Raw genomic sequence first — 123,059 nt, 5'->3', positions numbered from 1 at the left:
CACCCAGAGACTGTTTTAAGTGTACTTGCTATAGCATTTGAAAAGTACCGTAATTCTTTGCCAGGAACCAATCAACCAACCAAAACAGAAACCCCTCACAGTTAATTGCTGTGTTGCTCATCATTTTTGTTCCTTTATCGAATCATAGAAAAGTGAAGTTGGAAGGGGCCTACAAGGCCATCAAGTCTAACCCTCTGCTCAATGCAGGAATACAATCAAAGCTTATCTGCCAGGTGATTAAGTTTTTCTTGAATGCCTCCAATGTTGGAGCACTCACCAATTCCCGAGGTAACTGGTTTCACTGTCTTATATTTAAGACCTTGGGATTAAGTGACATAAAACATGTACATTCCAGTCAAAATCCCTCTAAAATGCCCTCTCAAGGGTAACGTTTAAAAGCATCTTGAAAACTCTAATTCTAGAACCCATAACTATATTTCTTTTATATTATTTTTGAACAATAACTTCCTTGTGTCTTCAATACAAAAAAACTCTTGTTGTTGTTTAGTCGTTTAGTCGTGTCCGACTCCTCGTGACTCCATGGACCAGAGCATGCCAGGCCCTCCTGTCTTCAATACAAAAAAACCCTACTTTATAACAATACTACTTAGTTCATAAAATCATACGTAGTCATGGAGTTGGAAAGGTCCTATAAGACCATCAAGCCCAACCCTCTACTCAATTGCAGGAATCTAAATCTTTACATACAAGCTCTGGTTGGGAGGAACACATGAACACATGCATGCAGACATAAACACTTGTGTTTGGGGGCTGGGATTCCTATAGCTTTCCACCGGACATGTACAGCTTTCACTTTCAAGATTGGCTCTAAGCCATATCATGTGTAGAGTAAATATCTGAAGTTTGTCACAATTAAATTCTCACTGAAGAGAGGAAGTGTGGATTCAAGCCATAATGTTGTGTTTTACTTTAATATCATGAAGTGGAGGCATGAAAAAATATTTTTCTTCCAGCTAGCTGGTTTGCTTGTAGTTTCTTCAGATATAATGGTGTAAACAATGGTTTGCTGATCTCAAACCTGAGAGGTCTGATCAAGTTGTCTGGTTTATTTTATATCTCTGTGAAGATCTTGCAGGACCAGGCAGATACCATCAGAAACTTCAGGACTGGTGGGACAGATGGAAGCAAGCCCTATGGTATCTATTGCTTGAACAAAGTGGTACAAAATAACCCAGCTAAATATCAAGTCAGCAACAGTGATGGTTGTTTGGTTCTGCACGCTTTGTAAACTGTTTATATCATTCAAGACATCCCAGTACTGTACTATTGGTACAAATCTGTAGCTTCACTGTGAATGTGTTTGTATCAAGCACATTCCAGAAATGAGAGATCGTATGCTCCTGTTCAAAGAGGTCACCGAGCAGTGGCGGTGGGTGTCCATTTTGTTGGTGGGGTAGTAGGCACCATGGAGATGGTTTCAGCCAGGGGTGACAGTCAACACTAGGAGCAGGAGTGAGTATCCATACATATACACATAGATGTTATCCATATCTGCCTGGCACTCCCAGGTATTAACATGCAGAACAAGTATTCCTACAGTGGGAAGGGGACACAGGCAAGGGGGCTGTTCTTCTGTCTTTGGTAAGACAGCAGGCAAGAGTGGGTTAGCTGGCCGTGGCCTGGGCCTGAGGTGGCGCAGTGCCTCACTTGCCCTAAGGATGGGTCTCTACTACTTTCAGGGGATGTTTTTGAAAATTCTGGCTATGTTTTTTCTTTCTTTCAAACACTCCTAAGAAGCACATTTGCTGTCCGGTATGATTCTATTCATTTCCTTAATCTTAATAAGCAGCTTCAAGGCCCTGCTTGCCCTTTTTATGGCTGTCTTTCAGCTAGACTTAGACTACACAAGCTGTCCAAGTGGAGGGTGATTCACTGGCAATCGTTCAAACCCACCACACGGAGAACTATCCTTTTTAATTAACGTAGGGCTCCTGGGCAGCCTGCGCTGTGTTTGGTTTGGTTCATGATGATCCAGCCAGACAACTGACACATCTTGCTACCCTTCTAGTAGGTAGTGGGCAGACACATCCCCTGGCTCGGCCTTCCATGGCATCCAGTCTGCGGGGTGATGGACTAGATGAACTAAAATAACGAGAAGATTAATACATTTCTTATAACACTGTAATAGGGTTGTTGTTGTTTTTAATGACTATCTAACCACAATCTTGCAGTGTGAAAAATTGTGGTTTCCACGTACTAAAACCAACAAACCATGTCGACTCATTAGTAGTTTTTGCACAGATTCCACTAACAGAGTACTGCTCAAAAATTACGTCTTTCGAGAGAACTATCATTACATAAACACAAATGGATCCATTATCATGAAAGTCTGTTTGTTGCTCTTTGACCAGCACTGTAGATAGACAAGGCCCGATCTTGCCAAATTTAGTAATCTTAAAAACCACCCATTGCAATATTAAATAACACAATGTTTTCATAGTTGATACCACGGAGCTTGTGATGTTACAGATTACATTAGAAGAGGGAATTCTGAAAGTGTTGAAAATATCTGATGGTTACAGGAAAACGTTTCCACATATCCTGTAGCTTCCAGATCAGCTTTCTTTGCTTTGCATTTGGTCAGCACAGGTTTTATTTTCCAGTCCAATGTCTCAGGCAAGAATGTCTGCTTGAATCATGTCTCTAGAATACAAAGGGACTTCACCTTCTAATGACAGGCGATCTATAGTTTGGCTCTGAGCAGTGCTTGGCTTTAGGTTGTATTCAGTGCTTGATGATTGCCTGTCCAACAGTGGAACCCAGCAAAAAAGGGAATGATCTCCCCTTCCTACTCCAGTCCTTCTCCACTCCAAACAAAACAAAACAAAACAAAAAATGTTCTAAAGGGCTGGGAAATCCTCTGGAACCCATTGTTGGGCAGCTCCTGGAACTTTAGGGTACAGGAGGAAGGACCAAACTTTGGTGACGTGTGCCAGCACCATGTTGAATTTTTATGTTTGACTAAATACCCAGGCCTTTGCACTGGCCTGCAGTATGAGGAAACCCTCTTCTTCTTGAATAAAACATTGTTTTTTTTTCAAATGCCTGACAAATTTCTTATTCTAGATTATTGTCTTAACACAGGGCAGAATCTTATTGGGACTTTACTCCTCATTAAGTGAAATCACATATGTTATGTTAGCAAATGGCAGCTAATTAACAAGGTATCAATCATGTGTTGTTTGCACATCAGTCCCATGACCAGGTAGGTGGTCGAACGCATGACAAACCCCTTCTTCTTATCAGCAATTTGTTACCATGACTTGTGCAACTTCACTTACTCCAGAATTAAATCCAAGTAGGATCCTCACCAATGACCGTCAACGTACAACATAATATGACCTAAAAACTAATGCAGATGTGCAGAAAATGCAGCATTGGGGCCAGGTAGAGGCCCCAGAACCAGCAGGAGTCACGTCAGAGCTGCCCCTGCAGCTTGATTGGCCAGTTGGACTGCAGAGAGAAGAGTGTGCTCTCCTGGGCTTCTGAAGTAATGTTGGGGTAGGTGGGAGGACTGAAAATTTCTGTCAGGTCCCAACATTTGCATTCTCCAAATCGCTGCTATGATGGGAATGTGTGTGCATGCTTGTGTGCATGGATATGCTCCTGGCACATCAGCCAAACTGGACACAGCCCTCGGGGCTGAGCAGTTTGTGTACCCTGGGTGTAATAGAAGCATTGTTAAAGTTTTAAAATATTCATTTATGAGTTGCTGTGGGTGCAATCAAACACACTTCAATATGACTTACACAATCTACAGCAGTTCCTGGTGGAATGCAGTCAAAGAAAGAAAAGAAAAGAAAAGGAAAGGAAAGGAAAGGAAAGGAAAGGAAAGGAAAGAAAGAAAGAAAGAAAGAAAGAAAGAAAGAAAGAAAGAAAGAAAGAAAGAAAGACAGAAAGACAGAAAGACAGAAAGACAGAAAGACAGAAAGAAAGAAGCTGTGTTGATAAATCAGTCTTCAAAGGAATGAGATAGTCTACCAAGCCCATTCTGTGCCACCCTAATGAAAGATATCCAATAGTCCGGTTTCTGAATCCCATTTTACAAAGCTCTAACATGGCACCACTGACAATCTAGGCATACAGGCCAATGTCCTGTCACTAGTTCCAATTAGAGTAGACTTATTTACTGTACTCAGTTGGCTTTACATAATTACCCTTGTTACTTAGCAATTGATTTAGTGGGTCTGCTCTTAGCTTGGACTAGCAACAGGACTTTAGTTCCTATTCACATCCTCGATATTGAAGGCATTTTCAGATGAGGTTTTTTTTCCCCCCTGCTAGGAGATAGACTGGACCATGCAGCTATTCCATTATTTCTCCTTGTTTTCTGGATAAAGAAAAGAGGTATAAGAAACAGCGGGAAAAGGAAGATTATCAGAGGAGAATAGCACCATCTAAAACATCTGTAAAACACGTTGAATGAGGCAGAGTGATGCTGTATTAGAAACCATCTCTAAAATCTTCTGGAAATTCCCAGTGAATTTCAACAGCTGTCAGTTGCAAACCCAAATCACATCTCTGCATGATGTTGATGTTGTCAATGAGCTGCATCTAGACTTCCTCGTACTTAGAGTAGACCCACTGGAATGAGTGGGACGATTTGTTTACTGTTTGTGAGTCATGAATAACCGTGGAATTCTAACCATGTCTGCCCAGGAGTCAGTCCCGCTGAGCTGAACAGGGCTTATTCTGAGGTAAGTCAGTATAAAATTGCAGCCTTGACAGGACTTCAATCCACTCCTGTTCCAACTCCTTCTGTTGTCTCCTTGGGGCCAAGATCTGCCTTCTTTGCCATACATGACTCTGTAGCAGGGACAGGAATCTAGTGATGCTGCAGATGCTGGTAGCTTCCAACTCCCCACAAACATGGCCAATGCCCAGGGATTATGGCATTTGTTATCAGGAGCCAAAAGCTCCTGATAACATTTACAACATGCTAATATAAGCTGATAGTGTTACAAAAATAAATCAATAAATGTAGAAATAATATAAACACATAATTTTAAGAACACATGATTGTTTTGGAAGTCACCTTAGAAGAGTTGCCATTTCTGAAACGATCTTGCAGTACACCTACCTTGGGGAGTTTGATGTCATTAATATCCCAGCTGATGCTTTCCCTATGTTGTGAAGCCAAGCCTTCCTGTCCTGCACTCCCATCCTCTGCAGCTCTCCGCATTGTAGCCTTCACACTTCCCCTGGACTTTACAAGAGCTGTCTCCCTTGACAGCTTTTGAAGTTGTGTGGCAGGCACTGCTTGCAAGCCATCTGAAACCAGGAAGCAGCTTCCTGAAGCTAAATGATAGGCTGCTCATTAAAGATAAAAATCTGTATTCTTTTGCTAGAAAAACTTGTTCCATTAAAAGTTTTGCAAGCAGCAAAGATAATGGAAAGTATAGCTTCAAGACAAGTGTGTGGTCTTATATAGAGGACTTTACTACATATGAAGCAAAGGGCCCAAAATATAGGTTCTTTTCTTTGTTGTAGAATTTATGGAACCAAAATCACACCGGTTTATACTAGTTAAACTAGTTATCCATTTTGTGGACTGTAAGACACATTAGCAAGTTGTTCATCTGCTCATTTAGAGATGTGCATCAAGAGTTAAAACAATAGTAAATGCTATTATTTGCTCCTTTCCACCCGCCCCCGGGTAGAATGCTTAACATGCTGGTTTCATGGCTTCTAGCAATCATTGGAGTCCAAACTAATGATGTAAGTTAGTCCATTCAGTTATGTCAGAGCTAAAACAGACCAGACGCAGGAGACCTGTCATCAGATCTCTGGCCACTTCTGTTTTTAGTTTAAATAATCTTTAGAGCAGAATTGGACCAGTGCAGTCAAACTGCAAGAAGAGAATTGTTTTCTCTGTGCAGTTTCTGTGATCCAAATTCATACTGGTGTGTTTTCCTAAGAACTGCAAAAATAAGAGTTTGGGGAGTGTGATTTAGACTAAGCCAAAGAGCATGAGGCAGAAGGGTAACCCTGCTCCTGCAGCAGTGTTGTGCTGATCCAAATTTCGCAGCCGCTAGAGATACTATACTTGCCAACATCTGCATTACGGTGTTGGTCATTGGCTTGGATATGTAGTTGCAGATGCTCCCATGATGGACAAATTTATTTGTCTAGAAAGAGGGGTGGGTCAAAAGTAGTTAAAGATCTGCAGGTAGCTGCCCAGATGACCTTCGGCTGATCAGCAACAGTGAGAGTAATATGCCTTATTTCTTTCCCGAAAGCTTCAAATCCAGCAAGTCTAATCTGCACTGTGCAAAAGAGACCACAGCGTTGGGCACCATGCATGTTGAAATGGCAGCAATCAATGGGGGAGTATTTTTGCTCTGCCATAGACACTCACACTTTCAAAGAGGTTTTTCAAAGTCATTGCAGTGCAATGTTTAAACAAACAAACAAACAAATATGGCATTTGCCACCTGATAGACTTGCTAAAATGGTTTTTAATCAGTCAAGTAAATGCTGGAAATGTCATAAAAAACTGGAACTTACTCTCACCTTTGGTGGTCATCTGATAAAAAAAGTTTTGGATAAAAATACATATATGGCTTATTAAAATTACTGAAAAAACATGTAGATTTTAAGACAGAATTCCTTATATTAGGTATAATACCAGAAAATGTTGATAAACAAAATGTATATTTAATACTGCATACTGTATTTTAACATCCACGAGGTTTATATTTGCACAGTACTGAAAGAATGAAGAAACACCTCTGGATGAAGAAATAATTAAAAAGATACTGGACAGACTGACATTAAAAATTAAAGCGAAGGAAGATTCAGAATACTATCAAACTTGGAATCTGTTTATCAATGGCTAGAAGCACGTTGCATAGATTAAGGACTTAATATGTATTGTAGTTGTATTAACAAATAGCTATAAGCGGAACCCAAGGGACACAATGTTAAACAAGGACGGACAGACTTTATTATTATTATTATTATTATTATTATTATTATTATTATTATTATTATTATTATTATTATTATTATTATTATTATTATTATTATTATTGTTGTTGTTGTTGTTGTTGTTGTTGTTGTTGTTGTTGTTGTTGGTATTGTTGTTATTGTTGTTATTGTTGTTATTGTTATTGTTATTATTGTTATTATTATTGTTATTATTGTTATTATTATTATTATTATTATTATTATTATTATTATTATTATTATTATGAAGAAGAAGAAGAAGAAGAAGAAGAAGAAGAAGAAGAAGAAGAAGAAGAAGAAGAAGAAGAAGAAGAAGAAGAAATTAAAAACATTGCACTGCTAAACTAATGATGGACTGTTTGATGGAGAAATATTATTAAGTGCTGTATGAAATTCAAGGGAAAACAGTATTAGATGCTTGGAATATACACGATTCAATGATATTTTATAGCTTTATGCATAATGGGAGCATGAGAACATGAGAAGCTGAGAGCAATGCCCTCAAGGGGCCAGGCTCCATCATAAGCCTAGACTTCTAGCAAGGTCACTCATGGCAGGATTGTCACAACTGAGAGACCACACAAAGACACGCCTGCCCTCTTGAGCGAATCACGGTTCCATCATCAGAAGAGGATTGTCAGCTCCAGTCATGATGGGAGAGGGGGAGAGAAATTAGGGAAAGGCAGTGACTGGAGGGTGACAAAGGCAGAGGATCTTTCAGAGACAATAGTAATGACACAAACTAAATCTTCCTTAACTTTGCAGAGGAAAGCAATGTTAAGCCGCTTCTAAATATTTATTTCTGAATACTCTGCTGTAATCCAAAAGGCTCTTGGCTATTACTGTCATTACTTGCTGTGGAAAGTGCACAATGATCAGTGGTTTAACATTTTTTAAGTAAAGAGCTAGTCTGGAACACTGACTTGAATCTGGGAAGAGGAAATATTTCCATTATGCCAGCAGGTCGTGAGCACCTTCGCTGCTGCGACAGCCTGCTATGCATAGACAAGCCAAACCCAGGCTTTACGTTAAATGCATTCATTGCCCAATAGATGGCAGCAAATATATCCTTCTCCGTGGTTGCTGGCACACCTACTACTGAGTCACTTCTGTGACTCTCACGGGGTTGTCAAGATGTCTGAGATGCTTAGGAGAGCTTGACCATTGCCACCCTCCGATGAATTTCCAAGGCCACCGGCAAGCCAATTTGCTTGATTCCCAGCCTATTTTATGCTTCTGCTTGGAGTGGGAGATCACATGGAGGCTGTGGATTGTTTTGGTGCCAGTGTCCACACTGGCCCCTCAGTCTGATGTGGTTTGATTTGCACAACAGCCCGCAGCCCTATTGATCCTGCCCTCTGCTGATCCCTGGCTCTCCTTCTATGGTTCATTGAGAAGCCAGTGGGCTGTTTAAAATGTTGCACGGTGTTAGGGAAAAGGGAAAATGTCCAACGTTCTCCACAACATACAAACACATCCACACATATGGCAGAAACATAGTAGCCTGCTCTAATTCATTGGAGTTGTTTCTGTTTCATACAAATTTTATTTCTTTTTTTTTTGTCTCTGCAGAGGTTATCTATGATAAACCAGTGTATCAAAACAGCAATAAGGTGATCTATATCAGTCTTGCATTGTGACAACTAGCGAGAAAGATCATGGGTGTTGGTGTTCCTTCTGTCCAAAACATCATGCATAGCTTAGTATGTCACTAGAAAACCACCCACAGTTAAGCACCCACATCCTTCTGGAGAACTGAACAATGGATAAAACTTGTGTGTGTGTGTCTGTGTGTGTGGGGGTCCATTTGAATTGTTCTGAGAAGCAATTGAGAAAAGTAAAAGACTCCATGTCAAGGGCAAAAAGGGCTGATCTGATCGGAACCGGCCTTTGCATCATGCGATCCATCAAGAGAAGTGCGAACTCATCTGTTTTGCACCTGCAGCAAATCCTGCAGGATTTATCCCTGTAGTCGCAGCTGTAGTCACTCTGCCCGTTCCTTTTCCTTTGCAGTTCTTCATTGTGCATCCTCAATGAAATGGCACAAGGGAACTTTCTCAAGAAGTAAGTGTTTGTACTAGACCGTTCACTCCTTTTAACCAGCAACAAAGTGGTTTTGGAATATATTTGGTCAATTGGTACTTAGGTGTGAACTGCTGCACATCCTCCTCCTGACTGAAGCAATTCGTTCTTCTTTGCCCAGGGTTGCACTTTCACTCACTGTCTCTCTCATTCACTGTTTCAGGGTTAAATATAGGTTTCAGAGAAACCCTCATTCAAAGAGGGAATTTCTTAACAGCTGAAGACATTGGATTATCCCAAACCCCGAGCTTCTCTCATCATTAGAGCTATTATTTCCACTCTATTGGTGGACTCTCTGGAATGTATTGCTTGGATCTCAGTGAAAGGGGGAACATAGTGTGTGATTGATTGTGCGTATAACTAAATGTCATTAATATTGGCTCTTACAATCTTCCTTGTACTTACCTAAGGACGTAAAAAAATGCTGCTAGATCAGTCCAACTGTCTATTTAATCCAGCAACCTGGAGAGAGAGAGAGAGAGAGAGAGAGAAAGGAAGGAAGGAAGGAAGGAAGGAAGGAAGGAAGGAAGGAAGGAAGGAAGGAAGGAAGGAAGGAAGGAAGGAAGGAAGGAAGGAAGGAAGGAGGGAAGGAAGGAAAAAGGAAGGAAGGAAGGAAATATTTTAATTATACTATTTCCCCCTCAGATATCCTCCCTGTGGTTCATGTTGCATGAAATACACTAGCTTGCTTCACTTAGAAGCTGGTCCATTGCGGAAAATGTTTTACATCCAACAGAGAAAGAAAATGGTGTTCATATTTTATTTACAATCACAGATTCTCAACAATAAAATTAATAAATTCAGAAAAGTAAGGTGCTGGGAGCCCTTATATTAACTGATGATTACTTATTTTGCTAAGCCTTTCGATTAATAGTATCTCCAAATTGTCTTCAATGTGATTGCCTGTGAGGGACCTGTAGACACTGGAGAGGATGCTTGCTGGAGCTAAGATCCATTAATAGTTGTCAGTGAGCAACTTCGAAGGGCACCAGGGCCGGGTCCATCCTGAGTCAGAGAGGCACCTTTGAGCAGCAGATGACTAAGAACGGCAGAACTGGGCAGCAGTGCCACAGGGCCTTCTCTCTGCCTGCCCCAGCTAACAAAGTGGGAGCAGCAAAGGCACAACATGTATGTGAATGTCATGTATACAAAGACACGCACTCTTTAGAGGAGAAGTGATTCACAGGGGAAATGCACCCATTACCAGTCTCTCCCTCGCGTTCTCAGGAACAGTTCACACATTCACTCTTTGTTATTTGTGATGTCTTAGCTTGTTAAGCTGTTGGCAAAAGGTAGCTAACCTTTCATTCCTTGCTTAGAGTGGCAGGGGTGGCTCATGGGCTGAGTGAGGGATGTGCCTTATCCCTAAATTTCAGGGAGCATAGTGCCTCTCCTGCTCTGGTCACATGCGGCCCCCATGCATGGTGGCCGTCCAGGAATACCAGTTGCTGACCAACTGCCTAGGTTCCTTCTGCTCACACATCCCCAGAGACCAAAGGTTTGCTGTGGTTTTCCACCACTTGCACTTATTCAGCCAGGCTGATTTTACTGCTTTCGTTTGCCAGCCACAAATCACATGAAATATGACTTTTCAGCAGGCTTGCCAGTTTTTCCTGATTCCCTGGCAAAGCGTGTCAGTTATGAAGAAGCAGAATCCAGAGCATGAAACCCACAGAACTGGGAGTAACCGAGATGCACAACGATGAATGTCACTCAGAGAGACATAAAAGAGGGAGGCTTAAGCAATCTGCTCTCTTGCCATGGGCATTGTGACCTCCCAAGCAAGTGTCCTGACCAGGCACTCCTTCTAAATTCACTTACAATGCTACTCATACAAATGCAGGCATATTGTTTCCACATTAGGTGCTTGCATTCATGTGACATCATTGCCAGCTAATCATTCTCCTAGGTTTCCTCTCTCTCTCTCTCTCTCTCTCTCTCTCTCTCTCTGGACGTGCACAAATTCTATGGGAGCTTAATGAAGCTTAGAGAAACTTAGAGGGGGGAAAAACGAGAACAACCACACAATCTGTGAGTATACATTAGCCATTCCCAACTTGGTGTCTTCTAGGTAAGTTGCCAGGGCCGGCTCCACTGTTAGGGTAGGTGAGACATTCGCCTTAGGCAAAGGCATTCTGGAAGCAACAAATTCAGCTTCAGCTCCCTATCCCAGGAAAATCCATGCTGCTCTGGAGAACTGTGGCTTTTGTTAGCTCCTCTGAGCTGGCTGTAAGTGAGGGATAGCCTGGGAAACGGACTTGCCATGGCACTGCCAAGTGTCTTACTCATCCTCTCCCAAATGCCTTCATTCTCTGAGTACCCCTTAGAACTGGGCACTGAAGAAATAGCTGACTCTATGTAGAGCTGACCTCCACACTGGCATATGAGTGTGCCACAGAGGAAGTTGCTCGAAAATGTGTGAACTAGGCCATTAGGTCAGGCTACCTACCAAGAGCACGTAAGAACCTTGCTAAAGAAACTTAACTTGGTACCCATTTGCTTCAGCTCTAGGGATGTTTTACCTTCTTTGAACCAAAGTTGGGACTTGCTCACCTGGGAGACCACCTTATCCCTTAAAGCCTTATTTGGTCCTCGAACCCACTTACCTTCTGGAAATCTCTCCCTGGAGTCTTGCTTGGTACCCACCGGTTTACTTTCAGCCTCCAGCAAAGACCGTTTTTCTCTTTCTAGTCCAGTATTTCCCAGTCTGGGGGTTCTGACTCTCAAAGGGGGTTGCAAAGTGTTTTCTGGGGTGTCACAGGTCGCCTTATATGTGTTATGGCCTTTATTAAATACTGTAATTTATTCCTTGAACTTTAAGAGTGGGATATTAAAGTTAGTGTGTATGTGAAGCCGTTTGGGGGAGAAAGAAGCCTCTGCTCTCTAAGAAAGGATAACGTTTTATGAAAATGTGGCAGTGGTGTTTCAGGTTACAGTGGACCCTCTACTTACGGAATTAATCCGTATTGGAACGGTGGCTGCAAGTCGAAAAGTCTGTAGGTCGAATCTCCATTGACCTACAATGCATTGAAAACCGATTAATCCCATAACTGGCAGTTTTATTCTATTTTTGTTCCATTTTGTTTTTTTTTCTGGTCTGTAAGTTGAGGGTCCACTGTACCTGGCTGTTATAAAAGAGGGTTGAGACTCAAACAAGTTTGGCAACCACTGTTTTAGGCCATCTAAACAGCTGGGCATTTTAAAAATGCTCCTTTGAGTGCAATTTTATGACCATGTTTATTTCTATTTGTCATACAAACATGTTGGCGTGGAAGGCTATCACGTTTCTTGAAATGGCTCAAAATGACATTAAATCCTCTAAGGAAATCTGAATACTGTAACCTATATAACCCATGCAAATTGTACAAATATTAATGACCAGGACACAAAGAACTGGGAGAGTAATTCGGTGTGTCCAAGAGGACACTGACCTGCATTTCTGAAACTATAGCCCTCCATGCCAAAATGATAAATTCCTCTTGAAACTACAGCAGGTTTCAAAGGTAACTTGTGATGTGGCATGGTCACCTGTTCAGTGTGAAAGACAGAGACAGAGTTGAAAAAACAGCAGCAACAACCACAGCCCCTATGGAAGTAGCTGAGCAATCCTGACAGACACCAAAGCGCCACTCCATCTTGTTCAGCTCCCACCCTAATCTGGCATGGCACACACATTTTTTTTTCAGGCCCTATGTGTGTGGTCTTCATCAGAAACATATCAAGCTGCAGAGTTCAAGGCCCACTGCCAGGTTTTCATGATGCAAGTGTGGAATATTATCACTTCCCATTTCTTCCTTTAGAAATCTCCGATAAATGCCAGTGTGACTGAATGATGCCTCAGGGGTTGAAATAAAAGCCTTTCTTAAGAGACAGGACACATGGGACAATTTGCACTTCCTTTCGTTCTGTGTGTAATTCTAGCATAAACCCAACTAATATTGCTTGTGGGATTCTACAAGGGTTCTGTCAACTTAGAGTAATTCAACAGCGTTGCAATATTTTCTGTCATTCCCAAGACTAGTAAAGGTCAAAGAGAAATGTCTGCATCAGTGTCTGTGTTCTGTACATTTCACCAACATGTTTGCATGGATAATACCCATGCAAACATGTTGGCTTTCTAGCTTTATAAATATATGATTTAGGAATGAGATGCTTAGAATCTTAGGGATCAAGGCAGAGAGTCCTCTGATTATATGTCATGCCAACCTCTTCATTTTCCCAAAACACTTAGTGCTTTAGTTTTAGAAATGTATCCAGTGGATCATGGCTAACCTCCACTGCTGCAGCCCATGACCTAAACCACACTCACTGGCAGTAATTGAATCCATCTAACAGTATTATTGGAAGAGCCAATCAGGTCACTTAAATTACATGTTCTGCTGTCCTTCCCAGCAAAGGCTCACTACACAAAAGACTGATGCTACAACATAGCAGGCTTCCCACTTCACGTTTTTTTCTGCTATACATGTGGAAATGTATTTGCTCACAGTATGTTCAGATTCCTCCTGTTAGTGCAGGTGTGCACAGATCCTTTCACTCATTTTTCCTGAAGAATTGTGGCACTTTTGTTCATCCTGCATTGTGCTTCTGTTGGCACAGTTTCCCAAACTCTGTTGGCTCCATATGGCAGAGGAGACTGGTGCCCATTAAGGTTGGTGTGCAGAGGCTCAGCCATCGGCGTTTGCTGGAGCCAAGAGGTGAGAGTCTGTTGCTACCTGCTTCTTTCTTTTACCTCTCATCTTCTCTCACACTAATGAGAAGGAAGAGTGATCTGGCTGTGCATAGCCTGAGCATGTGGAAAGGCAGCAACTCAGTTAGCCCCAAGAGACCAACCTCCGCAGCTATATGAGGATGTGTGCCATCCAGCATCAATTACAAGTGCTTGGCTCCTCCACTGTCCACATCTGGCCACCGCTACCATCCTTGCAACACATCTGTCCTTCTCCCTGTGTAAATAAACCTTTTGCAGGCATAGGTAAACATATTTCATTTTTTTAAAATCTGAAGAAGATATACTAAATCCATACTTTGGTCTAGGAAAGGTCTGCTGCTCATTATTTGGAAACATTAGAGCCATTCATTGCATCTTTTGTCCAAGCTTCTGGTGGCTGTGTTAGGTTTCATGGCCGTGCATTTCTGAGGAAACAACCACAATCCTTTCTGGGTGGACATACTTCTGCAGGAACCAGACAGTGTTGGGTTGTACGAGCACAATGACTAATGGGAAAGAACCCTTTGGAAAATACTAGCTTTGCTACATTTGCCACAAATCCAGTGTCTTGCTGGGTGTGCACAAGACTTGGGAGAAACTGGTGGTCCACAGAAATACTTTTATTGTGTGGTGAGGAGATGTGGGCCAATTTCCAGCCAGGACACCATTTCTGAGGCTGCAGGCAGACTGCTATGCCAAAAGCAGAACAAGCAAGAGATAATAATGTGTGGAATTATCACCACTGAACAATACGTTTCCCTAGCTGAATAGTCACTCCCTGGTTCACTGTAACCCTATATTGTATGGTCAGAGGCTGGACTTGGAAGAGCTTCAGTTGCCAAGATAGTGCAAGAGGGGTGCCTCATAGAATCATAGACTGATCGAGTCCAACCCCCTGCTCAATGCAGGAATCCAAGTCAAAGCAGATCTGACACAAGGTTGGCCAGTTTTCTCTTGAATTCCCCCAATGTTGGAGTGCTCACCACCTCCTTTCAAGTATAACATTGCCTCATTATAGAACATCATTGTAACACGACCACCTTTGAGGAATCCCTCCTGAGTAAGGATTCATCTTGAACCCTCTCTGCGTGCAGACTATTGAGTGAATTATTAGGGTGCTTCTTAATTTCAGATAAATCTCCCTCCTCCCCAGTTTGCTTTCTTCACTATCTGGCTTTCACATCTGTACAGCGGAGGAGACTTTTTGAGGCTGTGATGTTGGTGTGTGTTGTGTTCCCCATTTGCAGCTCCAAGGGATGTGTTCTATAAGAAGGCCTAGAAATTTGAAATGAGGTGGCCGTACATTTGTGACATAGTAAGAAGTCTTGCTTGCAGTTTGACCACCTCATTGTTCCTGTGCAACATAGCTCACAGGGCAGCTATAAAGACAAAAAACAAAATTTAGGGAGATTGGTGGACTCGGAGTTATCTGTTTCTCACTCGTACTCCAGGTTTCCAGCAGTTACAAAATCGGTATGTCAAGGAAAGGTCAGTTTCTCTGGACAATTCACTTTTGAGGTGGAAAGAGGTTCTGTGAACAAAGGAACAACCAGTCATGTAAGTCCACACCTGAAGTCTGAAACACAGGCTTACCAACTCCAGTGACAATTAAAGCTGGGAGATCATATCCATCCTTATATTTAATAGTGGCATCAGCTGGGGACCCCTTTGAAAATTAAATATTGATGCACCAAACCAAGAGTGTAAAGGCAAATGGTTACTGAAAGTGTCTGACTGGGATTTGTCAAAAAGAAAAGAAAAGGAGGCCCAAGTAAGCTTGTCCACCTTTTGAATAGTTATTTTTGGAAGGATGATGAAAGGGCATCAAACTTTCCCAAAGTCAACTGGGACAAAAGGGCAAAATCATTACAAACCCAGATGAAACTGTGCAAACTACTGGCCAAGGTCAAATAAAATCTGCAATCTTAAATAAATGTTGTTTATTCAGGATGGTAGAAATAGGATTTCTGATGCAACAGAGCCAAACACCTGGAGATGATAATGCTGGCAGGTCTTTATGTTCATCAGAGCTATGGGAAGAGGGGGCTGAAGGTCAGATCATGGTTTTAGGTTCAGGATATTGCCATGTTCCAGAAGTATCCTTTTCGGATAAGTTAAGGTGTGGGTTCTGCTCTGCCCATTTATCCTGAACACTTTTCTGCTTTCTATGGCACACATGTGATCATTCATTTATCTTGTTGTGTATGTGTGTGTGTGTGTGTGTGATGTTGCAGACTACCCCTCTCAGAGTTTTGCATTTGGCTTGCCACTGGCCTGTCTCTACAGACACGTCCTGCTGCCACATAGGCAGTGCACAAAAGGCCACCTCACTCTTTACAGCCTTGTACATGGAGGTAGTGAGTGTGCCTCATGTTCTGCTACTCGCTCCAACTCTTAACTAGTTGCTTTATATGGGAGATGCAGAAGAAAGTGGGACACCTCAAGAAGCTATAATAAGACCCAACGAGGCAAGCACAAAGAGATACAGAATGGACTGGAAATACCATCTTTAGAGCTTCAGAGCACTATAAGGCATCTTGTCATTGTCATCTACTGTTCTATTCAGGCCTGTGCATATCACAGCTGAAAATCGGATACTGAAATATCTGCTTACTTAAGAACATAGTATAACAACAAACATATTAAGACCAGTTCCAGATGAGGCATTTACCCTATAAAGGCCCTGCCTCATTCAATGAATTTTACACAGGCTTCCTGCATTGTCCTCCTCCAGTGTAATTTTCTGCTGTTCTTCCATTCTTTTCCCACCTTTTTATTACTATGAAATATCTGTGAAGCAGAAAAATATGTTCCTTCTTTATGAAAGTCTTAAGACACTAGCAGCACATCTACAGACACCACAATGATGCTAAAAAGAAACCCAATAATTTTGGAACACATTAAAGCTAATTTTAAGGGTAGACAGGCAGGCAAGTCAATAGCTTAAAATTAGGCATCCTTCTTGAGAAACTATGGTAAAGGCCTCTGTATGGAGGACTTGGAACAGTGTCTAGTATGGCTGAGAAGGTCAATTCGAGAGTGACAATCCCTTCAACACCGAAGACAAATGCAACCTGTCCCCTGTCCAGCTCCCAAATTTTGCTGGTTTCGGGACGGCCTCTTTGCCTCGGCCTGCTGGACAAGTGTCTCTTCAAAATGGGAGAGGCCATGATGCACTGCCTGCCTCCAGGCTGAATGCCTTGGATTTCAAGGTTTCCCGTTGAGGTCCATTCCCAAGGCCTTCAGATCCCACTTGCAGATATCCTTGTATCGCAGCTGTGGTCTCTCTCTGGGGCGCTTTCCCTTCACTAATTCTCCATACAGGAGATATTCCGGAATCCAACCATCAGCCATTCTCACGACATGCCAAAGCCAACGTAGACGTCGCTGTTTCACTAATGTATACATGCTAAAAATTCCAGCTCATTCTAGGACTACTCTGTTTGGAACTTTGTCCTGCCAGGTGATACCAAAAATGCGTCGGAGACAACACATATGAAACATACTCAGCTTCCTCTCCTGCCATGCACAAAGGGTTCAGGACTCACTGCTTAAAATACCCTGGGTGTATCTGTAGGAAACTTGGCAAGAATAATTGATTACAATGTTCCCAGATTTCATGTGTGTAAGTGACAAATTTAAAAAGTGTGATTTCAATGGAAATCCCACTTTCTCCTGTTCACCCCAACAAGCTGCTAGAGTAATATTTCATTTATCTTGCAGACAATGTTCACAAAATGTATGTTCTGACGCTTTGTCTATGTTCAGTAATATATTTTGTGCAGAACTGCCAGACTTCAGGGTGCCAGGTGAAATTTTGGGAAATCACTACACTTCTCCAGGTCAAAGAAGGAATCTCAGGGCAAGTGGTGCTACATGAGAAGATTTTTAAAGCTTAGCTATGGATCTCTGCATATGCCCTGTGAGCACGGAACTATTTGCATGTGTGTGGCAGGAGGAACCGGGGACCAGCTCACCTGCCATCAATCCCAGGAGAAATTCTGGAGCAGATTATAAAGCAGTCACCTTGAAAACAATGCAGTTATATCGAAGTAAGACATTTTTAAAGAACTCAATAAAATAATTTCCGAATTCATATGGCTGGGTTAAAAACTGAGAGTAAAACTTAAAGTGCTTCAAGACAATAAACAAAGGGCAGATTTCGGCCTACCAGACTGGATGATGTATTATAAAGCAGCAGCATTATCCTGGATAAAAGAGTGAATAACTTTAGGAAATCAAAGATTACTGGAGTTGGAAAGATATGACCTGAGCCTGGGTTGCCATGCATTTGGTATCAAAAAACAAAACAGTTTAAGCAATTCAATCATCATTTAATACGGAAAACTTTAATATGGTTCTGGTTATCAATTCAAATACTGTACAAAATAATCGAAAGATACCAATTTGGGTGGCGCCCTTAGAAGCATTCTCAAATCCAACACTAATGGGGGAAAAAAGAAGTTTTAGATATGCGGATGTTTTAGACCACAGGCAACCAATGATTTTGCCACCTAAGAGTTCTTTTATGAGAATTTCTTGTACTGTGGATACTTAGGGAAGAAGGCCAGTATTTATATGCTCTGCAGGATGCATCCAGTTTCTCACCATGTGAGCAGGGAACCTATCCCTTCATAGCTGAGGATATACTCAATTAGCTTTAGAGTTCTGCCAGCTATGGAGAGTCAGACTGAAAAAATATATGACAGTTTCAAATAACACATTAACATTGCTATAAGGGTTCAAGGACATAGAAGACTCCTCACAAGATTAAAATACCTGTACCAATCAAGATAAGAAACAAAAAAAAGTGCAAGGATGAGGAATGACAATAAACATCTCTTTTGGAAATGAGCCTGGATTTGGCCAGCATTTTTTGTCATAATATATTCCAACAGACATCTCATTGCTTGATTTTGCCGTGGACTGTTCACATTTTAACTGCCTTCTCTTCAAGCCTGGTGCGAGCTTTATTTTTAGCCAGTTTTTAAAAAGTACTTAGTGAGAAGATTTCAGAAGACTGCATTTATTTCCAATTTATGCAAAAATCTGTTCTCTTAATTTTCCTTTCTATTTATCTTATCTTTCCTCCAAACTACAATTCTTGATTTCACACCAACTTTATTGTGTAAGTGGGGAGAGACATTATTTTTCTTATAAGTTGTTGGCAAAGTATTTACCTGCATCATGGCCCTCATAAAAGAAAACAGTTCAGATCTGCTAAGTTTTTGAAATGGAAGCCTGTCAGGTACCTGCAGAGAAGATAAATGTTAAGTTCCCTTGCTTTCTATTGGAGGTTTAAATGTATATTTAGAAATAAGTTCAACTGTACATTCGCAAAAGGGCCATAATCCATATATCACACTCAAGAAGAGTAGGTGTAGCACAAATAGTCAACGAAGCACTGGACTGAACTAGGTTGAAAGAGGGAAGAGATAGTTATGAAATGTTCTTAAGGGACCCTGTGTCGGTTGTTTGTGTCCGGCTACCCTCCCTCACGGAATTCATTGAGGGGGCCAAAACCTGATTTGCTGGAATTAATTCCATGAATGAAGGACATGCAAAATGTTAAAAGTTCAATCATGCTATTCATTGATAAGAGGTGATATTCATGTACTGTACAAATATTATAGTCACCTTAAAAAGTGTCCCTGTGGTACAGAATGCAGAAGTCCAGAGTTCAAATTTGCCATCAGTCATGACACTCACTGGATGATTTTGGAGAAGTCACTCTGTCTGACCTACCTCATAGGACTGAATACTGAACTTAAAATGGGGAGGAAGAGAGTAATTTATGACACTTTGAACTCATTGGAGGCAAGGCAGGATATGAATACAGTAAATAAATGGTAGGAGAATGATTGCAGAAAATCATGTAGGTGGGGAAAATCCTCCGCTTTCCCATTGGCATACTTCCTTCCTGTTGCTTGGGAATATTTCCCATGTAGATGAGGGGATTATGGCTGGAAGGAACTCGATACATCACACCTGCTGAAGCGAAGTGTAGGCCTGTTGGTTGGTTGGGTGGCATCTGGGAAACTAGAGGTATACTGCCTTCAGTGTAGTGGAAGGCAAGCAGAATATGATTCTTGTACACCTTAAAACAAAGTGGCCACTGCTCACTTCCCACCAGCAGCCAGCAGGAGGAGCCATTCACCTGGATGACTCTGGGACATCTGTTCCTCGAGGTCTCCTTGTGTTGGCCGGTGGGGAAGTGGACTTTTATCTCAGCATTACCTTCATCTTCCTTCTGTGACACGGGGCTCCTAGACAGCCTGCCATCCAGATGGTACCCTGGATGTTTTCCACTCACATCGCTGACCTTCCAATTTTCTATTCCAGCTGCCTCCGAGGCCACAAGAAACCAGACTTTTCTCCTGAGCATAATCATCCTCTCCAAGTCAGTTTGCAGCATGAGAAAAGGAGGGCAAAGAAATAAGGAGTCTGTTCCCCCACCCCCACCCCGTCTTCACATAATGAATGTTTGTGTCAGGCCCTACCATTAAGACTTATTTTCAAAATGTGAATCCCTTGGTCTATTGAGATACTGAATAATTCCTCCATCACCTGCTGGGATGTATGATGAGATGGCAAGGAACTGTTCTCTTACTGCCTTGTCAGGGGACATTTTATTCTGTGATCAGCAAGAGAACCCTTACAACGTAGGCATATCAGAATTATAACCTTGCGAGTAACGGATAGCAGCTCTATTTGCAGAAGGAGAAAACACACACACCCTAGAAATTTTTCAGACAGGATGAGGACACAACCACAGGAAGCAAAGCACCGGTCCACATAGCAGAATTTGGCACCATCTGGTTCCTACTTAAAAGGTTCTTATTTTTAGTGCAATCTATTTTATCTCTCACTAGAGCACTCTTTCCATTCAACCTGGAGATGTTCATTCTCCTGTGAGACGGGTTCCACACAGGTCTTTTAATCGTTGTTTTACTTCTGTGTAAGTTTACCTAGTTTACTTGCAATACTGAAGGAAAGAAAAAAAAAACACAGCATATATTCCATTCATATCACCAACAGCTATTAAGTGAGTAGAATTTCCATCTTGGCACAGAGAAGGACCTGACCCAGATAAAGTAAATAGAGCTAACAGTAATATGAGGTCAACTGAGGTGACCAGGCTGCAGATTTGGGTTGCTACACAAGGACAGTGAATTGCTAATTAACTAGTGACCATTGTACTTTAACTTCCATGAAAGCATTGGTGAGATTTGGCTGGCTTTGTATCTTGCGCACCTTGACTCGGTGGGTGGGTGGTGAACCCAATTTGCTTCTATACCACAGACAGGAAATTGGCCTTGGGCCAGTCCTCTAAACCACTGGTTCTTAACCTTGGGTTACTGAGGAGTTTTGGACTACAACTCCCAGAAGCCTTCAACTGTGCTGGCTGGGGTTTCTGGGAGTTGCAGTTCAAAAACATCCGAGTAACAAAGATTAAGAACTACTGCTCTAAACAAAGACAGGATTGCAAAGATACCCACTACATGTGAACTCCTTAAGGAGGTTCTCATTCAGTGTCTGAAGCATGTTGGGGGGGGGGAACACAATGACAGATGAGACTTTTTTTTTTAAAAAAAAATCAGACCAGAGGACATGAGGAGTGGACTTCCAGAGGCAGCTTTTCCTCCAGTGGATCTCACCACCAGAACTACCACCAGCACCATTTTATGATTGCTCTGTTAAAATGCATTAAATTACAATACAATGGTCAAGGATCAATGTTGTTGCTTAAAATACACTAAGGAAAGATTTTGCAAAATTTAGGCACATCTGTTCAATCCCCCCCTATATTTTTCATTTATTTCATTAATAGTCTAATTTCTTTGAATTTTTGAATGTTTGTGGAAATTGTTTCCAAAGGGCTCGCAACATCAAGAAAACAATGAAAAGTCAACAATCTTCACTGAGAATGGCTGGACCCTGGAGCCAATACTGATTCCATGTAATTAAGCACATTTGTACATATATATTAGGCATAATATACAGTGGTGCCTCGCTTAATGAGGATAATCTGCTCCAGCGAAATCGCTGTAGAGCGAAATCCTCATTAAGCGAAATAAAAAATCCCATTGAAACACATTGAAAACCTGTTCAATGTGTTCCAATGGGCTGAATAACTCACCATCCAGCAAAGATCCTCCATAGGGGCGGCCATTTTCAGTGCCTGTAAAGCGAGGAATCCGTCCAAAAACACAGCAAGGAGCCATTTTACACAGTGGGCAGCCATTTTAGAGCCGCCAATCAGCTGTTTTAAAAACGTCTAGCAAAAAATCGGTTTCCGAAGCAGGGACCCGATGGTCGGGAAGCAAATTTTGCCCATTAAAACATCGTTTTGCGATCGCAAAACAGTCATTGTACAGCGGTTTTGTCATGTAACAAGGTAATCATTAAGCGAGGCATCACTGTATACCATTTCTGCTTGTAGTGAGAAGGGTTAGAAGTTTTCTGAAGCCACTTTACTTTCTAATAGCAGTCTGCCTGCTGTGAGGAGTACTGTGCATTTAAAAGCTAAATAATGACCAAGAATGAGCCCACCTCACAGAAGCAGAAGACATCAAGAAGAGGTGGCAAGAATACACAGAGGAATTATATCAGAAAGACTTGGATATCCCGGACAACCCAGGCAATGTAGTTGCTGACCTTGAGCCAGACATCCTGGAGAGTGAAGTCAAGTGGGCCTTAGAAAGCCTGGCTAACAACAAGGCCAGTGGAGGTGATGGCATTCCAGCTGAACTATTTAAAATCTTAAAAGATGATGCTGTTAAGGTGCTACATTCAATATGCCAGCAAGTTTGGAAAACTCAACAGTGGCCAGAGGACTGGAAAAGATCAGTCTACATCCCAATACCAAAGAAGGGAAGTGCCAAAGAATGCTCCAACTACCGCACAATTGCACTCATTTCACACGCTAGCAAGGTTATGCTCAAAATACTACAAGGTAGGCTTCAGCAATATGTGGACCGAGAACTCCCAGATGTACAAGCGGGATTCCGAAGGGGCAGAGGAACTCAAGACCAAATTGCTAACATGCGCTGGATTATGGAGAAAGCCAGAGAGTTCCAGAAAAACATCTACTTCTGCTTCATTGATTATGCAAAAGCCTTTGACTGTGTGGACCACAGCAAACTATGGCAAGTCCTTAAAGAAATGGGAGTGCCTGAACACCTTATCCATCTCCTGAGAAACCTATATGTGGGACAGGAAGCAACAGTTAGAACTGGATATGGAACAACTGATTGGTTCAAAATTGGGAAAGGAGTACGACAAGGCTGTATATTGTCTCCCTGCTTATTTAACTTATATGCAGAGTACATCATGCGGAAGGCTGGACTGGAGGAATCCCAAACTGGAATTAAGATTGCTGGAAGAAATATCAACAACCTCCGATATGCAGATGATACCACTCTGATGGCAGAAAGCGAGGAGGAACTAAAGAACCTTGTAATGAGGGTGAAAGAGGAGAGTGCAAAAAACGGTCTTAAACTCAACATCAAAAAAACTAAGATCATGGCCACTGGTCCCATCTCATCCTGGCAAATAGAAAGGGAAGATATGGAGGCAGTGACAGATTTTACCTTCTTGGGCTCCATAATCACTGCAGATGGAGACAGCAGCCACGAAATTAAAAGACGCCTGCTTCTTGGGAGGAAAGCGATGACAAATCTTGACAGCATCTTAAAAAGCAGAGATATCACCTTGCCAACAAAAGTCTGAATAGTCAAAGCTATGGTTTTTCCTGTAGTGATGTATGGAAGTGAGAGCTGGACCATAAAGAAAGCAGACTGCCGAAGAATTGATGCCTTTGAATTGTGGTGCTGGAGGAGACTCTTGAGAGTCCCCTGGACTGCAAGGAGAACAAACCTATCAATTCTAAAGGAAATCAACCCTGAGTGCTCACTGGAAGGACAGATCCTGAAGCTGAGGCTCCAATACTTTGGCCATCTCATGAGAAGAGAGGACTCCCTGGAAAAGACCTTAATGTTGGGAAAGTGTGAAGGCAAGAGGAGAAGGGGGCGACAGAGGATGAGATGGTTGGACAGTGTCACCGAAGCAACCAACATGAATCTGACACAACTCCGGGAGGCAGTGGAAGATAGGAGGGCCTGGCGTGCTCTGGTTCATGGGGTCACGAAGAGTCGGACACGACTAAACGACTAAACGAACGATGAGCCCATGATAATTTCTCATTTACAGCCTGAAGAAGACAAAAGCTTTACCTGTTCCTTTCTGTCTCCTATGTGACAGAATGTCATAACCCACCAGTGGAATCTCATTGCCATGCAATGTAACACTTACTTTCACTGCCACAAGTACTCGAAACATAATTTAAAGACTTGCCCTACTTCCATGTGACAGCATTTTGCACCCTTACACCCATATTCCATCATGTTTGTGCATGGTTCATGGACAGGTCAGTATGATGAACCACTGGTATCATGAATAAGGTAGTTTTCAAAGCATCCTGGAGGCAGCTCATAATATTTTGTGCTGGCTGAAATCCTGTTGCTGAAGTTAAAGCAAAGCAAAAAGTGTGCTGCTTATATACCACCCCATAATGCTGAAGGCACTCTCTAGGATGTTTGCAATTTTATTTTGTAGGCTACACATTGCTCCCCTCCACTTCGGAGCGAGCTGTCTAGTCAATTTCCTGACTTTGGAAGAATGGGAGGCTGAGTCAACTTTTGAGCTGGCTATCTGAGCCTGTCGGGATTGAACCTAGGCTGTGAGCAGTCTTGGCTGCAGTACTGCAGTTTAAGCACTGCACCATGAGGCCCATTATATCGGCAGTCACAGCAAGTTTCTGGAAAATAAACAGTTCTGGTTTCTTAAGGCTAATGTCACATCACCAGGAGGATGCTCCAGCTCCAAGTTCAAAGAGCTGCTCAACAAGAGCAAGCCAATTTTCTACTCAAGTCATTTTACTAGATCATTTCTATCCATTTCTTTTTTTGGCCTGGGTCACTGTATTCTGACCCACTACATATTCATTCAATAATTTGAAGAGAGGGGAAGAATGCCCCGCCAGTTCAAGATCAGAGCTAAGGCTACCTCACGTCAACTCAAGCTCCACAAAGCCAGGAAATGGAAAGTTGAGGCTTACACTGAAAAAGCATGAGTCACGTCAGTGATCATCATATGCGGCATCACTAATTATGCTTGCTTAAACGTCCCCTCCATGCACCCACATTTTGCCTTGGTCTTTCAGGCTCAAATCCAGATGTGTAGGATAGAATGCCTTGGACTGGCAAATGTGCCCCACTCTCTCTTGATCACTTATCACCTTGTGGAGCATTTGGGCCTTTATAGATTGCTACAGGAATACTGTGCAGTTGTCCAAGAACAAACACCATTTCTGTTTGACACATCTCACACAAAAAGGTAAGTACTGAACTGACAGATAAAAGTACTCACTGTCAGCAGTTACTGTTAGCTACAAATCTGGGTTGAATTTACCAAGATGTCACTAGACTGAAACACAAGTACAGGTAATCAAGAATGATTTAATGATTAAACACAAAACATTAACAATGCAAATATTTCAGACAAGCTAAAGGGTTGTTTTTTTAAAATTTTAGCACACACATATTTAGACAGCATACTTTGAATGGTGAGGCTGCTGTGTGAAATATGTAAAGACTGCAAATCTGTACCTAGAAACCAAGACACGTAGCACACAAATGTGGAGAGCATTTTAAAAAAGAAACACATACATACACACACACACAAGTAAATTGGTGCTGCCTGTCATTTAAAAAAGAAGCAAAAAATAAAAAATAAAAAACCTGCAAGGTTGAAAGGAAAACATATGAGCTCCCTAACATCAGCTGTGCAAAACCATTGTAAAATTGATATTTATATAAATATCAAATCACAGTTAATATATAAACTTGGGCATTTGAACAATAGAATGGCTTGACACAAATTACAGTGAACAACATGTTAAAAGACTAAAACTCCACCATATTACAGAGTATACCTGTTAACAGACTCCTGCTTTTACAAAGGGCACTGCCAGTGTGGGGTGGGGTGGGGAGCATGATTTTACAGTAAACAGTAATTTCAACAAGTGTTTCTAAATAAATCTTTACCAAGGCAAAAAGTACAGGCGAGAGGAACATACGTTAAAGAAAACAGACATTCATCATGAACTTGTTTGCACCTTTCTCCATGGATCCCTATGGTTCAATTTGCACATTTTGCAAAAAAAAATAAAAAATCCACCTTTCATAGTAGGCACATTTTTAAAGTCAACAGTTAGACTAAAGTGTGTGTGAATTGAAGATGTTTTATATGCCCTAGGAGAGGTTCCTGATGTCTCAGTTTCCCCTTACAGCTGTAGCATCCCTTCTCCTTTCAGTACTACTTCATTCATTCTCAAGGACCCTTTTTTTTGGTGAAGAGGAAAGCAGAGAAGTCCCGCTCTGCCCATGGAATGCCACTTTTCATTCTTGAGATGCTTCCTGATGTTTGCTACAGAAACAGCAACAACAACTGAAATGCCAACCTGACTATGAAAATGTGAAATGTCAGAAATACCCTGAAATCGCTTTTTCAAACTGAGTTTGTTTCTAAGGAAGTTGGTACATCACCGCTCCGGTAATTCCCAGCAAACGGCTTTGCAGTTAGGACACAAGATACATTAAGCTGGGCTAGCGAGGGGTTCTCCTGGGAGACTCTGTCTCTTTAAAACGAGACAAAGTGAAAGGGGTGGGGGTGGGGCAGCTGTGGGACAGGAGAGAAAGCCAGTAGCGACTCCTACTCAGTTCTTTCCATAGGAGGAAGGGGCCCCAAAAGAAGACCCCCATTGTGGACTCATTTCACACATAGCAGGCAATTTTAAAAAATGGACGGAGCAGCACTTCCAGGCTGTAACCTGGAAATGACAATTGAAAAAAAGGGAGTAAGAAACTCTGGTCAACCCATATTTTCCTCTCTCCTGTCTCCCTTCCCTAGCTCGGTGCCTTCCGAATGCATCGGGCTGCACCCTGGACTGTCAGAGCCACCCAAGACTGGCTGAGAGTGATGGGAGTGACAGTCTAGTTGGAAGCTCCAGGTTGAGGACAGCTGCTGGAGGAGAGGAGAGGAAGTGCCTGTTTTCATGGCCCCGGTCTCTTTTTTTATGCCTCCCTCACCACCCAACCCTGCATCAAGAGCTTTAGTAAGAGAATCCTGAGGGCAGAACACCAGCCCTCTGGCCCCATGGAGCCTGCCCATCCCTCCTTGGCTTTGAGAGTCAGGATCCCGTTCTAGACATTATTTAAGTGCCAATTAACTTTCCATTAGTTATGCAAATTAAATGTTAATCGAGAGTTTACAAAATACTTCTGCAGACCAGTGATAAAAACTAGAAAGATACAAAGCAGGATGTGATCTCTCTCCTTCCTCCTCCTCTTCTCTCATCCTGACAGGAATGTGTGGCCTCTTTCAGTGTCTTTCATCACAAACCGGTCAGCAGCATGTCCACCATTCCTAGTTTTGTGGTAGTATGTAACAGACTCTCAACACTGCATCGCACACATACTGTGTTCAGTTGACTCATAGAAGGTGCAAACCCAGAGGCATCTTATAGCAACCATTTTACACTTGAGAACCCTCCAAAGATCTATGGATGATACTGGTGGTAAACAGCATACAGGAAATCTCTGCAAGTGAATCCCTTGCTTTTCCCAGGCTGCCACGTACAAAACATATCCTTATATACATAGGTGCTTTGCATAACCAAAACGATGCATATCTCTTGGCTATTTAGCTACCTGTATGAGAGTCTAAATTGTCTCATGAGGAGATGTTCTCTAGAATAAAACATTTCCATACATTTTCAAACCAGTATTAAGTTTTGGGCCCTGCTTTTATTTTAACTTTTAAGGCATGTGTGTTTTCAACTACTGAAAAATAAAATAAAAAAAATAAAAATTAACTGAACAACTTCATTGTACAAATTACAATCACATGCATTATCTACAGTTAAAAAATATGAGTTTGGGTTACAGTTTTTGAAGTTGTGAATCATAGTTCAGCACCTATCATATTGACTAGTAAGGCAACAGCAGTGTCTATATATATACATATATATATATACATAAATAAATGTATATATGATATATACTACAATAATACTCCCTTCCACAGTTTATACCTGGGCCTGCGACCACCCAGTAGTATCAACATCATCAACTTTAGGCTATGGATAGTTTCTAGGATGTTTTGCACTGGTTAAGTCCTACATAAATCAACACTATTCTAGGCAGGAATAGTTACAGTAGCTGTCAAGAATTATCAGTGCACAACACATATTGTGCTTACAATCAGATGATTTTCGTTGTTGTTGTTGTAGTTGCCCGGAATATCAAAATGGTTTCTCAGTTTGGTCTTCAATCCTTCCTTTGTTTTCTCTGCTTCACATTGTTCTCAAGGAAAGAAAAGCTATTTATGTACCCGTTCACAGCAGCCGTGGAACCATTCTGGTATTCTTTCCTTCTTGAGGTTGCCTTTTTGTTGTAAGTCTAAAAAAACACACACAAAACACCGTCGTACATTTTTGCCACAGCACAATTTTTTTTTTAAAAAATAAGTAAACAAAAAAGAAGGGGGCAAGTGAACGGATTCAATGATTTTTTTTGGACCAGCATCCACCTACACCTTCGTCTTGGCTTAAGGCCAAGCAGCCTGGGTTTAGTGCAGACACGACAGGCAGACAATCCCAAATTTAAAAAAGGGATCTTGGAAAAACTCAGGTTTGATATCCTGGTCTGTGAACAGTACAACTATTTGCATAAACCAAAGCTTCTCATATGGGAATGAAACAAGAAGGTTTGGGGCAATTGCAACTAGAAATGTTTCATTTCTCCCTGCCTAGTCTTTACCACCATTTAAGGAGCTGGCTAAATGTCATCCTGCAGCGTTTGAGAAAGCATCCTCTTCAACATTTTAAAAAATTGCCTCGGCCCCTACAACGTAAAGCATCTAGAGCTATTGTGTACACTTGTTCTTCCTCAGTTACCAAAGGAGAGAACTCAGCACGACTTCAGGTTGTCTTATGCATTATGCAACAGGCCTAAAGCAGTTTAAAAAGTATTTTCACCTTTATAATCACATACACTGCATCCAAACTTAACTGGACACCTTACCATAATTGGCCCCAGTTCTAATAGCTTGTCAATCATCCCAAAACTATTTCACCTGTTGACAGTGCATACAGGAAACACATACCTACACATGTAGTCTACACTGTTTACATAACTTCAGAAAATGAATACACTTTCTGTAACTAACATAAGTCAATGGAAGTTCGGCACAGCTGGGTTTCTCCATACTTAAGACTAAAGTATAAAGTAGCTCTGGCTACTAGGCTGAGCAGATTTCCTCGTCAGAAAGACCCGTACCACTTGTTCAATTACTGTATCACATGCCCTTCCTCCTTTAACAGCATGCAGTTTGGCAGCTTAGGGACAATGTTTTTTTTTAAAGAGAGAAACAAATGGAAGGCAGTCTTCTCTTGCCTTGTTAACACAGAGTTCCAACAGCGGTCATGGGAAGTGCATTTCTGTCACAAAAGTGAACCTCCTGGACAGGAGATGCTTCCCAGTGAGTGCAGGTACTCCTCCCAATTCAACTGCCTCCCTTCATTTGTCACATGTGGGAAGCTGGCTGAGGGGATTCCCCACTGTACATTAATTAAGTCTAGTCTTTAGTTTTATTCACTCTAGGTCAAGGTTGGGCAACTTAGGGTTCTCCAGATGTTCTGAGACTGACCCTACTCCCCTTGTGCTCTGGATTTTCTCTTCTGCTGCCGCAAAGTATGCATTACTGCTTGGACTGGATTTTTAGTATTACTTATGTTTTCCACTTCTGTGTTTTCCATTTCTCAGAGTGTCTTCTTAAAATTTTTGTATACTTATTTATCTTTGCCTTAAATATTGCCTGTCAATGTTGTAAGATGCCTCCTTATTCACTGTTTGTCATTTTTAAACATTGTCTTTTAATGACGCTAACCACTGTTGTATACTCATTGTTTTCAACTTTAAATATTATCTTTTATTGTTGTAAGCTGCCTTGGGTTTTTTTCAAGGAGAAAGGTGGGGTGAAAATTAAATTAAATAATGAATAAAAATCCTGTTTGTTAGTTAGCTCTCCAAGTATAACATGAATAGGGTAGCTCTTCAGTTCTCTCTTCCATCTTGAGTTACAGCACTTGGTGCAGAGCAGATAATGTATATAGGTTTTTCTTAACTTGTGGCATTTTGCCTCCAAAAGTTATGCTGTTTGGTTATATTAGTATAAAATCCCAAGAGAGGTTTGCCCACTGCATTTAAAGACACCTTTAGAATTACCACCACATTGATTATTGATAAAACTTATCCCCCTGAACTGCACAATACGGTTTCAAAGTAACTGAGAAACTGATGGGGAAATGGAGGCAGACAAGCATGTCTTGTGCTGGCACCTAATTATCTAAAGGTTTTAGATGTCCATTGAGCGATATGAACAATTCAGCAATTTAAAAAAGTTATCCCAAAAAATCAAAATTAACAGCCAGCTGTTTACCTAACAGGCTAAAACATCAATAGCTAACAGTTAACTTAATAGATACCTTGTTTCCTTGAAAATAAAACCTAACCTGAAAATAAGCCCTAGTATGATTTTTCAGGATTCTTGAAATATAAGCCCTACCCCAAAAATAAGCCCCAGTTAAGTGAAACCCCACCCTCCACCATTGTGCAGCAACCGGAAGAAGATGACATGACTGTAAAATAAAACATCCCCTGAAAATAAGCCCTAATGCATTTTTGGAGCAAAAATTAATATAAGACCCTATCTTATTTTCGGGGAAACACGGTAATAAAATTTCACAGTTAACATAATTTACCTGAATATAGAAATTTGTGAAAAGAATAATTAAGGAGATCATATAGCCTATTTGGAAATACAACCATCCCATTGGAAACCGACAGGGCCAAACAACCCCACAGCTTGTCTGGAAGATTGTCAGGACAAATTGAATCTGTAGAATTAAACAAGAGAGAGAGAAGGAAAAGAAGAAGTAAAAAAAAAAGACCAACAATACGGGAGCAGACTCAAGCACTTCCCTACAATGCTCAAATATCTATGCTGTGTAGTTGCTTTTCGTTCTGATGCCCACAGGGACTGATGTCTGTGCCCTCTTTATCTGTGTCCGAACTGCCCTACTGTTCCCCATGTGGAAGACTGGATGGCACTGCTTGCTTTCTACAAGCCTGGCCCCTTAGAAGATGAACCCTCAGGCCACTTGACTGAGCTGAAGCCATTTAACTCAACTAGTACAGAAGAAATATGGATAGATTACAACAATGGAAAAATGACTAGAGGCAATCGTCTCCTATATACAGTGGCAACCTAAAGACATGTCACATGGCTTGGCCCACAGGTGACAAGGATCCCTATGCTGCTACCCAAGAGGGTTGTAAGCAATGACTGTGCAGTACTGTAACTTGTCCTCTGTATTTAGCTTACATATCTCCCTCCTCTTGCACAGATTTTGACTTGCAGGAGGAAGCCTTCATTACCTAAAGAAGTGTCCCCATTAAATCTAGTAGGAGTCTGCCAGCTTCAGCCTTGGAAGAATGACTTATTTCCACACATCTTTAGAATCCCCACATACTACCAGTTTATTTTCTATACAAGATACTGTATATTCCAGATGCCTGACCAACTAAGTGAGATTAATCTGCATTTGGAACATACTCTCATTTAAAGACATTCTAAATGTCTTCTTCCACTAGACTGCCCTCAAGCATTCTTTGCAAGAAAGTGAATAATCAAGCATTAGATGGTCCAGCTAATGCATCATGATTAACTCAGGAATCTTTGGCCCTTTGGATGAATTGGACCACAACTCCCATAATCCCTTACCATTGGTGACAATGGCTGGTGCTTCAGAGAGATGATACCCAAATCATCTAAAGGGCTGAAGGTCCCCCAGCCTAAATCTCTAACTTCTGTTTTTTTTCCATGTGTACCAAATAAAAGTCTGGCAGTAATACATCAACCCAGCAGTCTCCTATGGAGTTGTGGTTACATGTCATCAAGTGATCTTAATAAGATTTCTGAGGTTTGTAGGATGCTCGGTGAGTGGTTTACCATTGCCAAGCCTCACTGACCTCTCTTGAGTTTTTAAAGCTGGGCAGGAACTTGACCCCAAGTCTCCTGAATTCTAGTCAGGTGTTCTATGCACTAAACCAGTGGTTCCCAAACTTGGATAATCCAGGTGTTCATGGACTGCAGTTCCCAGAAGCCTTCACCACTGACTATGCTGGCTGGGGTTTCTGGGAGTTGCAGTCCACGAACACCTGGGCAAACCAAGGTTGGGATCCACTGCACTAAATTGTACTGTCTCTCTTTGTATGTAGTAAAAGATTATTAAACATTAAGTGACGGGTTGACACAAGTATTCCTGCCACTGGCTGCATAGGCATCTGCATTCATTTCTGTGGCTGGAGCACAGAATGAACAGAAAGCCTGCCACAAGCAGGGGGACACACTGGAGATCCTGCAAATCCCCCCCCCCACACACACACACTTAAAAAGACTATGAAACACCACTCACCAGCTGTCCCTGAGTGATATACTTCTTCCACCAGAGATATGGACGCATGGATGGAACAGCAGATAGTCCATAGTAGGAATACATGAGGACATGAATAAAGCTGTTAAGGGTGGCACCAAAATAGGCTATGAGAGGTAAAAAGAGAGACCGTTTGAATATCCATTGTAACAATGTGCATTATGCCAGCAGCAACAGTAACATGTAAAAAGTTGTTCTAAATAAACTGTAAAATTAACCCTGCAGAACCTTTTTAAGTGGCATAAAAACAACTGTATTTTAGAAAGCTACAGCTTGGCTGTCTACAATCACATCTGCCAAGTAAATTGGGTGTAACTGTTTTAATTATCATGCCTTTTCCCTGAAGGCAGGCTCAGATTGCATTTTCCCTGTACAAATTGTAGTCAATCCCCAGCTCCTTCACAAGTTGTAATTCAGCTGCACATAATAATAGCTGTTCAGCCTCAGTAGGTGCTTAGGGAAAGCTATACTTAATACTATTATATTAAGGGAGGAGGGAGGACAAGGAAGACATGGCGGTCGAGAAGGTCTTGGACTCCAACCCCCATGATTCCTCACTTATGCTGGCCAGGGCTGATGGGAGTTGCAGTTCCACAACTGCCTACTCCCAACACAAAGCAAACACAGAGGCTCTATCCAATGACTGGCACTGATACAAGTATTAGTAAAAGTAAAGGTTCCCCTTGACATTTAGTCCAGTCACATAAGACTCTAGGGCGCCGTACTCTTCCTGGTTTCCAAGCCATAGAGCCAGCATTTGTCCGTAGACAGTTTCTGTGGTCATGTGGCCAGTGTGATTAGACGCGGAACACCGTTACCTTACCACTGTGGTGGTACCTATTTATCTATTCGCATTTTTACATATTTTCAAACTGCTAGGTTGACAGGAACAAGTATTAGTAGGCAAGTTCAAGTCCAGCTGGGGGTAGCTCATGGTCCAAATGGGGTGGGGGCTCATGCCAAGGTTTCCATGAGAGGCACACTCTTGTTGGGACTACAAGCCACCCATACATCCAAATATGCGTCTGCATGCAAAGTTTGCAATTCACTAAGAGCATCTAACTGCTGCTGCAGCCTGTCTCCCTCTTTTCTTACTCTGGAGCAAAAGCAACAATCCCTGAGCCTCGTGGAGCAGTGGTTAAACCGCTGTACTGCAGCCAAAACTGCCCACGACCTGGGGTTCAATCCCAGGGAGCCGGCTCAAGGTTGATTCAGCCTTTTATCCTTCCGAGGTTGGTAAAATGAGTAACCAGCTCACGCGGGGGGGGGGGGATGTGTACCCTGCATAATTAACTTGTAAACCTCCAGAGAGTGCTTGAAGCGCTATGGGGCAGTATATAAGCAGCACGCTTTTGCTTTGCTTTGCTTCATGCCACTTTCGCCTACGCCTCAGACCATAGGCAGGAGTGGGGGCAGAATTCATAGGCATGTACCCAACAAGCAGGTCACGAGTGTTATTTGATGCTCCTGGGAAGCCATTGCCACACCCAATTACATTTTGGCAGCCTCCAGTGAGTGCTCTTTGGGGCGTCCGATACCAAATGAAAATCATACCACAAGCTACCCACTAACATGACAAAAATCAAGTAGGGAAAGCATTAATCACATTGCAAAAAGGAAGAGAAAAAAGAAACAAAAATCAACAAAGCCATTTTTCATTGCAACTGCTACATAAGAGAAAACAAGGGGCATCCTCATGACCAGATACTTGAGGAACACAAGGACAATGTTTTGATCTCAAGTTACTGGAAAGTTTGCACATAAAGACGCAGGATTATTAAGAAAACACCAAATAGTTAGATTAAAGCCAAAAGGCCTTCCTTGGTGGGGGGGGGGGGACAAATATATAGCTCTATCAGATTAACAGTGTATTTCATCTTAATACTGCTAGGAATTTATTCAAAACTCATACAAAAGAATAGTTTTCCACTCAAAGTTAGTATTTTTTCCTGAGAAGTCAATATGTACATTTCCATGAATGCATCCTTCTTAGAAACAACACAGACCCCTTGGGAAATGCACATGATTCTCCCATCAGGAATGACAAGCATACTTACAGTGGCCACAAGGCACCCAATTCATAACAAACCACCAGATGTTCAGCATAGTTGCATGGTGGTAGACATGAAGAACAGTGATCTGATGGTTATTTTTTCGCAATATAAAGAAGATTGTATCCATAAATTCAATGAGCTTTGAGAAGTAGTACCACCAGAGGACACGTATGATCTAATGAGAGAGAAAAAAACACAAACACTTCACTTGTTCGCTGTACAAACACACACACAATGTTTATATTTGGCCCGTGTTCTTGGAATTGTTTGATACTTAGATATGAGAGCTGTTTCTTCCCATTTCATCCTATCTCCTTCAATTATCCTTCTCCCCACCATCATTTGTCCCTCTGAGTGTTCAATTTGTCTGGTGTGCGGCTGAATTACATATATTGAATTACATTACCAAGTTCTTATCATGTACATAGGGTTACTGTTGAAGGATGGGAGGATAATGTAGAAGAGATGGGAATGGGTTCGGGACAAGAGTTCATGCTAACTGACTACACCAGAATGAATAAAAACTTTATTCATTTTAGTGTAGTCCCAGCTTCAATCCCCACTATCTCCAGATAAAGCTGAGAAGAAGACTACTTGTTCTTCTTCATGGAGGAGCTTCTGGCAGCCAGGATACTGTGCTGATGGGACCCATGGTGGACCCATGACTTGACTCAGCATAAGGCAAACTCCCACGTTCCTTAACTCAAGGGTTTCCAAGCCAGTTTGCAACACAACACAAAGAGAGAGGAAGTGTGCTGTTCACGATGAGGTCAGATGCCTTATGGCACATGTGTCAAACTCAAGGCCCGCAGGCTGAATTAGGCCCGCCAGGCCATTTCATGTGGCCCACACAGTGTTGCCTGCTTCTGTGCTGCATACGATACGCAGGGGCTTACTCGGTCACCCATAATGCTTTGCAAGGATGCTGGGAATTAGCCCAGTCAGACTTCTCATCCCAGCATTCCAAGCAGCGAAGAGTCAGAAAGTGCAGCCGCTTGGGCGGTGTACAGCACCTTGGGAAATGTAGTCCTTGCTATTGCTCACTCCTGGCAAGGACTGTTTGATGGTGTCACCTGGCAGCAGCCTCTCCACCTCCTCCACCACATTGGCTAGGGAAGTGAGTGAGGAGCCAGATGGTAATGAGGGCTGAGGGTTGTGGCAAGCACGAGGGAAAAAGGTGGGAGACTTCGGTGAATAATTTAAAAAAACAAACACAGGTGGGGCTGTGGAGCAGGTGTCAACGGGTGTTACTAAAACTCACTTTTCAATAAATTGTACAGTAGTTGTACACTTGAATATCTGCTTGCCATCATTTCTAGACTTTGATGACAGACTTACTTTCAGAGCTAGTTATTACTTACATTATTACTAAAAATAGTAATAATTTAATAGGGATTATATTTAATATGATTAAGAGTAGATACATTTATATAGACTTACAGATACAACCAGCCCTTTGAGGGCAACCATAATCCTGATGTGGGCCAAGATGAAATTGAGTATGACACCTCTGCCTTATGGCATGGGTGGTAAAGGCTTTGGGCATGCTGGAAAAAGCTGTCTGGACAGCTGCTATAAAGCTGAAGCTGTAAATGTAGCAAAAGATAAAATCACTGGTACATCTATTAAAGAAAACCTCAGGTGCCATGAAAGACACAAGGGAGAGGTTTAGTCTCCATGCTGCGCTAGTGATCTCTGAAGAACAACTGGATCCAGCAAACAAAAGGCCCTAAAAGGAAACCACCGTCTTCAGCCTGGTGGGAATGAAGCACAGAAGACTGCTGATCCAGAGAGGGAGAAACATTTCCTCAGGAAGTCAACAGATAACAATACTGAAAACCCAGACATTTGGGCTAAGTCTACTCTAGCAGGAATGAAACTATTCAACTCAATTTTTGGAACTTGGAAACAATTAGAAAAATGAAGATACTCCCAGAGTGTAAGGGATAATCTGATCTGAAGAACAGATAGTTTTCAGAAGTGGTTCCGTAGATGCAAATTTTCCTGCCAACTCAAGATGGTCAAGTTCCATCACTTCAGAAAAGCCTTCCCAGAGATTATGGGGTTTGTGCATTCCCTGAGTTAATGCCATAGGATTTCTTTGGAGGCTCATGCCTCAACAATCAGATCTGATGTTGCAAATGGAACCCATGTTCACATTGCAGTGACCAATTGCAAATCAAAGCATGCTAAATGCAAGATACGTAGGTCACAAAAATCAGATGATATGACAAGCAGATGTCTACCAGTGAAAGAACCTATGCAAAAGGAGACACAGAGTCTGCTTTAATTCTAATTGTTTTTTCTCAATATTTTCCTAAGTTGCCTTAAAAAAATAACAACTACTGCTGGCTTTAGTATTTTGGGTGTGAGATGTCTGCATTATATTTATTGCTTTTTAAATTCTGCTGTTCACTGTGGTACTGTTCTTTATGTTCCATTGATCTTTGTACCTTATATAAATTTTAAACAAATAAGAATCTCTCCCAGCAGTTTTATGTAGATGTTAAATAGCACAGGAAACAAAACAGAATCCCGAGGGGCATTACAGGCCAATGACTAGAGTGTCAAATAAAAGTCCCCCAGCAACATCTCCTGAGTTCTTCCCTCCAGGAAGGACCTTCTTTTTCATATTTTCTAAAAGGTAACTCATACCATCTTCAAACAGAGAAAGATCAAGAATCAAGAGCAGAAGTGCTACTGCTTATTTTAATTCATACGCCATCTCCACAAGACTGTGCTTTTTTATCCTTTCCTACTTCAACAGAACGACAAAAAGTTCCTCAAGATTCACAGTGGTAATCAGAGGTTTCATATAGAGATGGGCACGAAACCTTGATTTGGAGGTTGTATCGGTTTGTATGTGCGGCACCACAGATGCCACGCATTCCCTTCTCCTACTTCCTGGTCAGCTGGAGCACATGTTCCCCTCCTCCTCCTCTTCAGCTGTTCAGCTAGTCTCTAGCAGGAGAACAGGCTTGCCTGTCCTGCCTCCTTGTCTGAGTGGGCAACCAGCCAAAGAGGTGGGGCAGGGAACCCTCTGCTCCTGCCACAGACTGGCTGAACAGCCAAAGAGGAGGAGGAGAGGAGCATGCTCTGGCTGGTGAGTGGGGGAATCCAGCTAGGAAAGTGTGTGTGTGTGGGGGGTAGGGAATGCATGGCACCAGCACGAACTTCCAAAACAAGGTTCATGCCCATCTCTCGTTTTGTAATAACCTCGTTTGGACTGCAGTTCCCAGACCTGCTCTGACAGCATGGTCACTATTTGTGCTGGCTGGGGGATTCTGGGAGTTGTAGTCTTAAAAATAACCTATCCAAGGGACTGTGAATAAAGGGAAGGAACTCACGATCTTGTTCCTTTGAGAAAGGAAGAATCCTGTAACCTAATCTCAAAAATATGGTTACATGAGTATAAAAAGGGCTGCTTCCCCCATGTATGCTTCTCTGATAGAAAGGCACAATTCAGACATCTGGGTATGATTGTCCCAATTTGTTGTTCTAGTTTGGCAACAGCTTTCAGAAGACAATTTTCTGATGACAATGGCACAGAGAAATGTGGTTTCAGACACTGGCTGTCTTTGCTGAAGGTAGGCGTCAGTCTATATCCCAATCCCAAAAAAGGGCAGTGCCAAAGAATGCTCCAACTACTGTACAATTGCACTCATTTCATACGCTAGCAAGGTTATGCACAAAATCCTACAAGGTAGGCTTTAGCAGTATGTGGACCGAGAACTCCCAGAAGTACAAGCTGGATATCCAAGGGGCAGAGGAGACCAAATTGCTAACACGCGCTGGATTATGGAGAAAGCCAGAGAGTTCCAGAAAAAACATCTACTTCTACTTCATTGACCACGCAAAAGCCTTTGATTGTGTCGACCAGAATAAACTATGGCAAATTCTTAAAGAAAAGGGAGTGCCTGACCACCTTATCTATCTCCTGAGAAACCTATACGTGGGACAGGAAGCAACAATTAGAACTGGATATAGAACAACTGATTGGTTCAAAATTGGGAAAGGAGTACAACAAGGCTGTATATTGTCCCCCTGCTTATTCAACTTATATGCAGAATATATCATGCAAAAGGCAGGACTGGATGAATCCCAAGCCGGAATTAAGATTGCTGGAAGAAATATCAACAACCTCCGATATGCAGATAATACCATTCTGATGGCAGAAAGGGAGGAGGAATTAAAGAACCTCTTAATGAGGGTGAAAGAGGAGAGCGCCAAAAATGGTCTGAATCTCAACATCAAAAAAACTAAGATTAGGGCCACTGGTCCCATCACCTCCTGGGAAATAGAAGGGGAAGATATGGAGGTTCCCTGGGAAAAACCCTGATGTTGGGAAAGTGTGAGGGCAAGAGGAGAAGGGGACAACAGAGGACGAGATGGTTGGACAGTGTCACCGGATCTACCAATGTGAATTTGACCCAACTCCGGGAGGCAGTGGAAGACAGGAGGGCCTGGCGTGCTCTGGTCCATGGGGTCACGAAGAGTCGGACACAACAACTAAACAACAACAAAATATAGTGCAATCCTGCAAACTAGGTAAGGTATAAAATCCTGGCATGGGGCAACAGGTTTCAAATTAAAGACTGGTTTCTTGCTGCTGTTTCAGAGCAATAGGTCCACAAACTGTGCTGGGTCCTGACCATTCAAAAATCTGCGGTAAATTAGCATGTTTCCCTCCAACAAAATGCAGAATGAACCCCAATATGAACCTTAGATGGTTTCTCCAGCTTCTAGGTAAAGAGGCATGCAACAGAAACATGTAAGAAGGGTTCACTGTGGGATCTGCATGTCATGGCAAACAAACCAAGGATAGGAGGGCTGGGAGTGGTCTAGCTACTTCCACCATAAGACAGTACAGTGGCTTGTGATTAACAAGCTGGATTCTGGCATGTCGTGATGTCCAAATGCAGCCCTCAGATCACAGTGGTGTCGCTCTTGATAGCATCCTACCGAAACTTGGGCAAATCACATTCCCTGTCTTTCTGACAGCACCACACCTAAAATGCTTTTCAGGTAAAACAATTAGTCCATAAGACACAGACATATGTATCACAGTGTCCTCTGATTTCTCTCTTGATTTATTTTCTTTTTTTTCTCTTTCAAAGTGCTGCTAGGCTACGCAAGTTACAGCATGCCTATTTTTCAGCTGCATTAATACAGGTGAGTGCACATCCTTCCAAAGCATGCATGTGGTGCTCATGCACATGAGACATGTACTGACCTTTACTCTCAGTGCAAGAGGCAAAAGCAAAGCAGGACAGTCAGCTTATAAACATTACCTTCATATCAGCTTCACCTCCACTGTGCGTGTCCTGACAGAAGAAACTGTATCCTCCTTCCCATACTCCCGTCACCAGCTAATGGAAAAAGAATACAATAATCCATTGTTGATAACATTATACATACACATTTAATACCTGAAGTGAGGATTTCAAAAACTGCAAGTGGAGAAAGTACCAAGACCATTATATCCATGGGATTTTAAGGTAGGAGTGGAAATCTTTGGGGGCAACCTTGAGGGTGGACAAAACAGAGCACATTGAGGCCCAGGTCAAACAAATAGACGACATCCATGAATGAGGAGGGTAACTGCACAATAAAAGCCTCATCTGGAAGAACTTATAGTATGCACTTATTTTGGTTTCTTTCACAGACATTTTTGTGCAAACAGGTTCCAAAAGCTGTTTTACCAGAGAAAAAGAGGGACACTTAAGCATCAAAACAAAATTATTTATTTTCCAATGGACAATTTCTTACCACCTAGGTTTAAATCAATTCCATCTACTTTACTTCTATGAAACAAAGTGAAATCTGTCTTTCAAAACGGGAATGTTCTGGGCCTTCTATTTTAAACCTCCTGGTTGACAGGCAGCACAAGAAACATTCTTAAGGAAAACATACAAGTTTAATTTTAGACTTGACCCGTCTGTAGACAGTTTCAGCAAAGTGCCCAATCACAAGAAGAAAGCGGAAATTCAATTCAACGAAAAAGCTCAAATTTGAAAACAGAAATAAGGTCTTTGGAAAAGTATTATTTATTTATTTATTTATTCGATTTTTACCCCGCCCCTCTAGACAACGTCTACTCGGGGCGGCTTACATCAGTTAAAACAAAAAACATATAAAATGCATTTATACTAATTAGTTCTAAACAACAGATTTCCAAGATGGTGGTATACAAAAGAAAGAAAGGAAAAAAAAAGATAGAGAAAAAGAAAAAGAAAATCACTTAATTGACTGGGGGGTAGGCCTGTTTAAACAGCCAAGTTTTTAATTGGCTTTTGAAAACCCCCAGCGAGGGTGCCAGATGGATTTCAGTGGGGAGTGTGTTCCACAGCCGAGGGGCGACCGCCGAGAAGGCCCGGTTTCTAGTTTTCTCCTTCCAGGCCTCTCTTGGCGTCAGGCCCCTCAACCATCCCCGCTGGCTATGTCGGGTGATTCGGGTGGATCTGGGCGGGAGGAGGCGATCTGCCAAATACTGAGGTCCCAAACCGTTTATTACAGTATATGCAGCTTTTATGGGCTGAGAAAATTTATTTTTAAATATCAAAAGGACTTAATAAACAGTTGTGATTCGTTTGTTGTATGGCACAGCTGCGGGATATACAGCTCTCCAGATGTTGTTGAACTAGAATTTCCAACAGCTAGGCTGCCTTGGCCTGCCTTCGGGAGTCGTACAGTCCAACGACATCAAGGGGCCCACACAATGCCAGTTAATATCAACCATCCCACTCCATCCACCAAATCAACAGGCCTATGCATGTGAGAGACCCTTTCCAAAAACACGCCAGTTGGGGTTTTTTTCCCCACCCGAAGCCAGCTACAAACCTTTTGCAGTCTGTGTTATGTACTATCACAATTAAATAGTACATATCACAGACTATTAGGGTTGGATCGGGGTCCAGATTTGAATCCCGCCTCAATCATGAAGCTCACTAGAAGATTTGAGGACAATCATTCCCAGCCTGGCTTAGGTTACAGTGCTATGAGATTGGGGAGCTAGGTATGCCCCCCCCAAGCTATTTGAAGATCAGACACAGGGGCAATGTAAAAAGCAGCAATCTTTTGCTATGAATCACTCTTACAGATCAGTATATTAGTAGCAGTAGTAGTTTCAGGGGGGGAGAGACACTTATTTTGCAAGTACTGATAGACAATTCCCAATCCCAACCCCCTTTGGCAGTGCTATCAAAAGACAGCATATCATTTGCTAAAAAAAACCCTCTTCTTGGGCCATACTGAGTTTCACCATAGGAATATTGCTAGCATTATTTATTTGTCTATTGTTCGCCAGTTTGTCTTCGCAACAAACTATCATTTCCTGTAATGGTGGATTCCATTCCCAACTTTCCAGCAGTGCAAGTACTCTTATGCTTGAGCTGAGAAAAAAACTTGGGCACACGTGGAGACAAAGGCTTGACCATTAATTATCCCCTACGGTATTAGCACCAGCTCTGTGGCAACAGCTTAGCTGGTTGTTTTGCTTTGAGATCCTTTCTGTGTAACAGAGAACTGTGCCCACTCCTTCTGTTGGCATAGTACCCTCCTAATCTCTGGACTGCACAGAGAAGTCAGGTGCCCACTCCATCCGTACTACCTTTTCCCAGAAAATGGATTGATGCACATGATTGTAATTACAGTGGGGTCTTCACTTAAGAACGGCTTGAGTTAAGAACATTTTGACTTAAGAACCGCTCTCATAGGAAAATATTGACTTGACTTAAGTACTTAGATTTGAGTTAAGAACTGAAAAAAACCCACGTGGGAGGCAGGGAAAGTGCAAAGTGTGAATTTTCAGTTAACTGTTGGCCAGTGAAAAGGGTGCCTGTCTGCTTCCTCACTCCTCCCAGCGTTTAGAGAGTGGATTGGGAGACAGTCTTCGGACTGCCTGGTACTGTACTGCCTGGACTGTATTTTCCCTGCCTTCCCTGAACCTTTCTTGACCTAAGAAAAAAAGAAATAAAATATCCCCCTCTAGTGGTCGAAGGCGGAATAGCAGCTTCCCATTAGTTTCTATGGATGGAAAAGAGCAGATACAGATCAAATGGTTTTCAATGCATTCCTATGGGAAATGCAGATTTGACTTGAGAACTTTTTGACTTGAGAACCGCTTTCCAATACGGATTAAGTTCTCAAGTCAAGACCCCACTGTACTATCCATCCTACTATGTTCGCTGTCAAACTGGACGACTGGATTCAGTTACCAGCAATTCAGTTCTGAGTTGTTAGATTATGCCCAGATCTCTTGCAGAAGTTGCTAACTCAGTTTGCATGGGGATTCTCCTCCCTTTCGAGAGGCAGAGAAGAATGGACACACCCCAGTTCATTCACCGGGCCTTGTTACAAGCAGACAGCGAACAGGGAACAAGTAGCTATTACTTAAGACTCAGATAAACATGTATTTTCCATATGTAGCATGTCTATTTAGTACTTTTTAAATTGAAAAATATTCATGGGGAATCACTGTTGGGTGCTTGTGAGGGGGCAGCAGAGTTTAACCCTTCCCTTGCATGGTTCCAATCCAGTTTGGCCCATCTGCACCAGCAATTTATATGAACTATAGGTGACTAATAGAATTATGGCCAGTGAGTAACTCAAAAGTTTAACTAATCAATCAATCTGTCAATTAATCAGCCTCTACATCAAGTGAGCCTTTCTCTTATGCAAATTTCAATAATAAAGTATGCCATCTGCCAAAAAATCCTCAATGTGGACCACAGCAAGAGAGGACAGGGGCTTGTATTATGAAGTTGCTTCTGACTTATGGCAATCCTACAACATTTACTGATGTCTCTAACACTCGCCACCTCTGTGATGTTTTCATGGAAGAGTGGAAGAGGACTCCAGTGGCAACCTGTGAAGCTCTAGTGAACTCTATGCCCAAGAGGGTAAAGGCAGTGCTGGAAAATAATGGTGGCCATACAAAATATTGAGACTTTGTGCCCAATTTGGACATTGCCACTTAGGGGTTGTACTCACTTTTGTTGCCAGCGGTTTAGGCATTAATGGCTGTGTGTTGCGTTATTTTGAGGGGACAGCACATTTACGCTGTTATACAAGCTGCTGGAGGAGGCTCTTGAGAGTCCCCTGAACTGCAAGAACAAACCTATCCATTCTAAAGGAAATCAACCCTGAGTGCTCACTGGAAGGACAGATCCTGAAGCTGAGGCTCCAATACACTGGCCATCTCATGAGAAGAGAAGACTCCCTGGAAAAGACCCTGATGTTGGGAAAATGCAAAGGCAAGAGGAGAAGGGGATGACAGAGGACAAGATGGTTGGACAGTGTCATCGAAGCTACCAACATGAATTTGACATAACTCTGGGAGGCAGTGGAGGATAGGAGGGCCTATCCATCCTGGTCCATGGGGTCATGAAAAGTCAGACACGACTAAACAACAACAACGACAAGCTGTATACTCGCTGCTTTACATTGTAGCCAAGTGTCATTTCTTCAATGTTGTCACTTAAATACTGTAATTATTTATGAAACACTAAAATATTTATGAAATGTGAGGGGGTGTACTCACTTCTGTGATATACTATACAATCAAGGCCGAAATAACATAAGAACCTACAACAGGAATCCAACTGAAGAAGCCACACCAATGCAAGTGCACTGGTGCAAATTTCAACAGCAATTTAAGAAGTCAACACAGGCACTTGTTGCATGTGAAATAATGCAACTGGTGCACAACACCAAGAGCCTAATCTGAATTAGTGGCAATCCACCACTTATGCCAACAAATTTATGCCAGTGGGTGTAAGCAATTGGATTCTGGTCACTATGAGAGATACAGAGGGCCAGACATGACAAAGATTTCAGGACCCGTTGCTTTGGAGCAATATTTTTAGACTGTTGTAACTTTAGCTTTGTGAAGGACCAGTTTGGATATTCATTATAGGTGATTTTTTTTTCTACAAGCTGGCTGAAAAGACTAAATGCTAGGGCTGGTTTTCTAAACCAATTACGTTCAAAACATAGTGAATTCTGTGAGCTGTACCTTCTATTCTGCCTACATTCATGCCGTCTCAGGTACAATTCGCCTTCACTACCCGAGGGCTTTCAATGTCTTTGACCAGCAACAAACGGTATGGCTCAGAGAGACTGGGAGAAAAGGCGAAGCAAGTACCCACAGGTTACAATTCCAAAGTCACTCATGATTGGGAATGATCCCTACTGAACATAGTAAGCCCTATTTCTGAATAAACTCTCACAGGACGGGCACTATCTGCTAGTTTTAATCCTAGCGGTTAACAACAATTCAGTGAGTGATATTGCTGTTTCCATTTCTGGAGCTCTGTACTAGCATCAGACTCACTGTTTTTCTTCTTTTGGGAAAAACATGTTAGTAGAAGACAGTAGAACATTAGTGTCTCCCCTAGAACAGGGGTCCCCAACCCCCGGTCTGGTGCCAGTCCGTAGCCTTCCACACACACCCCTGCACACCCTCCCCCCACGCACGCCCACCTGCACACAGTCTGCTCCCCCTGTGTGAGCAAAACCCCCAATGCATACACCCCACCTCCTGTGTGAGCATGCACTGCCCACACGCATATGCACAAGTGAGCCCCACACACCTGCAAGTGCACCCTGCCCCCCACGTACAGACCCCCCCCACCGGACCGCAGTTTGGAAAATGTTGGGGACCATTGCCCTAGAGCACTGATATTTTATTAATACCATCCCCCCCCCATTCCAAACACGAAAAAGTCTGTCTGAATAATGGCCTGGTTCTGAAGTGGCCCTCCAGATATCTGGGCCTACAGTTTGTTTAATCCCTTCTGATTAGCCATACTGGGTGGCGCTAAGGAAAGTGGTAGGGAGGCCAAAGCCTCTGAAGACCTAAACGACGCATTAACAAGGTCATCATGGGTTCTCATCTTGGGCTGGAGGAACAAGTTCTCTTCCGCCCCGTGCCCATCACCCCACAAGAGCTTCAAATGCTTGGCAGACAACATGGTTTTTAATGTCTTGAAACAATAATGGAAGAAAACAGGACTGTTAACCTCCATGAACGACATCCTGAATGCAGGAAGCCTTCACAACTTACAAGAGGTCTTTGGGGAAGGGAGCCTACACACCTAAACAACATAATAATAGATTATTCAACTGGCTCAGAGCAGCCTTACTGATCCAGCGAAGGACACTCTGCTTGGTGTCCTTGATCACTAGTTAAAACATAACAATAAATGTTTCGACATATCCCATTTCTTTCTTAAGAGCAGAAACTTTAAGAATTGATAATTTCCAAGCAGTCATTTCCGCTCTGATTCTCTTATTTTTTTTTTTATGGCTATTTCTTACGAGGTATGGACATAGCGCAATCTCTGTGTCCTGCAGCTGAACCTTTGAACTCACTCTTTTGAAATCTGCTGTGTTTGAAGTGACAGAAAAGCTATTTGTGATGTCTGATTTATACCATGGCAATTACTACCGGACATTGAACTATTATCAAACGATGAATAGGCATGTGGGGCCAAGAAACAGGTGAAGACGTTTGTGGCCTGCCCAAACTTCACTCTAGCTGTTGAAATACCCATCTTTTTTTTTCTACTGGAAAAGGGAACAATGATTTCCAGCCCTGTTGCAACTGATCCACTTTGCACTGGAGCCAGTTTCCTGCTATGCAGGCAACCTCTGTCTGATATATCACATGTAGTACTGTACGACCAATGAAGCTAATTAATGCATGGTTGCCTGGAAATCTGGATAAGAAAACAATGGCATGTAGACAAAATTCTTAAACGAAAGACACAGTTCCTTCCTTTCTTACCTCATAGAACATATAGAGGGACAACAGCGTAAGTCCAAGATTATAGATGACTAGAATGCCCCTGCAGGAGAATGGCTGTCTGTTCCGCATGTACTTTGGTCCTAACCACACAATTAGTAAGTATAAGACGGAGAAGACGAAGGTAGGCATGTAGTTGGTCAGGAGAAGCCATCCTTTTACTCTGGGATCTGAAACAGAATGCAATGTTTAAACGAATGTCTACAGTGTGATGGCACGACAGTCGTGCTATCTGAATCAAACAGCTGCAAAGACTGAAGACAAAGTGGCCAGAATCCTGTTGGACTTATGCAGCACAAGTAGGCAGTTGCACAAGCAGCCATCCTCTGCCACCAGATAGTTGTAATGCTCCTCTACTTTGGGGGAAGCAATCTCACATCTAATCGTGTACTTGGAAGTATGGTGGACAACAAACCAGTAGGGGAAAAATACTGCCCAGGTGACCCTATAATGTGTGCCCTTTTAAAACAGGATCAATGGCCAGTATCTGCCAAGCTTCACTATCTATATTTTCACCTACAAGAGTCTGGGACTTCAGCCCATGTTGAGATTTTCCTTGCCAACTCCCCATTTGTGTAAGACTTCAGTAACAGAAGCTGAAGGAATAACAGCAGCTGGTAAATCAAGTTTAGAAAAAAAAAGAATTGTTCACATTTACGCAATAACCCTACATGAGCTCTGAGGTCTTATTTCCTTGTACTGTTGCTAAGGGAAGTAGAACGTACTGTTTCCTTTACAAAATACTGTTCCCCAAAGAAGCATTTGATATTCTAGACTTCATCTTTATCTCTCAAAACTTGATGCCAAGTGCTTTTATTATACATAACTTTTCATCCTCATTTCAATCAACCTCTTTCTCCACAGTGTTACTTCCTCATGTTTCAAACTAGGGTGGATTTTGGAAGAGCAAGGAGCCTGACTCACCGTTTTAATTGTCATTCTTGCTATTTGTTTAGTTTTGACAGTCTAGTTTTATGGGAACATAATGAGAGTGCAATATTCTTATTATTTTTCCTCAGTGTAAATTCTGTTAACACAGCTGTTTGCAAAGTGTGTTGAGGGGTAGTCTTTTAAGGAGCCACACTTTTACAGGGGTGTCCAACCTTTCACCTTCCCTGGGCCACATTAGAAGATGAAAATTTGGTTTGGGCCGCACATACATTTAGTTTGGGCCACATGGGGGGGCAGCCCTAGCCGTCCTCCGCAGCCCCGCTCCAAGTGCGCTTACCGACAGCTGCGATCTCAGACAGCAGAGGCTGCCAGCTTCAACTCCGGCGGCTTTATGGGGCCGGGAGGGGGTCCACCTATTGACGGGGATGGCACAATGCAGTCACGCAGCCCCCCTGTCCCCTCCCCTCCCCCTCCTTTCTTCCTTCCCTCTCTCCCCCTCTACTGTTGTGACATGTCCCGGCCACATTCCGGCCGCAAGCGCCGGCAGTGTAACTTGAAACTTTGGAATTTCTTTAAAAATAAAAGAATTGCACTGGGCCGCATGCAGCCCTCGGGCCACAGGTTGGACAAGCCTGCTTTAAAACTTCTGGACATCCAGCTTTTAGAAACCTTGACTAACCAGGTAGTTGATTTTTTTTAATTCCACTGATTTGGTGGCAGGGTTAAGCACACAGCCATACAACACCACCTTAAATCACAAGAACTGGAGTCCAACAAATTCAGACTGGCAGCATTTTTCTCAGCTTGTAGGCAAAATTCTTTCCCATTGGGCTACCTCAGTTCCTCTTGGATGACTACGCCAGAGATCAAACCATTCAATGGTGGTGCTTCAGTACACATGCTTAATTCACCCCCACCCAACTGAACTTGGGTGTCCAAATTTGGCAATACTGTACGTATAATTACTGGACAGCTGGTGACAAAGGAGCAGTTTTAGTATTTCCTGTTCCCATTGTTGCTCTACACCAGATATGCTGGTTGTGAATTTCAGTCCGGCAGGATAGTCAGAATATACAAATTCCAACTTTATGTAAGCTATAAGCCATGAGCTGGCCTTAGACACAGAAAAAGATCAGTAAAAGTGCCTCAGAAGATCTAACAAAAGCTGTTTCCCTTGCCACACACATACATGGTTTCAGTCTGCTCACTTTTCTACTTTCCGTGGAGAAAAGTATCAGAAGTTCTTAAACCGGCATCAGTACTTCTCCAAATGTTGTTGACTAGAACTCACATGAGCCCCACCAGAACAGCCAACAAGCGAGGGATATGCTTGAATGATCACAAGTTTTCCAGCCCTGCTCTGAGAGAAGCATTTTTGTACATAATAGATTTATTGCTGAGCCACGCTGCTCATTCACTATGCTACTAGTCTTATGCCAGGGAGTTCTGCTCCCGTTCTGTTTTAGGGAGTTCTTATTTAAATATGTATACATCCCACCTCTCCAAACAATAAACCTGGCAAGGATGCTGAGGACATAAATTGGAATATTTTCCCCCATTAAGAATCACTGATAATAACAATAATTTTAAAAATCAAGGTCACCTCCACCTGATTGTATGCAAATCAAGTATCCAAATATGCCAGTCCCTATTTAAAGGATCAATACTATGTGATACATCACTCATGAGAAGTGTACAGGCTACATACCTCTGGGTCCAAACCATACGTCCAGATAGCTATTGATTGTTTTATCCAGGGATTCCATGGTATAGCCTAAAGAGAGAAAAACAGCCATTTTAACCTTTTCTTTAGACGTGCTTCAATCAGAATGTGATTTAAAATAACCTGCAAACAGAGTATTACTCTGCATTTTTTATACAGTTCATATGATAACCTCATGCAGAAAACCATAGGGAAGGGTGGAAGGTCTAGCATGACAGCTGGACGTATTCCGTTCCCCAAGACTTAATATAAATTCAGGCTCTAGGATACCTAAAACAAACTGAATTTATAAATGGTGTTCTCCCATTTAATCATGTGGGAAGCTTAAAGATTTAGTGAAAAATTCCACATACGCTGGACTGCACAGACCTTGGCTTATAAGCTGCAGCCCTCCAAAAGAGTTCAAATACTTAACATGTGATACGTTTTGCAAAAATCAGGCTTACATGTGCTGGTGGAGAACTATGGGAAGAGTGCAAATAATGGGAGAAATCCACCAAAGCACACATCAAGATGTTCCTCTCTTAACCCAAAGGAAACAGGAGTTTTCCACTGTTTTCACTGGCAGAGCTGAGCAGTCAAAGTAAAACATATGGAAAAAGAAGCATCAGAAAGAGAAGGGCATATGGGTTGAAAAGGCTTATGTGGACTCAGCACACCAATATTCAGAATTGCCTCATCTAACAACAGTAGAGCCATGCTGATATCCAGCCTCTTCTAGGAGAACGGAAAAGGACAAAATGGACACAGCCTGAACTATGTGTGAATACTGAAGAACAAGTTAAAGCTGAAACTGAAACAGTCATCATTTGTTTTACAATAAGGTGCAGAAATAGGCAAGCCAACAGCATAGCAATACACACAATATATTTCATGCTTTGCCTCAAGGATCAGTTCTTGGTTTCTCAAGTTACAAGGCAAGGCAACTGGGCTTAGGAAGGCTATTGCCCTTAAGAGCCATACTGGGCAGAACAGACCCCGGTGTGAAGTATTTTCAAACATTACTTGCATTAATTAAATATACTGTCTTTTCTCTGAAATTAATGGTCAAAGTGAGCCATGGAAAAGCTACGTAATTCAGCAGGAGGTGTTGTTTCCCTGCATACTTGATTTTCAAAGAGATATTGAAGTCACTAAGATTCCTGTTCCAATAGCTTATTTACCCTCAGGGCATATCTGAGAGACCGGACCTTTTGGCTACATCAGTTCTCTGCACCCTGCTAGGTTCAAAGGAAGATTACAATCAATTAACAAAATGGGCATTCTATTTAGGGACAAAGAGATGGGTATTGTGTTGTCCAAGCCCCCCCCCCCCCAAGCTCAGAGGATGAACTGGAAAGGGAAGTCAACAACTTACTTAGGCAGGCTGGAAACTTAGTTTTTAAGATAGGGTAAAGTTAATTTTTAAGGGTTACCTTTCTTATTTCAGAATCTGTAGACACATTTTTGTAACCCTGGACTTACTCTTCTTCATTTGCAACAAGTTGCTCTTTTCTTTTAGTTTCCTTTATATTTGCTCTTTTAATAAACTTTATAAAACTTGCATATCTGGTATGCAAGTGAACAGAGAGAAGGAGAGGCTCTTTTTCCAGTCCTATCCTCTTGGTCACGTTGCTGAATTGTACATAGTTTTGCCTTGTAATATAAAAACGGAGATGGTGGCAGTGAACCAGAACATGGAAAACTTCCTGGGACATTGCAACAATTTGGTTCTGGGGCAGAAAATATTTACCCTAGGATGGGCGGGGGGAGGGAATGGAGAATCATCACATCTGGTCTTAGATGGACCAATACTTTCCATCAGTAAAGGACAGCTTTATAGTTTTGCGTATCTTACCCTCAGACTATTTCCAAACAAGATACAGGAGAAGGAGCAATAATGCACAATCAACAGGGAGATAAATAAGGAAATATTTCTCCTCCTAATGTTCCAAAATGACGTTCTTCTGCACATTTTATCCCAGATGGATGGACTGCATTTATTTGCACCCTCGAGATGTTCACACTCCCACGAGTTCTAGCTGCTAGAGATGCTACAACTTGTGCCAAGTCTTTTCATCCTAAAAAGTGGCTAACTATAAACAGGATATAGGTTTGCACCATCAGAAATGACTTGGACACGTTCTATAGTATTTCTGTGGCAATGCAGCCATACAGAAGAATTCTATCATACACTAACTACCCAAGCCATCAGAGCAGAGGGCAACATTTTTGAGGGCCCAACCAGGGGAAACCCAACCAGGTGATCCTGGCATATACTATCTTCCTACACCTTACTCAGTTAAAAAGGAGGGAACTTTTCTCCCCAGTACGTAATTAAACTCTCAGGGAAGCAGCCCATCCACAGGTAAGTCCCCAATTTGCCACCCGAATCCCCGCATAAGTCCTTCTGTTGGGCAATAGTGGCTCAGTATAACAACTGATCTAGTTATTTTACACTGCCACGGATGCATCCTCAATTTCTGTATAAGCATTGCACTATTTGTTTTACATCCACTTTGTTCTCCAAACCTGTTTGTGATACTGCTTCTAGCAACTGCACTTTCGCTTTTGAGAGACAAAAGCAAAGTTATTATACTATTCCCCGTTGCGTAAGATAGGAGAAAAAATGTTCTCCCATAGAAGTCTCTCTGACAAGGTTAGGGGTTCATGTAACACAATATTTGCTGCAATTGGATCAGGCACGGTGAGCTGAAAAGAAAGTTACAAAAGGATCGGCTCTTATATCAATAGGAAGAAACCACAGATATGAGTAAATTATCCTGTTTATTGGGGCACCCCCCCACAACACATATTAATCCCCATCAGTTCAGCTTTTGTTTTCCAAACTGAGGGAGAAGAGGAATAAGCCTACGTCCTTCTCCTTACACCTCAGAATACAGGTAGGTCATGATTCAAAATAAATGGCACAGTTAATACAAAATCCTTGCAGGATGGAAGCAGAGAAGGAGAGAAAGGGGAATTATCACCATTCATGCCACAAGCTGTTACCTCACACACCCCTTTTAAAGATTTCTTATTCAGATCACATATTTGTGATTCAGCTCCATTTACACAGACAGAAGCCAGGTAAGAAAACAAGCACTCTCCATTTATAGCATTGCACCAGACAGAGAGGTTACTTAGCTGTAACTCTGGTTCTTCGAGTAGTCATCTGTGAATTCACCCTAATGGGTTTTACCTGTGCTTGTGCAGAGGTTTTGGAATATTCTAGAGCTTTAGCATGCACTTGCCAGGACCACCCCCTAGTACACATGGTCCACCCGTCCTGGCGATTACCTCAGTTCTGAAGAACGGCCCGCCACAGCATCAAAGGTGAGACAAATGTGACAGACAGAGGGGAGGACGGGCGGGAAGTGTGAATTCACAGATGACCACTCAAAGAACCAGAATTACAGGTAAGTAATCTCTCTTCTTCATGTTCTCTGAATGCACACTATAGGCTGATTAACAAGATTACCTATCCGGAGGAGTGACATCACAGAAGTACAGAAGAAAGAACTGCTCCACCAAATGCTGCATCAGTCTTAGCCCGAAGGTCAAGGCGATAGTGGAAGAGGTTGCCCATGATGCTGACTTACAAATGTCGGGAAGAGGCACTCCATGAAGCAGCAATGGCTCTGGTGAAGTGCGCCTTAATGCCTGCAGGCAGAGGCTTCTTTGCGAGTTGGTAAGCCAAAGTAATAGTCTTGGTAATCCATTGGGAGATGGTTTGAGGAGACACATGGACACCCCTGAGGGGAAGATGAAGTGTCACGAAGAGTCTCTTGGACTTACGGAAGAAGTTCGAGATACATAAAAGGCAAGGGCTCGCCCGACATCGAGTGTGTGGAAGGAGTGTTCAAGGTCAGTAAGTGGGGCCGAAAAGAAGGTAGGCAAAATAATAGGTTGTTTAAGGTGAAATTCCAAGACCACTTTCAGGAGAAAGGAAACGTCTGGGTAAAGGGTGACCTTGTCTGGGTGAAACTGCAGGAAAGAAGGACAGCAAGCTCAGAGGCTCTGCGGGTGGAGGTAATGGCTACAAGGAAAAGAGTCTTAAAGGACAGGAGGGATTCAGAGGTGGTAGCTATCAATTCAAACAGAGGAAGAGTAAGACACTGAAGGACTGTATGGAGCGACCACTGTGGAGGAGATAAGGAGACAGAGGGTCACATATTGGAGACACCCCGTAGAAACTGTTTCAATGTAGGATGATGGAAAAGGTGTGCTGCATCCGAGTCATGTGGTTGATGTGCAATTATAGCTGAGATATAAACCTCAGGGTGGAGAGGGAAAGGTGGTGCTGGAACAAGTAAGGAAGCGTAGAATGGTTTGAAGAGTAGTTGCTACAGACGGAAGATTGTGTTGAGTGGTAAACTTCTGGAAAGTGGTCCACTTGTAGGTATATATGAGTTATAGAAGGCTTCCGGGCATTAGCAAGGATGGCTCATACTAAGAGTGGATCCTCCATGCTGTGAGGTGGAGATTGTTATGGTCTGGGTGATAGGTTCTTCCCTGGTGTTGTGTGAGCAGGTGAGGGATGGGAGATGGAAGCTGGTCGAGATAGAGCGGAGGTTTGTTGAGGTAAAAGAGTGGCGTGGTATTGTCCGTGGTGCCCTGGACGGCCAAGCTGGACGGACTCAAAGGTGCGTACACCCTTGAAGATAGCGAGTAGTTCCAAATTGTTGATGTGTAGGAATTTCTCAGTTTGGGACCAGGGTGCGTGGATGTGAAGACCATCGCAGTGAGCCCCCCAGGTAGGGCTGGCGTCTGTGGTAACCTGAGTTGTTAATTGAAGAGGTGCGAATGGTCTGCCTATGAAGAGGTTTGCTAGTGTATTCCACCAGAGTAGTTGGGCTGAAAGCTCAGGTGTAACATGTAGGAGCTTTGAGGGATGGTCCATCATGGGATTGAAGAGGGATAGATACCTCACCTATAGGGAACACATTTTCAATCTGGTGTGTTGGATTACAGTCATCGTGGAGGCAATGAGGCTGAGCAAACGTTGGGCTTGATGTGCAGTGATGAGAGTGTGGGGTGAGAAACGTTGAATCAGAGTATGGAGTTTGTTTGCGCATTCTTGAGGTAAGAAAGCTCGACCTCTTTGGGAGTCTAGAACAGCTCCAATGTAAGTCACTTTGTTTGTCAGAGTCAGAACTGACTTTTCTTTGTTGACTTGTAGGCCGAGATCTCGAAGAAGGGCGAGGGTGATCCAGATATTGTTCAGGGTCTGTGAACATGAGGGGGATACCAACAGCCAGTCATCAATATAAGGGAAGATGGAAAATCCCTGAGTTTGGAGGTAAGCTGCCACCGGGGCCATGCATTTGGTGAAGACTTGAGGAGCTGTGGAGAGTCCAAAGGGGAGGGCCTTGAATTTGTAGGTGGTATGATCTATGGAAAACCTGAGGAATTGATGATGATCTTAGCAGGTGGAGATGTGAAAGTGTCGGTTAGGTCAATGACAACAAACCAATTGTCTTGTAGAAGTGACAGAATTCATTCTAATGTCACCATGCAGGAACATCTTTGAATGATGAAAAAGTTGAGATCACGAAGGTCAAGGATGGGCCGTAAGCCACAATCGTGTTTTGGAACAGTAAAATATTGGGAGAAGAACCTGGCGGGTTGGTTTTGATCAACTAGTGAGATAGCGTCCTTTGAAAGGAGGGACTGTACTTCTTGGTGCAGGACGTTTGATGGTGGTGTTAATACAAATTTGAAAAGGGGTGGTTGGATGAATTCTATCACATTTCTTGTGGTGATGATTGTGAGGACCCATGAATCTGTGGTGATGGATGCCCAAGATGAAAGATGGGCAGAGAGATGAGTGGTATTGAGCAGAGTTGGAGTGCGTATGTGAGCGACTGAGGAGTCAGGAGCTGTGCTTTGATTTCTTGTCAGAACGCCGAAAGGATTGTTTGGGGCACTGGCATTCTGAGGTGTAATGTGGCTGAAAAGAGGAAGTCTGCTGTGGTGGATAATGTTGTTGATAGGGAGAATGCCATTGGAAACGCTGTTTGTAGTAAGGTTGAGTGTTATACAAATGTGCAGTTTTCCTCAGTTTCTGTAAATTATTGAGAATTTCATTGGTCTTGTTGTCAAAAAGACTTGTACCATTGAATGGTAAGTCTTCAATTCTCATACGAGAGTCTTCTGAGATATGTGCCGAGCGGAGCCAGGCATGTCTGCGAAGGGTGACTGCAGTAGCCATATGTTTAGAGGCAGCCTCAATGACATGGCGTGCAGTGATGCGCTCTTGGCGGGCAAGAGTCATGGCCTCTTGATGGAATGCGAGGCCTCAGGCTTTATATTCAGCAGGGGCTGACTGGAGAGATGGAAGCGCCTTGTTACAGAGGAAGCGATGGTAGGCTCCCATTGCTGCCAAATAATTTGCAGCTCATAGAGTGAACGATGCAAGAGAATAGACCCTCCACCCGATATCTAATTTTCTACCCTCCTTGTTGTTAGGGGGTAACATTAGAACGGTTACATGTTCTGTTCTGAGTTGCATCAACAATAACCGAGTTCGGAGGTAAGTGCTTAGATAGGAAGCTGGGATTGTCTCCGTGAGTCTTGTATAGATTTTTGACTCTGCAAGACATCTGTGGTACAGAGGAAGGTTTAGACCATGATTGTTTAATCAATTTCAAGAGCGACGGAATAAAGCTCATCTGCAAAGGTGGTATCTGATCCTCATTAATGTCTTCATAAACTTTGTCTGACTCAGATTGAGCTGGTTGCTGGATGTCCAAGTCCATAGCCTTAGCGATGTGGAGGACAAGTTGCGAGTAAGAGGAGAAATCCTCTGAAGGAGAAGGTGGAGTGGCATCTACATCAGAATCAGGAATCAGTAGGTTAGGAGGAGAGTCAGGTGGTGGCACAGACTGTGAAGTACAGTATCAGAATCTGACAAGTGGTCCGTTGATGGAGAAGAAGGTTGCAGTCGGTACCAAGCAGATTTGCCTGAGGTATGTTGTATCGATAGATAATGATTTGTGGACTGTTGATGTTTTGATGCTTAGGTTTGAGCAACTGCGAGGAGTCTAGAGGAAGAGAAAGAGGAGGAGGTCCGGCATAGGTAGTAATTACCTGAACTGAAGATGCATGTACCTGAGACAATGCAGTAGCATCTGCAGGAAGCGGCAGAACCTTGGTAGATGTTTGAGAATGTTTTAGTCTCGAACACTGTCAGCTGCTGTACCATATAGGCTCTTTTCCGAGAGGATTTGGAGGGGATTTGGAGGGTTTTTGTACCAGTGGTAGAGGTACAGTATCATCATCAGAGGAATAATAGTCATGGAACCAGGGTCAGTATGGTAGAGGCGATACAGAACCTGATTCATCTAACAGGCAATAGTAAGCGTACCAGGAGCGATGTGGCTCGATGTAGTGATTGGTATCATACTGTCCATATCGATAGGCACAGTATCAATGATGCTTAGTCGGAGGCTTGTAATAAGTCAGTGGTTCATATACCATGACTCACTTAGTGTGTCAATACCAGGTTAACGAGTCGTGCAGTGCTAACAACCCCACAGAAACCGGAGGTTGTACAAAGTCGATATCGGATCGGGCAGCATCTGGTACATTGAGAGATTTCTTAGACCGCTTATGCGGAGGAGATGGATCAACCAAAGGACATGGTGATTCCGAATTGCACACAGAGGCAGAGGAACCCATGGATTTGGGGCTTAAATGTATTGATTGTGAGATGACTGTCACATCCACAGAAGTGTTAGCCCAAGATGGAGATTGGGCAAGGAGCAGAGAAGGAGGCTGACCAGATGGCAGTGGTATGAAGTCTTCATCCCAAACTTCCAGGCAGAGGGTCGGCTGATCTTGAAGAGGGACTGTCAGAGTTGATTTTCCTAGTGGCATCTTAATAGATTTCTTAGAGACCTGAGAATCTGAAGAGTGTTTTTTGGAATTCTTGGATTTGGTATGACTTGATAACAAGGCAAGTTTCGGTACCAGAGTGGGTTTCGTTGACGGTCCCGAGGGCTTAGATTTAGTGGCAGACTTAAGATTTCGATTTGGAAGAAACAGATCCTTAGGTCAGAGAGGTAATAGGCACCTCAAGAGGTGCATCGTCTGGCTGAACAGTTTGAGGGGCATCCATGGTGTTCTGTGCCAGTAATAGGGACCGTTCCCAGAGAAAGGATTTGAGCCTTTATTGGCAACATTTAAGAGTCTGTTTGGTAAAGTTATTGCAGATCAAGCCCAAAGATGGTAAATGTGATTCCCCGAGACAGAAAAGGCATACGTGGTGTCTGTCCGAGAGGGGAAATTTATTTGAGCATGAAGCGCAACGTTTAAACGGGGCTACGGGTGCCATAAAAGGTGGGAGGCAGGGGGAAAGGGAAGAGGGGAGCAGTTGAAGGAAGGAGAAACAGTCTGAAAAGTCTCTTACTGAAGCTCCTTGTATTTTAAACTCTTTACAGGTAATAATGAAGAAAGGCAAGCGGAGAGCTCAGTGTGAGATGAAAACTCAGTGGCGGCAAAAAGGAACTGAGGTAAGCGCCAGGCCAGGCAGACCACGTGTCCTAGGGGGTGGTCCTGGCAAGCATGTACCAAAGCTCTAGAATATTCCAAAACCTCTGCGCAAGAGCATTAGGGTGCATTCACAGAGACCACGAAGAAGAAACTGTTAGTTTACTAGCTCAGAAGTTGCCAGAGGCACAATTCTGCAATGGTACATGTGAGGTCTGAATGACACATTGTGGTGGCAAGTTCTCATCCTTAAAAGAAGGCCTGCCTCCATTTAGATGCAGTGTAGAAACTCGTGATCAGGTGTAAAGAGGACAGGCACACTATTAAGAGCGTGGATCTGCCAGGGGCATTTGTCATTTGGGCCCCATTGTATATACACACAAGCACACACACACACACACACAATCAAGAACTGATACAGAAACACAATAAACAGTCACACAGCACTTTTAAGATCTAGAATGTCTACACTACACCAAGAGTTTCAGCTGTTTGATACTATTTAGTACTGCTTTAACTGGCATGGCTCCACCCTAAAAAAATTTGGGATTTGTATTTGGTGAGGTACTTTGAATTCTCTGCTGTAGTGTTCTAGAACTGCAGTACAGCTTTCTAGCTGACTCCCAGGATTCTGTAGGATGATTCCATAGAAACTGAAGTAGCATCAAACTGTTATCACAGCGTAACATGGATATGATTGAAGCAATTTATTACAAGATGAGCTCATCCTCTTTAATGATCTTCTTTGATCTATGGCCTACTTCCCCAATCATAAGGGATGTAATCCGTGAAAGGTCATATAATAATAAATATGATTGTCTTCCAAGGTCCCACAAAATTCTTTGTTCTAGTGCAATGGACGAACATGGCCACATCTCAGGGAACTGTTCTGCCTTGGTCCCAGATGATGAGGAAGGGGGAGGAATGCGGTTTTCTCCTGAGTAGGCTGCATTTGCATTGGTGATGAACAAGAAAAGGTGAGGCATGCTGCCTCTTGCTTGATACTGCTCAGAAGGGCTCATTAAACAGCCTGTACTCTCCTGGAAGCTGTCTATGCCTCCACAGGAGGTCTGCCTCACATGGAGAATGACTGTTACAATCAGCTATGTTGGCATAGCTAGTACTGTACACACACCAACCAGCCAAGGCATTTCCCCAAACACTAGATGGTTACCCAGAACTCAAGAGCTCAGGTACACCCAATCTAAAACCTAACCCACTTCTATTAAGGCAACATCTTCCAAGTTTCCTTAGTCAAGAAACATTCCATGCCAGTATCATTAGACTATTTATATGGGAAATCAAGTGTTCAGAAATTAGTCACCTTGAAAAAAATCTTGAAACCGTCAAAAAAAACAAAAAACAGTTGGAGAAGCGCTGTCAATGTTACAGTACTGCTGTGTTCCAACTTTTGTTTATGAATCAGAACACAATCTCGTTCCACAGCCACGCTGCAGTTTAATTCTCTGCTTGATGCTTTTTTTAATGTTAGCTTCTTTCTTATTCAAGAACTACAGTTTGGTAGTGTTATTCGTGACTCTCTCCTGAACTGATCCCTTCCTTCCAATCCTGGATCTCCTACGGCCTCTCTGCTTGATAGTCTCATCATAAATTCGGATTCCCATGTTTCAATGTTAACACCTGGAAAACAACAAACAGAAGCTGGGGCTTCTTTGCTGTGGGCCCTTCTTTGCCGAACGTGCTGCCACAGGAATTATGCCAGGCACCCTCCCTTTAAAAAAACAAACACAAACTAGGTTTTCAAGGAAGCCTTTGGGGAGGCTTTCCTCAATTAATTAAATGTGTGGAGAAGAAAGAAAGGTTCTTTGCCATCTGACTAGAGATGGGCATCAACTGGTTCGTCCCAGTTTGTCCCAAGTCATAAAAGTGGAAGCACAGGTACTGCTACCCCTCTCCCTCATCTCCTCTGGCTCAATCAGCCCCTCACCAGGCCCAGCGTGGTAGCCCTGCACCTCCTCAACAGATCTTCCAGTCCAGGCAACAGCTCAGGCTTCTCCGCCCCACCCTTTTGGTTGACGTCCCTCTCAGACAAAAGGGCAGAGCAGAGAAGTTTGTGCTCTTGCTCGTGACTGGGAGATTAGCTAAGGAGGTGGCAAAAACAACCAAACTGGGCCTGGTGAATGGCTGATTGGTGGAGGTGGCGGGCAACGGCACAGGTGCTGCTGCTCCCCACCTCCGCCAATCAGCCATTCACCAGGGGAGCAGCAGCACCTGCGCCGCTGCCTTTATAAACTGGACAAACTGGGATGAACTGGTTTGTTCCCATCTCTACATCTGACAATTTCTTGTCACCTGTCTATTTTTTGGTTTCTTTCCAATCTTCGTATTTTAGAATGTTTTCATGATTTTTGCTTCACTTTCTGTACACTGCAGAGAGTAGCAATTTACTAGATGAGTGGTATAAAAATCACCACTGCAGGGGTATACTGGATACCTTGCAGCTGTGGCCAGGTATATATCGGAACCACAAAATGAAGTATCCGCACCAGAATCAGAGAACATGAGAGACACTGCAGACTAAAACAACCAGAAAAATCTATAGTAGCTGAACATGCCCTAAAACAAGCTGGACATGAAATTCTATTTCAAAATACTGAAATACTGGATAACACCAGCAATCATTACGTCAGACTGCACAGGGAAGCCATTGAAATCCACAAGCACCAGCAGAACTTCAACAAAAAAAGGAAAGTTTGAAACTCAACAAAACTTGGCTCCCAGCTATGAAAAAAACAGCGTGCAAAAGGTCAACAAACTCTATCCAGCCACAAAGGCTGGGGATCACTACACACAAAAGACCAGCTAATGACACCCATCAATCACAGTGACAGATAATCTCTCCTCCTTATCAAAACAATACACCTACAACAAGACACACTAATCAGCCATCTCCTGAAAAGGACAAAGGCCTATCTCACAGCCATAAATACTCAACTCCCAAGCAAACTACACCTGAGCACAGAGTGCTGTCCTCTGAAGATGCCAGCCACAGAGACTGGAAGAACAACCTTCAGAACACGGCCAAAGAGCCCCAAAAAATTAAAACAACCACTCACTCACTCACTCACTCACTCACTCACTCACTCACTCAAATAAATAACAATAAGACAGAATTGCTGAGAATTCTGCTGTGTAAGAGAATAGCAATAGAGGAGTAGCATTTTGTAATTTGTAAAATGAGACCACCTGTACTTACACCCAATGGTAAAAAGATTTGCTGCCTCTCACAAAGTAAGGTCCCATCTGAAGTTTTTTAAAAAATCCCTCGGAATGAAAAAGATACTCTGATCATACCCGATCAGCCTTCAGTTTCATTCCACGTCATGCAACCTGTTCATCCAGCCTTTACTTTCAGCTAGGAGGTTTCTTGGGGCGAGTGAGGGAGAGACGTGAAGAGGGAACTGAATTCTCAGATTGCCCTGAGCCATAGTTAGAAATGACAAAACCCGAGACAGCAATAAGCTAATGTGAATGGGCTTTGCCCCACAAGCTTGAACACATCCCCATTACAAACTGCAAGAGAACTTTCTGAAAACTGGGCCCCCATCAGAACATGGACAAATACAAAACAATGCAGGAAATAGTGCTGGTAGCAAGTACTGTACCCAGAATACTGAGCTTATCTTGAGATGAGGTGACAGGCTGACTTTTTTTGTCCTTTCTGCCCATTCTTTTGCTTGCTACTTCTCATGTTGCCACCACTCTCTTTTCCAACCCAGAAAGCTGAGGAAGTGCTCTGAAACCAGCTGCCAGAGGTGGAAGCAGGCTCTGCCTTTTTTTCAGTGCAGGCCCTGGGTTCTCTTTTGTTAGCCCTTCTCGGTGGAAGAAGTGGTGGCCAAAAAAAAAAGTGTGTGTGTGTGTGTGTGTGTGTCAGTGGGCCCGTGCTTTCAGGCAGGCAACCAGGAAGGCACGGTAGGGCAGGGAAAGCCAGACGATCAGGGCGCATGGGGAATGAACCGCGCAGTGCCGGCGAGAGCAATGACCAGGGGGAGTGCGGCTGCACCACCACCTTCCCTCTGTCCGCCATGACTGGCCTCGACGCGAACTGTTTCAATAAGGTGAGCAGCAAAACTACCTGTTCCCATGGCACACAATGCTGCTTAAGTAAAACTGGGTATGCTGAGCCCTCTTGGTGTATGACGGTGGCCCCTACCCTTCAATGTGCTGTGAACATCTTTGGGAGTTTGGTGACTTAGCAGTGCACAACTGCCCTGCTCCAACAAGGTCTGTGGCTGAAGAAAGAAATTTTCACCATTGCTTGGCAGGAGAGATAGGAGCCCTACTGATGAAAACAGGCTTGGGTTACCAGACGGTCTGGCTCAAATTAAGCCCCACACAAAGGCCTTCTGTACTTCAGACTTGTCCCTCCTGCCACAAAGATTCCAAAGGGTGCTATCCCCCAAAATGGCAGCCAGAGGAAACAGCACTTTGTGATCTCCGATATGTGGACAGCTGTTTGCTAGCTGAAGATGGCTAATTCTATTTCCTAGGGAGGCTGTTATCAACCTGGATCTCTATGTGTGTTTTCAAACACAACAGCCATCAGACCTACATAGCATGGCCAATGACCAAGGATGAGGGTGAGTTGTAGGGAAATAAATTTAAAATAGTTCAAAGTCAAATTGCAAGTGACCCAGAAGCAATAATCTCTCTCTCTCTCTCCAAGTCACTGAGGCAATTTTAAAATCAATAATAAAGTATATTCTCATTCTCTACAAAGGCATTTTTGAAGTGAAGGTTGAAAAGCTGTTTGTGTGGTGCTGGGTGTATCCAGCATTTTGTGAAGTCTAATATTCTTATCCAAAAGTTTTACATTACACTGCCATTTTTTCCCATTAGATGTAGCATTTTACCATGTCACCCACCCCACATGGTAAAAGTTGCCGGAAATGTTACACTGGGCAAGATCCTGTTGTGTAGCTTTGCACTAGTGTAATCCAGATCTGGTGCTAGGGACATTTAATTTAAACTAATGAGAAGTGTCCTATCCTGTGGCCCCCTTCAGGTTTTGGGGCTCCCTTTTAGCCAGAGTGAGCTTTAGCAAGCCTTGACCTTCAGAAGACTGAAGGCAGGGATGTCTAGATGAGATTTAGATAGCTGTCTAGTTTTGTTTCTTATACTCAGTATCATAAAATCCTACTGAATTCAATAAGGTTTACTATCAAAGTAGAAGGAGAGTGGATTAGATACAGAAATAAAGCTTTTGCCAGTAATTCAGCCAGCATTATCAAGTAAATGATTTCTGTAGAGTGAAAGAACCTAGTTCACTCCTTGCCTTAGAAAAATAAAACTTTAATGGCAGTTACCGTAATTCTAGCTGTGGTTAAGATTCAGGAGGTTGTGTGGAAGGTTGAATTTAGACTCTGAGCTGGGATAAGGGAGGTGATGTTCAACCATCCTCATGTTTTTCCTGCTCTGAACTATTTGTTGAAATCTATTATTACTCTTTCAACAAATTTGATAAAAGGAATCAGGAGCGATCAGAATTAGGGGAGTTTGCAACCTCAGAAAGGAATAAACGGAAATAATACATTCCATATCATCTATTTTGGCTCTTAGTTCCCTGCATAGTCTCACCTAAGAAACTCTTTAAAAAGGGTTAAAAGTGATAGGAATGGAAAACACAGTATTTCTGTTGAATTATTTCACTGAAAACCCTTGCTTCCAACACAAACACACACAACATTCAAACCAAGTCGTGGGGCCCTTCACATCTAAAAATAAAACATGAAACCTGCTTGACTTGCCTCACACTTCAGGCCCTCTCAGCAGAAAAGTGGAATTCTCAAGTCTGCCCCATGGGACAAAGTCACAGATTCAGCCTTGGCTTGTCAGGTGAGAGGAGAGGAGAGCAGGCAGGCAGGCCCACCTGTCAAGGCTTCTGATCCATCTCTACTTAACCTCTTAGGGCCATTCAGCAGAGCAATCAAAGGGCATGGAAGACACCCTCTTTCCCCTCTGGTGTTATGTTCCCAAAGAAGGAGATTTTCCATGCAACTGCCCAGGAGATGCTAAAGAAACTGATTGTGCATTGTTGAGAGAGCCTTTGAATTTAAAGATCTCTCTCACACATACACACACACCACCCCACAGCTGCAAGCAACGGAAAATTAAAATGCCCCTGTGGCTTTGAATATCCATGAAAGGTCCTGCAATTGATCAGTGGCAACATGCTGTGCAGTCCTTGACTATGAATTGTTTTAAAAACGAGTTTAGAAGAATGAAAAATGAACAAAACTCTAAATACAGTTGTGTTCAAAATTATTCAACCCCCAATGCTGTAAAGGGGTTTAGGGACTATAGTGTACATTTGGAATTGTATTCAGAATGAAATCCTACAAGGACGTTTTAAAGAACCAAATGCAACTAAAATAACATCAATTGTTTATGTAATACAGTAGTAAATGTTTCTTTTGTGGTTTCTTCATTGCCACAATTATTCAACCCCTTAAAGACTACCACTCTGAAGAAGAGAGGTTCATTCAGGTGTTTTCTATCAGGTATTGAAAACACCTGTGGATGTCACCGAGCACCAATCAAGCATAATAAGCACCAATTAGGCGGCTTTAAAAGGACTGTGATACTCAGCTCCTTCTAGACATTTACTGGTGTGGTTACAAACATGGTGAAGTCAAGAGAATGGTCCAGGAAGACAAGAGAAGAGGTGATTTGTCTTCACAGGAAGGGCAATGGCTATAAGAAGATTGCAAAGAAGTTAAACATACCAAGAGACACCATAGGAAGCATCATTCGCAAATTCAAGGCAAAGGGCACTGTTGAAATGCTACCTGGTCGTGGAAGAAAGAAGATGCTGACTTCGACTGCTGTGCGCTACCTAAAGCGTAGAGTGGTGAAAAGTCCCCGTGTGACTGCTGAGGAACTGAAAAAAGATTTGTCAGATGTGGGTATAAAAGTTTCAGCTCAGACAATAAGGCGCACACTGCGTAATGAAGGTCTCCGTGCCGGAACCCCCAGGCGCACCCCCTTGCTGTCTCCTAAGAATAAGAAGAGTCGACTGCAGTATGCCAAAAGTCATGTGGGCAAACCACAAAAGTTGTGGGATAGTGTTCTGTGGACTGATGAAACAAAATTAGAACTGTTTGGGCCCATGGATCAACGCTATGTTTGGAAGAGGAAGAACAAGGCATATGACGAAAAGAACACCTTGCCTACTGTGAAGCATGGCGGAGGGTCAATAATGCTTTGGGGCTGTTTTGCTTCTGCAGGTACAGGGAAGCTTCAGCGTGTACAAGGTACCATGAATTCTCTTCAGTACCAGGAGATATTGGATGAAAATGTGATGCAGTCCGTCACACACCTGACGCTTGGGAGACGTTGGACCTTTCAACAGGACAATGATCCCAAGCATACCTCCAAGTCCACTAGAGCATGGTTGCAGAGGAAAGGCTGGAACATTTTGGAGTGGCCATCGCAGTCACCAGACTTAAATCCGATTGAGAACCTCTGGTGGGACTTAAAGAAAGCAGTCGCAGTGCGCAAGCCTAAGAATTTGACTGAACTGGAGGCTTTTGCCCATGAAGAATGGGCGAAGATACCCGTAGATCGCTGCAAGACACTTGTGTCAAGCTATGCTTCACGTTTAAAAGCTGTTATAACTGTAAAAGGATGTTGTACTAAGTACTAAGATTGAATGTCACTTGGGGGTTGAATAAAAACTAATAATGATGTGAGCACAGAAAAGACATTTGTGGTTATTTCATTATAAACTTAAGGTTATATTTCTCTGACCTACAAGTGCCTCTTTCATGTAAATGTAAGCAAGATGACTGAATGATCAAAATCAATGTCAAAATGGCCAAAACATTCAATTTCAGTGGGGGTTGAATAATTCTGAACACAACTGTAACTGCTGGCTGGATAGCTCAATGGTTTGAGTAGCTGGCTGCTTCCTTTAACAGCTCCCCACTCCAAAAACATCAACACACAAGAGCAACCAGGTCACTATTTCTCATTTTAGCTCCAGTTATCATATGCTGCAGTCACCTGGTGGGGCAATGCTTTTTATGTGATACACCTCTAAAGACAGAAGGAGGGTGATGAAGAGCAAGTGCAAAGGATGAATGTTAGAACTAACAGTAACAGAAGCCAGAACACTAGACTCATGAGTCAGTAAGACTTACATTAGCATTGACTTAACATTCCTTAAATCGGTGGCTTCTCTTTTAGTTTCTTCCTAATAATATATTAATGACAGGAAGAGAAGCAAAATCAAGCTTTTCTTGAGATTTTATTTGATGGTGGGAAGGTCATAAGGAAGACTGCCTTCCAGGAAATCTGTTTGTAGTTGAAAAAAGGGAAGTTAAAACATTACAGACATTGTTCAGCATCCAGGATGTGGTAACTGGCCCTTTTACCACAGGGGCTGCTGTCACAAGACCACTTCTACAGTATGAAACCTGACACAGTTTACAAGTCAGATCTACAAGTCAGGAGGAAAATGAATAGAAGCAGAAAAAGCGAAATTTGTTACACAAGAGAGAAACAAAATACTAAGAGAATGGGGAGGAAGGCAGGGTCATATTATGTACAAGGCAAATGGCTGAGTCAACAACCAAAAGAAAACAGTAACACCTTCAGATGTAAGGACTAGATGCAAGGCAAACCCAGCAAGGCAGTGGGTCTACTAAGGTTCACTGCCCAGTGTATCATGTACAGTACTGCAATTCTGAAGTTGAGAGTCAATATTGTTAACTCTTGGTATGTGATCCTGCCATTGAAACTGTTAGGTAAATGGCATAGTCAATGATTTAATTTTATGATGTTGTATACAACTGTGCAATATAGTTATTGTGTTTGTTTTTGCAAACTGCTTTGAGAACAGTAAGCTTTCGTTTTTTAATTTATTGCTCTGGGAACAATAAACTGACTGACATGAGGACCTGAATCTAAATGGTAAGCCCAGCAAGAGGAAACCCACTGAATCAACAGAACCTGCCTAAATGGAATCATTCATCAATTGATTCAACCAGTCTACTCTACATTGGACCCCTGGATTCAGGCCTATACTGCTACAGCTCCCAAGCTGCTGTGCTAAAAGGGAAACTTGGGTCTCCTTCCAGGCAAAGGGTCACTTTCCACCTCAGCTCTGGAGAATAGAAGAAATGCAACCTCTGTCTTCAGCACCACAACTCCTGAAATAAAAAGGGTGCTTCCTCGGGCAAGAGGAACTGCCTCTCCCACCAACAGGCTGGAGGAGGACACAAATCAATGGGCAAGAGAAATCTGAAGATGAGTTCAGCAAAATTCTCACACAGTGGGTAGGAAGGAAGGAAGGAAGGAAGGAAGGAAGGAAGGAAGGAAGGAAGGAAGGAAGGAAGGAAGGAAGGAAGGAAGGAAGGAAGGAAGGAAGGAAGGAAGGAAGGAAGGAAGGAAGGAAGGAAGGAAGGAAGGAAGGAAGGAAGGAAGGAAGGAAGGAAGATGTTCTTATAACCTTTGCTCAAGGTGAGCGAGTGAGATGGTTTATCATCACCCTTCCAAAGCCGTTCTCTGAAGACAGGAGATGAAACATACATTCCCCAGGGCAGGCTGAAGGTCCACATTTCAGTGGATTTTGACAAAAGCACTGAGGTGCAAAGCAAGCTCACTAAACATGGCACATGGAGACCACGAGCTCAAAGGCCCTGTTTTTCAAGATGCCAAGGCTTCTAAGGCAGCAATTGTAAAGATGAAGGGGAGGTTACCTCGGCAGCACCAGTCACTTCATAAGTAGCACTTCATAACACCTATAAAGATAAAGCTTAGTTTGAAGGAAGCAAAGCAGGGAAGCACAAAGGTTGGGGGGGGGAGGAGGTATGTAACTTCCTTCCTGTTCTAAAAGCATTCACACTGACGGTCAGCCCATTTCAGAATGGCAAAGGCTCACCTTTAAAACTCTCCTTTACACCAGGGCCAGTGAACAAGTGCTCCTCCAGAGTCTGCTTGCCTGTAACTTCCATCAGCCCTGGCTAGCCTGTCCTGTGCTGAGGGATAATGGGGGTTGTAGTTCAATAACATCTGGAGGGCTAGCCTACACATTCTCCAGCCCTGCTTGATAGCTGGCGTACCTGCTCTCTCCCACCTAGAAAAATTCTGGCCACGTGGCAGGACCATTGTTAAGGATTCTTTTGAAAGCGGACCAGCTTCAGATGATAGGGGTGGCAGCTTTTAAGTGAAAAGGCTTCTTGGCTACCCGGTGGAGGTTCTTCCCGGAGAGGCTCGCCTGGTGCTAGCTTATATCTTTCCAACACCAACTAAGCCCATTTTATTTTCTCAGAACTTTTAAAATCTGTTCAAAGATGTTGCTTATGCTGTTGCCTTGATTATTCCATTTGGATGCTCAGCTTTTCTGTTTGGATTTTGTGATATTAATGTTGCTTCCTTTATAAACTACTGATTTTTTTAATGGAAGAGTGGCATATAAAGAGCACAAACAAGCAATGCACTGACTACAAGGAGTGAAACAAGTTAAATGCACGGTTAATCTTCTCTGCTGGCTCTATTAAATAGAACATACAGGTCACCATGTGCTCCAGTCTAGCAAACAGGATCAGACATAAATGAACAGTCTAAGATTAATCTGGGTGACCAGTTAACTGTAATCTGATTAAAAGAAGACCAAACAGTGGGGGTGGCTTGGAGACGGCAGCCAAAATCTTTTGCTGAAGCTCCTTAGCAAAAGCTGTTGTTTGCACAGATGATGAATCAGTCAAACCTGTGATTTTTTTTTTTGGGGGGGGGGAATCCAAGCAGACTTAAAACCAAGATGGAACTGTGATGTTTCACCTGCACCAGATTGCGTCTAGAACACTGCTCAAAAACATCATGATGATGATGATGATGATGATGATGATGATGATGATGATGATGATGATGATGATATGACAACTCCTGTGGCTAGTCAATGACCTCTGGGATTTGTAGCCCAGCAATGAAGTTTTTCCAGCAACAGAGCTGGAATTCACAAAAAACTAGCATGGTTAGGTTTTGATGGGCTTCCCACCCTGTTCCCACCCAGCAACAGATGAATTCTCTGAGTGCCAAAACATGACTCTTATTTCTTCTTTGGACTACTGGGAGCATGCATTTGTTATGACACTACTCCTGCAGTTGTTAGCTGACTAAATGTTTATCTTTCGTTATTCATATCAGAGTGCTGCAGTTTTAAATTATGGATGTATATGAAATACACATTAAGTAAAATTAAAAACAACCTAAAATGTTAATTAATTTTTTTTACCAGAAGCAGACTACTTCAATATGTTACTTATTTATTTATTTATTTATTTATTTATTTATTTATTTATTTGATTTATATCCCGCCTATCTGGCCCACCGGACCACGCTAGGCGGCTTCCAATATAAAATCAGATAATAAAAACATAGACAAATACATAATAATCAAACAGCAACAGCAGTGAAATAAAGAAGGAAAACTAAGAGAGAAATCAAGAATTGGCTGGAGGGAAGGCCTGAATAAACAGCCATGTTTTTAGCTGGGTTTTAAAGGTGCCCAGCGTGGGGGCTGCGCGAATCTCCAGAGGGAGATTGTTCCAGAGGCGAGGAGCCACCGCCGAGAAGGCCCGGTTTCGTGTCTTCTCCTTCCGGGCCTCTCTCGGCGTCAGGCTCCTCAGCCTCACCTCCTGACTCGCGCGGGTGATCCGGGTAGACCTTGGTGGGAGGAGGCATTCCGCCAAATATCGAGGTCCTAAACCGTTTAGGGCCTTATAAGTAAGCATTAAAACTTTGAAGTTGACACGGAAACAGATGGGCAGCCAATGCAATGCGGCCAGCGTTGGAGAGATGTGCTGATATTTTCTCACTCCTGTAAGGAGCCTGGCCGCCGCATTCTGCACCACCTGAAGTTTCCATGTCAGCCTCAAAGACAGCCCCACGTAGAGCGCGTTACAGTGATCTAATCTTGAGATTACGAGCGCATGCACCAAGGCCATTTAATAGATTTTTTTTGTACACATGGTGGGGCATAAATTTTATGCACTTAAGCGATGCATTGATTGAATTTCTCCACAGTCACAGTAGCCCCATTTTACTTGCTTCTTTGCTCTTCCTACTTTGCTTCAAAGTGACTTCCAGATGGTCCAACTAGAGTCTTGTCCCGGTGGGAGACATTCTTTGGCATTCATCCATTTGGAAAGGCGTGTTGTTTCTGTTCTCCATAGTTTTAGCCTAGCCTCTTCTGGTTTAATATTTATAGCCTGAGATGTATGCAAAAACATTTTTCTTGATTTTAGCCACCGTGCTAGGGGGTTGGTGTCTAAGAAGTGGATGGGCTTGCTCTTGTATTCTCTTATTTCATTCATTATTTGCTAGCACCTTGCAACATACATCTGGAGGGACAATGCCAGCCAGATAATAAGACATTTTCAATGGGGGTGGGTTTCAGATAGCCAATAATAATCCTGCATGATTCACTAAGAGCTACATCCACTTGTTTGGCATGTGCTGATTTGTACCAGACAGCATTAACATATTCTGCTGTGGAGAAATACAGGGACAAAGCTGTTGTTCCTATTGTTTGTGGGTGTGTACCCCAGTCAGACCCTGCCAGTTACGTAAGTATGTTATTTATGGCAGGAACTTTGAGTATGGCGTTTAGACTATATGTTCATGTGACAGAGTGAATAACAGGTACAGGAAGGGCCAGCCTTGTCTTAGTCATGCTCATAAGGGTGAGGCAGACAGGCTTTCAGCCTTTGCTTCCCTTTTCCTTTGATCCCAAGGGCCCCTACCACCTACCAGCCACTGTGTAATTGCCAATTGTGGGTCACTGAGTTTGGCCCCAAAGCAACACGAAAGGTGGGCACTGAACTGGGTAAGGGTGCAAATGGATGGCAAGCTTCTGAATAAAGACAGCTCGGAAAGCCCATTATTCCTGCCTTTTCCCTGTCACATGAGGAACAGTTTGGTAAGGCTGCTTTTTTGAATGGAAGCTCCCCAAATCCCCCCAGCTACCAGGACCGACTGAGAAGTTCTCGGAGCTGTAGTCCAAAAAATGTATGCCAGTCTCTTTGTTTAGATGGACAAAAGAACACTTAGTGAATACGTGCTCTGGGCGGAAAGACAGGCCGACCCAATCAAAACCAGCTTCTGTTCCTGAACAGCGATTTCCAAGCTGCCTTCAAGAAACCTTGGCTTGTTTGCCAGCTCCTTCCTGAGGGCTTTAGCCGTGACAGGTCAACATTCCTGAAGCCTGTGGCGGAATGCTCTGTCAAGTTGCCATGGCATGCCAAGGAACCCCAACATGCCAAAGAGCTTATCTTACATAAATGAAAGCCAGTAGGGTGGCAAACCAGTGTGACATCCAACTGGCCTTCATTTATATCACACCATCCCAGTGCAATATAAGGTAGGGCAGCTGTTCTCACTCACATCTCGGGTGAGACACAGAGTGCATGTAGTTGGGAAACAGGGCTTTCATAACAATTATTGAAGAATTCCCTCTTCCCTTGACCCTAGATATTCCTGTAAAAGTGCCATCTTCTGCTAAGCTAGCTGGTGTGGATCTACAACCTTCTAATAGTAATTTGGGACACTCAGCGTTTCAGCGTAATCCTGCATTCCCTCTGCCCACCAAGTTACCATAAATGGTAGCTATAACAACAGAATGTCTGTAAACCAAGAAATGTTCCTCTTGGGGAAAGTGGGCCTTTTGTTTCTGTCACAGTGGAACTTAAGTTCTCTGACAAGAGTGACTGGTGGGAGGGAGCACATGACAGGTTGAAAACCGCGACTGTTCTTGAATTCACTGGTAGATGAATCAACTCGGAACGGACTCAAGGGAAGAAACTGCTGCCTTAGATCCTCATCATCACCCTGTCTAGACCAGGGGGTGGCCTCTGATATCCACCAGTCCTAGTAAACCCAACCAATACTAAGGGATTAGGGAGCGGCAATCCAAAAACTTCTGGAGGGCCACAACTGCCCAACCTTAGGCTAGACCTTTCACACTCATATGCCACAACAAGACGACCATTTCAAGCTCATCTTATTTCAATAAATTAATGAAACGATAGAGAATGGATTTTTGTTTGCAGCAGAGTAGAAAGTACCTTAAATAAATGAATGCACTTGAAGGAGCTTCACGTTCAACATCCACTTCTAACAGGAATTTTATATAGTACAGTATTCCAATGATTACATTTACAATGGCAGCAAGAAAGATCATTAAAAGGATTAAGAGATTGAGACGACATTCCAGCATGGTATTTACCACGCTGAATCAACGGCAGGCTGCCTCTTGGGAGAGAACAGTCCACTCAAGGTTGAGCTTATAGCAATGTCATGACCAAGAGCATTTTAAAACAAATATTGGTCCTGCTTTGTCTTGACAACAGATACCAGATATTTTCATTCACTCCCTGACCAAACTGGATGGTTCATGTTCTGTTCATAACCTATTTCATAAGTCAAAGAGCTCATCCTTGAGGAAAGCACCAAGAGCAAAGAGAACTGCAAAAACAAAGCTACAGAGATTTATGCCAATCATCACCAGCTCTTAACGAAGCCATGAGACAACCGTCAAAGCAAGAGAGCGACGATAAATACAGAATATAAACAGAAGTCAGTTTAATGTATTTGCGAAGGCTTTCACGGCCGGGAGCTAATGGTTGTTGTGGGTTTTTCGGGCTCTCTGAAGGTCAGTTTGGCGAAAAAATTATAGAATAAAGGAATAAAGGGGACATACCTTTAAACAGCCAGGAGAAAATGGTGATGACATGGGCAGGGGGATCCCCTGCATCCCTCATAAGAAAAGCGATGCAACACCGACCCTCAGACCATAATGTAGGTTGGGTTTACTAGCAGTAAAAGAAATGCCTTGAGTAAGACTGAACTAACATTGTGTGGGTGCAGCTACTATCATCATACCAATATGAACAAAGTACATAGGGGGAATTTTACTAAGCGAAAGGGAAATATGGTATTAGGTATTTAAAATAGAGAAACTTTAGAGGAAATAAACAGTTGTCTGTAAAGCAGCAGCTTTCCATTGTCTCTGAATTAAGGTAGAATATCCTGAATCAGTCATGAAATTATGAAGATAAGATGGTTGGATGTGTATTAGAGAAGCTAATGAAGCTGGTTCTCTGGGGATTCTTTTCACCAAACATGGGTGCCAGCCTGCACCCTTCATGTTACCATTCATGTCAATGGGCCACTCATATGAATGATTTCTTTTCCTCCGATTGTCCTACAGTATACTAAGCCACAATGCCTCATGTGTTTGTGGCTGCACCAGTCTCAGATTAAATAAATCTTGAAGAAGAGTGGGTCCTCAGGTGTTGATTTATCAAGTACTACACTACTCAAATCTGGGTTTGTTTCATTTTTTTCCCCCAAACTTGCTCTAATAATTGTCTCACAAGATTGATAGAAAAGTTAATAAGGAAGTGAGTGAATGCATCACCCAAAGACTGGAATCCTGCAAATCTTCTCTCAACAAGCCACTCCTAACATACTATGGCTTAATCTCAACTATTCAAACTCTCTGCTCCATACCAGCTTCTGTCAATAGGTGCTCCACCTAGGAATTCATGGCCTCTGAGCACCAAATGTCGAGGATGAACCAACCACCAAGCCTCTTCTGTCAATTATATACGTAATTGTCTGATGGAATCTGTCAGTAGCACAATGTTTGACAAGATGAAGATCAACGCCTTCCCCAGGATCACAAAGAGTGGAACAGGCTGAACACCAGGCCTCCAAAATACCTTTTGAAGCACTCCATGAGCCAATATATAATTGCTCAATGGTTTGAACAGATTCTTCTCCTCCAGGTTTCCCATTTCTGAAGGTGCAGATTTCTTTCCCTCCCCCACTGTGGAAAAAGAAATTCAAATTGCCCTGAAACAATAGGGAATGGTGGGACTTGTGGTCCAAAGCATCTGGAATGCCAAAGGTTCGCCTATGCAAAGTTTCCACTGCCATACAGGCTGAGGGTATTTTCTCTTTCCTAATAGCTACCATGTTTCCCTGAAAATACGACAGGGTCTTATATGAATTTCTGCTCCAAAAATGCATTAGGGCTTATTTTCAGGGGATGTTTTATTTTAATTTCATGTACAACAATCTACATTTATTCAAACACAGTCATGTCACCTTCTTCTGGTTGCTGCACAATGGTGGAGGGTGGGGTTTCACTTAACTGGGGCTTTTTTTGGGGGTAGGGCTTATATTAGGAGCATCCTGAAAAATCATACTAGGGCTTATTTTCAGGTTAGGTCTTATTTTTGGGGAAACAGGGTATAGATCAGTGGTCCCCAACCTTGGACCACCAGATGTTCTTGGACTTCAACTCCCAGAAATACTGGCCAGCAGAGCTAGTGGTGAAGGCTTCTGGGAGTTTGTAGTCCAACATCTGGAGGTCTAAGTTTGGTGACTACTGTTATAGATAATTCCAAATATGTTCTCTACTTGTTCCTTTATTCCTCTGGTAGAGAAAATATGGAGGGGGAAACTCTATAAAAAAAGACAGAGAAAAAAATTACTTTCCTCAGAGGAACCATGTCAGATCTCAGAAGGGATCGGAAAGTGAGTCCCAAACAATAATATAGGCCCTGGGCAGGACCTAAGTCCAGCTGCCAGTCCCAGCTGAAGTATACCCACTGAAATTCAAATGGTCTTTCTTCACATTATTTCACGAAGACTCCCCCCTGCCAAAGATAACATGGATATTTGGCAGAACATGGGGCGGGGAAGTATTCTGTGAAACATCTGGAAGTTGAGTCATGGAAACTGGATTTCTTCCTTGCTAGGTTGAAATGTTTCACTGCTCATCCAAGTAGCCATGACTCAACTTCCAGGCAACCACACCTGGATGACTGAGAATCTTCACAGATATTCTGTGAAATATTTTCAGTTTTGGAACTGATGCACTATTATCTAAGGCAAGGTTCTTCTTACTTAAAATACATATGAATATGTTTATGTAGGGTAATCTGCAGCACTGGAGAATGATCATACCACTAAACGCTGTAGACCTATTCCACCAATAAACCCACAGTACATTTTTCCACCTATAGAGGGTGCCGCCATCCTCGAGAAAGGCATACAGGGGCCTTTACTTTTTGTGAATTGCTCCTTGTCTTTTTCTGGTGACCTTCAATGTAATTTGGAGAAGATGGTAGCATCACGCCTCTGCTATCCTTTTGACTTGGCCTCTCCCTTGTGGTCAACTTTTTCATGCCTTCTTCTCTCAAAACAAGTGTGAGTCAACACTCTGCAACAGAGTGGGAAACAAGCAGCTTAATGTGCTGCCTTGATGGAGGATAAACAGGTCACAAGAAGATGGGGCCAAAAATAATACTACTTATGGTTACTATCACAGCTTCAGAGAAAAGAAACCCTGAAAACTTGAATGAGAGAATAAAGTTATAACCAAGTCCAATGAAAAGAAGAACTTGTATTCTCGAAGGCTCTTTGGCCATGTTCTGAAGGTTGTTCTTCCTAACATTTCACCAGTCTCTGTGGTTGGCATCTTCAGAGGAGTGTGCTGTCCTCTGAAGATACTGGCCACAGAGACTGGCGAAACGTTAGGAAGAACAACCTTCAGAACACGGCCAAAGAGCCCGAAAAACCCAAAACAACCAAAAGAAGAACTATATTGAGCTTGATGCTCTGAGAAAACGATGTGTAGGTTTGCTCCATATATTTCACAAATATGCCAGATAACACATTTTGGATGACCAGTGTGGTGCAGTGGACAGAGTAGGATGCAAGAGATCAGGGTTTGGCCATGGAAACTCATGGTGTGTGTGGGGGTTACTGGTAAAGCCACTCTTTAAGTATCTGACTTACCTTGAAAGTCTTATTAGTTACTATAAGTTGGTTCCACCTTGACAGCACACAACACAAACACAGCACCTATTTAAATGCTGAATTACAAACAATGCACTTGTACTTTATAAATGGTGCATTATGTTGTCAAAGCAAGAAAATTAATTAAGGGTCAAAAAGAATGCATTTCAATGTATTTCAGTCCCACCTCTCTTCATTATTCATTCATTTTTCATTATTGGGACCCACCTGAATTTTTTTTTTCCTAGGGGAGCAGGTGGGAAAAAAATCCCATCACATCAGACTTTTCACAAATCCACTCTCCACAAAGAAGTGAGTGGGGTGCAAGTCAAAATAATGTTTGGGGAAAGCAAGGGGTGCTGTTCAAAACAATGGGCTTCTGGGTTATGGACATCAGCCTACCACCATCTCTTTGCACCCTCCACAAGGAACGAAACAAGTACCGATGCATAGCTGTGAGAGCAACACAAGTACTACAACTTACACTGATGTAATGGCACCAAGTCTCTTTATCAGGTCTTGCCAATTGTTTCTGAGCAAAAAAGCTTGTAATGAAAACCAACATGCACTGCTCAAGAAAGCTGGACAATATCTCCTTCTCACTGCAAAAACCTAATGCACAACATGAATTTCACACACAGCCACCACAGAGACACAGCAAACTTCTCCCCCCATGACTTGCAACCTCAAGTGGTACAGCTAAGCAACAGCCTGCCCAGACAAGGTGGTTAATTGTGCAGCTGAGCATTAGGAAAATCATATCCAAGGACTAGACAACACACTATATTATAGTCACATAATTCAATGTGGGACATAGAAGTAGCTTCTACCAAGAACAGAAAAGCATGACGAGGACACTCGAGCATCCCTTGGGCAATGGCATTCAGCCGGCCAATCCTTCACTTCCTTAAGTGTTACTCTGCAAACCTGCTGAAAAAGAACGAGACCTTAAACTGTGTGCTCTAGTGTGTACTGTAGTGTGTAGCTCAGTGCAAAGGTACCAGAAATGGTCTAAGAGGGAGAAACAGACAAGGGAGTGCGAATGTCGGTCAAGCCTGAACATCTAATGTACTCCAGAACAAATTTACTCCCCCCATAGAATTGCAACAACAACAACAAAGCAGATAAGGAAACTCCAGTTAACTTGCAATAAACAGGTTTTATCTGAGCTCAGCAGTCTCCAATGCACTGCTGTTCTATGACACATACAGACAGACAGAAGTTGTCTGGCATCTTAATGACTGCTGTGGTTTAGATGAGTTTTGAAAAATCCCAAGCCTGTGGGTTTTGAAAAATCCCAAGCCCACAGCTCTTGCAACACAGAGCGTGGGTGCAGCTTTCTAAAAGAGCAAAATAAGAAAATCAAACAAGAAGGCTCTCCCTTTGAAAGAGGCACAAAGGAGAACTCCAGATTATTTTTTAAAAAGAGACGAAGAGCAGCAAGGGGACAGTGGAAGCAAGACACCCTTACAGGATGGGCTTTCCTGGTTAAATGGTGATTTCCTATGCAAAAGACCAAAAAAAAAAATGTTCATTATATTATTGGGGAGATTTATCCCTGATCAACTTTCCTGTAATCAAAGCTTTAAAGTTTGCTAGAAACAGGAAGTTGTTCTGTGTGATTTCTTCACAGCTGAAAGCTAGCTCCCATGGGTAGCACAGGCTGGCACCAAGATGCAAATGCTCGCCAGCAGACTGCAGATGCAAGGAGGAGAGTAGACCACTTGCATACTTACTTGTAAGGCAGTACCGGAAAACCCCCCACTAAGATCCTAGTTGGAGCAAAAAGTTTCGCAACGATGGCAGGAACCTATTTTCCTGAGCACTGACAGAGACCTTTCCTAAGAAAAGAGATTCACATCTCCTCAACAGTCACAGCTGTTAAAACAAGCCATGCTCATCTACAAATAAGGATACCTAGTTCAGAGTATCAGTTTATTTGGCATATGATGCTTGGGTATGTTATGAATGGAGTCTCCTTTCCCTGTTAAGATAGCTTGGTTCCAGCAAATTTCTGCAGAACTGTGTATGTGCTCGAGTTACTTAATATTAACCTGTCATTCTTGGCTTAAACTCTCTGAAAATGCAAAAACTAGGAACACAGCCAGAAAGTTCCCCCCCACTCACCCTAAACAAGGAATCTGGCCACAGATTTCAGGATGTTTATGGTCTTTTCTGCACCACTCCCACCCAACTCTGCAATGCCCAGTCTCATGAAAACTTGCACAGACCTGGTCTAATATCACCCACCCTTATCTTTGGGTGGTTTCCCCCCTTTTTGTGCTCTCCATTGGAAACTGATCATTTCTTGTTCACCCATCCACAATTAAAAATTACCCCTTGGTCCCACATGTATGTCTGTTTGAAAGTATGCGGTGTGTTTGAACACACTTCCTCAGTTATTTTTGCCATCTAACATTAACCCCTAGTTTTTCTGATATGGGGTGGTTGCCACATTACTTGTGCTTCTGCCCCCGGTCAAAAAAAATAGGAACCCTGGGCTTTGAGAAAAGGCAACAGAGACTACACTGGGCAACTGACTGTCCTTCACCTACAGATATGAGGAGAAGCTATCCATTTCACATCTTTTCATCTGAAATTTGATGCCAACATACTTCAAACTGATTGTTCAAGTCTACAGTCTCCATTTTGATTTAGCTGAGACTCTCAACCCTATCCATTCTTTAAGGAGAGGTATGGAGTCCAGCCGCAAGCTACAGCTGGGGTTCTGGCTGACATGGAAAGGCTATCCAACTAAGGCAGACTCCCTTTCTTCAGAGACCTGCATTTCGAAGTTCACTGTGATGGTGGAGAGCAGTGGGTCTGTCTTCAGTACAGGTGAGCTGCAAATTTTTCCTTAATAGGACTTTGGTGGCTTCAACATCTAGCCAGGATAATATGCAGACTTCTATATTTCTTTCCCCAAACCTCCAGGACTGCAGTCCACTGCTTGATGATGATTCCTGATGATTCAAGAAGTCATCTCTTAAGGCATATCTCAGTGACCCAACAAGGGTGAATACCCAGTCCTGCTTTTACTTCCTAGTGGAGGGAGCCATATGACAAGCTTAAGGGGTGAATCCATTAGCACGTACGCATAAGTGCAATGAGCTGAGAGGCTCCCCACTGGAAAAGCTCATGCAAAAATAGACTCAGGTCTTAAACCAAATCAAGGAGTTTTGTGGGGAGCCACCCACCTGTTCATCTTTCAGCAACAACAACCTCAGTTTGCATCCCCTACTGTTAGAAAGGGTGGGAACAGCTTGCCACGAATATTTAACTGGGTGTTCAATTAAAAGGACAAGAAATTGTTGGCCAAATTCCTTGCCGTGATACAAAGAGATTTTCTGCCTTAGGCACCAAAGTGCTTGAAAAGCCTCTACAGCAGAGGTATTAAACTTCAGCCTCAAAATAAAGATTAGATGAAGCATTGTGGTAGCTAAAACATTCAGGGCCAGTTATGTGTTTCTATTGTTTTCCTCCCCTCCTCACACTTCCTTGCTCTAACTCTCCACCTCCGCCTGTCTTTCCTAAGGTATCCCTCTCTCCCTTCTCAAAGAAAACACAGTGTTGCTACTAATGCGGATCTTAAAGTACACTCACATCTTCTCAGTACTTGTCCATTTATATATTTATTACTTGATAACAGTAACAAGCAATATACTATCAGCTTTTTCCCCAAGCAAAACAGCAGAAAGGATCATGTTTCAACTCCACACTCCCTACTGCCTTGTAGCAATTCTAAATATTTATTTACTTGAAGAGTTTTTACTTTGGCTTTCTCCTTAAAAAGGACCCAAGTCAGTTTGCATAATTAAAACATAGTACAGTATTTAAAGCGAACAACAGTGAGTATACACATGCTAAAAAAAAAAAAAAATCAAACTACTTCCCAGATGGTATCAGGAACATTTTGACACATGAGGCATAAAATGGTTTAGATTTGTAAGACAAACACAGCATTTATATAGGCTAGAAGGCACACTTGTATATAGCAGATTCACCTCTGCTCATTTTTTAAAACTTCTGCTTGAAGCACAATCCAGGCATTGTGCTAACTGCATGGCTTAAAACTCCCTCTTTCAGACATCTCAGTTTCTCCATGTACCTTAGTAAAAACACATCGAACAGACATTTATTATGTAGATTATCATTATGTCCATAGTAGTTTTACTATCTTGTGGGCAGGTGTGATTATATCTAAAGGCTTTGCTGAAGACAATAGAAGCTGGAGGCACGATGTAAGTAAGTATATTAGTAGGTTTTCAACACAGTACAGTATGGTTCCAAGACATGCATGTTGTAGTTTCACAGTGGTGTCCAGAAAGTGTGTCTGTTGTGCAGATTGTTCCAAGGTGATGTTGATGTTAAGACTAAAGTTACTAAAGCCCTGGTGGAATTTCTCCAAGGCTTCTTTCCCATGGGTCCAGATAATTAAAATATCATCATTTTGATTATGGTGGCTTTTATGTTCATCTTGCCACATGGGGCAATACCCAAGTCTCACGTATGAAAAATGACATAGGACACAATAGAAACACCTAACAATCACAGATGCTCAAATGAGAGGTCTGTCACTTACAAAAATACTGCAACGGTTTGCTTTTATGTAATGCACAAAAGCCTATAAGAACAGGATCTAGACATGCACCTACTCCAGAGAAAATGAGTTATGAATGCATTCAGCATGTTGTTATATCCCAGAGCTAGGGAGCGTTTTCATTGCTGTTGTTGTTATTATTGTTATTATTTGCGATTACAACTCCAGGAAGCCTCAAAAACCTCCTTGGAAGTTTGAGGGAGTTGCCATTCCAGAAAACCTTTACTGTTATAGTTAGTCTTCTCAGAAGTTATTTCCCAGGTCTGCTTCTTAGGAAGCAAACAGAGAGCCAGTGGGAATCAAGACCAGCGCTGGCTAATAGGAAGGGCTTTCCTTACTCTTTCTTCTCCGATCTTTATTCCCCATCATTAGCAGCTGAATCATGTATGGAGGAAGAGTTAAGAATGTGACATAAGCAGCCTTTTAAAAAGTAAAAAAGCTACCCTAGACCTGATCCATCTTCTACTTGGAAGAATACCTGATCAGCTTCTGTAAAGGAGTTGAGAAGCCAAAGTCACTAGGAGAGTGGTTTCAACAAAGCTCTCTAGATAACCTGCCCAGTTCTTACACCTTCTGGGCAAAGCAAATGAAGATAACATCAGGTGTCAAAAGACTTCTTGGTACAGTATTTAATGGCATGACCAAGTCGGAAGTGGCAGCATCTATCCACAAGCAGCAGCGGGCTTACTGTATGCAGGCACAGGAAGTCAGAATAAGGCAAAAGGTTAAGAACCAGCTCCCTTTGCCCTTATCAGACAAACCCTCATCTCCAACTGAGCAGCCCGCACAGTCCATCTACAGAAACTATTCACCCTGCAAGACCCACCTCTAAAGGCAGGTGAGCTGAACTGTATAGAGTAAGCCCTCTTTATCTAACACAGAGCCTGGCATACATGGGGCAGAGTGAGAAGATACATACAGCATCCTCATTCAAGAAAGTGTGAACTGGCCAACCTGAAGTGCGATCCTACCTGTGCAAACAAGACAAGAGATGCCTCCTGCACCACATCATGGTTGTTCAAGAAACATAATGAGTAGCAACTCACCGCAGGATTTAACCAAAGTCCCAGTCCACTTTCCCAAACTAAGCAATGAAAGGCTAACCAGCACAAAACTGCTAACCACACCTCCTGAAATCCCTCTCCCTGCAAGCAACACGGGCCATGAACGAATAGAGTATGGAACATTATTTTTAAACAAAAATGAATATAACACCACTAATAAAATTACCCACAACTGGCAGAATGGTGCTCTGGGTCTCATCGGAGCATCTCCCACTGCTCTGTTACAGATGCCTTCAGCATGTAATTATATCAAGTCAGCTAAAAAAAATAATGCTCCGAGCTCTGAACATTGGGGATGACATTGGAGCTCACAGTTATATCAGTTCAAATACTGAAATATTCAAAGGCTTTAAAATGCCATTTTGAAGAGGTGTTAAATAACCCCCCACAGGATAGGCCATCCAATTTACATTTGTTCAGAAGTGCCCAGTGAGTACAATGGGACTTTCTGCCTGTTAAAGGTATAATAAGGCCTGTAGCCTAAGAAACAAATCTGGCATAAATTGCCAGTGGATGAACATGGCAAATTAAGGGTCTGTTACCAGCAGTGCATTTCTCCCCATCCACTTTTACACAGAGACTTTAGGAAAACAGAACTAATTTTAACCTGTTTAGTATGCACCTGCAAGGCAAATTAAGCTGGTAAAGTTAATGGGTTTAAGAGCACCAGTGCCTACTCAATCTCTAGGAATTCTGTTTCAATAGACCTTAAAGAGACACATTTTGTGTAGCTTCCCACAAAGGGAGACAAGCATTCCTATCATAATCATGAACTGTAGAGCTGGAAGGGACCCTATAAATCATGTCTATCCCTGTCAAGAAGACACAGGAATTGAACTCCCAACGTATGGCTAGGTGCCTAAACCAGTGAACCAACCAACATCCCTGCACACGTGCACACAGGGATCCCAAATTTGATAGCCCCCAAAGCAAATGAAGCAGAATGGCTGACAATTAATTCTGTTACAAATGATGTACATTTTCGCACAAGAGTTGCTCCATTAACACCATTCCTGAAGTTGAATTTAAAGGCATTCCCTCCCCACTCCCCAGCAAAAGAGCTATTAGGCAAAGTTACTTCAATTGGCCTCAGTTCGTAGCAGGACAGCTGTCTGGCAACGGACCAGACTGTTGCAAGACTCCTTCCCTGGAGGCATTCAAGTAGTGACCAGATGAGCATCATCCGGTTGGAAGAGTCCTTCTGTGGCCCTACAGCGGTAATGAGCAGAGCGCACAAAGAGAAGCTTTGGACTGAATAGAGAGATATTAGTTGTTTTTTGGACTGTCAGTGCCAGCAGTGGAGAATTTGGGGAGCAACAGTTTCCAAAAGAAACTTTTCCAAGCACCAGTCCAAGAGAGGCCAACTTTAAGATGCAGCCACAACACTGCATGATAGAACCCTCCAGATAGACAGCAGGTGACCTCTACTGATAACACGAAGGAGGGTCAACAGGAAGAAGATCTCTGGTGGAAAACACTAAAGATACTGTATCAGCCACACCGGGAACCACTACACTAATCAAAACTATTAGTGATTTAAAATACTTATCCAACGAAGACTATGATGGTTCATTTTTTTTAAAAAAAGGATGTCAAACTACATCACACATAGGTAAAAATGTTTGTTCACTCTTTTGACAAAAGAGTGAAAATAATTTAGGAACAAAGAAGATGCTTTATACCAATTACTGACATGTCTGAAGACAACAGGATAGAAATCTCTGCAGCAAAAACCAATCACCTCGAGTCTAGACTGATTTTACTAAATGTCTGAAATCAAAAAAAAGAGCTCTCCTCATTCCAAAGCTGCACAATATCATGAGACGTATTTCATTACCTTTTTATTTCCATTGTCACTTTCAGGTAACAGATTATACCCATCCTCTCAACACTAACTGATCACAAATACGTCTAAGTAAGGCAACTCATTATACGATGGATCTAAATGCGAGAGTGTACCGTACTAGAAAATCTCTTTAGTACAAAAGCAAAGGAAGAAATAAGAAGGGCAGTGAGATCTGCAGAGAAATGTAACTGTGCACTGTTACACACAACAGGATCATTGGAAGCTGCCTCGTATGAGGGTCAGAATGTTGGTGAATTCTTGACCGGTAGCAGCTATCTAAGGTTTCCAGCAGGATGCTTTTCTAGCCCTAGAGAGGGATCTCCAGGTGTGATCCTACTTAACTTCCAGAATCAGAAGAGATTAGGCATGTTTGGAGTTACTATTACTGTGCAGATAGCCGGACACCTTTTCAGCCTAAATAACTCAAGTCCCCTACCTAGAGCAGAACTTGGAATGTATGTGGGAGGGTTACTTTTCAATGCACTTGGGAGGATTACATAAAACCAGGACACAGGGTTGAACAGTCCCCGGAGCCCCTTGGAGTCCCTTAGACAAGACGAGCACATTCCGCCACAGCAGCTATTACATTACCAATCAATGCTATAAAAATTCTCCATATCCTGAGTTCAGGAGGATGACTAGTAGGTGGTTTGGTGGGGGTTGAGTTGTGGAATGGAAGAGCCTAAATGTGGCAGCCAGGTAGCTCAGGGGTTTAGGTATCTGGGTATTTCACTGTGGAGCCAGTGGTTGGGAGTTTGATTCCTCACTGTGCTTCCCAAGACAGACAGCCTGCGTGACCTTGGGCAAGCTGCACAGTCCCAGAGTCCCCCTAGAAGAAGGGAATGGTAAACCCACTCTTGAGTATTCTCTGTCTCAGGGCTGCTGAGATGCTTCAGAGTGGCCATGGGTGTACAGAAGGACTGGCTGCTGCTACTGAAACCTTGCCTCCTTGTTGACAGTGATCCTTGCTCTTTCTACTCAACTGCAGCTTTGCCACTACAAGTAGCATCTTTATCACACTTATGTCAGCCCTGCTGCAGCCAGAGTAAAAAAGACCAGCTTGCAAAATCATGATCCAAAACCTTCCCGGCCTCTCCTTCCGGGTGCTGCAATTTCTGCACCATCAGCATATTTCATCCTGGGGAGGAAGGATCCTGTGTCCTGACAGCCAGCCACCTTGCTGACTAAGCAGTGGTGTTGCCTTTCCATGTCCTCAGAAAGGTGATCCATGCAGTGCAGAATCCTTTCTATTGAGAAGTTTATATATAACTAACCAGCTACAGTGGGGTCTTTCACTTTTCCCATCTAGCATACTAATACATCCATAAAGTTTTTTTAACCTGCACTGGTAGGTATTTTACATTTAAGTGTTACACAGGAATACTGCGAGCACAACCAAATTATACATCAGTATCTGACCATAAAGATGAAAAGCAAAAGTTAGTGCCATTCTTCCCACGGATTGAGGGCTCCTCTACATGAACATGTTTCCCAATCCACCATTCCAATCTTTGCAAAATTTATTTGGAAAAATAAACTGATACTTTGGGGTTCCCCCTGCTTCTTTCCGAGGCATCTCAGTATCTTGCCACGATCAAGGGGCAAATACTGTTGTACGGGAAGCAATGGTATAGATCACGAGCTTCACCCCAGTAAGGTTAGACAAACTTCCCTTCTGAAACTGCCTGAGCAAAGTTCAAACAACTTCTGAGATCTGAAATCTCTTTGGATGAAGGCAGCTGGCAAAATGGGGGAGATTTTTGGTCCCCCCTAAAAAAAAAAAAACATACAAAACAGTTTGCATGACCCTTCCTACTTCCTTCATCAGTCTCCACCATCTCCACCGCTCATCAAATGGGTACCTCTTGGACAGCATACCTAGATCCTGCCTCTTCTGTGCATTTTGACAGGCTATGATCTGGGCTGAAAATGAACAGTAGCTTGTTGCCCAGACAACATTGCCTTCCTTTACAGAACCGGGAAAGCTAATTCAGAAAGTTTTCCTAGGTTCACCACCAAGTAGAGAATTTTTTTAAAAAAAGCTCTGGGCTCCACTTCTTATAGTTTAACAGAGGAATGCAAAGCATGCTCCCTTGACAGTAACTGGACGGGGCTTGCTGCCACATCTTCCCTTTGAACTGGGAGGTTTGCCAGAATCCCAGAGGGTTGGGTTTGTGTGTGTGCGCGCACACGCATGCATGTTTTAAACATGGGACCAGAATGATGTTGTTCTACAGGTTGCATAAGAAAACATGTTCTTTCCTTGAGACCCCACCGTAACCCCCCCCCCAATGCTGGTCCATCCTTCCTGTCCCAGAGATCCACCATTATCTCAGAGAGAGAAAATGCATGGATGGCTGGAGGCTATTGCTCACATCTGGTAGCTTGATTCACTAGGTGTGCTGTGTCCATACAGGAGCACTGCAAGTGGATATGAACAGACAGGTTCCTATCCCCATTGTGAACTCTATCCCTGACCTTGAGCCACTCACTCACAACTTAACCCACACAGCGATGTTGTTGTGAGAATGCAGCAGAGAGGGGAGCCTTGTAGGCTGCCTGGTGTGAAGGAAGATGGAATAGAAATGTAACAAATAATTGAATAAATACATTCTGGGCAAAAGGGAAAAAAAGTCCACCGAGGTCAGTGGTCCCCAAACTGGGGTCCCCAGCTGTTCTGGGACTGCAATTCCCAGCAGCCTTCACCACTTGCTGTGCTGGCCAGGATATCTGGGAGTTGCAGTCCAAGAACATGTGAGGACCCCCGCTTCACAACCGCTGATCTAGGTCACCTTTCACTGCAACCCCTCTTCTGCCTTTCCATTTTACTCTAATTTAGGACGGGCTATTCCAGGAGGGTGCCCTGCCGGCAGCAGCAGCAGAAGCCTGGTGGCGCCAACCTAGGGCCACCCTTCAAGCTCCGCGACCCTGTGGGCACCGCCGGATTTCGCCAGGATCCGCTTAAAGTGGGGAGCGGCTCTCCGGCTCCCTCCCCCCGCCAGGAGAGGCGCGTTCATCGCCCGCAGTAGGGAGGAGGGGGGCCTCCGAGGAAGTTCGCCCCAGCGGGTCCCGCCGCTTCCCGAGGGCCTTGCTGACGGCGGGTCCTGAGCCGCCCTCCCCCCCCCCGGGCTGCCCGCCAGCGTTTCTCCCGAGAGGTCGGGTCGGGGGCCCTGAAAGCCCACCAGCCCAGCCCAGCCCCACCGCTCGCTTGCGCCTTCGCCTCGGCGGCGGGCGAGCCTGCGGGCGGCACTTGTTGCCCTCCGCCCTGCCGGCTCGGACCCGCAGCCGCGGCGGCGGTAGCGGTGGCGGCGCCTGCCTTCCCCTTGCAAAACTCGCGATAGGGCGCTTCGCCTCGGCTCTTGCCCGCCTTCCGCTCGTCGCCCGCAGCTATAACGGGGAAGCCGAGAAGAAAGGGGGCGGGCGCACGTGCGGGGCTGGGCGCCGATGCTCGCTGCCCCCCCAACACATCACACACGACGGGAGGGGAGGGGAGGGGTCCAAGCATCTCTCTCCGCTTAAGAGGCGGCGAGGAGCTCCACAAGGAGTTTTTGCAGACGCACCGCCTGGAGCCCCCACCCCCGCGAGAACTCTCTCTCTCGTTCCCCCCCTCCCTTCTTCTCCCCTCCTTCCCTCCCTCCCTCCTTCCTTCCTTCCTCTCCCGGCCGGAGCCGCTTGCGAGGCGCCCGCCCCCTGGGCAGCCGACGGTGCCTGCCAGCGGTGCCCAGCCGCCCATCGGCCGCTACTCGCGCGGGCCGATACGGACCGAGGCCGGTGGGAGAGAGACGCGCCTCGCCCCCCCCCTTCCCCGGCGCTCCCGCCGCCCAGAGAAGCGCCCGGCCGCCGGACTGGCGGGGCGGGGCGGGCGAGGGAGGGGGGGAAAGGGGGGGCAGCGCGCGCCCTGGCGCTCCCGGTCTCCCTCTCTGGCCGCGACCAGGCCGAGCGGCGCCCGGCGAGTAGCCGCCCTGCAAAGCAACAGCTGGACCGCTCGGCGCCCCGGAGGACGGGAGTGGCCGCGGACGCCTTACCCTCTCCGGCAGCAGCGGGCCCGGCTCGGGTGGCGAGGCGGCTCCCCCGGCGGCAAAGAAGAAGGCGGCGGGCGGGCGGGCGAGGGAGCAAGCGGCGGCAGGAGCAGGAGCAGGACTCGCACTGGCTCGCCGGCTCAGTCACGCTGCAGAGGCGGGGAAAGGCAAGCCGGGGGCGGGTCCGCAGGGCCGGCTCGCGGGCACCGCTCGGGGAGGGGGCGGCGAAGGCGAAGGCGAGGAAGGAGGAGGAGGAGGAGGGCGCGCTCGCTGGCTAAATTGTGGGCTGATTGTGACGTAACAATGGAGGCCGGAGACAAATCGGAAGAGAGCTGGCAAGAGGGGGGCTCCGCGCGTCACGGGGCCGCGGGGCAAGGCGAGGCTGGGAGGAAAGGGGCGGGGGAAGAGGGGGAGAGGCAAGGGCCCGGGAACGCGGGTGCGGGGCCAAAAAAAAGGAAAGGAAAGGAAAAGGAAAAGAAAGGCAGCAGAAGAGAGCGCTCAATTGATGGCCGGGGGAGGGGGGGCGTCTAGATGCCCAGGAGGCGCTTTCACCCACTTCACCGTCCCCATTTCTCTCCCCCCCCCCCAAGTTTACGCAAGTTCCTTTGGAAGCGATCCCCCGCTGCAATCGGAAGGGCTTTCCTTCCCGATCCGAGCTGGCCTCCTCGGCAGAGCCAAGGGCGCGGAAGAGGCTAGCTAGCGGTTTCGGCGTGACTTTCTTTCTCTCGCCGCCGCCTTCTTCCTCCTGCCCTGCCCGAGGCCGGGTGTCGTCACGGCTCTGACGACGGTGGACGCCGCTGCTCGACGCCGGGCTGCGAGACGGGGCGCTCAGCCTTGCTCTCCCCGCCTCCGGAGCCCATTCAGCCTTACACCTCGTCTGCCTTTTGTTTTACCCTCAACGGTCCACAGTAACTCTCTGTCCTTTTTCACTCCCGCTACGAGCCTTAAGTATTCTAAGTGGATGCTTTTTTTTATTATTTGCCGTGTTTTCTGGTTTCTCCTTCACTCTCGGAAGCATTCTCCCTTGAGTCACCCTCCGTATCGCGACCGACTTTTAGCATCCCGCATTCATTGACAATCCACGGTGGGGCGGTTCTGCGTTAGCGTAAGGCTGCACGTGAGAACGCGGCCGGAGACGGCCGGCTTGCTCAGGACGCAAGCGCTGCTGCTGTTGAACGTCGTTCAAGTGTAGACAGGGGTCAATGTCAGACGAGTGCCCCGTTGCCGTGACTTGGGGGGCGGGCGGGCGGGCAGGGGACCAACTTGGCCAAGCGGGGCTTGCTTCTGTCTCACCCGGCCGAGGCAAGATCCGGGCGCGCAGGGGACTTTTCCAGCGGGCGGGAGCGTCTGGCAACGCTGCGCCTCCGGAGACGGGCTCGCGTTCCCGGCCCGCCGGTGCTCAGTCTCGGGGACAGGCGGGCGGCAGGGAGCCAGAAGGGCCGGCCTTCCCCATCCGGGAGCGGTTGCTCCGAACTCGAAGGAGAGGGACCGTGGGATGCCCCCCCCGCCGCCCACCCACCCTCCGGCCGTGTGGCACCCTCTGCCGCCCGGTCACCCCTTTCAGCAGCAGGCGAGAGGACGGGGAGCGCGTCGCTGCGCGCAGGGCGATTCTTTCGGGGAGGAGAATCCACGCTCCCGGCCAAGGAGTGGCGGGGGGAGGGGGGCGAGGATCGCGAGACGGGACGAGGAGGGGCGTGCGTGGAGTGGAAAGGACACACCCGATGGGGTGGGTGGGTGTTCTTAGAAACTACGCCTCAAAAGAGGGGGGTCTGACGACTCGAGAGGCTGAGGAGGTGCGCTACCGTCCTGTTGTTACGCCCTATTAACTTTATAGGTTAAAAAAAGGTTAAAAGAACAATAATAAGAAAATAAAATAAATAAGACAAAAACGTGGTGGCGCCTTAAAGACGAACTAACTTCGTATTTTTTTTTTCAACAGGAGCTTTCGTGGACAAGTCCACTTCGTCAGACATAAGAGAAAGTGGACGAAGTGGAAGTTGTCCACGAAAGCTCCTGTTGAAAAAAATACGAAGTTAGTTCGTCTTTAAGGTGCCACCACGTTTTTGCCTTCTTTGTTCTTTCCTTTTCTTTGTTTTTTCTTTTCTTTTCACCCCTGAGGCTTGCGCAGACTAAATACGGCTGCCTCTTCTCCACCTCTTAACTTCTTCGCATCTATGTTAAAGGCGGCCAAGTCGCCGCCGGTTTGCGAGCTTTCTGGACGAGGTGGGAATGCGCACCGAGTGCCGTCCTTTTGCCCTTCGAACACGAGTTTCCGCGGAGGAGTGGGGATTCGAACCCAAGGCCCCGGGGTTGAAATCCGGGGCCGGGGAGCGGAGGCTTTCCGTTGAGATCCCTGGTCACCCCGCTCCCCCCCCCTACCGAACCCTGCACCCGGCAGGCGCGGACGGCGGATCCGGCCTCGGCTGACTTGCTTCGTTTCCACGCAGGAAAGCCCTGCTCGCGGTCACCCCATTTCCTCGGCGGCCAATCGGAGGCCCGGAGAGGAAGCGCTGAGCAAACTCCCCCCTCCCCGCGCGCGGTCTTCCGACGTGTTATTCGCGGGCGCTGACCGGCGGGCAACCTCCGGCGCGGGTCAGAGTCCTCGGAAGGCCGGTGGCCAAGGTCCGCCAGACGGCATTCCTCGGCTTCAGAAAATAATCAGTGGACCCTTTCGCTCCTCCGGTTGTTGCGTGTGCGTTTTTAAATATCTCCCGTGTCTGTAACGCGAATGGAAAACTTACCTGGCGTGCGTGAGAATCGGTTTTGAAGCGATGCTTTCCCGTGTCCTTTCAACCACTCGCCAACGTCTCGAGGAATTCAAGCGCCAAGATGCTTTCCAAACAAGCAGCATCTGTGGAAGACACCTCGTGTTGGCACACTGGGTGATTTCACGCCTGCAGGCGGAGCCTCTCCTCTCTCTCTCTCTCTCTCTCTAAATTATGCAAACCTTTTGAATTACACAGGGATGTTCAAGCAGAATAACAAGAGGGTTCTGTGAACTGGAAAGGCTGGCCCTGTTCTTCACAGAACTGAAGAGAGAGAGAAGAATTTCACTGGCAACCAAACCCCACAAGACACAGCAAAATCAGTCCAGCATCAGAATTTGGAAACGTTCCTTTTTTTTTTTGCATGGTCACACTTGTTAATGGTGAAAGGGAGGGGAAACGTGCATGCCCTTCACTGGCTCTGGCAAAGCAGGTGGCTTGCAAGCTGAAGACGTGACCTTAAAATTAAATTAAAATCAAAATGCTTAGGTTACCAAGTGTTGAGAAAGATCTGAGCTTACAAGAAAATAGTAGTTCATTTTAATAGTTATGAGGTGTCTGGACTCACTAAATGTTGCTCCCGTGCGCTGCCTCACCTTGTGCTTTGGGTGTGTCGGGATGATGATGTGCCTGACAGAGCTGGTTGTGTTTTGTGTCATAAGCCAGAGGCTTTTAGAGCTCTAGTCTTTATTTGGACAGGGAAAAAAGAAAGAAAGAAACGCAATGATGTTAGTTATTTTGGAAAAGGGAACGTGCAGACTTTGAGAACCCCAGTGGCAATGCTCACTCACTACTTTTAAAGAAGAACTTCCCACGTTCTGGGGATCTTTGCCCCAGCCCTCCGAGATAGGCTGTTAGTCAAAGGAGGCAAGAGTGGGCTCGCTGGACCAATGGTCTCCGGGGAGGGATACGAAGCCCCTTTCTATATCCCTGCTGACCAAATCCAAGCCCAGAGCCCTTGACCTGCTCCATGATTCAGACAGAGCAAAAGAGTATCGTGGCTTGGTTTCTTTCTCGTCCTCCATGGTGGAGATCAGGTTAAGCTGCAATACGCGTAGAGCCCTCAGTATCTTCATAACATCCTTGTATAGCTGGCTACACACACACAACACCATAGGTTGGTGACAGAGATCTGATTCTTGAGTGTAATGTTGCAGACACAGCAGTTTGTGAAACTGCTGCCTTTCTCCCCATCTGTGATGACTTTTGCTGACTCAAACGAAATATAAGGGTCAGAGTCTCCAGCTTCAGAGAGAGAGAGAGAGAGAGAGAGAGAGACCCCAGGCCAAAGGAAGGGGGTGGGGTGGGGGCAGTTGTAACAAAATGGCACACGAAGCCACTGTTAAGGCACTAAAAAACCATCAAGGATGATGCTGGTCCTGGGAAAGAAAAAGAAAGAAAGAAAGAGGAATTCCAGACATACTTTTAAACATGTTGCCCTACATAATTCTTGTCCTCAGTATACAGTATTGTGCTTAGATAGGCAGAAGGGTGAAGAGGCTGCTCTTAACTGTCCTCAAAGCTCATGGTGGAATGTTGGTCACATGACAGCCTCGCACGTGCCAGGCTTATTTATGCCAGCCGGGTGTGGGTGATGGGGAAGTGGCATCCAGCCTACCTGGAGAACACACGTTTGGAGAATTCTGGCTGAAGTTTTGACTTTATTGGTTTATTGTTTGCATGTGTGTCCTGTACTGTCCTGCCCCTCCTCTAATGAGTTTGAGTGGCTTTCCTCCTCGGCACAAAACACTCCTATAAGGTAGGCCAGGCAGTGAGAGGATGACAGGCCCGGGATCAATGACAGTCCTGCCCGAGTGGGGATGTGAACATGAACCCTGAGAATTCTCATTCAACATTCTGGCCATGGCGCTATAGCAGAGCCACGATGGCAGCTGAATTAGTTCCCCCCCCCAAAAAAAAAAACACACCCAGCCTCACCAATTTTCCAAGCTCTTCACCATAGTGGCTCCTTCTGATGTTTAAGGTCAAATGCACTTTCAGCTTGATATGAGAGCAAATGACTAATGGAGACAGATGCTGGGATGTAAGCTCTTGTCTTTCTGCTGCTGAAGCTTCTGAACTGTTATCAAGGGCCACCTTGCGTTTGATGGCAGAGGAACACAGGGTGGGGTGGGGTGGGGAGGCTGGCTGAGGAGAGGTGACTGCCCAGTTTGAAAGAGAAAAGTGCAAAACCTTGTTGCCCTTTGTGGCTGGGTGCCTTCAGCAACTGTGACCTAGTCCACACGTTTCCAGATGTAAATTGGCTATCACAGATTAGGACAGAGCGGGATTTGCAAGGAGGTTGGGGGTTGATGACAGCAGCTGCTTCCTCCCCACCCTGTTGCCTCTTGCTGAGAACTGTTAAGAGGATTTAAAACAGTGTGACCTTCAGAACTGGTATTATTTGGAGTAAAGTCATTTCACTTATTTTGGAGACTCTTCAGATAAGTCAAATAAATGAGTACTGATGGAGCATTTCCATTAGCATTGCAATTATGAAGTGCCTTTCAGAGTCAGAGTCGGCTCGTAGGCAGACTCTCTCAATCATGTCTCCCAGCTCGACTTATGTTAAATTACACGTTGGTGGGAGGCCAAGGTTTTATCTGCCAGATTCTGAATTGGACTGGAATGTTCATCACAAGCGCTCTTCCTTAAATCACTTGGCATTTGTTAACAAGGATGCCCAGGGTAGCCTGTGATCCTATGACATTTGGAGCTGGAAACCAGATCCAGCAGAAACTGCCTTCCACAAGAAAAAGCAATGATTCCAGACACATCCCTATGTCCCCAATTCACAGATTCCTCTTGGCATCAGTGCCTATCCTCTTACTGATTTCTGCAGATGGAAAAGAAACGCTGGTGTAGAACTGCATAATTGCCTTTGATATACATATATATAAAAGGAAGAAATTGCCATCTGTACATTCAGGTATGATTTGGGGGGGGGGCTATCATTGTTTACACTAGAGCAAAATGACCAAGGAAGATAACTAGTCCCATAGTCCATGTCACGCTTGGAACCCTGCCAGGACTCTTGGGCTAGACTCTCAGTTTGACTTGCTCTGTAATGAGAACTACAGTTAACTTCGGAGGAAATGGAGGTGTCTGAGCCACAAGGCTCTTTTGTACATTTTTAGATTGCAGCACCCTTCAGCTGCTAAACATAGCCGATGGTGAGAGATGCTGGAAGCTGTAAACCAGCTACATCTGGAGGGCTACATGTTCCTTCCTCCTGCTTTGAATCATTCATTCCTTTCAGCAATTTATACACTGCCTGACGTGCACTACTCTGAGCAGTTGACAATCATATTAAAAAAAAACCCCACCTAGCTAAACCTTTGCACCCAAACAAACTTCTCTCCTACCCCAAACCAAACCTGAATTCAACACAAACACCCTGATGGCAAACAAATAAGGTGACAAAGTGCCCATCATTAATTAATGTGTGTGGGAGAATATCTCTAGAGGCTTCTTCAGAACTGTTGCTTTTTAACAACTTCTGAAAGGCTGGGAGGGAGGGGACCTGTTAGATCTCTACTGGACGCCCATTCCAAAGAGATGGAGCCACTACCAAGAAGGCTCTGTTCTTCGTGGAAGCCTTCATCACCTCCTCTGTGTGGCCACCCATAAGAGACTGGCCTGGGTGGATCAGATGGCACAGGCTGATGTTCTTTGGGGAAGGCACTCTAACAGATAAGGGAGTCCCAAACCATAAAGGGCTTTATACGTTAGTACCAACACCTTGAATCTGGCTTGGAAAGGCTCAGGAAGCCAGTACAACAGAGCCAGCGCTGGGGATATATGATCAAACCTAGCAACCCCAGTGGCTGCCTCATTCTGCACCTGTTGCAGTCTCTGAGTCAGCTTCAAGGGAAGCCCCATATAGAGAGTGTTGCAGTAGTCAGTCATTGAGATCACTGAAAAAAAAAAGGTTGTCAGGAGCCAGTGCAAGACACTTAAGCTTATCTCCTGATGCAAAGAGAAGGTACCCATGAGACAAAGGGTCAAATTAAATGATACAGTTCCCAAAGAATTAGAGGTAATGCCTCATTAAGTGCTGAATGATGTCTGCTTGCTATAACACAGTCTATAACCTGCTTGTCTTGCATTCACATGAGCTCTGTTTCGTGATTGGTCATTGGAAGATAAACATGAGCTTAATTTGCAAGTCTAGTTGCCAAGGGCACATCTTTCTGAAAACATCAAACTCAAGTAAAAATGGGTTCCTGCAAGGATGAATGCATTTCACTGGTTACTTTCTTATCATCAATGCTAATTTGGTATTTTGCCTTCGAGGAACTGGTTTTTAGATTTTTTTCCTGTAAAGAAGGGAAATGATGTAACTCGGCAAAATAAGGCAAGTGCCCTTAATAGAAGAACTAGAAATGGGGAGACAGCGAGAAATCCAGGCCTGGCTTTCTGGCCCTTATGAAAGCCAAACTTGTGCTTTGTGGTCCATGCTAAAGAAACAAAGAAGTAAAACTGCTTCTCAGTCCTTCTCCCACCGATGCAGAAAATGAATTCTTGAGTAAGATTTTTCTTGATTTCATTTTCCTTTCCTTGGCAGTCATGACAGAGAGCACCCTGCTGAAAATGTGAGTTCTATTATAAGATCACAGAGCAAGACCAGCCAAGAACAAGCTGTCCCTTTGGTTTCTAGAAACAATCTCACAGTGACTTTAATTTAATTGATTTTGCTTTGCTGCTCAAAGCACCTTTTCTTTTTTCCTTTTTTGAATCTATATGTGTTGAGATAGCATAAACAGCTGTATCCATTTCACTTCCTGGTTTCTCTTCTGAACCACCATTTTCATGCTTGATACAGCCCACTGCAGGTCTACAAACTTTTGTGAGTTACCTGCCCTTATGAGGAACCCCAGAAACCCAGATTAAGAGCATAAGAGGGGCAGATTTCCTTCTTGGTAGCTAGGTTTGCACTATTGGGGTGGCACCTCCATGTGTAATTTGTTGCACTGCATGTTATCAACCCGATCTTGCCATTACAAACAGGCCAACCCCCCCCCCCAAAAAACAGGGAAATATTCTCTGATTCTATCTAGCAGTCACTTCTGACATTGTACCTTGAAAGTCTTGAGAAAAGGCAAAAGGTAAAATCAAAGACTGGTTCCTTTGTTGCTCTGGATTAATAAGAAAATGGCATTTCTGTCAAAATGTTTCTTCAGTATGCTTTAAATTTGCTTGTTAACTTTTGAAAGAGAACTAGCTATCTGCTGAGGACTTATACATTGCACCAACATGTAACTTTGTAACTATTCTATTAGTCAACCAAAAGTACATACTTATGAGCAACTATTTTGCTTGTAACTACCTATTTCCAAGCTCTGGATGATGGTTGCAAAAACACTTTATCTAGGATCAGTAATTTCCTAAATGTTAAAAAGGAGAGAATCCAAGGATGTTTCCCTGAGCTAATATATCTACTACATGCTTGTATTATGTTTGCTATGTTGGCTTAACTATAGATTTCCTTCCTTCCTTCCTTCCTCAGATAAAGCCTTCTCTCCTAGTCTTATGCATCCCAGCACACCTAATAATACAATGACTAAGAATGGAACTGCAATAACATTTTACAACATTTCTCAGGTTTATAAGGAAAATACAGAGAACAAATATTGCAATCAATAATTCCTCTCCATACTGTATTACAATTAATATTGCCATTATGCTCTATGATTATCTGGAATCGTAATATTTGTATTGTCATCATTAAGATAGTGAGTAAATTAATATTAGTGGAAATAAAATGTATCTTTACTCCAAGGAGTAACACCTTTTTTTTTAAACCTTGGGTTAGTACAAAAGCTGTTGTTACAAAGAGAATCTAATAAAGTATTTGTATAAAATGGATCATGGCCACTGGTCCCATCACCTCCTGGCAAATAGAAAGGGAAGATATGGAGGCAGTGAGCTTCTTGGGCTCCATGATCACTGCAGATGGTGACAGCAGCCATGAAATTAAAAGACGCCTGCTTCTTGGGAGGAAAGCGATGACAAACCTAGACATCATCTTAAAAAACAGAGACATCACCTTGCCAACAAAAGTCCGAATAGTCAAAGCTATGGTTTTTCCTGTAGTATGTATGGAAGTGAGAGCTGGACCATAAAGAAAGCTGACCGCTGAAGAATTGATGCTTTTGAATGTAGTGCTGGAGGAGGCTCTTGAGAGTCCCCTGGACTGCAAGGAGAACAAACCTATCCATTCTGAAGGAAATCAACCCTGAGTGCTCACTGGAAGAACAGATTCTGAAGCTGAGGCTCCAAGACTTTGGCCATCTCATGAGAAGAGAAAACTCCCTGGAAAAGACCCTGATGTTGGGAAAGTGTGAAGGCAAGAGAAGAAGGGGATGACAGAGGACGAAATGGTTGGACAGTGTCATCGAAGCAACCAACATGAATTTGACCCGACTCCGGGAGGCAGTGGAAGACAGGAGGGCCTGGCGCGCTCTGGTCCATGGGGTCATGAAGCGTCAGACACAATTTAACAACTAAACAACAAACAACAACAATAAAATGGAGCCGCTGTTCCCCTGGAAGTTATCATTAACAGAGTTTAGACCTTTTGGATTGTCCTATAGGATTTTCACAGTAAGAAATGTTTATTTATTTAATTGAAAGTATTTTTACCCCACCTTTCTCCTCAAAAGGACCCAAGAAGGCTCAGACGTGTTTTCCCACTGACCTTTTCTGTATAGTACTAACAAAAATTAACTTGCATGTGACTGCCAGTGCCACCTTCTGCTGCTGCCACCCAGTAGCTGCCAGCCAGAAGTTCCTCTGCTGCCATCACCATTGGATTGATCCATCCTCTTCTGCTGATCCCAAAAAGAATGGATGTATCTTCCCCTGGTATTCCAGCTTTGACCGTTCTACCTTGGGTGGCCTTGCAAGACATCCAGATGAGTAGTGGAATCTAGTCTCCTGGCAGTATGGCTCTCAACTTCCCTGATACACTCAAACCTTCTCATCCAATTAAGGTATGCATTCAAGGGAGGGCATCAGCAGCAAGCAAGTCAGCTGCTTTGGTTTAGTCCCGGCAATGACACATGCTGGAATCGAACCAAAACAGAGCAGTCTTACCTGCACCTGAAAAAGCAATAGCCCCCAGCAAAGAGCCAGAAAGGTGCAGGCAGGAATCCTCTAGGGATAGGCTGGTTCATGCTGGCACTTATATTGTCTGGTTGCTGGCACATGAAGTGAACCAGCCCATCCCTAGAGTGGATAAAACAATAGGATTAATGCCCATGTAGACAGGCACTCTGAGAAGGATGAGGGGAGAAAAAAGCTGTTTTGGAGTCAGTACCAGGAGAAGTCATCTGTGCCTGAACTTAATAGAAAAAGCCTGTCTTGAGAGCCTAGAGTGTATTTATCAGAAAGTTGAACAACTTCTGTAAATAAGTTCGAGTTATTTTGATATTGAATGACAGAAATAATACTTGCCCATTTTGCTGTCATTTTGATTTTCATAATTCATACCTTAAAACATACCTTTCCCTTCTTACTCATCACCTGTGGTTCCCTCAATATAATTATTGTTGTTGTTTGTTCAAATCCAACACTCCTCGTTATTTATTTTATGTGTAACTTAGAAGAAGCCAAGCAAACTACAAACCAACAACAATACACCCACATCATGCAAAGCTGTGTGTTACCAGAAGGGACACAATGATTAATTAACATAGGAAAAAACACTCAAACATCTGAATGAGAAAGGATGGCAGCAGGGAGAAAGGAAGACTCTGGCTGGGGCAGAATAGAAAGGACAACACCAGAATACTTGGTAAAGGTTTTGGGAGTGGGTGGGGTTGTCCTTTTAGAGTAAGGCTTTTAATAGTGGTGCTAAAGTGTTGAGGTTTAAAGTGCTAAAAGGCAACAGTGCCAAGGAGGTGCCTAGAATTGTCTGAGGAATGTGTGACTCAGTAGTGTGAAAACCTTCTCAAGAGGCAAGGTCTTTGCGCATACTTCTGCTTCATCTGTGAGCCAGGCAAAAACATATTTAGCCGACACCTAACCATGGTGAGCAAACACCCAGGCAAGTATTTATGTGGGAACAGAGAGGAATAAAAATGATGGCTAGAAAATGGTTCTCACTCAGATATATCCTAGAGCAGAGGTCCCCAAACCTTGGTCCATGGCCCCATGCCAGTCCGTGTCCTGAGCAGGACCAGGCCACGGAGACAGACCTTCCCCCACAACCCCCCCACACAGCTTCTTTGCGCATGCATGCGTGCCTACACCTGCATGAGCACTCCCCCACCCCTTAGCGTATGCACACAAGTGCCCCCGAGTGCCGAGCGCCGTTTGTGCGTGCGCATGACCACCTGTGCACCCACAGGAAGCACTCTCCCACTCCTTTGCGCATAAACGTGCGAGGGAGTGCCCGCTCCTTCGCGTATGCGCACGGGTGTGGGGGTGCCCTGCCTTCCCCAACTGGTCCACGGGGTTAAAAAGGTTAGGGTCCACTCTCCTAGAGGACACATCTAGGTCTACACATCGTCTACATCTAGCATAGTGTAGTGGTTAGAAATTTAGACCGTGGGCTCTTCCAGATGGGGGTAAAAAGTTCCTTCTCACTTTCTCCTGCTCGTGCAGCACACACTGAGATTCATATTCACACTTCACTGTAAAAAACCCACTTTTTTGTAAGCTTCTTCTCAGGACATTTTAGGAATCCTTTTAAAAATATGTAAGAAATCCACTACTGTTTTAAAATGGGCATGATAGACTGTTTGCTCATGACTTCCACAGAAACCAATATTCTTTCAGGCAGTTTTCCCCACCTCTCTTTCTAAGATTCCCCCCAACCCCAAGAATACTTAATCCAACTTGCCTACAGACCCGCTATGGATACTTGGCATTTTAGCATCATCTGCCCATGATTCAGGCACTTTTTATTTTCCCCAGAGGAGGCATGGTCCTTGCTTCTGTAATTGGTGGTTAATATGACTCAGAAATGTTCAGTATTTGTACACAGGGTGAGATGCCACAACTCAGTCCATGCACTCAGAAAAATAATGTAGTAAGTCCCATTCAGACCAGACTGCATCTGACTTCTGTGGTGAGTGGAGCTGCAGAATTTGTTTGTCGTAGCATCTGTAACATAACATCTACCTTTCCAGTTCAACTGATATTGGGGGAAGAAAACCTCGTACCTCAGTTGTATGGCAGTCCTAAACATTTGTTCTGAAAGTACAGATCAGCTTTCAAATACTATCTGGAAGGTGGGGCTGAATCTTCTGCGTACAGATGGCAGCCAAATAATAGTTCAGCTGCTCCTGAGTCTCTCCATGAAGAAAGCAAATGAAAGAAAAAGAGCACAGAATTAGACCTCATTTCAAGCACGGCCTGGGTACAGCACATAAATGACAAACAACTCCTTGTAAATAGGAGTTGTATTTCATTCACATGTCATAAGTTTAATTGTCATACTGCAGATGCATTGTGTTTCTTTGTGGTATCACTTGCAAAACACTCCTGTTGGCACTTAACATCTTTTGGTAAAATCTTCACTAGTGGTCCTGCTGTGCATGATTTTCAAATTCAACTCAACCAATTCACATTTGGGTACTCAGTGTGGTGCAGGGGATAGAGCAATGGACTTGGGACTCAGGAGACCTGGGTTCGATTCCCTGGCTCTGCCATAGAAATTCAATGGGATGAGTTTGTGTGGAACCGGTAAAACCACTCTTTAAATACTCCGCTTACTTTGAAAACCCCATTAGGGTCACTATAAATCAGTTCTGAATTGAGGGCACATAACAACAATCCACATTTGGAAACAAGATGTTCTCTGAGGCAATGCCACATAGTGGTTAGAGCATCGTACCTCAGTGGATAAAACAATAGGATTAATGCCCATGTAGACAAGCACTCTGAGATAGCTGGGGGGAGAAAAAAAGCTCTGTTTTGGAGTCAGTACCAGGAGAAGTCATCTGTGCTTTAACTTAATAGAAAAAGCCTGTCTTGAGAGCCTAGAGTGCATTTATCAGAAAGTTGAACAACTTCTGTAAATAAGTTCGAGTTATTTTGATATTGAATGACAGAAATAATATTTGCACATTTTACTGTTGTTTGATTTTCATAATTCATACCTTAGAGATCAAGGCACTTGTGTTCACTGAGCCAATGACCCTGAGACAATTATACTCCTCAGTGTGACCTACCTCACAGGGTTGTCATGAGGATGAAGTGGGGGGATTGCAACCATGTATGTCACCTTGAACATGGTGGAGGAAAAGTGGGTTTAATAAAGGACAGACACTTCACGGTGTCTCCTTGAAGCTGAAGGGTTAAGGATCACTTTGAAAGCCACCTTCCTTCACTTTGCATCCTTCAGATGTGCTAAACTGAAACTCATATCATGAGGGCAAGAAAAGGTTATTGTTTACTCTGTTTGGAGGATACCAAGCTAGGAAAGGCTGTTTTCCCCCCATGAGATGTGCAGACAAAAATTAGGTTACAGTTCTGCACTTTGATGTGTGAGTAGGTGGAACAAAAGGTTTTGTGTCGATAGCTGCTTAGCCTGGTGTGCTGCTGCTCTCCAGATCTTCACCATGCCCGATGGCTGGCCAAGGCTGATCAGGAGTATAGTTCAAAATATATGAAAAGTGCTGGATGGCAGCTGTCCTATCCAGACCTAGCCAATGAAGGTTAACTCAAATATTTTCCTTTATCACTTCTGCCAGCATGCCCTTCCCCTTTCCCTAGTTGTTCTACTACCTTAGCAAAAGAAAGGGCACTTGAAGTGACTCCTGTAACCCACTGCAGAGTTAAAGAGAACTACAAAGCATGTTATTTTGGCATCTTTATTTTCATACTGTTTCCATCTGAGGGAAATGAAAACATCAGACAATGGCCTTTCTGTCATCTTTTCATAGGATGGCACAGAACTGGTAGAGAGAGCACAGGGAGGCATCTGTGAGCCATCTCTTTCCTGGACACAGCAGATAAAGAGTAACAATATCAAAATATTTCAAGCTTGTACTCATGATACAATTGTTATATCAAGGCTTTTTGAAATGTTGTGTCCAAGTGCCATGACTTCCTCTGAAGTATCTTGAGAACTGGGCCAATTATACGTTTTCCATTTGGCCTGCCTTGCAGAGGATGTGTGATTTTAGCACATCCAGTTCTAGAACACACCTGGTCGTGGTGTCGGTCTGTCCAGGTGATGGAGCACGTTCCAGGTGGTATGACTCTTTTAACTGGCTGTTTAGTGTTGAGCCTGGGATAGTTGATGGTGGGAGGAAAGCAGAGAATATTCTCCATCTTCGGATACCACGTTTCCATGATAAACCCTTGCTCAAGCTACATGTTGCAGCAGCCATCAACCATAAAGAACACCCCTTTCCTCAGAGTTTCTACATCCCACTCGCCAAGATACAGGGCACAATTGTCACAAGAACCACAAGATTTGAGTGTCTCTTTTCTGGAGACTCCCCCCCAATCTCTTTTAAGTATAAATCTGACATTTGTGTGTGTATGCGTGCTTCAGCCAATGTTCTTGGATCATTAACAGCCACACCACAGTTTCAGTCTAAACATCTCCTTTTCAAATACACAGAGATTTAATTATTAAGCATTTACAAATCTTTTAGTCTTATATTTGTTGCGATGGCCCGTTACATAACCATCTCAGAGTCCCTGCCTTCCCATTGCATAAAAAAGTGAAGTGCTTTAAAAACACTGCCACATTTTAAAAAATGCACAGAGTTCTGAGGGCAGGAAAAATTACTCTCCCTGTTGAAGACACAGCAAAAAATAAAAATAAAAAAATCAAGCAATGCAGCATATTTATAACTATCAAAGGAGTCATAAGTACTGTAGGCTGTATCTTTTTCTTCCATAAACTCTTTGCCTCTCACTTTTCCTCTTGCCCTTGTGCTCTTCATATGTCATTGGCTAACCTGCTCTGATGTCACACAAGGCCTTGTAATGGTTTTGCTGCTCTGACATCACGGAGCCTTCCCACTAACCCTATACTTAGCCATTGTGCTCATATATTGACCAAGGCCAATGTCTTTTTTCTTGCTGTCCTCCTTTTGTTGTTCCTGTCCTTACAATCTGGACAATCTGGATACAAAACGAGCCCACTCCCCTGTTTCTTTACACTCTTGTGCCATTGTGTGTTTCAGATTTTCTGAACAGATCTGGGCAACACTGCGTAACTATAAATGAAATAAAGTAAACTACTGTCTAAAATCAGGAGGGAACATCACACACAGCAGTGTATAACAAAACCCAGCAGGCCAATTCAGTTCAGGAAAAGCTGCTTGCAAGTGGGGTGGTTTTTACCGGAAAAGCAGAGATTATGATGCCTAAGATTTTCTCCACCGGAGTCTTGTTTTAATAGATCTCTGCCTCTCCCAAACTACATTTCTGTGTGGCAGAGTGAAAGAGTGCCAGGCCCTTTGTGGAGAGGAAAAGGGGTTTGTGGGGAGGAAGAGTCGCAGTGCAGACCTGGTATCAGGGGAGAAGGTTAGGCACCTTCTCCTATAACCCTCCCGCCCTTCAGAAATCCCGGTATTTTCTACAGCCATCTCATTCATTGCCATCTCATTTGGTCTCTTGTTTTCAGTTGTTGCCTTCTCATTGTCGTACATGGGGTGACAGATAACATTCAATTCCCCATCCTCCCAGGAGAGCTGCAGAGAGATAAGTCTCCTTCTTCCCAGAAAGAGGGGTGGAAGAAAGAAAATCACAAAGGCTGGTGTTGGCAAGTGACATCTCAGGTATTGTTTAAAACGAGGCTCTGTTCATACATTAACAGCCATTTTAAAAGCAGAGGCTCAGGAGCAAAGTCGGGGCAAATCCCATGAGTCACCAGGCAAGCTAGACCCGCAGCCAAACAGCACTGCAGGCAAGTCCTAGAATGGTGGGGTTGATTGGCAGCCTGTTTCTCAGAGGGCTGAGTCAGGCCAAAGTGAAGGGAATAGGGATCAGGTGACTGGGACAAGGAAGGCAGCTGATGGAGCCACTGATCCTCAAAAACTGTCTTCTGCTGGGACAAGTTCTGCAAAGACCGAGACGCCTGACTACGCTGTCAGAGAACACGCCTTTATTTGCTCAGCGGAGAACATTACCTGCTTTTGGCAGCTACAAACAATTGTCTAAACATTCATAATGAACTAGAGGGCCCTTGATTTCAAGTGCCACATACAACAATTGCAAAGTGGTGTTACACAAGCAGCCTCCCTCCCTTATTTTCAGTGTTCTGTCCAACAGAACCAACATTTCTAGGTCTTTGAGTGTGACGCGAGTGAAGGCATCACATCACGCCACTCTAAGGTGCGTGTCTCCTTTCCTTTTCCCATGTGCCCAGTGGGTCCTTTCCATTATTAAAGGGAGCGGCATGATTTGGGGTTCTGCCAGGCAAACCAAACAGTGAGTGGAAAAGCCTGGCATCTTTCTGAGAAGGTGGGCAAGGCAGGCCTAGCTGCAGACGTTTGGCTGCCTGAGTTGTAGCCACAAATGGCACTGCTCACTCAAATCAAGATGCTTAGCACCCAGGCAGAGAATCCCACAAGTACCTTCTCCCTGACACTAAAAACACAATAATAACAATTTTAGAACTGCAGAACTAGAAGGCACCCTATGAATCATCGAATCCAGCCTCTCTCAAGGAGATACAGTGGGGAATCAAACTCTCAACCAGATACTTAAACCACTGAGCAACAGTTCCATTCTAGCAATATCCTGAGTAAATAACAATTTCCTATCCTGCTTTGATCTCCATATGAGGCAGGTATCTCATTCTTCCTGATGGCAGGACTGGCCTTCTGTACAGAATAGTGAACACAGGGTGATGTACCATGTGATCAACAACATTAGCAAGTACCAGCAATTCTTCTCCAGAAACCTGGCAACATACTGTGGAGAACTGTTTGGAACTGGTGACTTAAGGTATCCAGTAAATGTCTGTGATTGTACAAATGCACAATTTACAGAGTCAGGTCATGGAATGACCTGACTCTGTAAATCATCTCTTTGGCCTTCTTTTGCCCTCAGACCTGGGTCCTTGCTCCTGCATCTCAAACTTTGCTGCCAAATTAATCCACCTCGTGCTCCAACACAGTAGACACCTGCTGCTCGTGCAGTTTAGCAATCATTCCTCTTTACAATAATCGTCTTATGAAATCTTGAAGAAGCCCTTTCAAAATGATCTTCTCCACTCAGTGTCTGCCTGTTTGCTTGTTTGTTTAATAGAGGGTCATTGCTAAATTGCAAGCTTCTAACCAGAGTAGCTCTCCCTGCCTGAATTCCACCTCTGGGTTCTAAGTCAATGTTTCAAAAAATGAAAACCTACTGGAATTGATTTTAAAATATGCAGAAAAGCAGGGTTTTTGAAAATCACACTTTGTCACATTTTATATCAGTTTAAGCCTGGACATGGGGGGAAATGCCAGTATCGGCAATGCACAAAACAGAAAACAGATATTTGTTTGACCTCCTGTCCCAAATGCCTGCATGGGTTGCCTATCTGCTCCCAGTTCTGTACAAATTCCTTACTGGCTTTCAAAAACCTTTGTAGCCTGATACTCTCTCCTTCAACTTCCTATCACAATATTTCATACTCTGGGATATTTGCTGCACTTAGGGATATTTGCATAATAGACATCATTTCCATGCAAAATCCCAGGCTTTTGATAATCATCTCATTATTTATTACATTTCTATCTCACTTATCCCTTCAGTGAATGCACAGTTCTTCTCGCCATGGAAAGTAGGGCAGATAGCTGAATGGGAGTGGGGAGGCTTTGTAAGTCCAGAACATCAGGTGGATAACATTATTTGTAAGCTGTCTTTTAATTAATTAATTACGGTTACATTTATGCGTCAGACATGGTTCTCCTTCTCCCCACTTTTTCCTTAGAAAAAACTAAGTGAAGAAGGTCAGGCAAAGAGTATGTGAGGGGCCCAAGGCCATGGAGCATGTGTTTCTTAGATCTTCCCTGTGTAGGCCAGCTCAGCTTGTAAGCTACAGGTTCCCAATCCCTGTTACAAAATTCGATATATAAATAACATATAGATGTGTTTTCCACCTCTCCCTCTCCCTCAAACACACACACACACACACACACACACACACACAGAGCACATACGACAATCCCATTCTTCTACTCAGTTGACAGCCTGTGGCCCAGGGCCTTCTGCTTCTTTGCAACTGCAGCTGGTGCAAAAGCAACGTCCAGTGTAATCCCTGTTGCTCAGAAGACACAGTGATTCATGCCAACATAAACTTGACAAGTCAGGAGGAAAGTCTCCCTATAAGTGGTGGCCTGATTTGTTTATTTCGCAAGCAGATATAGTCTGTTCGTAACCTGTGAGGGTTGGGAATGGCGCAGATAAAATGTAAATACTCGTTACCAACAGGCAATGTTTGTTTTTAAAATTTCTAGTGCCTTTCTTGAACAGTAAAGAATGTTTCCTCCTAAGAAGATGAATAGGCCCAGTGTTTATTTTTAAAGGAAGTTTGTTTCCTTGTCTGTCAGCTACAGCTCAGTTTTCCCTCAAGGCTCTTCTTTTACAGCCTGCTTTCTGATCGCTCTTCTTAGGCACATTGTGTATTTTGGATCATTTGTGCACCTGAGTGGTCCAACGTGGGTGGCTGAAGAGGAGGAAAAACAGGCCTGGGCCCAGGGTCGGTTCGGACCATGTACTGAAAACCTGGCAGTGGAAAAGGCATTAGGGTTGGCCCTACCATTAGGCATTGTGAGAAAGTTGCCTCAGGAAGCAGCCGTTAGGAGTTAAGGTAAGCTAGACACTTGCCATGCAGCCTGCTCTGCCTCCACCCAAGATGAGCTGTTGGCTTTGGGCGTGGTAGAAGATGTTGTCTCATCACCTCTGCTGTAGACACAGACCTGCCAATGGTTGCACATGGAGCAGAAGGGCAGAACGAGCCTGTTCCTTGCTTCAGACAGCAAAATATCTTGGGCTGTTCCTGAAATGAAGGTTGCTGGGAGGAGGCAGGAAATTATTGAGTCCTGAGGAGCAGCTCCACACCTCTTTTCTCATACTCTATAGGATTGAACGGTGCTGTCACATACAGTTATTCGGCGGTCTCTGTGCACTTCCTGAAGTCCCAGTGGATCGCTCTGCTTCTCAAGTCCATGAGGAGGGGAGAACAAAGCTCAGGGTAGGCAAAACTGGAGGAAGAGACTGGCTTGTGTGCATGAGACGAATTAATGTCTGGCCACCTCTCTCTGCTTATTCTCCGACTTCATGGGCTCAGTGGGAAATGATTGTTTTTTGTGTTCAGATGGCACGCCAGCAGCTTAGGTGTGCATACCCACTGGCTCTCATTCCCCTTGCCTAGCGCTCCTGGCTTCTAACCTGATAGGCTGACCTTGGGCCCATGAGGAACAAAGCAGGACATGGAGTGCCACTCATGAGCCTTCTTGTTGCTCATGACCCAGCAAAATGCACACCCCTTGCCTGTCCCCTTTCTATGGCATTGCAATGGTCCCCCTGCTGGTCTCAGGTTTTCAAAATGGGAATAGGATGCTCATGATCTGTCAGTCTTCTCACCAAATTATTGGTCTTGCTCATAATGTGATGCTAGGCTGCTGTACACCCATGGAAAAGTTCTGGAAGATGGGCTAAATACATTGATGGGCATGCGTCTACAATGCTTCATTAGCTTATAATGCTTTACCTACAGTAGGTCTCTGAGTGCCTTCTGAAGAGGGATGAGCAACAGAGGACCTGGGGGGCTACATATCTGTCAGAGCCCCTGAATCCCCCCTTCCTTCCACCATTTTGATTTGGGTCTGAAAACAAGCAGAATTATACAAGCAGTCCCTCCTCCCCCCATGTGCTTGTTTTAACCAGAAAAGGGGAAAAAAAGTTTTCCTGAAACTGGAATTAGAGTTTTAATGCCAAACAGTCAGTTCCATTCCCAATTTTGCAGAGCTTGGCAAACAACAAGGCTGGTCGTTGGGTCTCCTGCAGCTAGAAACACCCCTCCGGCAAACTGACCCAAGGCACCACCAAGCCAGGTGGGATGCAGAGCTGAACCCAAGCACTGGACTGCAGGTGTAACAACATATCTAAGCATGGTTAACATTTTGGGTAGCAATGGCAGCAGCATCTTGGCTCTTGGTGCCCTCCAGTTATTTTCCATAGCACAACATTTCCTCAGTGCTATAATTAAGCAAGCTGGGATCTGCACAACCTCCATTTTATTGTGATCCAAGCAATCCAAGCAAAAGGACACAGGAGACAAATATAAGATTCAACCAAATAGCATGCCAATGGCTCCTGGCAAGGGAGACCAAACAATGCATAGTAAAAATAAAACATCAAAGGGATATTCAGAGTGAAACCAATGAACGTTCTCCCTCCTTCATACTGGCAGAACTAGAAGGAGCCATAAGAAGATGTAGGAATGGCAAAGGGGTGGGACTCAATGACATCCACATCGTGCAAATGAAACACAACACAAAGGAATGACTCTTTCAGTTCTTCCATGACTGCTGAATGAGCAAACAAGTTCCAAAAATATGGTGGAAGGTGAAAGTAATTGCTGCACTGAGACCAGGCAAAGAACCATCAGACCTCAAAGGTTGCAGGCCAATCTCCCTACTGTGTCACTTATTGAAAATGTTTGAACAAATAATATTAAACTGTCTAGCCCCTAACACCGACCCTCTTCTAATTCCATCACAGGCAGGCTTTAGACCCGGCAAGAGCTGTACGACTCAAATCTGAAATCTTACCTGGCATACAGAAGATGGTTTTGGGATACATAAAATAACTGATTAAAGATCAAGGTCTAACAGAAATGGTTGCCATTCTACTTCGAAACTGAAGATCCATTGTTGAATTTCAAGGGAGGCACAGTCACTGAAGCAGTCTCCCACATGGCAGCATCCTGGCACCATCTTTTTTTTTACCATTTACATAAAAGATCAACCAACAGTCCCATACTCCAGGAGTTGCATCTTAGCTGATCATCTTGTGCTGACAGTCCAGGGGAAAACCTTTGAGGCCATCAAGCACCAACTAATCTCTGCGTAAGAAGATTTCTCCTTATATTATAAAAACAACTAGCTGAAACCACCCCTTTTCAAAATGCAGATCTGTGTCTTCCACCTAAAGAACAGAGAAGCAGAGAGGAAGCTCCCAGTTATCTGAGAAGGCAAGATCTTAAAAAAAAAAAACTACCTCAAAAAAAAAAACTGTCTAAACACGAAATAGAAAGTTGCCACCAGAATTTGTGGCAATAAACGTCAAAGTGAAATAGGAAGATCAAAGAATAATCAAAGGCTACTTGGAGATAGGACAAATTTTCTTTGACTGTGGACAAATTCAATTCAATCAATGCAGCATTTATGTGCATACAATTTATACTCCACCATATGTACTAAAGCAGTGGTCCCCAAACTTTTCTGAACTGTGGACCGGTTTGGGGGGTGGGTCTGTGCGCAGATGGGCAGGGCACACTCGCAAATGGGCGGGGTGTGCTTGTGCGCATGAGCAGATGGGCGGGATGCACTTGCAGGTGGGCGGTGTGTGTGAGCTTGCATGCTTGGGTGGGTGGGCCGTGTGTCAGTGTGTGTGTGTGTGTGTGTGGGGAGTGTTTGCATGGGGGCGGATTATCTGTCTCCACGGCCCGGTCCTGCCAAGGCCACAGACCAGTACTGGGCCGCAGACTGGGGGTTGAGGACCCCTGTACTAAAGAAGATATAGTCAATGACTGAGATAACTCTATTGAAGTAGTCCACTTCTGGTCAACAATAGTCTAATTATCTTAACATTTTAATTTGGTTTTAATGTTATTTATATTTCACATATGTCCATAATTTAAATTTGTGCAACATTCAGAAAGGAATAAAGAAAGAAAGATCTAGTTAATTTCCATAGCATAACATCACCTTGATGCTATTATTTAGCAAGTTGGGATGTGCACAAGCTCCATTTTATTATTTTAATTGGGATATTCTAGAGTCCCTATAACTCTTGAGTCAACAGGAACATGAAAAGTCTCTATTTCATTTTATATAGCATAAATTGCACTTCTCCCCTTTGCCTCCCCTCTCCAAAAGTAATAAAGATGTATTTGGAGAAAAAAAAATATTTCTGTTGTGATTTATTGTCTAGCCTTAATTACCATGCAGACAGTGTGGATTATCAGCTGACAAGCAATAGAATTCAAACTTTTCTGGCTTTAATATTCCTGCATATTAATAAAAATGCACGAAACTATAAAATCAGCACCAAATGAACCAGGTCTGATGTGCTCAAAGTTGCTAACTTCTACCAGCTTCATTGACACACAACATACACACACATCTTGGCATTTAAAGAGGAGCCTCATGACATAGTGGTTAAACTGCAGTACTGCAGTCGAGATTCTGCTCATGACCTGAGTTTGATCCTGACGGGCTCAGACTTGAGGTTGACTCCGTCTTCCATCCTTTCAAAGTTGGTAAATTGAGTACCCAGCTTGCTGCAGGGGGCGGGGCGGGCATTATGTAGCCTTCGTAATTACAATTGTAGCTACCCAGAGAGTGCTTTAAGCCCTATTTGGTGGTATAGAAACATGACAATGGCTTAATTCCAGTTCTGCGCTTCTGTGTCAGCTGGGACACTCCTTGTTATCTAGTGCTAATGAACTACAGACTTTCCCACCTTCATTGCTGCATAACCTTGTAATATATATCAAAAATACACACACCACATGTGTTTATTTATTTCTATCCAATTCCCCCCAAAAAAGACACAGGAGGGCCAGTGTCCTACTGCCGTTGGCACCACTAGTATAATACTGGCTCAGATGGCTAATGGTATCCAAATTCAAACCGAAGAAATACAATTAAAACAGGGGAAAAAAGGTTAAAAAACAGAATTATAAAATCACTTGAATCACATGAATAAAAGGAAAATAACAACATCTGGGCCATTAAAAAGGGGACAGTTTTGAACTGGAAAGGGAAGTGAGAGGAGGTGAAACAAAACTGAAATAAAAATATTTAAAACGTATAAAAACATTTTTTTTTAAAAAAAAAAAAAACCTCAATAGGTTGGGGAAATTGGTCAAAGAATCCACATCATTTCTGTTTGTACCAGCATAAGGGGTAATGTCATCTGGATTGTGAGGAAAAAACAAGAAGCCTGAGGACTAACCAGGAACAGACACTCCAGTTGTGTAAGTCTCAATTTGCCGTATCGTCTCATTAGCCAAATTTTGTCTCGATTCTGGGGCCATTTACCTGGGCTCCACTCATGCTCATTTCCACAATCAGCTTACCCCAAAGTAGTTCTGCCACTACTCCCACCACAAGTGCGCTTTTGCCTCTTTGACACCACAGGACCTACCCCTGTGATGTCACAATTGTCCATCTTCTGGTTTCAGACTTTGACCCCAAAATCTCATAGAGTCAAATGCGTTAATGCGATGACCATAAAAGCATGCCATGGCCTGAGATGGCAAGGCAGAAACCATGGAGCAGGAGGCCGGGCCTGTGTGAGGTCTAACAGATGGGCCAGCCCATGGCAGATCAGAGACGGGAAAGGCCTGGTGCCTGGGAGGAGATGAAATTGATTGCAGTACAACATATATGGAATGCTGCAGGCCGAGGGAAGCTGTTTAAAAGCATTAGAGGTAGGTTTGTTTGGGTTATTTATAACTGCACAGATGGCTACAAGGCCAAAGAATATGGGTAACTGGAGAAAATAAATTTAACATTAAAACCTGGCTTCTGCATCCAGACCTGTGTTCAGTAAGGCTAGCTACCTCTCACAATCATCTTAGCAAGACTTAACTAGTTTCTACCTTATTATATTCATGTTGTCGTCAGGTACAGTAATGGATGGAGAATTACCAGTTGGGACAGGTGCTCTCAAAATTACAGCCATTGTGGAGTTTGGATTCCAATGTTGCACACGTCTTTTTTTTAGACATTAATGAAGATGCGGTTTCAGCTTTAAGCTTTTTACCTACATTTGTCATTCAAATAAAACCATATGCTTTGGCATGGAGATGATACTGTTGCAGGAGTTAATTAACGAAAACATATTGTGATGTACGAACAGGCTGCCAATTAGCTTCATGGGAAGGAGCTAGATAAACGGTGACTTACTCTTTTTACGAGCAACAGACTCTTATTTGAAAGCTTAGAACCAAAGTGATGATGCAAGGATATTTTCCCCATCAATATAAATATTAGTTGCATTTTAAAAGAAGTAATAGATTCCAATGGCCAAGTGAGGAAAGACTCCCTTTCTTAAAAAAATTAAGCCATGATAGTTGCCTTGATACCCTTTGTAAAATATGACCCTGGAATTAGAAATGCAAAGGAAGCCATTGTTTACCTTTCAGACATGATCCTCGTGATACCAGGGCTTATTCTTTTAATGTATTTTTGCAATTGCTACACATTTGATCTTAGCCAAAAGGCCAAGAAATATTTTTTGCAATTACATTTGATTGTGGTGAGGGAGCGTTCCTTCTAGAAATGGATTTTTTCAAATGAATGTTTGGATCTTAATAAAATTTACTTCTGAATAGACAAGGGTGGTAATATTTCCTACAACTGGAATGAAGTCATAAACTCCCAGTATGTTATCACACTATAGCACAACCATTTCAAGTTGTATTCTTCCAGATGTGTTGGACTATACCTCCCATCATCTGGACTGTATTTCATGGTTGGGAAAGACTGTTCTCACGTTACCAAGCTAGTTGGATGGGATTATGTGATTACAAGTCAGCTTGATTCGAGCCAGGCAAATATTTTTTTCCTTAGAAATCATCAGTATAGTGAAGTGATTCAAGTATCAAATTAAGCCTGGTGAGATTGCAGTTCAGTTCTCCACCCAGCCACTTGGGATGGTTCTTATCTTTTGATCTAACCGATCTCATATGATGATAAAAGAGAAGAGATGCTTCTTCAAAAAATGATATGCTATGTACTATGAAGTCACTTCTGATTTAACGGCATTGCTAATGGATTTTATAATGCAAACGAGATATTTGAGGAATAGTTTTATCATTGCCATCCTCCAGTGAGTTTTCATGACCGAGTAGGAATTTCAGCCTAGATCTCCTAGACTGCTACTCTATGACACCACACCATGCCTTAAGGAAAGAGGGAAACAAGTAGATAAACAGTTGGCACGATTGAGCAAGGGTTAGGCTCCAATCCAGCCGTGTTCTGACAAAGAGATTTCTATACAGGAAAGTCAGTCAATGATTTCTATGGCAGAAATCCTAAAGCACTGTGCTACTCCTGTCCTTTGAAGATGCTGGCTACAGGGACTGGCAAAACGTCAGGAAGAACAACCTTCAGAACACAGCCAAAGAGCCTGAAAACCCCAAAACAACCATTAGATTCCGGCTGTGAAAGCCTTCGCAGATTCTGCAAATCTTTTGTAGTTAAAAAGAAAAAGAAAATTTCCAAGCGAACACATGTACACAGAGCCCTCCTATTGCAAGGATGGACATTTAGACAGCTTCCATTAAATGCTGAAACTGTTTCTAATTTCTGCTTTTATTGACATTAGTGGTTTAGTAGTGCTTTAGGTATGAGAAACACGAGTAGAAATCCTTGTTCTGGCAATGTAAACAAAGAAACAAACAAAATGACACAATAGCTCAATCTTTTTCTTATTAACTTGTACCGAGCACAGAAAAATATGTTTTTAATAACTGTGGCAGAGATTTAAAGCTCTGACACCCCACCCCTAAGAATTTGAGAATGAAGCCCCTGGCAGGCCAAAGCAATAAGGAAATGCCAAGGGATGCTTCAGTCCTGTGGAAGCCAATCCAGGTTCTTATGTGCTCTATGGATTCATGGGTTCATACTCTGAACAGAGGCTCCATTCAGGGCCTGGCATTGTGATGCTGTTTTTCAGCTCCAGTTGAACAGCCTGGTTATTGACTGCATGCAAATCCCTCTGAAACAAAAGGCACTCATACAGCGATGTATTCCTTGGCCCTTTGGAATGTGTCCATTCTTTTAAAGGGAGCCGGAAGAAAATACTGTAGCTAGTGGAGGAAGCTGCTCTGACGGAGCAGCAGATAATTTCCTGAAAACAAGAGGGTTAACTGGCCCTTTCAGGATCATCACTGAAAAACCCAGAAGCCTATTGGCAGAGGGCTGGCAGGTGGATAAAATTACATCTTTCCCTTCCACTCCCAGTTGTAACAAGAAATGCTACACAGGACTTAGGAAACAGCTTCACCCAACCTGGCAACCTCTCAGATCAGTTGGACTACAATCCTATATACAACTACAACCTGGCACCAGCATTACTCTGTTGAGGGGGTAGAGGCTGAAGGGATTTGTTGTCCAAGATACTAGAAGATCACTGGTTTGGGGAAAGGTTGCACTAGAATCTCCATCCTCCAATACTTCCGGGCACAAATAGGCTGGGGGATTATGGGAACTGCAGTGCACAAAAAGAAAAAAAGAACTGTTGGGAGTTTTTGCAACCTAGCATGCTGCCTTTACATAGGTTTGGCTGGGAGGGACCTTACTGGACTGGTGAGTGTCAATTTATCTAGCAGTAACCAATTGTTCCTTCCCTGCCCCTGAATTGAAAGAGAGCCCTGCCTCTCTGCTTCTTTCCCTCTCTGCAGTGTGTTGGAAGTCAGTGAGTCTGTTGAGGCCTTTTGCTGAAAGTCAGTCAACAATGTTTGTCAGTTTGCTGTTTGATCTGATCAATTTGTAAGTAGTTTTTCCTTGCATCACTGGGGCTTCCACTTCTTTTTAAAACTGACTTATTCACATTGGTTCAGACAGTGTGATTGCTTTAACTGATGCAGAAAAGTGCAACATCTTGGAGTTATTGGAAAAAAATATCACAGAGCCAAACACAAAAATTCAGATTTTGTTCATTTCTACAGGTCTATGCTAAGCTGCAGCTGCATTTATAACTAACAACCATTCGGCTATCAGAATTTGTGGGAGAGGAAGAGAAGGAAAGGGGAGGAAACACAGGCTAACCATCCAGTTTGCCTGGCCTTACCTTGTCCTGTCTTCTATGTTTGTAATGGATCTGATTGGGGAAAGCAAGCAAATCTTCTAAAAAATCGCTTAGTGCTAGCACTGTTGTGCTAGGAAATTTAGACAGAAGAAAAAGACAAGAAAAAAGAAAAAACAAAGAACAAGAACAAGAACCACAGAATAAGAAAAGGAAATAAGAGGAAGCAGCATTCTGCCCTTGTTTACAGCTTCTTAAGCAGCACTTCAGTAACTGCTCCTGCTAAACTACAAGACAGCTATATTAACAAGCTGGAAACAAACTGCAAACAAGGCTTTCTGCCTCGCCCCGTGTGGCCAGTTAATTCGAACAGACCTGGGGAAACTTGAACTCTTTAGTGAGGCTTCACAGTGAGTCTATTTACATTCTCCCCACCCCATGTATTTTCCACCTTTACTGACATTCTGGTTCCAGCTCAGTTCCACGTCAGGTTGCAGAACTCTCTCTCTCTCTCTCTCTCTCGTCTATATATATAGTCTATACTGTTCCGAAACATGCACATTGTTGCAAACGGTGCCTTTTTTGTATGGGTTTTTCTAATTAGCACATTTTAACTGATTTTTCAGATGACTGAAGATTGTGCACATTTTTCAGATACATGCCTTTTTAGTCTTGCGCATTTCAGAAGCGTAACCCAGACTGTGTGCAATTACAAAAAAAGCATTACAATGGTCAGAAAAGTACTGAGCTCTGTGGTATGGTCCATTGCCACTCTTAGAAGGAGTGAAATGGGGGTTTCCACAGTGAAATGAAAACAACACAATTCCCTCCCCGCACATTCTTGCATTCACTGTTTTTGACTCGTACTGGAATTTGGTAACTACTAGCTTTTATCTGGGCAAGCTGACTATTCTAGGTAAGTTTTCTGACTGGCCTAAGCCTGCAGGAATCACTCTGGAGGCACAATCCCCATGATCCCCACCCCAACCCCCACCCAGTAACATTTCCAAGCCCTGCTTCTAAATAATCAAACATTTGCCTCTGAACCTTCATATTCTTCAGTCTTCATTCAATAAATAACAGTGGAGGGGGAAAATATGTGACCAGTGGCATGTGAAACTGAAGGACATCCTTATCTTTCTGGTTAAGAACACGGTAGGTGCTATTTCAATCCAAGCACAGAGTGAGACCTTTCCAAAGGACAGAGAAATCGAGAGGAATGCAACAATGTTCACAAAGGTTTGAAACTATATGAATTAAAAGCATAGCAAAACTATAACCACCGCCTAAGCATAACAGAGAAATTGTTTTCTTGTTGGAATGGAAGGCTAATCATATCTTTTGAACAACTTTATAACTGAGGAACGGGAGGCAGCAAGCTCAGCAGAGAACCTTCTTGCCTTGGATCTTAGGGTGGAGGGGAAAGAAACACAATTCCACCTTCTTTGTCCTGTCCCTTTTGTCTGCCTCGACCTTGGCTGACATAGAGTACATCAAGAAATTAATGCCTACATTCTTGTAACATTCTCATGCATGGAATAAAATAATTTGCCTACAGCGAGGTCAGGGGAAAAGATGTCTCCAGTGTTTGTAAAGCAGGTTGTCTTTATTAGATTCAAGGGGTGCCACCCATCATATGTAAAGGCTCTAATTCTAGTCTGCTTCTTTCCTTGGGAGTAATTTCTAGTGACCCAATGAACTGCTGGATAACTCATTGGTTTAGGTATCTGGCTGCAGAGGTTGGGAGTTTGATTCCCGACTGTGCCTGCTTGACAGGGGTTGGACTTGATAATCTATAGGATCCTTTGCTATGCTACCCCGTTGGTAGCATAAGATAATCTAGAAATCTATTTGAAGGATGGGATGTATATTCTTATAATTGTTTTGGGGAACTAAAGAACATCAAACTTTAAATTGGGAAATGTGATTATCTTTTCTTGCAGATACAGATTTTTATCTATCTTAAACACCTTTAGGCAGAACTTAAACGTTGTCAAATAGCCCAGTATTCCTCTACAACCACATGCATGTCTAAATCATTTCATAATTGATGTATTAAAACCACACTGCCTGCATTTCCATCCTCAAAAGGATCCTCTTTGCAGGAACAGTGGTTCTCTTCGGTCATATCAAAACCATAGTGATAGTTGGTTTTCTTTTCATTGGTTTAGGTATTTGGCTGCAGAGCCAGAGGTTGGGAGTTTGATTCCCCACTGTACCTCCCTCACAGGGGATGGCCATGATGATCCATAGGGTTCCTTCCAGCTCTGCAGTTCTAAGATGATGATCATGATGTTGGGAAAACCATTGTAAGCCCAATTCAAAATAATGGAATCACATTCTTATTTTGTTCAGTCATGTTTCCTATGGACAGTTACCAAGGCTGCACTTCAATGACTGAACAGGAGAACTGGATGCAGCCTCCCCTTCTCACTGCAACTCCTGTGGAACCCTAAAATATGGTCCAAAATCTCTGTGGGGGGGGGCGAGGGAAAGGAATCATGTCATATGCTGGTACTCTAGGGCCAGTGCTGTGTTGGATTTTGAACAGTGTCACCAAGTCATAATTCTTGTGGAAGCTTATATTTGACCAGTGATTGGACAGGAACAGAAGAGACAAGAAAGACTTTTAGAGATACCAAGAGCAGCTTACTGTCTATTACATTTCTTTCCAAACTTTATGACATCATAACTATCCCCCTTTTGATAGTTGAGAAACGCTCATGCTTCCCCACTTCTTTAACATCATCCAAATTCAATCTCTAATTTAAAGATGTAATTAAATTATTTTAGATTAAAAATAAGCAGGGTTAAATATCCCTGTCCTGTGGGGTCCAACAAAGGGGCCATGAAACTGGACCTTACAAGCCCTTACAGTAGCTAAGAAACTTACACTCTGAATGTGGAAGACTAAACATCCACCATCTGCTACACAACGGGTGGAGGATCTGTTGGCAGAAGCTAGATTTGAACAAGAATTGTACAGACACCAGTTTTATGACGACATTTACTTGGACATCTGGAAGTCCTACATTGATTTATATGCTTAACTAGAGATGCATGCATTGATGGTTACAACTATATTCATATTGCAAATTTATATTGGTGGTTTATAGTGAATACTAACATTATTGTATTTACCATTCATGTACATTGTATTTTTTCTGTCTTTAAATTTTTTTTCTTTTTTGGTTCAATTTATTTATTTCTTACTTTTTAAAACCTAAAATCTGCAATAGCTTGGGGAGTCTGCAAATGCTACAGTATGACATGTCCTACATCATATTTTACACCATATAGTCCATGAACATACGTATCCAATCACAGCTAGGTTCTGTGCAGAATGTTAAAAACAGACACTTTCTAAGCAGTGATGAAATAAGCAACAGTCTATAACTTTTGGCTGACACTACAGGGATGAGTAACCCTACGGGGTGTGGTTCATATATTTTTTTACTGCCTACAAACGTACTGTGCATTTCCTCTTCCCTTCCTCTCCCCAGGAGACTCTGGTTGGTCTGCTTTTTATACAGCAGCTGTACATGCACGCCTGCTGCTTTTATATTTTGGAAAGTTACAGCCTTGGTTTTAGTTGTTGCTCTACACTGTGGCTTATATCCTGTATTTGATTTTATGATGTCAAGCCACTTTGGGACCATTTCTGTTTCTGAGCAGCAGTGGCTATGGAGTTCAGATCTGAACATACATAACTGCATTTATTCCCATGCTACATTAATCCTAGAGACCCATCTCAGGGTATTGGGAAACATGGTACAGAGAAAACTGGGAAACAGGACAGGAATTTTGGAGCTAAAATAACTTAAGTAGCTAGTGCTGAGATATACTTTCCACAAAGCTTAAAGCAGGAGTCCCCAACCCCCAGTCCGTGGCCTGGTGCCAGTCCATGGCCTGGTGCCAGTCCATGGCCTTGGCAGGAACGGGCTGTGGAGACAGATCTCCCCCCCCCCCGCATGCCCACCTGCACACACGGCCCACCCACCAACACACATGGGTGCCCCACCCACACACATCTTGCTCTCCCGTGAGTGCAGGGGGTTGCTCCCCCACGCACAGATTCCTCCCCCCCCACAGGTCCGCGGTTCAGAAAAGGTTAGGGACCACTGGCTTAAAGGGCCTCTTTATTAATATTTCCCACTGCCCATAAATGAGGGTTTTTACTGAAACCAAGTCTGGGCCTAATGTCTGTCGTTGGTCCACATTTGGCTCAGAGAAGCAGATGGCATTTTGAATGCATTCTCTTTGGTTGGAGACTTCAGCAAGCAGCAGTTGCTTGTGTGTGTGGAAGGGTCACCCCAAGCAAAACAGCTGTCAGTGTCAGCCACCATGTCACTTGACGTTGCCTCAGTCACATGGGATCTTGGAGGAAACCAGTTTGCATGTGTCCAGCAGTGAGTTGTCTAGTACTGAGCAATTTGTGAATTGCCCTCTGATGTCTGACACAGGAAGGGATGTCTTCGCCCCAGAGTTCATTTTACATGGGCATTGGCTTCTTCTAGGGATTATATGTTAGTGAAACACAGGGTGTTGTCATGGGTCAATAGATGACCCCCCACTAGCTTAACTATGTACATGATTGCTTCTAAAAATTTTGCAAGGAAAGCTATCCATATACATGCTTGGAAACCTCTCAAAGGCCTGAAAATAGACAGTTGGTGGCCAGTAAAATGCGGTTGATGTGTTTTAATAAGATCAGCCAGGAAGGTAGAACTGATAGGCAGAGTTCACTCACTTTTCCTTCCTTTTCCTTAAGCAATGCACCAGGTCTGGAGTGAGAACAATACAGGCAAGTCCCTCTGTCTGTGTGATTGTCAGTCCTGGAAGGAACAGAATATGAGTATGAGGTGGACAGCTAATTTTGCTCTTGGTATTAAGTTCCATAATTCTATGGATTCCTACGTGTATCTGATAGAAAACAAGAATTTGTTGAGGGTGTTAAAGCTTCATACTTTATAAAATTCATAAAGTATTAATTTTATACTTAATCTGTCTATGTAAATAATGCATCACAGGAATAAAAAGTCTACAGTAGTGTCTCGCAAGACGATTTTAATTTATTCCGGAGAAATCGCTGTCTTGCGAAAACATCTTCTTTTGAAATGCAATTCCCCATTGGATTGCATTAAAATCTATTTAATGCGGTCCAATGGGGAAAAAATCAGTCTTGCAAAAATTGTCCATAGAAAACATTGTCTTGCAAAACACAGTTTTCCATACGAAGGCAATGAAATCTACCATATTGAGAAAAAGCAATCCCCTCACCTTTCCCCTGCAAGGTATGAGTTGGAGTGGCCCTTGCACCTCCTACCCCCTCTGTGCCCTGTCCCTCCAAGGCATGGTGACCCTGGCTGCACCTCCTGCTCAGTACAGGTCTGCACAGCCCCAGTCCTGCCAGAGGCCATGAGAGCACCGCAGTGTTTTGGGGTGCACTGCAGTACACCCATCAGGGGCTAGGTGTTCCTCCCACAATCCTCTAGTGCACAGGTATTAGCATAATGTGCACTAGAGGATTGTGGGAGGAACATCTAGCCCCTGATGGGGGTCCCGCAGGGCACCCCAAAACACTGAGCTCTCTTGGCCTCTGGCAAGACTGGGGCTGTGCAGCCCTGTACTGAGGAGGAGGTGCAGCCAGGGGGTCACCATGCCTTCGGGGGTCAGGGGACAGAAGGGGGTAGGAGATGAAAGGGCCATTCCAACTCATACCTTGCAGGGGAAATACCATGGTCATGAAAATGGTTTTTCTAGGGTAAGGCTCATCTATTGTACTTTGGGTATGCTGATCCCTATGATTTCCCCAAATATGGGCAACACAGCTGCAATTTGTGTTAATGGGGGATTGCATTTGTGATTTCCCTGGTGTTTTTAGAGTTTCTTTATCCTTTGTGGTTCCTGGCTATTTTCACAATCCTATCATTTAAATTTGCAGCCATTGCCCCATTGGTGATGCTTTGTAAGATGGTTTCCCCCCCCCCCATTGGAAAACATTAATTCAATAAGACCTACTTTTTTTATCCCAAAAAAGTGGGGGGAAAAGTGTATGCTGTTGGCTTTCCAGGATGCAGATCCTGGAAAGCCAACAGCATACACTTTCTCCCCTACTTTTTTGGGATAAAAAAGTAGGTCTTGTGGAATTAATGTGTTCCAATGAGGGAAAACTATCTTGCAAAGCATTGGTCTAAAAAAAAAAAACTGTCTTGTGAAGCATAGACCAAAACATAGTCTTGTGAAAATCCTCCATAGAAAACATCAGTCTTGCGAAGTGCCACAGCAATCACAAAAACCTATCGTCTTGCGGATTCATCGTCTTGCGAGGCACCACTGTATTTTTTTAAAGAAACTGAATCCGGGTTGAGACTTGGTCTCACCTCTTGGAAATGGTGTGTATGTGTGCAAGCTGTGAAGCAACAGTTTCAAAGTTGTACCTTGACCCATCAAAACAGCTCTTTCTGCCAACTGTGGCCTATTATTTCTCTTAAGTGAGGCAAAGGTAGCCACACAAAGGATGTGAGCAACTCAGTAAAGCTACTTCTATGCAACATCTATTCACAGAAGGTTCAGCTGACACTTGTGTTAGAAAGAAGGGAAGCTGACCTCCCATTGGTGGACAAAGTGTGTCTTTATCTCATTCAAAGATGTAACTGAAGGTATTTTTGAGCAGGTTCTCAAAAGTTGCCTTCTTCATAAACAAACCTTTCTGAGCTCTTACACATGAAATTAACACACTGAAAAGTTACTTACTTCCCTCTCAATAATGAAACATGTTGTCCTAAACTGGGAAGCTGTCAAAAGCTGGAAAATAGCATTAATGCCCAGAGGATAAAAGGATACAAAAACTGGCATTCCAGAGAACCATCTCAACAGCAGAGAATGAGGAAACTGTGCTGAACTCCAGGAATAAGAAACACTTTTATAAGAGTGAAGAGTCCACAGCATCCATACCCACTATGCTTTGCACTTACTTAAAGGCTGGAGTACTTTAGGACTGACCCTATCACCTGGCAGAGCGAGGCAGTCACCTGGGTCAGCAGATGTTGGGCCGCTGGGGGTGGCTGTCGTGGTAGTCCTCTCACCAATCCTCTCTCCAAGAACAAAGCTGTGTAGTCCAAGCAGCCTACCATATGTCCACAGAAGGACTAGCTTTCTGCCCTTAAACAAGGTAGAGGATGCTATCTCATCACAAGTACTAGAAAAAGCATCTGCTCTTCTTGTAGCTTCTACTATAGGGGGAAAGAGTGCCACTGTGTCCTTTATCTCAGCCAACAAAATGGCTTCAGGCAGCCTGGAACACTCATAGATAAGTTGGCCTCTGCGACTGCATATTTAGGGCACGTGCATGGCATGCAGAAGTTTCATGCAATGTCCTGACTATCCCTGTGTAGTTCTGTGAAGAAATGTAACATGCAAGTTGGCCACTCTGTGACTATACTTTGCAGTTATTTTTACAACTGTTATAGATGGTGTTTTGGTGGTGCTAGACATGGAATTAACAGCTGAGTGCATCTGCACTTGAGGAAACAAAATGTTTTCCCATGCAGTTACATATCTCTGGTCATAGGGAAACACTGGGAAAAATACGGCTTGAAAGATGGTCTATAAAAGTCACATACAAAGAAAGTGGGTTAGGAAAAGATCAGCACTTCTCTTTCCCTTTAGGAAGTCTACCTAGATCCCACTTTTTAGGAGTGCTAAGTTCAGGCAATAGTTGTTGTTATTTAGTCATTGTGTCCAATTTTTCGTGACCCCATGGACCAGTGCACACCAGGCCCTCCTGTCTTTCACTGCCTCCTGGAGCTGGGTCAAATTCATGTTGGTAGCTTCGGTGACACTGTCCAACCATCTCATCCTCTGTTGTCCCCTTCTCCTCTTGCCTTCACACTTTCCCAACATCAGGGTCTTTTCCAGGGAGTCTTCTCTTCTCATGAGATGGCCAAAGTACTGGAGCCTCAGTTTCAGAATCTGTCCTTCCAGTGAGCACTCAGGGTTGATTTCCTTTAGAATGGATAGGTTTGTTCTCCTTGCAGTCCAGGGGACTCTCAAGAGCCTCCTCCAGCACCACATTTCAAAAGCATCAATTCTTCGGCAGTCAGCTTTCTTTATGGTCCAGCTCTCACTTCCATACATCACGACAGGAAAAACCATAGCTTTGACTTTTGTTGGCAAAGTGATGTCTCTGCTTTTTAAGATGCTATCTAGGTTTGTCATCGCTTTCCTCCCAAGAAGCAGGTGTCCTTTAATTTTGTGGCTGCTGTCACCATCTGCAGTGATCATGGAGCCCAAGAAAGTAAAATCTCTCACTGCCTCCATATCTTCCCCTTCTATTTGCCAGGGGTTGATGAGACCAGTGGCCATGATCTTGGTTTTTATTTTTATGTTGAGCTTCAGACCATTTTTTTTGCACTCTCCTCTTTCACCCCCATTAAGAGGTTCTTTAATTCCTCATCACTTTCTGCCATCAGAGTGGTATCATCTGCATATCATAGGTTGATATTTCTTCTGGCAATATTAATTCTGGTTTGGGATTCCTCCAGTCCGGCCTTTTGCATGATGTATTCTGCATATAAGTTAAATAAGCCAGGGGACAATATACAGCCTTGTCGTACTCCTTCCCCAATTCTGAACCAATCAGTTGTTCCATATCCACTTCTAACTGTTACTTCCTGTCCCACGTATAGGTTTCTCAGGAGATAGATAAGGTGATCAGACACCCCAATTTCTTTAAGGACTTGACATAGTTTGCTTAAACAGCACAGTCAAAGGCTTTTGCATAGTCAATGAAGCAGAAGTAGATATTTTTCTCCATAATCCAGTGCATGTTAGCAATTTGGTCTTTAGTTCCTCTGCCCCTTCGAAATCCAACTTGTACTTATGGGTACAAGGATATCTTTTATACTTTTGTTTCTGTTCATGGGATATTCTTGGCAAAGATACTGGAGTGGCTTACCAATTCCTACTCCAGGTGGATTGCGTTTAGTCAGTACTCTCCACTACGATCTGTCCATCTTGGGTGTCCCTGCATGGCATAGCCCATATCTTCTCTGAGTTACTCAAGCCCTTTCACCACGACAAGGCAGCAATCCATAAAGGGGCAGGCAATAGTAGATGCTGGCAATTTGGATTCTTGGTATATGGTTCATCAGATCTTGCACTTTCACATATAAGTCTTAGGAGCGTGATGTTGTAATAAACCTTTAGACTCCCATATTAAATATTCACTATTATTATCAGATTTAGAAATTATAACTTTGCTACACATTAAAAATACACATACACGTACCCATGCCACCCCAGCAAAGCTTTTCCACCATCTTTGTGAATGATGCTACTACTCTGCTTTTCAAATCACTGTCCTCTGCATTTCCTGATTTGTGCAGCATTTTCCTGATTTGTGCAACATATATAATGGCAACACATTGCTGCCACCCACTGGATACTCCTTGTGTAGTAAGGCCTGGCTGTGATTTTTAAAAAGGCTAACTTAGAGTATCACCATGTGAGAAGAATGGGAAGACGGTGGGCCTTCCCATAGGTGAACCACACTCCTCTTTGACAACCGAGGGATATATGATAAGCAGCTTGTCAGTGTATGCAGGGATATAAGAGTTGAAAATAGACTCTCCTCCATGAGCCCTGCCCTGAAGGGAA

At 43.6% G+C, this 123,059-nt stretch overlaps 2 protein-coding genes and 1 non-coding gene across 4 annotated transcripts in view; 1 reads left to right on the top strand and 2 right to left on the bottom strand.

Moving 5' to 3' along the window:
- GCM1 (glial cells missing transcription factor 1) overlaps positions 1 to 6,287 on the bottom strand; it is an 11,862-nt gene extending 5,575 nt beyond the window's left edge. Inside the window, exon 1 of the mRNA XM_078386515.1 lies at positions 5,102 to 6,287. Coding sequence (XP_078242641.1) covers positions 5,102 to 5,203 — 102 coding nt within the window. The 5' untranslated portion in view covers positions 5,204 to 6,287. The remainder of the gene's footprint in view (positions 1 to 5,101) is intronic.
- An 18,974-nt stretch (positions 6,288 to 25,261) lies between these two features.
- ELOVL5 (ELOVL fatty acid elongase 5) lies at positions 25,262 to 89,695 on the bottom strand. Of its 2 annotated transcripts, none has more exons than XM_020813826.3 (8): positions 89,430 to 89,695; positions 48,841 to 48,906; positions 46,224 to 46,411; positions 39,727 to 39,804; positions 34,439 to 34,610; positions 32,364 to 32,488; positions 30,648 to 30,782; positions 25,262 to 28,284 (listed from the first exon to the last, which is right to left on the bottom strand). In XM_020813826.3, exons 2-8 carry the CDS (start codon positions 48,896 to 48,898, stop codon positions 28,153 to 28,155), a joined length of 888 nt encoding a protein of 295 aa, XP_020669485.2. In that variant the 5' UTR covers positions 48,899 to 48,906; positions 89,430 to 89,695; the 3' UTR covers positions 25,262 to 28,152. The 2 variants fall into 2 exon arrangements, with proteins under 2 accessions (XP_020669485.2, XP_072856563.1); XM_073000462.2 differs by lacking the exon at positions 89,430 to 89,695 and adding an exon at positions 86,695 to 86,911.
- Positions 89,696 to 119,112: 29,417 nt separating this feature from the next.
- On the top strand, positions 119,113 to 119,274 carry LOC140703342 (U1 spliceosomal RNA). Its single transcript, XR_012082778.2, has one exon. It is a non-coding gene; the product is annotated as a U1 spliceosomal RNA (small nuclear RNA).
- Positions 119,275 to 123,059: the final 3,785 nt, after the last annotated feature.

Source organism: Pogona vitticeps, chromosome 1 (genome assembly GCF_051106095.1).
Source record: "Pogona vitticeps strain Pit_001003342236 chromosome 1, PviZW2.1, whole genome shotgun sequence".
Taxonomy (NCBI): domain Eukaryota; kingdom Metazoa; phylum Chordata; class Lepidosauria; order Squamata; family Agamidae; genus Pogona; species Pogona vitticeps.
The sequence above is the reverse complement of the archived record's forward strand: the minus strand, read 5'-3'. Positions and strand labels throughout refer to the sequence as shown.

What these genes read in the sequence shown, in the direction of transcription:
- ELOVL5 (XM_020813826.3), bottom strand. Translation starts at nt 48,898, where the DNA reads ATGGAATCCCTGGATAAAACAATCAATAGCTATCTGGACGTATGGTTT. An exon ending in CCCTCTATATGTTCTATGAG is followed by an intron (nt 39,805 to 46,223) that starts GTAAGAAAGGAA and finishes TTTTTCCATTAG; the next exon opens with CTGGTGACGGGAGTATGGGA. An exon ending in GAGGTGAAGCTGATATGAAG is followed by an intron (nt 34,611 to 39,726) that starts GTAATGTTTATA and finishes CTCTCTCATTAG; the next exon opens with ATCATACGTGTCCTCTGGTG.